This window comes from Pithys albifrons, chromosome 13, assembly GCF_047495875.1.
Source record: "Pithys albifrons albifrons isolate INPA30051 chromosome 13, PitAlb_v1, whole genome shotgun sequence".
In the NCBI taxonomy this organism is placed as follows: domain Eukaryota; kingdom Metazoa; phylum Chordata; class Aves; order Passeriformes; family Thamnophilidae; genus Pithys; species Pithys albifrons.
The window spans coordinates 11,857,806-11,984,365 of NC_092470.1; the positions used below are offsets into that span (position 1 = coordinate 11,857,806).

Below are 126,560 nucleotides of genomic sequence, written 5' to 3' on the forward strand. Positions count from 1 at the left end.
AAAGACCTCTCTCAGCATGCAGTAAATCCAAAATTTCATGTTCAAATATTTATAGGTTCTATTTTTACAGTATCTAAGTACCAGCCCAATCCTGCACCCCTCTCTGAATGGGCTAACAGAACAAAGCGAAGCAAAGCAAACATCTCTGAGCTCCACCTTCTGAAAAAAGGAGTTTTTAAGATTACCAAGGCGCTATACCATATGTGTAGATCAAAACCACATTCTTCTTATCCAAGGACAGCACTCCCTTGAGTTCAGACTTGCAGCCACAAGGATGTTCATTTTCTGAAGTCAATGAAGACGCTGAGACAGAGATTTTACTTAAACTATATATTTTTACATAAAACAACTTTATGTTACAATAAAATCAGATAAAAATCACAAAGTTTATAATAAGTTCATAAAGAAAAAAATCAAGTTTTCCTTTTATAGATATAAAACCCAGCATTTACTGCTACTAGGAGTCTAAATGTTAACATTGACTGTCTATGGTCAATTTGAAAAAAGAAAAAAAAAGAGGAAAGTATTTTTTACAGCAGACAAAATGATGAGGTAAGAGATGTTTTTACAATGATGCAACTGTAGTAAACACTTCAGTTTTCATTAAACCATATACTAAATACAATAAACCCAAATAAAAATATACATTTAGAGCACTGCAGTGTTTTCCCACAGTTGTATATTAACGAATTGTCAGTCATTCACTAAACTTTACTTGAAACAGTAAAAACAGGGTGTATGTTTATCTTCAGTACTAAAATCTCATAATTAAATATTTTGGTATAGCAGACCACACTAAAACACTCTTAGAACTTTCAACTACAGGGATATATTCATGTTAAAAACGATGTGCTTTGTTTGTCATTCATTATGAGCTTCATAGAATATTACGTTCATGATCACTATTAGGCAATTAAATGAAAACATCTAAATGCTGCAAAACTCTTTTATTGAGCAGAGCTCCCTCATCACACACCGAAGTTAGTCAACATACTGCAAACTTAGAAGCTTAGTTCACAAATCTTATGTATCATTCTTTTTAGCTAGTATATGGCTAAAATAATTATTGCTGACCAGTGTCAAAAAAGCCAAACAAACCCAACCCAAACAAAATACAACAGCAGACAGATTTTCCTTAAGTGCCTTTCTTGTGTGTACCATTACTATTAGCTAACTAAATGAACTAATTTTCAAAATGTGCATATGAAATTTTTGGAGGTATAGGCACCTTCATCTGAAGACTGTATGTTCAGGCTACCTGTTTGAAAAAAAAGAAAAAAAAAGAAGAGCTAAGACAAAACACCATAGAAAACCAAAAAGGTTGGACATCCAAGATCCCCCAGGAATACAAGCACAGCCTGCCTGGCCAGGACCAGCTCTGCCCCCAGCCTGTAGGACAGCCCTCGTTTGGGAAGCACCTTTGTCACATTTATCATTCACCTCGTGACTCTATTTTGTTTTTCACTTCAGGTACCTTACAATTTACCACAGAGAACAATATTTAAGATGTGCAAACGTTATGTAACTTTCTAGTTTACATTCTAATAGTGAGCCTAAAGCACTGCTGAGCTCCCAGGGCACAGAACTCCAGGCATGATATTCCTGGCCAGGCTGTGTGGGCCAGCTGGGGCTCCCCGACTGGAGGTGTGTCTGGATTAAATGTCTTTTGGCTATGTATTGCTTTGCCTGACTCACAGCTGCTTGTTGAACACAACACATGGAAAGAAAAATTACCTTAAGGTAGCTCTATGTCTTAACATTGCTAAATCGTGCCCAGCCAGCCTTGGACTCCTTGCTGCCTTTCAGCCCCCTGAAAGCTGGACCTGCCCCTAGGCAAGGTCCCTGGTACTGCTGAGGCTCTACAGGACAGTGACAGCTTTTCCTATGTTTGACTGCCACTGTCTGACCATAACCAGTGCCATGGCTGCAATGCTCTCGCACAGCTCAGCTCTGTGTGTGAGGACATTTGCCTTCCAGTCCTCACATCACCACCCGTGTGATATGCTGAGGACTTTTTGATAATTTTACAGGCTTGACAAGCCCAGAAGGGCCCAGACAAAGGTGAGTGAGCTGATGGATCAGTGTGGCAATCCAGACCTTTGGCACATCCACAGCTTGTGGGCAGAGCACATCTTTCACCGAAGCCTCTGCTGAAACAATCGTCAAAATCAGCTGCTGCTGCTGCCCCCTCTTTACACCCCTTCCCTTCGGATTCGGCGTCAGTCACACACTAAGCTGAGTGAGGCATTTCACCCTTATGGCAGTTTTATTTTTGTTAATCCATAGGCTCAGGAAGACAGCACTATATTCCTTACAAGCCTTTGATGCTTTGAAGGGTTTTGCTGAGATAACTCTTTGGAAGAGCCTAAGGAAAAGCATGGTCTTGTAGCTGAGAAGCTCGCACCACTGCAAGGTGGTGGCAGTAACAGGGAATTTTCTTTCCGTTCTCTGTGAAGCCACAAAAGGTGGCAAAAAATTAATAAGGGAGAAAATGAACACTTGGGAAAAAAAATTGAACAGCGCAAAGAGTGCGAAGCCTATGGACAATTTATATCCTGTTGAGCGAGGGACGTGGGTTCCCTGTGCCGAACAAGCCACTGAGCAAACAGGACAGTGCAGGTGAGCACCTCCCTTAACACCACAAATGCTTTGGCTGATACTCCTGGAAAGCAATGGCAGTAGCAGGGACAACAGGCAGAACAGCAGAAACCCTTCCTGCTCACCTTAGTTCATTGGACAGCTTTAAAAAATGTTCTCCCAAAATCGTTCACATAAAAATAAAATCAGGTGCTTGTCCAGAAGAGATGTTGTCTAAGTAACATTTGTTTTCTGGGCACAGATGCACATAGAGTGAAACTGTCTTTAAAAAGTGCATCTTTTGAATGCGAGGATACAGAAAGGGAGAGGTGGCATTGAATTCCTTAAAAAAAAGACAGTTTTCTTCCAGTAAGCTCACTTAACAAAGAATACACCAATTAGATGTAGACAGAACACTTCAAAGTACTACTTTTGCTGAAAATGCACTTTTAGGTCAAACAAAACTACTTGTGAAGTTGAGTCAAAATTGGCAAATAAAGGTTCAGCCAAATAGTAAAAAAGAAAAAGGTTAACCTACTTTACTTTGAGGTGTGAAACAATCTTTCAGTTTTTAATTTTGAAATTATTTATTCCTAATATGAGACTAAGGTAATTTTCCAAAATGTGACATATCTAATGGAACATTCTTTCCCCTTGAAAAAATTCTATTTTTATTTCATTGAATATTTTTTAGGTTTTGTGCTAAAACAAAGTAGACCTGTTTACTTCTCATTCTGCCCACCAAAATAATTAAACCTCCACCATTATTCAGCAGCTCTAACAGCAGCTCAAAGAAGTGTCTCAGCCCAGAGGATAGTAAGACACTCTCTGTCCTGGTGTCACAAGAGGCCAGCACAAATTTTTCTTCCTAAAGCCCCCAGCTTGTCAATGCTACAGGGGCCAGACAGGCAGGATGGGCAGCGTGACAGGATCTGTGGTGCTGCGGCCGACAGAACTTGGCACACGAAGTGCCAATCACAAGATCTTTGTTAAGGAAAGACTGTGCAAATGAGGTAGGAGAGATCCTGCCATCAACCACTTAGAGGGAGAAGCCTGTGTCCAGAAAGGGAACTCACGGTCGCCCAAGATGAGATACAGTCTGACATAAAGACACCTCCACTCAGGTGGATGGAAGTGGAGTGCTGGCCAACCATTGCTGAGGGCATGGAGAAACCAGGATTTGCCCAGCACTGTAGGACAAAACCAAACTCTGAAGACCCTCTCTTGGACAGGGATGAGCATTTCTTGGCCCTGGCAGCATCCGTGGCCACCCCTAAGCAGGAGTCTGCCAACTGAATTCAGGGTGCCCATGGGGACAGGCTGAATTCCAATTGTGCACAAAAGGAGGATTAAATTCATCCATAGGATGGTGTGTGCATTTTGGTGGGGGAAAGCTGGCTGCCCTGATGCTCCCACCTGGAGGGAGGAGGCATTTCCATGCCTGGATGAGTCTCCAAAGAGCAGTGTGAGGCTCACAATTTGGCACATGGGTTATTGCTGGGCCACTACAGAGCATCAAGGAATAAGCAGGGTGTGACAGTGATGGGCCTTGTTCAGCAGGAGCACGGGATGCCAGTCCTGGGGCAGGGGCAGGGCCAGGCTGGACAAGGCAGCTGCAACTGGTGCCCAAATACTCCTGAGAGCATGCACTGCCTCTTTCTAGTACACTTTTGGCTTTTGAAGAGGGAAAATGCTATGAAAGAGAGGGAAAGGCTAAAAGAAATGAAGTTTGGAGAAGTTTTTTAATGATTATACATAGAAGCTCTCAATTTGCTGCTGTTGGGAAGGAAAAAGAAAGAAGGCAATTATAGCAAGACCTTGGATGCTTGAAGGATGGAGTTTCCCACAGCATATAGCTGTGTACAGGCCCCCCTAACAGCTCAACATCAGAGCAATAGCAGATAAAGAATAAGTACATTTGGAGCAGGATTAGAAGAGACAGGGCAGGGATTTCTCTAAGGACACCTCTATCATTCCTCTGGTGGGCATGAAGCACCCAGAAACAACTACCTGTGTCAGAGCTATGCACTGGTTTAATGTGCCAACATTAAACTCTATCTGTTAAATCAATGCAATCCCATGGGAACATTTCTCTTGCAATTAAAAAGTGGCTTAATACATTCCTAATGAGCTGGATCTGAGATATACCTGACTAAAGTGGAAAAAAAGTTCTGGATTAACCCCAATTTGTTCACAGAGGCTTTTGCATCCCTTTACCCAGAATCATGTTAAAAACACAAGTTATATTAAAACTAAGAGAGAAGTCCTAAGATTACTCAACAGGAAAAAGAAGACAGAGCAGGGTTCTTCATGCAAAAGCAATGAACCATTGTGAGGAGTTCAGCCCTGACTGCCAGTACTTCTTGCAACTCTTAGTTGTGTTACCCTGGGATTCCCAGCTGATGCAGGGACCAAAAGCAGTATGGAAGGAGAGGAGAGGATAAGCTGCCTGCTAAATAATGGTGTGTATCTGACTTTCTATCAAATAAGGAGACTAAAAATGACTACTTGTGAAGAAACACAGAGTTTTTGACGTCATTTTTGTTTCGAGAAGTCTGATCTAACCCCACATTAAGCAACTGTTGGATCTTCCACACTGGCAAGGTCTCATTCTCACACGCCTACATGCTATGTACCTGATTTTTATTTTTTCAATATCAACAGCCTACAGCAATTTTGGGTTTTTTCTGAATATATTTAAAAGGTCATAATGGTTATAAAAACTCCCAGCTTCATAACTATTGTTTAAAAGAAGGAAAAGCAAAAATACTCAAAAGTCCAGTGTGAAAAACAGGCAATGAAGATAATATAACAGTAACAGATGAAATGGAAATTCAAGGGTCAGCTGCAGACAGACCCGATCCCCACCACAGGGATTATATATCCATGTGCAAAAAGGTATTCAATGCATGTTTCATCTATAAACCACATTTCTTTTAAAGGTCACTTTAATAACTGAGATGTACCAAAAAAAAAGTGCCCCAAAATAAAATTAAAAAAAAAGCATGGCCATTTTATATCAGTTACTGCTGGAAAGCACTAACACAGTGCTTAACCAAGCTGTCATCTGAATTAAGCAAATAATAGTCACATAAACAAAAGTACTTTCATGAATTAATTCAGATCCCATGTAAACACTCTCACACCAGGTTGTGGAGAAAGAAGAGAAAGAAGCTGAAGGAATTCTTAAGGGAAAGAGCAAAACTTGGGCTGGATTCTCCTCTCTGGCCTTTTTTACGTTCCTATCTGTGATGAAGTGAACTTCCTTCTCACTAGAGGCCAGGGCATGACCCTGCATTGCTCAAAATATGCTTAGAGCTGCTGAATAACCAGTTCAAGAATACAACAGCATTTCTGTCTCTCAGGTTGTTTTGTTTTTGGTTTTTTTTGTAGAGTCTAACTTGGTGACTAATTCTCACCCTACTGCCAAAGAATACAGAAATCATAGGAAAGCATTTTGATGTCACATGGTCATGGCCTTGTCAGTCTCCTGGGTAGAAACTTATTTCTGAGCAACACCTTCAAGTAACCTTATAATGCTTTTATGCATTGTCTTCTTCTTCACTGCTGCAGAAGTTAAATCAACAGTGACCAAGTTGCAGAGAGGGACATGAGTCACATAAAAACCAGCAACATATCACTTTTAAAAATAATTATCTGGTCCTCAGATTCAGGTGGGCATTTTTCAGAGATGCACATAATGATGGAACTATATGGGTTCAAAACTGAAGGATAAAAAGAGGTGATGCTGCTAAGCAAGAGAAGCTGTCCTCACTGACTAGGTAAGACTCGTGACTTCAAGAGCTGAAACTCATTTCTACGTTGTTGACCTTGCCCTGTATGGGTCCAGGCAAGCACATGCAGCCTCTCTGTATCAGAGGTTAGCTGAAATCCACTGCTTTTTTTTTTTTTTTGGTGAATCAGGCCTGATTAACATGGTCCCTAAAGATCCTGGTATCTGTGTGAAGTAATTTCCCTGACCACAGCTCATCACAGGCACATTTTACAAACTGCAGGAGCTCAGATAATCTCTCTGCTCCACCAAGGAATAAAAGTCAATGTTGCTAAGAGTGCTGATAGTCCGGACAGGAAAAAAACTTATTTTCTGTTTCTATGGTTGCAACAGCCCTTAAGAAAGATATAAATTTCCCTGCAACAACTAACTGCATATTCATTTGAAGGTAGATCTAGTTCCAGATTCCTGAGACAGAACCCTCTACCTGTTCCCAACCCCACAAAGCCAGAGCAGCAACACAGAAAGTTTCTAATCTCAACAGAATTCAGTGAGCAGCACAGTTGGTTTGGTAAATAAACAAACAAAAAAAGAAACCCACAAAAAAAATCCCACACCAAATTTTCAACCTCTATGTACAAAACCAATGCAAACAAGTGGAACATTCTAGTTATATTTTGTAAAACACGTTTGGGATCAACAAAACATCAAACATCCAGACCCTAGATTACAAAAAAGATCTATTGCCATCTAATTGTCAACCCCAAGTTTAGACAGTCCTTGTCGGAAATCATGTAATTCATCTATCTTCCCATCTAGTACATCTAAAAAATTCTTTAATTCAGTTTTAAGGTTGGTCTGCCTATGTTTACTCTCTTCGACTTCTGTCCTTAGCGTTCTGACTTTCTCTTCAAGATCTTTGTTCTTTTTCTCAGCATCCTTAAAGACAAAAGAACAGTAAGATGAATCTCAGAGAAGAAGGAGGAACAGCATTTTATATACTACAGCAATAAATGGCAGCTGGGCTGTGAAAGTTTGCTTCAACTTCTGCAAACTGATTAACACAAGCACCTCTGAGAGTAACAGACGTGCTAGTCCGATTAAAAGGAAAGCAAGCCCACATAGGAAAGGACACAGATTAACTGGAAAAGATGCTTTGCATCAAACTTTGTCATGTGGTTGATAACTTCAAATTCAGCTGGAGTTAAATCGTGCACTGTGCATACATTTCTGTCATTGCTACAGTTGCAGATTTAGACATCCTGCCACCAATTACATACAGAATTATCGATGGTGGTTTAACTTTGAAAAACAAGCTTAGAAAATACTGTTATTCAGCACTTCTAGATTTATTGGTGAAGTTCCACTTTGTGTGAACACTCAGGCAAGGAACGGGGCCCTTCCCTTCCTGCACTTCACACAATTATTTTCTCCTCTCTTTTGTTCTTCTGTGTATTCTTCTCCAATTCATGGGTGCAAGCACATGCTTATTCTCACAAAAGTCACAGATCACATATTTTACCATACTGAACCAAACAAAATTTGTATTTTAGCCATTTTTAGTACCTGCATTTCTCAGCAGCCTTCTAAAATATTTTAGATCATTTACATTATCACAGTGATGGCTTATTGTTTGACTGGATTTTACTTCATTGATGAGACTGCCTATATTTGTTCTCCTTTCATGTATTAATTTATTGCATTCAAACAAGCCCTGACTTGAGGAAGTGATGCCCAAAGTCCAGCTGCTGGCAGGGGCCGGGCTCCCACTGCCCAGTGACCTCGGCTCCGAGCGAGGACCTCCCAGCAGAGGAGCCACGTGGGCACAGCCAAGCACTACTGGAAAGGGATGACACAGCACATAAAGGCATCCTCAGGTGAACTTTCATCCCTGGTGGTGTGCTGTGCTCATCTGTTCCTCTTCCAAAAGCCTTCCCTGGTGCCACTGCAGCATTAGCGCCAGGTGTTGGAGAGCTGCTCAACAAACAAGGCTGTGGTGCAGCTCCAGGAGCCCTGAGTGCAGAAACATGGGACAAAGGATAGCCTGGAATCTGCAGGAGACAGATGCAACATGATCCCAGGCAAACCAATTTCTGCAAACAGCAATGCAAATAAATGGACCTATTTAATTACTTCTGTGCTGGGAAGGGCACGGTGTATTTTGCAGGTAATTAGCATTTTTTCTTTTTACAAACTGGAGCTCTTTTGCCTTCAAACACTGAAGTCTGAACAGAGAAATGCATATAGATACACGAGAGAAAAGAAATGCACCAACTTTTTAAAAAATAATTTCATTGCTAAACTGTACCTGTAATTGTTCAGATACAGATTCACATTCTGACATTAGCTCTGGTATAATTTCACCCTGCTTTCGGAGCTCTTCCAGTTCCTTTGAAAACATAAAAGAAAAAATATTAGTGAAAGCTTCAATTTAAAACATAATGAAAATTTGAGAAGATGAAATGCCTTTGCATATTTTATTGTATTCTGCACAGTCTCTGGATGGAAAAGAATCAAAATAACTTGTCTGCATTCCAAAATTGCTAATTTTCTACTAGAATACATTTTTCACTAAATTTTTTACTTTCCATTTCTAAAATAGACAACGCAATCCAATCTCTGGCATGAATGCCATTAACTGTATTAATGAAATCTTAACCCAAACCACATACCTATGAAAAAATACATTAAATAACAGAGAAAGTTAAAGGGCTGTAATGCTACAAGCAATTTGTAGATGGTAGCAAAGAGCAAATCAGTCATACATTTTCAATGATATATGACAGCCAAAAAAAGGCCAATGGCATTACCAGCTGCATATATAGAGGCATCATACAGAGCACAGCTGTACTGGGCTCTCCTCCATGGTACAGCTCTGAGATCCACACCCCTCCCCAAAACCTGTATTTGGTTCTGGCATCACTATCTACATAGAGCAGACTAGCTAAAAGGAGTTAATGAAAAGAGCAATGTGACTTGATAGGAGTCCATGTCTCTGTTGGAAATTAAGACAACTCAACTACATGAATACCACAAATGAACACCACCAATGTGGGTAGTAGGGAAAGACTCAAAGAAAGGCTACCCATTTTGCAGAAGGACTGTCAAGGTGTATGAAAAACACATTTGCAGCTCCAAGAGAAACTCTGACTTGAAAAGATCCTTCTCCAGAAACTGCCCATGTAGGTGATGGTCTCAACAGTAAGTAGGGCTATATCCCTGGACTACGTGGACTTGTGTAAAGCATTTGACACTGTCAGGCACAAAATCCTTGTCTCTACATCACAGAGGTGTGGATTTGATGGATGAATCACATGGTGGATAAGGAATTAGCTGGATGGCCACACTCAAAGAGCTGCAGTCAACAGTTTGATGTCAGGTGGAATCCAGTGACAAGTGGTTTTCCACAGGGGTTAGTAGTGGGGCCAGCAAATTTCTGACTCCAGATTTTTTGTGAATTGCACTGAGGAATTTAACTGTCTGTATTCAGACAATATCCCAGCTGCTGATATTGGGGAAAGAAAGGGTAACTTACTCTCTGTTTTGAGATATGAGCTTCCATGCATATGTATGTGTATCTACATAAATAATGGCTGGGAGCTCACATCTCAAAATATTAATATATTATATGATACATAAACTTACTATATATATAACTGCTATACTGTATACTTACAGTGTGTGTATATTTATATACACACTATATATAGTATGTGGCATATGGCATATGATATACATATCTATGAAAATATAAATATTTCACTAGATATCTCTGTCCTGATTTCCATGTCTTTACATTTCTCTCTCCTCATTTCCTACGTGAGGAGGGCATCAACAGCTTCTCTTATATGACAACACCCATGGGCAAACTTCATGTGGGTTTCAGTTCCAGACCACAAAAGGTTACTTATGGGTAGTTTAGAGCTAATCGAGAACCTGTTAATGTGTAAGCATGAATTTTTAAAACAAGTTAGTATACTGTCAGTGTAAATGGAAGACAGGCATGTAATATTCACAAGTGAATCCATTTTCTGGTCCATTTGGCACTGTAAAAACATGAATCTTGAGGAAAAGTCTAGTAGAGAATAAGGGTTATTATACCTGCTATTCCCACAGAAAGCCTGGGAAGAAAGAATGACATTTTCCTTTGAAATATGGGGCTAGATAACATATTTATAATAGTGCATCAAAATCCATCTCCCTAAACTACTTCCTTGTGCCATCACGAAACTCCTTAACAGCACTGCTTTTAAGAGCACCAGCGGAGATGCTGTAATGGCACACAGCAAACTTTACTGCAGCTGTTGACAGCTTTTTCTCTTCAGCCAGCACAGAGCACTTGGTCACTGTAACAATGGAAAAAAAGAGGATCTCATTTTTTCCCTCCCTATTCAAGCATTCCAAGCCAGCATTAAAATCCTCCTTAGAAAAATTAACACCCTGTATGTCAAAAATGACAAACGCGCATTCTAGAGGAATCTGAACTTCTCACTCTTGGCATTAGTCCTGAGATCAGAGAGAGACCATAAAACAGCAAAGCTGAAAGCTCTGAGCCATCCAGAAGAAGAAACAGGACTTGTTAGACAAATGCCAAATTATTTTGTAAATGATGTCTTTTTAATGACAGTCCTGATGCCTACAGGAATTTTGGGCATGGAGACTGACAAATGAATCTGTTCTCAGCATACATCTGTCTGGCATTGGGCAACTAGTTTCACCACTCTTCTGTTAGGAGTTGCATTGTATACATAAAAGGATCATGTTTGCTAACCCCTGCCAAATTAAATTGTGCATTCACAGCACATAACACATCGTGCAACTCAGATAGAGGAACTCTATCAAACTGTTGCTAAGGAGCTGTACATGGAAAACCTAGAAACAGGCAACACCCTGAGACATCAGGGTGCTTCTGGTTGGAGGTGAGTCACTCCATAAATCTACACCCCAAGAGAGAGGCAAGAAAGACCCACTTGCACATGAAAATGCCCTTTCCATGATCAGGACACTCACCAGCTCTTTGTCCTGAAGTTCTGTTTCCAGTTCTTGGAGACGTCTACTCAGCTGCGCATTTCTTTCCTTCTCTTTATTTATTTCATTGCATTGTTCCTCCAGTTCTTCAATCTTTAAGAAATGTCAGATATTAGGTGATAGTTTTCAAATTTCTGAAAATCTGGGGCAGAACAGCTGATGAAATGGGCATTGGATCTGTTTCCTAAATCATAGCATTTGATTCACTGCAACCAAATTGTCGCTTCTTTCCTTAAAAAGAGCCAATTTACACATCCACCAGGAAGCCCTGGGTTTGTATTTATTCTCTGTCACAGTCTCTCATATGAGTACTCAGCAACACACAAAACACTAAATTGCTAAAATAAGTGAAGCTAGGAATAAAATCTGCACTTCACTTCTATGAAACCAACACAAGATGGGTTTTCTTAACACAACAAGAAGCAGAAACCTCTCCAGTGCTCCCAGCTTTCCCTCCTCAGGGGTTACTTATTATTTCAGCTGGTGTATGAGGGACACAACATCAAACCTTCGGGGGGAGAACCAGTTCAGTGCAACGTGTGCTGCTTTGTTCTATCACCCAGGGACATGCTGTGCTCTCTCCATACCTCCTCCTGCCAGCTCTGGACTCAGCTCCCAAGAGATGCACTTCCCACAGGCCAATGGGCCAGCTCATTAAAGTATGTACTTTAATTCTCAGCTTCATGTTGCTTTGGGATTATAACTTCACTCATTTGAAGGTAGAGCAATATGCAAAAATTTCTGACCCATTTAATAAAGGAGAAGAAACTTCCCAGGGCGCTGCAATGATGCAGTGTGAGCATTGTGCAAAGAACCGACTTAGGGGAAAAGCTCAGAAAACCTTCCTGAATAGAAAAAGACAGCACTGCTGCACAGTCTGGCTAGTCACTGGCATGATGACTTTGCAGCTGTAGAAAGGCAGTGTTTTAATAATCTCTTCATATCTAGTACAGCTACTAGGATGCATCATGTTTCATCAAATAATGTTAATGAGAACAACCTTTCTCTGCAACAGTATAGAAAGTAAACACTGCAAAATATGCCATTTTCTTATAATATCTTCTTCCAGTCTCTCAGTTCTCCTCTGTACACAAGAGACTGGATATAGGAATCCAAATCATGCAATGACTAATATTAATTTGTTAATGTAACATCAGTTAATATGACTCTGGTTTCATCTCCGTGCACATATAAAACATATGAGAAGAGACAGTGAGTATCTGCCACAGCAAAAACGTGGTTCCACATGGATTTTCAGTGCCAACAGACAACCCAAGCCACCTTTAACACTGAAATGCTACTTGCAGCCTACTGACACACAAAAAGACATGAAATTCCTTCCCTCTTTGAAAGCAAACACTAAAGAAAAAATATCCTCACCAGGTTGATACAATCTGATCTCTAATTTGAATGTCCCAGTGAACCATCTAAGCCAGCAGGAAAAGGACGCAGCTTTTTCAAGATATGTAGGATGAATAGAGTGAAATTATCCCAGCAAGCAGTGCTCATGGAATCCAGGCTCCCCAGTGCCCAGACTGGTGCCAGCCCCATGTGGGGCTGTTGCAGAAAATGCAACATTATCTGAGAGATGATACCAATGACTACTCTAAACTGAGACTTCACAGATTTAAACTTCTGAGTTGTTCTGTGTTGTAACCATTGCTAACCCTCCATCTTACACTACTGAGAAATGTGCTCAAAAATAAAGGGGAAAAGGCTTTTAATGATGCCTCTTGGCAGGTTCCTGAATGAGATGCACCAGGTGTTAGTGTTGGAGGACCTGTCTCACAGCCCACAGTGCTGAGGAAAAAACTCGCATCCTCATTCCCCTGCATGCTGTAGGGATTGGCTTCTGAGTGGTTCTGTTTGGTTTCCTGTGGGTAACCAGGCCATAACCATGCCTTCTGCTTGGTCATGTTTAGCAGTATGTAAGTGAGCTTAGAAGGGATACTTCTAAAACCTTTCTCGTTTATGATCCCATCTAGCAGCCTCTGCTGACACCCAGTCCCCCAAACCCCAAGGCAGGGAGCTTCACATCATGCAACAGCACCAGTCTTCCTGCTGATCCCCGCTCCTTTGAACCTCCCTGCCTGCTGTGTGCAAAGGGAAGCAGCTGCCTTAACTCCCCATCAAACACAAAATCCACCTCCTAACACAACGGAAAAGCTGCAGAGATCCAAGAGAAAGAGCACTGACAGGAGCAGCTAACTGAAAGGGATGGCTCTCCTGTGGGTACGCTCTGCTACCTTGCTCCTCAGCTGGTCATTCTCCTCCTTGCAGGCTGAGAACTGCTTCTTCCAGTGCTCGATGCTGGCTGCAGACTCCTGCAGTGCTGTGGACAGCCTTGCATTGCTCTCCCGCAGTGTCTGCAGCTCCGTCTCCCACTTCTTCACATTAGATGAACTGAGAAAAACAGGATGCCATGAGGTGCTTTCACCTTGCAATCCTGCAAATCATTATTCTTGACCTGTCTGCAAACTCATTCACCATGGTGTGTTTGCCATTAATTTGTTGCAATAAGATGTAATTGCCTTTAGCCATTGCATGCCTAAGGAGGATATAAGCCTTAATTTGCTGTCTCTGCCAAAACAAAGGGAATCTACCAACTCCAGAAGCAGTGACTGTGTAGGGCAAAAGTCCTGCTGTCAGAGCAGGCTGTGGGGTCCAGCTGGGATCCTCATCATTTGCACACAGGGGTCTCAGCCCAGTGCAGTGCATGGTCCCTGTAACCTCCTGAGCTGTGTGTCCATGCCCTGCCTTGCCTCTGCTGCAGCACAGGCTGGCACCTCTGCAATAAAGCCACTCTGCACATCTGCAGATGGCACAGTAATTCAGAAGGATTTTAAGCGGTTGACATGATCTATATTTAATTTTTTTTTTAATGCTGAGTCTTAACTACAAAAGTGTTACATAATGCTGCAGAATTAAACTACTCGTTCCCCAAAGCTTTGAGCTGCAGCACAGGGCACAAGATTAGAGGGCGAACAGGAGGAAGGCTTTGAAACTCCCTGTGTGCTAGTTGCTGCTTGCCTGTGGAGGTGTCTTAAACAGGAGGAACAAGCAAACATTATGGTTTGAAATAGTTTACACTATTAAAATGTCAATAAAGAGAGATGTTGTATTTCCAATATTATACATGCAACAGTGGAATTGCTCACTGGGTAACGCTGCTTATGATGCTGCTTTATATTTTAAATACCTTTTTAAGAGCAGCTTGATCCTGTTAGATTTCCTTTCCATTCACCAATACATTCACATGCAAGAGGCAGACAGGGCAAGATCCCAGTAGAAAATTATTCTATTTTAATGCTGTAACTTTGCATATTGCAACGCCTGTATTTTTACTACAGCTGCAAATTACTCCTCTTGGCATTTTCAAATTATTTATCAAAGCACATAGCAAAAATCTGACTTCAAGGGGCTCTGTCCAGTTTAGAAACATCCCCCTAAGACTTCCAAGCAGCCTGATGAAAATATATTTCTCACTTCAACTTTTTATAGTTGAGTTCAATCCCTTTTATAATTTTAGATATTCATATCTATTTTCATCAAAGTTAAGTGTAGCAAACTCAAAGAGGAATAAAGATTGCCTTCTCATGTTATCAGCAGCAATTGCTCCCCATGGCTTTAATCTTATTTCTGTAGTTCTAAAACGTCATGAAAGAAGATGGTTATAATAGTTGGCATCAGCAGAACAAAAGAGAACTTATTTCTTCACAAACTAGATCAGGAATAAACAAAACAGTAAATATCTCTCAACTGGACACCAGGAAGTACTTACTAAAATCTGCAAATTCATTTGTTCTGCTGCATCATTTTAAAATAATGTAATTACATTTGAATAACTTGTGTTAATATCATTAGCCATCAGATAATTACTGCAATTTAGGTATTAAGGGAACTTCACCTTTGGGCTAGAGCAATTTTTAATTTATCATTCTCAGACTTGAGATGTGCCTCAGCAGGGCCACCATGTGACGCCTTCTCGTCGTCTGTGCCATTCACACTAGAAGCTCGAGTGGAAGATGGTGTTTCACGTCCAGACTCCTGTAGCACAACACACAAACGAACACTGGGTGTCTCCTGCATCTCCTGCAAGACCACAACACCAATTTCTTTGCAATCTTGATCCCACACCACTTGGCTGAGACCTCGGCTCTCCTGGCAGAGCAGTGGTAACACACACATACCCTTTTCATCTTGGCTGCAAAGCTGGTCTGTTTAAAAAGAATGAAAAAATTATAATGATATACAAATGGAAGTTTAAAGTGTTCAAAAAAGTTTAAAAGTTTTTCTCTCTGATAAGGCTTGTGTTTTCTAAAGGTTCTTTGGGTAATTAAGTAATAAAACAATACAATGTACCTGGAAGCATGCAAAGTCCAAACAGACAAACAAACAAAAAAATACTGCGCCTCCAAACAGACACAATTCACTCACTGATTGGTGCTGATCACCACCAGAGAACAAAGTAAACTATAAAAACAATGACCAAAGTCTCTACAAGATGAGTACATAAAATCAGCCACTCGGATCAATGTTTGTGGACCCAAAAAGGGGGGTAATTTCAAGACTAAGAGCAGCTTTTTTTCTGATCATGCATTTGAATTCCATCTCTGATCTGAATTTACCTAACTTTCCTCCAAACACTGGCCAAGGCCAAGAATGTCTGCTGAGCTGGGTTCCCTCTTGCCTAACACAATGCACATGAAAATGCAGACTAGGACAACACTCAATTTCTTCAGTTTGTAAGAAACTCAGATCTCCTGGACTGGGCACAGAGGCACTTGGTGGTTGATTCAAGGTGTGCTGCCTAGAAAAGCATATTGTACAGATACACAACACAAGCTACTTCCAGCCACTCACTAAAGCACTGCCTTTGTTTCCACAGCTTCCCAGGAGTCACAGCTACAGAGGGAAACACTGTGGCCACAAAGTCAGGCTCTCCACTGGCAAACTGAATGCCTACAAATGTGGACTAGACAGAGGACAAGAAGAAGGATCTTGATGAATCTCATTTACTGTCTGCTGAAGCACTACACTGACTTGCTTTCCAGTGACTCAAACTATGTCTAACAGTACAAATCAAAGGATGTACAGCTTTTCCTGCTATTAAAAAAGTTCTAACAGCTTAAGAACTGCTGAAAAAATTTGATCTAAAAGAAAGCAAAGGGCATGGAAGGATGAAAAATATTCCTCTGACAACGCTAGTGTCCAGCAGCTGACAATTACCTTCAGCAATCTCTATTTTATGTACTTTCAGCTGGCTGTCAGAAGCTGGCACCATTCATTAGAAGATGTAACTTTAAGTTATTTATCCTGTATAAGTATTAAAGCTAAATTACAAACCTGGGAATGATTGCTTGAAGTCTCAATTTTCTCTTGAGATCTGTCTCTTGCTAGTTTGGCAGCCTCTTTTACTTCTTGGAACTTCTCTGCAAACTGGAAAAAGCATGAAAGATATTGACATGATTTATCTATTAAATCATTGAGACTACTACCTCTATATGGTTCATAGATCTCCAAAAATGAACAACTAATTTCATTATTTAAATTTTTTAGCAAGAAAAGACATTTTAATTCTTTGGCAAGGAGGTTCTTTCAAAAGGAATGGGGACTGTTTCTTAAAAAGCGGTATCTGTAGCTGTGGCTGACCACAGCAAAAACCCATGGAGAAAAAGGAGCTTTTAGTATCTCCTGGCGTGATTTGGTTCTGTTTATTTCCTCTCCCTCTTCTGTTCCACTTGGTGTTGACAGTCTATGAAAGATGAAAGCATGTATTTGGATAAAAATATTATCAATGTTTTCTATTCCTATGAGCAAGTCAATTAAATTAAGGAATGCAAATCAGCTCATCTGCAGCAAGGGATTACCAAGACACAGAAAAAATTAGAAGAAGGTGGATCTGAATGTATGATGAAGTCATAAGAAAACATAACTTTTCTGGTCTAATATTATTGGCAACAAAAAATGTAGAAGACTTCAGAGAAAGGCTTGAATGCTTCCTGTAAGAGTGTTATATCAAACTGGGGAAGATGAGGGGAAGGAAAGATAAAGATGGAAAGTAACGATCCCAACCTCAACAAGCTGCCGTAAGACATCTGCCCCAAAGCCAGCCTGGCACTTTTGAAATACAATTACTATCACAGCCAGTCAGGGCTGCAGGGCTTCAAACATTTTAAACAGTGTTTAAAGTTTTAAAAGGAGGATTACATAAATGGGAAAATAGGTGAATAGGTGTGATACATCATTTATTTTTTAAATTAAGATGTATCCAGTATAGGAATGGGTAATGGTCTTTCAGCTAAAGCAGCTTGGTTTTGCTTGCCTGTGTTTTGAGAAACCTGAAATGCTAGAAAAGTAAGACATATTAAAGGTAAAAATATAAATAGATGTATTTTATCACACAGTTTGTAAATTAAAGTATTGCCATTATATCCTTGGATAATCCAGAACACTTAGGAAAAAAATGTAAATAAAAGCATGAAAAAACAGATCAAGTTTTATAGTTGAGGAATAGGAAGAATCATTATCCACTTAATAATCTTATCTTCCAACTTTTAGATTTACAGCAAGTATTTAGCATGCTCTCTGTCAGTAAAATACTAGGACTGTAAAGATTGATAAAACAAAACTTCTCCATTTGGTCTAAAAGAAATTTGGATTTACATGTGGAGGGAGGCACCTACCTTTTGCATAATACACACAAAATGTAATTTCCAACTAACACACACCCCCCCCCCATCCTTATATCCCACGGACGAGCACATTCTAAAGGCTGAGTGAAATTTTGGGTGTACCCTGCAATCTGTGACGACGCCTGTGGATGAAGATGGAGCTCTGGGATCCAGCTGTTTTCTTTACAACAGCTGACACTGCATATGCAAAGCCTGTGCTCCCGGCTGGCAGCAGTTGCCATCTGATGGCATGTGCAGTCACTACACGCACGACTTGATTTCCTTTGTAGCACTTCACAGATCGTTAAGAGCAACCACATTACATTTGTGACTTAAGTGATTCAACTCCAACTTTACACAAAATGTATCTCCTGCTGTGACAAAACAGCTATAACCAGCTGATTATTTCTAAAATATTATATCAATAGCAAGTTCTACATTTGGGTTTCTTGAAAATAGTATTAGGCTGGTTTGTCTGTCTGTCTTTTATAATAAATCTCTATCTCTCTTCTACAGTAAATCTTTTCATTTTATGTATGAAAAATTTATGAGGGTACTTCACGGGTGATAGGAAATACGAAAAGACAAAAAGAATTGGAAGTGATCTATCAAATTTTATTTTTGCACCTATCTTCATAAAGGACACAGGAGACTGCTGTGAAAAATTATGTGAGCTAAGAAAAAGGCATTTTTTCTACATTTCCATAATAAAAAATTGTACATGAATAAGAAAAGTTAATCTTCAATACTAAACCAATAATGATCTCACAGCATAATAAATTTCAGTCATATCTCTAGATTACCAACACATGTATTTTACACATTGGCTTTTAGAAACAAGCACAAATAACTGAATTTTTCACTATCTTAGTGACAGACCCTCAGCTTTAAGTGTCAAAATATTACCCTTCCTTCTTATTGCTGTTACAGACATAAAGATGGCTACAACAGAAACGGAGATGAAAGCCTGTCTCTGGGTTTTGCTTACTCCTCACACTTGGAAATAGTCCGCCCACAAACAGTTTTGCTGCTGTTTTTTAGCTAATTAATACCTGCTCGATTTTACAACAGTCTATTTTTGAAAGCTACAGAGGATCACTTGGCTTGTTATGAAATTAAAGCCTTTCACTTGCGCACTCTGCTGAGTGCAGCCAGGCAGTGGTGCCAGCCCACCCTTGTGCTGCACCACCAGCTCTCATGGCTACATGAGCAGATCGAGAGTTTCTGGAGCCCCCCAGGTCCTGAGGCTGTTGGAGAGTGTTGGCACAGCCACAGGGTCTAAGCACTGCCAGAAATCAGAGAGCTGCTTTCTCTCTAGTTACCGATTTCTTCTGTCCCAAACATTAATAATTGGTAAATAATGGGTACCGCAAAATCATGTTCTACCTCCAAGACCTAAGTAGACTTTGAGCTATCAAACAATTGTAACAAAAGGGAGTACTTTTTATATGTGAATTCTCTAGTCAAAAGGTGAAATAATTTCTTCAGTAAAAGAAAATTTGGTAAGCGTGGGGCCAAAGGGTAATGAAAGTATAAATATGCAAAATCAACAAAAACATTCATAATGATCCTTCTCCTTCCATCTTTACTTTCCCTCCATGCTTGTCGCTGGTCAGGCAAAGTACTCCAAAATTAGCAAAAAATAAAAGACTGAGGTAGGAGAAACACCAACTGAACACAACTCCAATAGTTTATCATGGATTATGGGACATGTCTTCCCATGCCCCAGGAAGCTCCGAGACCAAGCTGCAATATGGAAAAGATTTGCTGCTACCAACACTTGTGAAGCCTTTTAGTGAGGTGGCTGCAGCCCATGAGCACTGCTTGATTAGCCAGTGAAATTTAATGGGGACTCAAGGATGCTACTGTGCATTGCACAAATTATTTAAAGGCTTTTCAAATCTGTAGCCAGCTTGTCATAAGGAGAAATATATATATATATTCAAATAGACCTTCTTAGCATTTTATATGTTAAAAAGCATGATTTTGTGTGCATAAATTTTAGGGTCCCAGTCTGGCATTATATTTTATGTCTCCTACTGACAAATTGTGCCAGTGTTGGATGAAACAGCTGCTCCCACCCAAAGCAGGCTCATAAATATTTCACCTCCCTCTCGGTTTGCAGAAGGCTGGGTGATGTGGCACTCCCATCAGGGAGCACTGCTGTGCCAAGGTCCGCAACGCACACACGCTTCTCCTGCGGTCTTCTCAGGATGAACCCTCAGTAGGGGCAGGTGGACAGCAACCAAGACTGTTTACCCCAGAAAGGGACCAGTAATTTTCTCCATCCCAGCCGGCGCGTTGCCAGCTCTGCTGCGGGACCAGGGGCTGCGCTGTGTGCGGGGACAGGGGCAGGCTCTGCTCTGAGCTCGCTCCCCTGCAACACGGGGACTGGCACATACCACACACATCATGTGCACGTGTGCATACAAATAAGGTCCAGTGCTTCCCAGGGGCTCGATGCAGTGGCTTTATGATGTGCAAAGTCGGGGTTTGCTGAGTTTCTCACCTGTACAGATCTCTGTCTCTACGACCTTGACTACCCGCAGCTCCTCAGAGGGCATGTCTGTACCAAAGCACCCTGAACGACTTCCTTAACCACTTCAAGTGCAAAGCACAGCACCGCCTTTAGAGCACTAGCCCTGCCTTTTCACACCCCATTAATTTCTTTTGATTCCTGTTTTGGTTTGCTGTAGCAGTGTTTGAATAATGTCTAGAGACCCTTCTGAGGCACAGAGTAGGAAGGGGGGAAAGCAGGGTCAGCAAGTCCTGCAAGAGGGGAAAAGGACCCTGAGTAGGACATCAGCTTTAAGTCCTGGGATTCTCCCAATCAGTATGAATGGTAATTAGGTTACTGGGTCACAGAATGCAGTTTTCATTAATGGCTCATGTTTAATTTGAACTGCTTTTCCCTATAGGTATGGATTAACGCTTTAAGTATCTCAAGAGAAGCAAGGCATTAGAATGAGGCATTATCATTTATTAGGCCAAGCAATATGCTTAAAAATGCAGGCATTTTTAGGCATGCTAACCTCTTCTCCTGTCTCATTACTATTCATCGTTTTCATCAGACATTTTTCAGCTTTATTTATTTATATTTATTTTAAGCCAGGGCTATTGATCTCTGGTTTAGTGGAGTTTTAGTGTGCCCTTCCAATTCCTGACTAAGCACTTCAATTATTTCCCGTAAAACAGGCAAGCTTAAATTTATATCTTTTATAAGAGTATAATGATATTAACATAAAATGAAACTTGATTTCACTATTCCCAATACACTTATACATCTGTAATCTTGCCACCAGCTCTGATCTTTCTTACTAATGGTTCAATAATTAAACCAAGAAGCACCGACGGTAAGGAGGATTTTTATCCCATTGCTTTGCATGGTGGTAATAAACTGTCACAGTTTTGGTTCTTCTGTTGTGTTTTGATTTTTTTTTCTCAAGCCATTTTCAGAAGTCTTTTCCTTAAACTCCCTCTCAATATTCTGTCTTCTGTTGATTTGGAAAGCTTTTCATGCAAGTGGAAAGGCTGTATTATGGGCAGTGGGCTCTTCAGCAGATCATGCAGTGTAAATAGATGTCCAAAATGACCTGGAGAGAAACACAGCTGGTGCTGAGGTCCCTGTGTCCATGTGACATGTTTTTCAGAGTGACCCTAGTCTGGCCACATGAAGAGCTGCTTTCTGATACCAGCAATTCATTTTTTCTAAGTATATTTGAACAGTTTTGGAGAATATTGTAAAACCTCTTTGACTTGGGTACAAAGACCTCCAAATATACCTTGTGCCTTATTACAGTGTCCCTAGTGCCTTATTATATTGTAAATCTCTCTTCTGACCCAGACTCTGCACCACCAGCCCCACACAGCGCACAGTGCAGGTTTAGCCCCAGCCTGCACTCAGGTACTGTGTTGTCACGTGTCATGTTGCAGACATGTAACTTCAGCAATCCAGGATGAAAAATTACTATCCAGTGGTGCTAATTCTTTCATTCAGTTGCACTGGATCATGCTTATCTGTTACTCGAAGCAAACTATTCCCCTAGGTCCACTTTAATCCTCCCATGTTCCCACACTACTTATTAACTACTATGGACATCTCTTTGCCTCAGGAGTAAAGAATAGGCACAGGTGAAATGAGCAGCTCTCTACACTTGGGTAAACACCATAAAACATAACCATCACCAGCACCTCATTTTAAGCAAGCTTTGCATGTGATTGATTCGGTGGCCTTAACATCCCTGAAGAGCACATTATTGCCATGGCATCTTCATGGTAATCCCAAATCCAAAAATACTTTAACATGAAAAGTAAAATATGCTTTCCTTCAAGAAATACTTGCAAAAAAAGCAATTCTCTAGAAGTTGCAAAAAGTTTAGTAAGACAAAATAAAATAAATTCCTTTAACAATTCAGTTGATGGAAAAGTCATTCTATTGCAATGCTCTGTCTTTGCTGGTTTAGATGCAAAAGAAACATTTTGCTGTCCTGAGCCTTCTCTAAGGAAAGCACAGGAGAGGACAGCAACAATGAGAGTCTGTGTGCCATGCCCAAGGACACAGTGTTACATTACAAAGCCCAGTGCCAAGTAGCCAAGCTTCAGGTGTCAACTATGTGTTAGATAAGTAGGGCTTTTAACCAGATGAACAGACAATCATCTCAGCAGCCTCATAAGCACTTATGACCACTAATCCAGTGACAGAGGATGTATTTAAACTGCTGGCTACTCACAACAAGAGCTCTAGATTTTACAAGCCTGCTGTTGTAGCCAGTCTCTGGGCCAGGGGAGTGTTTTACTAATACCAAACTCATGACCAGGGGTTTTGTATCAATGCAGAGGCAGCTTTTCAGCAAGCCTGGCATCAGCCCTCCCTGGCTACTCCAGCCTCGCCATTGCCACCACCCACTGCCACCCACAGACAGGGGGTAACCTCAGGAGATGAGCCACTTGCTCTGCTGAAGAAGACGTGCAGAAACACACAGATTTAGGGTACAGATACCTCTTCACTAATAATAAACAAAACAGTCTTTGCAGCAATTCAGTTAAGCCCTGTTACCTTTGTCAGCTGCTGCTCTGAGGGAAAGCCCAGCCCAAACACAGTGTTGGCTCTGCTGTCTGCCCACTGCCCGAACTTCTGCGACGTTTTAGTGAAGGTCATGTTGGGTGTGATTGTGCTGTTTATGATCACCTGTTCAAAAACAGAGCAAAAAAGAATTAAAAAGTAGAAGTCACATCAGAAATGCATATCCTAGCAACGACATCATCAAAAGCAATTAGCAGTCTAAACTGGGAAATTGCTGTGTTCAGACGATTTTTTCCCCAAACAAAACATTTTTTATCTTTGCTTAGTTCATGCAGGAATTCTGATGTTTTGTCTTCTTTTTCAAACAACTGTCGTGGTCCTGCAGTTAAACAGGCTGCAGGAACATCACTGAAATCAAAGCAACAGCAGGGTCAGGAGCTGTAAAATTGCCCCAGCAGAAATGCAGATGCAAAATCCTCTTTTTACAGCATCAGGAAAACACACAGTTACTCCCACTCCACCAGGTATCCAGGATGCCCAAGGCCTCCAAGTAGGGTTTTCACCAGCAACACTTGACCTCAGACTTGAAGGGCAGAGAAGTATTTCTATATTTCTCCATTTGTTCTCAGGCTTTCACAAGTAGGATGCCAGAGACATGTTTGAAAAAAAAACAACCAAAAACAAAAACAAAAAACCAACCCCAACCTTACCAGTGAGTTTAACTTGGGAGGAGGGTGAAGTGCATCACCAACAATGCACATATAGTACCAAATTTGGGCCTCAGAACAAATATTTTGCCCCTTTACACGTTAACTAATATCTGGTTCATCAGCAGCAACCTTGAAAGCAACAGCGGTTCTTGTAATTAAAGAAATAGCCAACAAGAGCAAGGCTGGTGGATGAGGTCTCTAAGGAACTCAGTGGAGCAAGTATAAAATGTAATCTTGCAAAAAGGAATGAGATATATGCTAGTTCATTACCAAAAAACTTTATTTTCAAGATACATCATTATGTGAGTCTAGAGACTCCTTCCCTTGGAAATTAATTCATTTACAATGTTCTTTCTGCTAGCAGAATAAGAACTTTCTTTAGTAATGTGTACCATCATATCCAATATGCAAATTATGCAGTAATTAAGCCCAATCTGTGGGACAGTTTAATTAACATGATCAGGAAGTATCCTGGCAACATCATTTACTATGTATTCCAAGCAGTTGTTTTCTTCAACTTCCATTTACATTTAGCAAAAAGTGTGACTTAAATTTACCAGAGGAAGATCCTCACTTGCCTCCATCCCCTCCCTGACTCCAGACCTCTGTGCTGATGCTTTCATTTGCTTTCTTAGAAGCAGCTCAACTTATTTCCTTCTTTTTGCATCACCACTTTCAAGTAAACATACAATTTTCTGCCATTCCCTACCACTCAAAGTTTCACCAGAAGGATGAAAGCAGAGGAGAGCCAGGTGCTGGTACTATGACTCTATGATCAGCTTTCAGGGTCAAAACATCTTTCCAAATGACTGGTTGACAGGCAGAGGTACATGCAAAGCTGCCCAGAATTGCTCTCCTCCAGTGAAGTCACACAACAGAAATAGTCAACATAAAATCTAAACGTGGTTTCAGAGATGCAAACAAAGAAAATCAAAGCTTTTATGTTAGGAGTTTGACAATGCAAAGGGACTATGATGACACAAGGACTCCATGATACTGAGTCACAAGAGCAGAAGGAAGAGCTACTACCAACCCAGAAAAATCAAGATGCTTTCCAGAAACCTTACAGAAAGTGTTATATATCTATTTGTTTTTAAAAAGTCTTACATCAGACAGAAGAACCAATTAGAAATGTTTAGCTTCTCAAGTTACAGAATATATTTTAGAAGTTATGAAATACCCCAAAATTTCAAGTCATAAAAAGTATTATTTCAGTCCTGCTGTATCTATCAAATCAGACACCTGTGGGGAAAAAAAAATAAAATGACCCATTTGATTGAAAGGCAAAATCGTCATTCACTGGCAGCTGACCCTGAGAAGAATAAAATTCTTTCATTCCCCCTACAGTAATCACTGAGTAAATACAAACAGAAAAAAACACAGCAAAGTTATCTTTTAGATCACAGTTCAGTACTATCAGATGTGGTAAAAGGAGTAACGAAACCTGCAAATTGTAAACCAAGGGACACTCCATTGAGCAATGAAAGGCACTACATTAGCTGAGCACCTTAGAAGTTAGGTTTTTTCTATAGCCAGCACAGAATCCAAGGAAAGCTTGTGGTGAGCATGCACCTTCAAGAAACTGACAGTTCATCTGTTAAATTTATAGTAAGCTGCAATTAGTGAAACTGCCTGGAAGCTGGCTCTACCTTTTTCTTCCCTTAAATCCTCATCTGTCAATCAGGCACTTCAGAAATGCTGCGTTCCTACAGAGAAGTGAACACCTAAGCAGAAGCTCAGGAGATTAAATCAGAGCTCACAGAAGCAGTTCAGAGGAGGTGGATGCTGCAGGTACATCATGCTTATCCACCTGGTTTCCCTCCTCACCCTTGCACCATCTGCCTCTACATTCATTTTCCTATAAATCTGGTCATCATTTCTGAACAGAGACACTACAATGGTCAGGGAACAATCATGTTGGTTGTGCTTAGGAGAAAGAAAGGGTGCTATGATTTCAAAGAACAATGAAAAATGAGGCTTGCAAGTGTTCCTGCCAGGCAATCCAGACTATCCTGCTCCCTACGCTGGCTCACCCTCTGCTATGGGAGACCAGGACAGTGATCTCCACACCCCTCCATCTCCTGGGCAGGCAGTCTCAGCTGGGGCAGAAGGCAGGGGAAACATTTGTGGCCACCATAACAGGAAAATTCAAATAAACCAGGAATGTTTTTTTCCCTTTTCTGGTGAAAGTATGAGCCAGAATTTTCAAATTTCAAAGGAAGAAGGAGAGAAGGAAAAGGGCACTATTTTGCTGCAGACAAGATGAGTCCACAGGCTCCCTTCTACCCCTATTTGAAATCCAGTATTATAATTCTCTAAGAAAAGGCCACTCATCAATTCAAATGAGCTCTTATGAAAAAGCTTTGCATTTGGTCCTCGTTTGTATAAATCACACACAGTGCAATTCCAGCTGCATCATAAAACGGAATAAACCTGTGGACTTTCATCCAGGCTAATGGATTTGGAAGACAAACTACTCTCTAACCAAATGCAATCAATCCCTGAAGTGGTTAAAGAGTTCTCCCTAAAGACAAAGAGCAGCATAATATAATAAGCACTTTACAGAATAACAAACTCATTCATCATACCGAGTTGTCTACATGCGGTTAAAAAAACCACCTGCCTTTGCGCTCACCTACATGCAAACTCATCAGATGGCAAACATTCCTGGTACACCTGCATAAACCATACAAAACCTCATACTAATTTCATTTCCTTTGGGAGAAAAACGAACCTGAGAGATCTAAATTTTTATCTGAGGATGACACAGAAGAATGTTTCCAGCACCAGGTAGCGCTCCGTCATCCACAAAAGACTCCAGACATTTAGGAACACATTGGGGATATTCATCAGATAAAACTGAATGCAAATAAGCTGGCATAGAGCAGAACATTCATGGGCTGTAACACACCCATCCTGCTGCCTTCCCACGGTGAGAAGCTGCCAAATAAATCAAACAGGGAGAGGTCACAAGACGACCTGAGTGCGTAGAAGGAGAAAAACGTATTGGCAGCTCATGCTGCTTTTAATGTATGAGCAGTGCCCATAGTACAGCTGCTGTTTCTTTTAGAGGATGCTTCCAGTATTTAAAGGGCTCCACTCCCATAACATCTCCCTGTACCACAACAGCACATTGAATGGTAAAAGCTGATGTGGAGCCTGAAAATATATTTTCCCAAGGCACTGTCTCATTAATGTAAGGTGAACTTGTGTGTCAGCAGCTGGAGGACAGAGGGAGTGGAGCTGGAGCAGCACATGGGTTTGCCAGCTTGGCTCTCAGTGCACACCCTGATCACATCAGCCTCAGCTTGTCAGGTTCACAAGAGGGAAAAGCAGAGACAAGAGCAAGCTCAGCTCCAAGGGGAGGAGAGCAGTGATCATAGAGGGCATTTGACAGAGCCACTGGCACAGCCCTGAGGAGGAGAAGGACCAACACACCAACAGGACACTCACCAAAGCAGATGATGAGCCAAGTCAGCCAGCCCTCTCACCAGCTTCTCTACCTAGGAAAAGACTGAAATAACAGCTATGAAACAGCTAATAGATGTCTTGGCCAATATATTTTGGAACTGTGTTCAATTAATTGAGAAAGGGGCCCCTTATTCTGGGGCAAGAGTGTCAGACTAGGAATTGTTCTGCAATTTCCCCTTTAAATTCACATCACCTATTACTCTGAAGTAACCTCACCTCCAGAAAAGCCCCCAGGCTCCAGGCCATAGGAGCTACTCCTTAAGACTATATTATAATCTCTCCGTTTCATTTTCACACCTCTGAATATCTGCTTCCAGTTTTCAGCCCTTGTGAAATTAAATTTCCCCAACCCACCAGGCTGCTAATCTTCAGTAAAGATGTATCCCAGTCTGAAAACAGAACTGAAGAAGGAAAGAAGCTGCTAATCCTCTGACCACAGCTATCACAGGCTCAGCGGGTTCTTCCAGCTCATCAAGTTGACATGAATCAGAAGGGATTGTGACACTGGTTGTGAAGATGAGGAGACAGGGATGGATTTACAGAGAAATTCTCTCTTTATCCCAAATGTTCAGCAACTCTTTTGTGGTATTAGCCCACCTACACTTCCATGATCTGTATTATCCTTTGCACTATCTACCATCCTTTCTAATTCTCCTTCTAGACAGGATGTAGTGTCTTTTCACCAGTATGTCACTGATGATAAAACTGTTTCTAGTTTCTAGTCCTAGAAAGCCAGCACACACACATTGTTAATCAAGACAGTGGTACTAAAAGGAAAAAAGAAAGACCCTTTCTGAGGCCACCAAACAGAGTAAAGCAGGAGAACTACAAAGACATCCTCAGAGCAGTATAAGAACTTGGGGATGAAAGAAAGAACAGCCTTTGTCCAAAACAGGGAACCTGTAATGCAGGAGGATTAAGTACAGTAGTTTTACAAATCAGGACCAGCAGATGTGATCAAATCTTTCTCCTCACCCTTTCTGCTAAGTCTTTATAGAAGGCCCTTAAAAAAAAAAACAAAACCAACCAACCAACCAACCAAACAAACAAAAAAAAAACACAAAAAAAAAAACAACCCTGAAAAACAAAGAAACAAAAAAACTAGCCTGGGAAAACTGAAAGCAGCAACAGCACCTGTTCCATCTTGGCTTTATCTGCTGCACCCAATATGTACACAGTGCTTTTCCTAGGACACAGTGAGGGTATGGAATAATTAGATTGGGATCACTGCAGATGTACATTAAGAAGAACATTGGGTTTCTTCCTTTTGCTGTTCTTCCTGCCCTGCTGCATTGTTTGTGCACGACAAGGTGCTGAGCACAAGGCAGGCAGCAGCTGGCAGGACATCCACAACTGGGCTCTTGCTCTGCTTACCCACTTGATCCCCACAGTGCCAGGAAGCCTGGCTGGCTGCTGCTTTTCAAACGTTTCTGTGCTACACAGTTAACCAAGACAGGTACGCAGTTAACCAAGACAGGAGTTGTTTCACCCAGCAGTGGACTCCAAAAGCTTCCATAGCTACACCAAGTCTTTCTGCAGGAGGCTGGACTGGAAGAGGAACTGCAGTGAAAGAAAATGCCAGGACATCTTGCAAGCCACAGAGGACTTGCTGCAGCTGTTGGCATTTCCTTCCCAAGCTGAGCTCCCTCTGCAGAGAGGAGGCTCTCATTTTAGGGATAGTCTCTCACGTGCTGCTGCTTTTTGTTTTATGAGGAAAAGGGCCATTTCCACAGTTGCACATAACACTTCTTTTATCCTGCATTGCTTCCATCCCCAGGATAATTCAATGAAAAATGAGGTTCATTTTTAACCGCAGAAGCCAAAAAATCAAACAAACCCCATACAGTTCTTGTCCTCCTTCATGAAAAGAGATGTAAAAATAGTAACCTCCTCCAATAAAAAGACTAATAACTGTTTTTCCTCTGGTAAAATATTTCTGTTTTAAAGCCCTCACTGACAACCTGTCTAAATGCAACGAAAAGTGGGTTCATGATTATGTGAATTCTATTAAGTAAATCTCCTGCTACACCTCTGCTCTCTTTTTCTTCCCAAGGTAATTAACATTTCTGTAGAGCTGGCTTCCCACCTCCTCCACCCAGTCTAAATCTCTAAAACCTCCTATTTTTGCTTTGACATCTGACTAGATATTTTTTTCCTTTTAGACACAGCACACACATCCACCCACAAACACGATTCAAAGCACCTGCAGCTGTTTCATGAAGAAAATCTACAGCAAGGATCTTCAAACCCTCTAGAACAAACTGTTATCCAGGAATTTCATGCAACAATTTACAAAATACATAAACCAAGGTGCTTGTGGATGATTTACACATGAGAAGTAAGATTCCTAACTTATTACAGAAAGGGAGAAGGATACAATGGAGTCTCTTTTTTTTTCCTAGTGACTAAAACTGGTGTCAGGGAGAAGGTTCCTTTGTCTATAATTACAAAGAATTACAAAACTTCCAATAGTCGTATCACATTCATGCTTTGGGAGATTTAAAGCATATAGTCTGTGTAGAATACAGCCACATCCCCAACTGAATAATTTAAACACTGATCACTTTCTGCATCCTTCAAGCTCTGTGACAACAGCTTCACTAAAGCCTGAAGGCCCCTTTGCAGAGGTCAGGAATGGCACAACCACGTGGCATCATTAAAGACTCCTCTACTCTTTAGCAACCTACACAGCCTGGGAGTGGCCAGCAATAGGATACTTTACTTCCTCTCCAAAATCCAGAAAAACTGTCCCTTAGCATGAGTAATGGCCAAGAAGGACAGGTACATTATTTTTAGGGGATGACAGGATGTCCAGGTTTCTTTTCAATAACATCACGTGGTTTCATTAACCTCTCTGGTATGTTCAGATGTCACATCATCCTCAAGTCTGGTGATCAGAAACCATTCTGTGCGCGGCAGTTACTTACTGAAACACTCTCTGACAGAGCTTTTCTGAGAAATTTGACAGAGAGGTTTTAAAAAGAAAAAAAATCTACCCAGATGAAAGTTTCCCTACTTGCTGGTGAGTGGTGCAGCAAGAAATCCTTAGCATGGATCTTTAATTTTTTCCTTTTAACAAGTAAGAAATTTCATTTCTGAAAAGGGTTATGCAGTCTCCTGGATTCAGTTGTGTGTGGTCTTTCCAGAGCAACTGACACACAACACAGATACAAGCAGAAAAATGAGCCAGATAGGAACAAACAGTGGCAGATGTGCTCCTGCTCTTCTGTCAAGGATACAGCTGTTGACAGCACTTTGTTATCTTTTCTCCTAAGCTTACAAACCAGCCTCTGAAGGATTTACTTCCAGAAATAATCCAGGCAATGAACAGAGGATTTTTCACATTTCAAAGTTAATAATTTGGAAAGAGACTAATATAGAAACGTTTAAGTGATACAAGTTCTACAGCTCTAGACTTCATTTTTTCTAAACCAAAACACATCCTCAGAAGGTGATCATGATGATTTCTGGTTGATTCAGGCTCAGGGGATCCACTACATTTCCTGGCATTTACTTTTCTCCCTTTCTTAGCTTCTGACAAGTTCTCTTTTTCACCTGGAGCCCTAGGTATTGTTTGTGCAAACATTTTTAATTTTTAATTTTTCCTGCCATTCCCAGGTCATCTCCACCAGATGAGCTAATACAGCAGTTCTGAAATTCCCACTGCAGATAAGCCCTAACCATTTTTTTTCATCTTCTGAATACTCAAAGACCTGTTCACACAAGTGCACCCAATGTTACCAGCTCTACCTATCGAAACCTGTCTTAGCAACTGTTGACAATCTCCTGCAGACACAACTCCAGGCAATGTACTATCCTCCCAATTATTAAATCCTGCACCTCCTCTCTGCCTGAATTTCTGAATACTTGATAAGACCTTGAGTAAATAAAGGCTGATGCAAGTGGGGAGTCTCATCCTTAGCTGACAGCTCTGCTTCCCCTTTATGCTGTATTTCTTCAACACCAAATTCCAAAGAAAATTTTCTCCAGGTATTTTAATGTCTAGAGAGAAACCAAAGCTTAAATCACTTTCATCAAGCCAAGTACACACCAATACAGACACCACAAATATTTTAAGATCATCGGGGACTGTTGTTTTCCTTACTTTCATTCACTTTTCCGAGATGTCTTTGAGAAGAATGAGTCCTGGTCTGTGCCCCAGAAGGATCCAGTGCACTCCTCAGTGTGCTCACCCCAAGCAGATACTGATCATCACATTGAAATGTCCATTTCATTTTCTATTTGCATCTGTCCTGCTTCAACTTCCCCTAACCCGAACACTGACATTTCTCTTTGAAACTGCACAAGCTGAATGATTTATGTCTCCACACCACCCCCTTGGAGAACATTTTGGGCCACCCTGTTAGAGGTGCCTGAACCATCTGCCCATGCTGACACCCTGACACTGCACCCCCCTGGCTGCTGACCCCACACCTGCACCTGCCCCAGAGCAGCAACCTCTGCCTCGGAGCCACTAGCACCATTCATGGCAATTCTTCCTTCAATTCAGAGTTCTCCCCCAACCAATCATTCAAAGAGATACTGAAAAATCTGGAAGTTGCATCACCACAACACTAACACCTTTAAATTAAATCAGAAAATAGCCATTAAAATATTAATTATGTACTGCAAGTTGCTTCACCGTCTGAGTGAGAGACCAGTTCCAGCTTAGGCTAGGCTGGTGGGCTATGACTCAGGCCAGGCCAGATGTTCTGATCTCAATCTGCTCATCATACCAAATGAAGAAGAACTTCTCTATGAAAGGAGCAGCTGCCTCTCCGAGAGCAGTCTGAGCCAGTTTCATTAGTTACAGCAACAACAAGACCAAAAGGGACCAAAAAAAGCAGCTTGGACCCTTCAGGCATCTCTCACAAGTCCTTTGCTTTAGCAGCACTTGTACTGGAACATGACTCCAGCAGATCAGCACTATCCTCTAGCACAGGCTGGGAAATCAGAACTTGGGCCCCAAATTATTTTAAAGTCTCTAGTATGGATTAACAGTATATACACACTGGTATTATCAGAGTTGCTCTCTCTCAACAGTAAAGTGCTATTCTATTTTTATATTAACTATTTGGGGTAGTTCTGTGTAGATCCAGGAGTTGGAATCAAAGATCCTTGGATGTTCTTTCTGACTCAGGATATTTTACAATTCTGTGGTTATACAATGTATACATAAAATCATAAAACCTCTACTAATGTTTTTACTTAATAGTCATCTCCCTAGCATAAAAGCAATGAGATGTTTATTGTAACAGACACACAAACTATGCACACTGGAAAAAGCATTATGCATTAAAATTGCATTTTAAACCATTTTTTGTATTTCAAAATATTTTTTTAATATGGGGTGTTGATTAGTTCCATTTACTGACTCAAGTATCATCTCCACTGCTAACAGTTATGTTGAAATTAGCTTCAATAGTTCATGAAATACAGAGGGAAGAAGAAGGCCATCAAATACGCTCATATTTCTGTATTACAGTAATCAGCCAGACCAATACTGGAAGTCTTTTCTTATGACATATGAAGGTTTCTTTTGTGGGCAGGTAGGGACAAGAAGGCAGAAACACTGGATCAGTGAAATCAGACCTCCAGAATCAAAGCCTGGACACCTTTACACTGGCTTACCCTAACACAGTATCACCCTTAAGCTGGATGTGCCTTCTGGGCACAGTGCCACATGCTGCCTTCTGATGAAAGGTCAGCACAGTGTCACATGCTGCCTTTAGATGAAAGGTTTCATGTTGGTTCTCAGTGTCAGACACGTAAATAATATTGAGCTCATACTTCCCCCCTCCACACTTTATGGTTGGCACACTCTCTGGACCACCAGAAAAGATTTCTCACTCACTCTGGAAGAAACTGCAATGCAGAAGCTTTGGAGAAAAACCAATATCTCTATCACCCACTGGTGAAGAAAAAGCTTTGAGAAGATGGAATAGAAGTATTTTCTGCTAATTTAATCAGATTTTACTAGCAGGGACCCTCTGAAAATCATAGTCCTTCTGGTGCTGCTGTCAGCAAAATAATCTCCAGGGCAAGAAGTGGGGGATCTTGGCATTTCAGCAGGCATAGGGCAGCTGGCTGGGACCCCAGCAGCACCACACTCCTCCAGGATACAGCACACAGCACTCCTGGCAAGCAATGGCCATAAATAAAACTAGGGCAGGCAAAACTAGAAATCAAAGAAATCTCTGCCCCTTTGACAAAACACACAAATATGCTCACCACACCTTTCCAAATCATAGCATTTAATTCAGGATTTATCTATACTCATTAGAAGAAAAGGCAACACACCACCCTCCAAGGTCACTTTTCATGTACTTTTACATCTCTGTATCTTTGGCTACCCAAGGCTGTAAAACATCCTCTGTAGTTTTACTATAGAACTATTAAACCTGAAAAATTAGGTAGTTAAAAAATGTAGGCATTTAAAAATAAAACACCCTACATCACTCCATCTAATTCATTGGCTATGGGGTCAGGTGAACACACACCGATAACTCTGAATGCCATGTGAGAAGGTGATGTTTTGATTGTTTCTGCTACACATTATTACAAATCAGATCCATGAGATCCTAGGGGCAGTTAAATGCTGCCACACCAACGCAGACCCCTGGTGAGGTATATGCTGCCAGAAGCCTTTTATAATTCAGTGCCAAAAATTCTGTAATATATAAATTAGTTGCCAGCTTTTTACTGAGAAAGAGTTGCTATTGCTATTGCTGAATTTACGTCAGTGAAAGAAAAAAAAGAACAAAAAGAACAAGCCAGATGAAGGAATTTCATCTGTGCTACCATACCCTGCAATTGTTTCCCTGTGAAAGAAAAGATTCTCAAATCTAAGAGTCACCTTTGGCACAATACTCTAGGATATTTTTAACAACTGTGCCTTAAAATAATTCCTTTTCCGTGGGCAAAGAAAATGATCTGTTTTGAGTGTCTGAACACATCACTGGAAGAGTTCCGAGTTTCCCCAGTGTGTGCCGAGGACATTCAGCCCCCAGTGGTGACAACAAGGGAAGCGTGGTCAGAAATGGGTGGGCAGCTATTAGATCAGGTAGCAATTAGGACTAGTCCAGGAACTGACAATGCCAGACATACATCAAATATTAGCAGATTTACATATCACCCCTTTTTACCTCCCTAAATATCTGCTACCACAGGCTGCTGGGGCTCTGTCCCTGCCAGCTTCATGTGCTCTGGAAATCACACTGTCTGCTGCATATGCCACTTAATCAAACAGCTTCATCCCACTACACAACGTCCCGTGTTTGCTTTGGGGAACATTATATGAATACTGATTCACAAAATTTGGCCTATATTCTTATTCTCACTAATTGCAATTTACTTCAGTAATAGACCCACTGATTTTGCTTTCTCAGCACAGTAATTTTTCTGGTTCTCTCTTCAGTACTTTCACACACTTATACCCAGCTTATCTGCTGCTCTCCAACATTTGAGGTAATTGTCAGGTAATAAATTCTTAAATGATCTAGTAACTGGGAATGAGTGTCAGAAAACTGTTTTTTTTCTCTGAAACACAGTCTTTATTTCTGTATCATGTATTTATCACAATTAGTCTTGCAATCTAGTCATCTTTTAAACCCTAATTTTAATTCATTCCAGTCATCTGTTTAAGCATCTCTCAGAGACAACTTAGGACTGCATCTGAGATGACTCTTGCTGCATCACTTTTCTTTGCTGCTGCCAACTCAGTATGTCTCACTATACATTTTATTGCTGGCTATTAATTTTTAAGTTAGCTTTATGTTCCTTATTAACAACTCATTTCTCAAAAGAGAAAAATGAATGCTGTTGAAAACACAAGTTCTGTAGAAATACGACATATGAACATTTGAAAATGAGGGCAGAAGCTTGTTTCTGAGGGATTATATTTCCATCTCAAATTCCCTTCCCCCTTCTCTACACTGTTTGGAGAATATATATTTCCAGTTTATAAAAAATAAATAAACCCAACAACCAGGGCACCACCATGCATTATTGCTGAGGATGATAGAGGCTATTGGTCTGCATGATTTTCATACTATCAAACCTTTTCACCTCCAAAAGGCAGATCAATGTAGGTCACTTTTAATGAGAACCCTGTGTGTGGCTTTCCCCACACACTGCACAGCAACTGGGCACTTACAAGTTTCACGTTCTCGCTGCACCATCGCTGTGTTTTGTCATTTTTCAACAGGGTTGACTTTTGCCCACAACACTGGATACTTCCATGTGGTGAAGTCTTTTGGTTGCATCATTAACTCTGAATCAGTATGTGCCCTTGCATTTTACTATACCATTTCCTCCAGCACTCATTATGCTACAGTTAGCCTCTGGCTAGAAACTTCTTAAAACATAAGGATGAAATTACTTCCTTGACAACATACAAATCAATTACTATGTAATTAAAAGATATGCTAATATATTCCCTTGTTTGGTCATGGTATCTCATTTAAGATCATCCAGTGCATTCTTTTATGGTATCTGTGAAATCTTTTGCTCCCAATATTTACACATTTAAACACACAGACTCAGCAGTTCCCTTAATCCCCACCTTAAGCCCACTGTGAAATTCTGCTGCTCCCCTCTGCCCTGCAGCACCCTCCTCATCTCCTGCCCCCCAAATGTGTGAGGATGAGGGACAGGGAGGACATAGGGACAGGCTATGCCTACTGGGAGAAGAGAGGATGGGGCTGAAGGACAGGGGACTGACTGCAAAGGGTCTAGACCTCTGAGGACAGCAGCAGCTGCCTGAGGAAGCCACTCCTGCAGGAATCACAGCCCATCAGGTCAGTGCTGCAGCAGGAGCAAACACTCATCACGGTGACATTACACAGCCTGCCCTGTGCTTGGCATGACAGCGGCCCTGTGCTCCTCTGCAACTCAACACACTGCCCAGAGCAACACATTGAATGCTACAAGTGAAATAAGGCTTATGCAACCAGGTAATGAACAATATTTAAGTGAAGTACCCTGTGTTCTTGATCACTTTAAAATATTTTTATAGTTACTATGTAATGTCAACACAAGGTAAAAAAATGGAATTAATCCAACAGCTGCATACAAGCTAGATTGAAATGAGATTTCACTGCAAGACAATGTGCATTGTATATGTTTGTCTCAAACTGTCAGAATGGCCCCTTTGCAGATCAGACAAGGATGGAGAGTTGTAAGAGACACACGTTCTTTGTCACCACCTTCCTCCTAGGGCCAGGTCCCTTCATTTACTTGAGCTTCAGCTTTTCTGTCCTTGAAATAGAGGTAACTTCTGTCCACAGTGATGCTGCGATGCTGATGCACCTGGTATTTGCCAACACACAGCAGACTTTATTCTAATAAGTAAGATGTACAGAAAGCAGGACACCATTATCTGAAGCTGTCTATATTCTTCCTCATAGCCCTACCCAGTTTCATTTTTGCCTGGAAAAGTAGGTCAAAACACTAAACAATAATTGTTTGAGAGGGAAAGTGCAACGTTTAACTTATTTGGCCATAACCACCAGTTTTTTTCCAAATTAGCATGCTTAAAATGGACATGCAGGGTCACAGGACTCTCCAGAGGCAAGTGTGAAGGCAGCATCTCTTCTTGACCTGTTCCTTAGTCAGCAAAGATTCAATACAAGAGGAATAATTTATGTGGGCAGCAATTGATTCTTGCTTGGGAAGCTCCATGGGAGAATTCAAGTAATGGAAAGCTCACCTCCTTCTGGGATATACAAGAATGGGGGAGTGGGGAGGCTGGTCACTTCTGAGTATCTTTTGGGCAGATTACAAGCAAGCTCAGCTGCCCACCTTATCCTCATCACACACTTTCCAGTCACAGTTCTGGGTAGGAGCTCTGGCTGTGGGCATACACTGCCCCTGCAGCTTTGCCTGCCACATGCAGTAATTACTTTGTTTTCATTAATAGGTCTTAATGCATGCATGCACACCCACAAATCAAGCAGCCCACTGCTGCAAGTAAAGCAGCTTTGGCTTGGAAGTCACACTTGCCTGGGTGTGTAAAGCCAACAGCCCACTGTCACCAGCACCAGGTTCTGCTGAGCAGAGGCATCCACGGGGTATAATCAGATTTGGGTGGGCTCAGCTTTCCCCCCCAAGATGCAGGGGCTGTGTGTGCCAGTTGCAAACCTGGCAGCAGGGTGGATAGCTGGCATTTCTGGGGATGAGCATACCAGCACAAACAGCATAATGAGGGGATGTATTAATGCTGTGCCAGTGTCAATGAAACATTACCATCAATTTAAACAGGCAGTATGGCTGATTTATAAGCCAATATATAACCAAATATAGCACAGATGTTTGGAAAAACAAGTATGTGAAATAGGCATGACAAATAGAAAAGCTTTATTAAGGGATGATTTCTGTGATCTCTATCTCCCAGAATAGCGATATTTTAACATCCTCATCCAAACAGGAATGCAGATAAACAGGCTGTGAACTCATCTTGTTACCTTGTGGTTTGTGCTTTGACAGAAATGACCAATGATTTTTGTACATGAGAAGAATGTTTTCACTTATACCTCTGACTGGGGTCTGCTAGGGCAAAGTGGTCACTCATGAAGTGACTTTGGAGGGACTAATCAGAGGGATAATTGTGGTATGTAGTAAAAACAGTTGTCTGAGCAACCAATTCAACTCAACTGATTGGGATTCTTGCAGGACATACTTCAGCACACTCTCTGGCAATGCAAAACAAAATAAGAAAAAATGTGGGGGCAGAGTCTCATGCCTAACTTATCACCCAAGGCTGATGAACTCCAGTGTGAAAGCTGAAGATAATTAAGGACTAATCTGTGAACAGTTCAGCCAAGCAAAAGTGAATATGCAGTTAGCATTTACATTAAAATCTCTAGTCTGTGTGTATCTATCTCCATATTCCTTTTAAAAAGAACATTTTTTTCACCAAAAATGCCTCAGCCTTATCTTCCCAGTATAGGTGGCTGTTTCAGATACTGTGCCATAGACTCAATTTGGACACTTAACGCTCCTGGCTCATTAAGATCATGAAGTCAAATTGGTCAGAGGTAAAATCAGTTACACTGGGCAAAATCACTTTTAAGGTGCCCTGTGTTTTTCCAACTATATTGGAGACTACAAGTCTCCATAATGGATTATATAAAAAACTGAGTATTTATGAACTTCAGTGTTCAGTGTAGCCCCTCTAGGTCTGTCTTCAGCCAGGGCTGACAGTCACACACCTCTCCACACAGCAAACACACCAGGGTACCATCAGCCTCCTACCTTGGCTCCATCCACACTGATAATCCGATAGCTGTTTCTCGTGCTGTCATAGAAGTAGGAAACAGTTACAGCCTGCTTGCTTGCAGGAACCCAGTTCTTCTTCGTGCTGGGGTCAATTTGGAAGACATGGGCTCTGGTGGTGAAGATGGGCTGTTCTCTGGAATAGGGAGGGACAGGAGAAATGGATGCATGAGTCTGCGGAAGATGAAATGTCCCAGGAGCCCAGCCTTGACCAGACACATTGAAAGCACAAGGCAGAGAGCACCTGGCAGTCCCCCAAATGAAAAGAAAGCAGTGACACTGCTAAGCCATGATCCAGCCTTGAGTACCTTTCCTTGGCATGCTACATGAGATTCAGCACCCTAAAGTTACTGCCATAGCCCAAGAAACAAACAGCTTTTGTCTCCCTGTGTTATACTCACTCAGTACCCATCTCTTCCTCAAAATATTTATTTGCAGGAAAGGACATTCACATGCATTCCTTCTTTCCCCATCCACATATTCTGCCAAAAGCAACAAGCACCCCCTGGCTGGATTTCCTCCTGCCAACATTCCTGTTAACTCCCACCTACAGCCAGGGCTCCTCTGTGGATGCACCAGTGACCTACAGGCACAGAGTAATTACTGAAATATTAATCTCTCTCCTCAGGATCCCACTGTTGTGTGGATGTGCATGAAAATTTCATCAGATGCAAACCAGTCAATCATCCTGGGAAGCAAGGGGGAAAAGACACACAACCAAGCCCAAAGGTGATATATATATATTGCCTTTTAGTTCAGCTCTCAGTGGATGATGTACCACCCCTGGCACCCCGTTCCTAAGCACCAGCTCTCCTCAGATGCTTTTTCTCATCAAGAAAACTGTGCACACAGGGGAGGGTTTCATTTTACCTTCAACATGTGACAATGTAAATCAAATGCAAAAGCAGAGAAGATGCAGGACCGAAAGAAACAAACATGATAGACAAAAAGTCATCCAGGTTAAAGATCAGAATTAAGACTTACTTAAATAGAACTAAATTCACTTCCAAGTATGCTTTTAATCCAAGTTTAGCACAAGAAGTGAACTGCAAATCAAGCTCTACTGTGCTTTTATAAATACATTTTTATGCTTTTGGTTCTTAAAAGCTGCAGTATATAATGCTCTGTATTAAATCTACTGCTCAGTATATTCTTATTCCACACAAAATATTGCATCATGAATAGGTACACTTGACAGAATTATTACAGGATTAAAAAACTACTGTACTACAAGAGCTACCACCCAGAAATATTGACCACATGGAAACTGAAAAGGCTGCCAGGCTGAATTTTGCACAAAGCAAATGAAAAGAGGTAGGCAAAAGGCCAGAGAGATCTCTTGTTCTCGTATGTTATTCTTTCTTACTCATAGAAATAATTATCTTCTATTTTTCTTGGTCCCATAGTTTTGAAGCTATGTTTTTATTAAGATTTCTATAATCTTCAGCTCCTGGTATAGCCACCTATACATTTTTAGAACAGAACAACTTCAGGTACTTTAGGTAGGAACTGTATCAAACATCACACAAGATCTTAATAGTTGCAGTTAATTCAAGGGGAGAAAATTCGCAAATATCAAACAGATAAAGTGCTTTAAGAGTAGAATTAGCTCAGTGGAGTGATGGAGTGAACTTGCAAATCCCAGCAAGGCCTCAGGAAGGAGGAAATGAAACAGTGGTTTTCTCCTTGCAAGACTTAGGCAAAGTTCTACATTTTTTTATTTCTGGATGGACAGCTGAGCTGAACCATGGAAAATACTTACTTGAAATACACTGAAATTACAATGGGATTGTCATGTTACAGCTGTCAAAGAGCAGCATTTGCTTCAGTTCTTCCTTATCAGTAACTCGCTGAACCCAGCTCTCATTTCACAGGCTAATATCAATGCCATCCTCAACTGGGAGGAAAGAAAGAGCAGGTCTCCATTTAAAAATATTTCCAACATCCATTACACAGGGTTGGCAGCGTAACACCCACAAAGGTCATGGAGTTTGTCTGCAATAACGAATGCAGGGAGGGGAAGTTTCTCCCAAGCTGCTTAATCTTAAAAATATGTACTTTCCCTGAGTGAAGAATAATTTTGAATTTATTTTGTCTTTTACTTAGTTCTATATTTATAGTTGATTCTACTAAAAACTGGTTTTGCTACAGTAATATGACCTAAATACTACAGTCTCAACTTTCAGAAGTTTGCTCCGTGCAAACTTATTTCACAAACAACTTTAACTCTGTAATGTCACCTTAACAATATCAGAAAACACTGTTAAAACTATGCCTGGCCTCTCTGCTGCAGAAGCAGTCAGCATATAAATCTAGAGATAATAAAAGCAGAATTAAGGAAAAAAACCCACAACCATGCATCTCCACTTTTTTCAGGAGTTTTGAAGCAGCCATAGCTGTCAATGGGAGCTGTATACACGCATCCAAGTGGATAAATTAATGGATAATGAAGCTCAGGACTTGAGATAGCTAACTATCCAGTCATGTGGACCTTTTATTAAGAAGTAAAAGCAAACCCTTCTTATGATTATTAAACAGGAACAAAACCAAAACCACCTGGATTTTATCTTCCTGTGTGCAAACAGCAGACCTAACACTCACAGTGACAGTGTGCTAGTGATAAATTATTAAAAATAAGAAAATGCAATGTGTAAACATAAGCATTTTAACTCATTTGAGGTTAAGTGAGCTGTTGACCTTTCAACGAGACTCAAATTCGGAAGGGCCAGTTGGATGCATCTGACCTTTCTGCTGTAGGTGGTTCTACGAGGCAGCAAAGCCCCAGGACTAATATCTGATACCCTGAAGTAGAGGGAGCAGCTCCAGCACACAACCTCCTGGATTTTCCAGTGTTGCCTCATAATACATAAGAAAAGAAGATGCATTTCTGTGACTGTGTCTGCCCTGCTGCAGGTCTGTGCTCACCTCTTACCCCAAGGAGCCCAAACCCATCGGCAGGGCCCATGGGCTGGAACCAGCACTGGCAGCTGGTGCCACCACACCTTCCCACACACCACAGCAGGCTGGCAAAGCAACAGCATTGACAAACTCCAGTGGTGCAGCTTTTAACACAGGGGGAACATCCTCCTTCACTGCATCCCAAACTGCTTTGACCACTGAAGCACACACAGGCAACTATAAAACTGAGGCATTCAATTTTCAAATGAAATGCTGAATTAGATACTTTTAAAACACTTTACCAGGGCTCTACAGAGCTCCAAACTGAGACAGATTATTCTGTGTAACTCGCAGCTTTTGACATTCAAGAAAGCAGTTTGCCAGTAGGGGAATGACTTTGTTTCCCAGGGTTCCTTTCCTTTTCATTTTATGAGAGATTTATCAATTTTTATCATAAAAAACCAGTAATTCTAACTTGAAACTCCTGCAGCACATCCTGTGTGGTTTGAGCCCTGTGAGCTGCTCGTTCCACGAGGCTGCCAGTTTGACCGGAGAGCCAGAGAGCAGCAGCTCTGCCAGCTGGGCCATGGACCCACACATCATAAGGCAAAGAGAATTTATGAATGTTTAAAATCTCATTAATTTTAACCAAAGTTGTTAATGATTGATTAAATACTCTTAAAAACAACCCCAACTGCTTAAAAATCAACTTGACAGCAATATTCACTGTTTAAAGTAAACCTGCTTGAAAAGTAGAAAATGAAAAGGAGAAAATTATACCTAATAGTTCTTTGTTTAGTAATGTAATTTAGGACAGAAAATGCTTTTCATTATCAAACATGGCAAGCATGTTTTAAAAATATAATTGCAAATTTCAAGTAATCGTTTTACACATTTTAGTCGACCTTTAATTTCTGTCCTTGTGTCCTATCAGACCAATCTCAGGTAAAAAACAACCATCCTCCATCAATGACATTAACCTTTTCTGAAGAATTTAAAAAGTAAAAACCAAGACTCTCCAGCTAACTAACTGCTCCACAGCTGTGTGAGATGCAGTATCACTTTCTGGTTAATATACAACCATGCCAAATTTTACAAGTGTGTGACTAGCTGCAAGCCATGTGTTCTATATCACTCTTCCTAATCAACAGGAACAAGCTCTCACTTAGGAAAAGTTCAAATTATTTAATTCAAATTTCCTTGTTTATCACTTGAATCATGAGCACAACCAGTGATATAAATCACTTCAGCTGCAAAGAGCCTCTGCTGACTGGCAGCAGCACCCCAAGGGCTGTGGGATCTGGTGGTGGAGCTGCAGCTCGGAGAGCCCTGGCGGGGGAACAGCTGGAATCTGGGAGAGCTGGGACCCTGCGCCCTAGCCACACGCAGGGCCACGTGGAACAGCTCCAGCTCTGAACCAGCACTGGTAATGTAAACACTTCTGCACTGGGGCAGCCTTCCTGGTAGTACATACAGCAGAGTGACTAACGTGGATGCCTGCGGGAGCAGCACCCAAACACTCGAAGTGTCCAGTGCAACGGGTGGATGTGTCAACTGCACAGTAAATAGAACAAGGCAGCTCCTTTAATTTTTGTAGGATGTGGAAAATCAAATATATTTGTGACAGGAGCTCTGGTACTACACCAGAGGCAAAACCACTAATTGCACATTTTGCTAAAATTATCATTAACAGATCAGTTAAAATTTCTGTGATAAGCACTCCTAGTTTACAAGACGGGATTATTTGTGCTCTCCCCACACTAATACTAGACTAGACAGCTTTACATTAACTGTCTAATTTATGAATTAAAATATTTTTAACAGCACGTGTTCTCATACATCTTCATTTGGTGGAGGATGCACATGCCTGCAGACAGTGCATCAGCTTAGAGATTTTGGAACATGGTGCCTCCTGCTACAGAATACACACGCTGAGCTTTATACTACCTGACAGTGCCAGCAATCTGCAGTGATTTGCTGTAACAAGTATTAAATAATGAGGCTCTTCTAAGAAAGAAGAGAAGATACAAATGCAAAATCCTACTTTGTGACATATCCCCATTACTGGTCATGATACAAAGAATTTTATTTGTTAAAGGCAACATGATAAACTTGGTGTCAATAGACACTTGGATTGAATATCTTTACTACTGCCTGGCAATGCAATAAAAAAAACTAATCCTCTACGTACATCTTCATATCATAGTTTGGAATGTCATTTGTATTTATTTATGATAATTCAAAAATAAGCAATGTTGCTAAAAAGAAGAGCACTCTTCCCCCAGCACCCCTGCCCAGGAATGGCTTTCCCATCAGGTCACCCACCAGCTGCCCTCAGCTCCTGTGTGGCAGTGGGACAGGCATGACACCAGCTCCCAAAGCCACCCAGCACTCCCAGTCCCTCTGATTTCTCCAAAATGCACCCACAGCTTCAAAGGCTAAGACACATTAGCAAGGCAAACTCATGGCTTTGGTCCCAAACAAAACTGAGGAACTGTATCCTGCCCCTTGAAAGCAGCAGGCTCTCCAATCTACCCCTCCAAGACCCCAGAAGTCACCAAATGTCCCCCTTCAGCCACAGCAGTACCAGCTCTGGGGGTGCCCAGGTCTCAGGCTGCACAGCTGTCCTGCCAGGCTGCTGCTGCCTTGCCTTTCTAGATTTTACTGCTCCATGATGGCCCCTGAGTTCATGGATGGAGATTTTTCACCTGTTTGGAATACTCAGCTCAATTAAAGTCCAGGCAAGTTAGGATGTCTAAAAATTACCTGTGAAAATACTATTTCATCCACCCATAGCTCTGCTCACTTGTTCACACATGCACATGTCAAACTCTGAAAAACAACCAACCTCTCTCCCCGAAACACCAAAATCCAGGTAAGGCAGAACTCTGATGAAGACACAACTGCTGTGGGGAGAAGCTGCAGTTCACGGTGCCACGCACAGCAATCAGCACAGTGGTTGCAGTTTACAAACAATGCTAATCTTTGCTCCAAGAGAAAATGAGAGTCCATTATCCTCCAGCCTGTTACCTCTACATGTTGAATGCCTGTGCCATCTTGAAGAAAATCTTTTCAGAAAAAAGAAAACCACAAAAATTAGCTTCTCAATAATGACCAAGGATGAAGCCAGAGGACCCCTGCACACTCCAGCCAAGACAAGTGCATCCCTCTTACCACAAACACAGCAAATTCAGCTGTCTCACCCCAGTCCCAGGGATACTGTCACCTCAATGTCCATCACTGCCAGATCCTGGCTGGAGTCAGGGGCCAGGACAGCAGGCAGGTTCATGAAGCACAGGCAATACACAGAGCTGGGGAGAGGCAACAAAAAACCTGTACGTTTTTTGGCTGTGGTAGCAGCAAACTGGCATTACAAAAGGAGGCACTTTGCTCCCTTCCCAAATTGCCATATGCTAATTAATCCAGGTCACTCAGGTCTCATCAGCTGCCACAGGCAGGTTCTGGTGCTGGCTGCCAACCCACACAACCAGCAGAAGCAAATGAGCCTGTTTTAACTTGCAAGGGTGCAAAACTCAGCATGAGGTGAGCAGGTGGGTAATGGCTCCATTTTACACCTGAGGAAACAGCCACGGAGAGCGAGATGGCATCCCAGGATAACAGAGCCACTAGCAAGCCTGGAAATAAAATTAAACCACCTCATTTCCTCTCTGTAGCTTTGCTAGCGTATCACTATCATTGCAGGGCAGTTTCATACCACATCCACCCAGGGAAGTTTCTGACCACCTGAATTTAAAAAACTAAATCAACACCTAAATATTCACCACTGAACAAAAGAGATAATTACAAGAATTAACAATCTTATGAGTGGAAAGAAGCTATCAGTGGTTTTAAGAGCTGCTCCTCCACGCTGTGGAGGAAGGTAGGATGGGATGGCAGCTCTGCCAACCACCCTCCTGCAACTCCCTTTGGTCCTGCAGTGCAAACACAGTCCTTCCTCCTCACCAGGTATTTCTGCAGCACCCAGGTTTTGCTCTTCTTCATCCTCTCTGTAAAAAAAAACACAGGCACCCCTGAAAGCACCTTGGCCGGCACTCGCCAGCCAAGTCATGTGCTCCTGGGTGGCATTCTCTGCCACAGGGTGGAACAGGGGGTACACAGGAGGTACAGGTAACAACCTCTGGAAAATTCAGACTGCTAGGACAGAAATTACACTGCCCATAAAAAGGCAGAAAACAAGAAAGAAAAACAGCTATTTTTTAAAAAAGTCCTTCTTTCCAGTCTTTCAGCTGCTGAAATTCCTATTTTGTAGGCAGACCACTCTGCTCACAATGAGGTTGAACTGCTGAATCTGGCAGCAGTGCTAATCAAGGGCAAGGTCATGCAACTCGTTCAAACATCCAGTCATGATTCTCTGGTGCCCACTTGATACTAGATTTGATATCAACTTATCTGCAGAAATACGCAAAATTCATCAGAAAACCCCAGCTTTTTAGCTCTCTTCTTTTATAGGTATTATTTCAACAGAATAGAATTAGCAGAAGTGCTTCTTGCATTTGTAGGAAGCATGGTAGTTCAGTTACTTACACAGAAAAAAATTAGAATAAGACTAGCTAAAGAGGAATTGTCTGTTAAAAGCACAGACATTAATTAAACTCATTTTTATTTGCAGCTGAGTAAATCCAAAAGAATAAATCTTGAGGACAAAAGCTCTCAGTGTGAAAATCATTGTAACATCTGTGAGGTCTCACAATACCATTACGCCTTTATGAAGTCAATATACAAATTAAAAGGCTTAACTCAGGCAGTGAGAAAGCTCACACTTTATTTTGGGGCTATCTCCAGAGGCCTATTAACCTTTCAAGACGCTCTGAATAAATACTCATACACAAGTGACAGGAACTGAGAAGACCCTGAACTAATCCTCCACAAGTAAAGTTATTTATTGGAAAAAACCAAGTTGAAGCATACATGTATGAAACTGGTTGTGTAACTCTGAGCATTTGAGAGATTTTTTCTGAGAAGGCATTGAAAAGGATCCATAAATTTGCACCCTCAGTAATGTTTACATGGTCTCCTGATTGCATAGGCGTAAATTCAAACTCTGTAAATTGGAAAAAATACTTGTACTCTGTTTACACCCAGCACCTCTCCCACGCTGTGACAAAAGAGGCTGAATCTGCACATGAACAGCCTCCCAAAGTCATTGTATTCCTCTCAATTGGTTAAAAATCACATCCTCCATGTTCACTCCAGCTCCAGTGGAGTTAATGTTTTTAGCACAGCCTTCCATGTAGCACAATGTTTGCATTGTAATATTTCAGTGAGAAATGCCATTGTAAATTGAAAGTGTAAATCCTGGAGTGCAGAACACAGGTCTGCAGGAACAGGAGTACATTGTCCCCCAGTGCTTTGCCTGTAGTCCCCACCCTAGCACAGACCCAGGGCACAAGGCAATGTCACAGATCCCCAGCTCTGGATCACAGACTGCATGAACAGACCACAATCTACCCCTATGCAGCTGGCAATGGGAAAGACAAAGCACCAGCACACACTGGCCTTGTATTTTACTTGCTGAGGGCTGCCCTGGAAAGCTCTTGGCGAGCTGTGCTACAGGGCAGGGCAGCTGGAGGAGGAGGAGGAGGAACCCCACAGGAGTTCACTGCGGTTGGGTGTGCAGGGCTGAGCCAACCCAGGGGTACTCCACGTGCAGGAAACACACAGCTCAGCCCCTCAAGGCACCCATCAGCCTCCACTGCTGTCAGAGCAGCCCAACAGAAACTGGACAAAACCAGAGCTCTGCAGTGCCCCTCAGAGTCCCCACCCATCCCACCAGCACTGCCCAGGGGCCCCCAGCACCAGCCTTGCTGCGGAAATGAGTTGCCAGCAGACCCAGTCACTCCTGGGCTTCCTCACCCCACATCAGACAGCAGATGCATCCAGAGTTAGCATTGGAGAGAAAGAACCAAAGAAGAGAAGTAATGTAAACACACTTTTGAAGGAAGCGAGTCATTTATTTTGCAATTGTAAACCACCAGAAAATTCCTTTAACACATCAATGAAGTCTTTATTACTACTTTTAACTCTTTGCATTTCTGCATGGCAGAAGACTTGGGCTACTCTGAGGTTATGCATACTACTTGGTGTTTATTTATAAAATGAAGAGACTGAATGTCAGAGGGTATATGATCAAAACACATAGTACCTACAAACAGAAGACTGAAGTGAAATATCATGTATTCATCCACATAAACCCCACTGACACCACCAGGGCAGCATCTTTATGTTTGGGACTTTTTCTCCTCCGTGCTATGAGAATTTGCATGGCTGATGAGGTTATCTTTGCAACAATGCAATCTGAAAAGTTGATTTCAATCAGTGGCGTAATCAAAGCCTCACTATTGCAAAATAATATGATTAAACACCCCATTATTTCAAACGCCACAGCACTAAGCAGACCCTTGGAGGGGAGTACTTTTGTGCACTAATCCATGCATGCAATTATCAATATGCTTTCCCATGCCCTATTCAAACGCTCTCCCCTGAGGCTTTTCTTCCACTTACACTAGGGAAAAAAAAAAGCCAATCAGTTCAGTTTAAAGAACAAGTTGTATAACTCTTTTTGATCTACTGCCTGAAGGATCAAATAAGGAATTCTACCAGCCACAACGTCAGAAGCAAATGATAGGGCTTTGCTGATGGCCACCAGCACATGCTGCAGCACAGGCAGAGCACAGTGAGTGCCCTATGCTGGGACACGCTGCCACCAGAGCACCTGGGCTAATAACATGCTCAGGGCTGAGTGCTTCATTAGACTGCAAGAAATAGGGTGCCAACAGATGGCTTAATACAAGGCTGCATGTCTTTAACGAAACTTAAGAATGTAAAAATTAAAAGCAATTAATGGGTAAGCAATTTGCTCCATAAGAGATTAGAAAGATGCAAACCAATGCCTACACAGGGTTTTTGGTGCATGTAGCAACTTGCACGTGCAGAGAACAGCACCAACCTGGTAGCACTGCCATGTTTAAATTGATTTGTTGCTAGCAGAGCAAATCATCTAGAGGACAAAAATCACCAAAAGTAGTCAAGAGCATCAAGAAAGCCTATTCGAAACAGCAAAGAGAGGTTCTAGTGCAAGCACAACCCCTATGCTCACAGGCAGGAACCCCACAGCTGCAGCTGGAGAAGGGCAAGGTGTGCACACAGAGAGGCATGGCCAAAGCCAGCCTCACTCCCCACTCCATGCAGTTTAAAGTAGACTATCTGAAAAGAAGCAAATTTCCATTTTCTGGTGGTTTTAACAGAGTAATAGAATCAATAACCAGAGCATCTTGGTTGCTGCCAACACACAGGGAGCACCTCCTTCTGGAACTGGGGGACACAGTTCCTGAAATGCATGCATTTCCCAGCAGCCAGTAAGATAATGGAATGACACGTCTTCTGTTTCACGTTAAAAACACAAAGGAAATCTCAAACATTTAGAAGCTAACGTTATTCACTTTGATCTTTAAAAATATAACACCATCTGTTGCCATCAGATTTACAGTACAGATCTCAGATATGTACATTACTTGTTGGTATAAAAAGCTGTCAGCAGCCCTTGCGCAAAAGCGATGATCCTGTGCTAATCTCCTGAGTTTCAGAGAGAAAAACCACTAATTTGAAAAACTTAACCAACAGGTTATTCATGAGAAACGTAGTATCTACAACACAAACACCACTTCCCTTGCCACAAAACCCACAAAACTAAACCCCTACTGCAAACTGCACATATTTGCAGGCAATATTGGGAGAAACTTATCCCAGAAATTCCTGAACCTCAATAGCCACCTATTTCTGATCCCTGCAGTCCTGTTTGTGGGTTACATGAGGTACAGGTTATATGAGGTGTGGGCTATGGAAGGATTTCACTTCAAGTATCAGCATTTTTCATGCTATGCAGGTTCCATAACCACGCGTTGTAACACAAACATGCAAAAAAAATTACATTCTCCTGTCAGTAGAATCTCAAAAATTAGTGTGGGCTGACTGAACATTTGTAGAATGAACAAAATATAGCACACATTCCTGTTACAGACTTATTATGCAAGGTGAGTTTGGGTAATGCATAAAACAAATAAAGAGTTCAAATTATTTTCTGGATATGCATCAGACATTCCAAATCTAACTCCAGTTTCAAGGATGCAGCAGTTCTGAGGGGCCAGGCTAGGACACCTGCCAGGGGCAAGATCGGCAGGAGCAATGAAAATTCAGAACTTTATAGTGTCACATCATTAGTAGTTTTAAAACAAAAAGGCCTCTACCTTTTCTTTTAAAAAATTATTCACTCTTCTGGAAAGACATCTTCTCACTCTTCTGATGTCAAACAAGAAATCTGGGGAAAAAATTCTTACCTGTATGATGCTAACTATGACATACCTCATGTTTGTCATATTTAGCTTTTTGTGCCTTGGAAATGAATACAACAGGAGAGGACATAGTATTTTTTTCCCTGTGATATACTCTGTCCTGCTGGTATTTCTTCATTGAACAACTGCAAGTAAATCTGTCTTTTCCTTATCAAATTAAGGTCCATTAGACATAAAATCCAATTAGCGCTACCAAAATTAAGGCACACCATTTCCTCAGTCTCATTTACACCAATATAGACTTCTTTTGTGTGTCAAGTGTGAAGGGCACAGCTGAATGACAGGATTTTTTCCATCTCATTTATATATTGATGTAATAAGGGCAGACAGGTAGGCCCCTGCAAGTGCTGATTCTGTCAGCAGCCAAAGTAGCCAGGACTGTGAATATTGTCACTTATAGATTGATAAATGGACTACATGGGCTAATTGTATTCCAGTGTCTCTGGACAGATGGCAAATCTTACAGCCATATGGTGATTATTTCCACTGAGCTGAAAGTATATTAACACTTACCAGAATGTTTGAAATGATGAGATAATCTAAAATAATTTTTCCATGAACTGGGATAAAAACAATGGGATGGGCTGGGCTGGGCTGGGCTGGGCCAGCACTCTGGGGCTGGGCTGTCTCCCAGGATCCCCGTTCCATGCAGGCTCGAGGGCCTGCGGGTATCGCATCTATTGATGAAACTGGCTGTGTGCTGGGTCCTCAGCTGGAGCTCAGAGCCTGTGTGAGCACCAGGGGACAGCAGGCTTCATTTTAGCTATTCTGCCTTGCCCTTGTTTAGTTGCCACTCTCTGCTGCTTAATACACTGGCAGCCCTGTGAGCTGCCAGCACTGATACATACACTTTCTTTTCCTGGTAGTTTTTTTCTTATTCCTTCTCTTCTCTCTGGTTGAAAAGAAACCAAAGTTACTGGCCCTGTCCCCTGCAGATGCAGGGGAGGATGGCCCAAACCCCGAAAACAGGGCCTCTGGGGTAGGACTGACTGAGCAATGTGCACTTGCATCCCAAAAAGCCAATCATATCCTGGGCTGCATCCCAAGAAGTGTGACCAACAGGTCAAGGGAGATGATTCTCCCCATCTGCTCCGCTCTCATGACATCTCACCTGCAGTACTGCATCCAGGACTGGGGCCCCCAACACAGGCAGGATGTGGAGCTGTTGGAGTGAGTCCAGAGGAGACCACAAAGATGATCAGAGGGTTGGAGCACCTCTCACAAGGAGACAGGCTAAGAGAGTTTGATTTTTCAGCCTTCCAATACCTAAAGGGACTACAAGAGAGCTGTAAAGCAACTTTTAGAAGGACATCTAGTGACAGATCAAGGGGTAATGGCTTTAAACTGAAAGAGGGCAGCTTTGGATTAGATAGTAAGAAGAAATTCTTTCCTGTGAGGGTGGGAGGCACTGGAATAGGTTACCTAGAGGGGTTGTGGCTGCTCTATCCCTGAAAGTGTTCAAGGCCAGGTTGGATGGGGCTTTGAGCAACCTGGGCCAGCAAAATGTGTCCTTGCCCATGACAAAGTGGTTGGAACTAGATGATCTTTAAAGGTCCCTTCCAACTGAAACCATTCTATGACTATACATGCACTATATGTGTTTAGGTATACCCATGTCTGCTCCCAGCGGAGGAATCAGCTGGGAGGGGACAGAACCATGCCCCAGCAATCCTGTGAAACAAATCAAACCCGCTGGACAGGAACCAGAGGCTCTCCCTGCTCACTGACAACTGTGTGAGCCATTGCAAAGGTCTGCAGCGCTACTTGAGCACAAAGCTGGTAGCTCAGCATGTTTACCAAATGCAAGTAAAGCACATCAGGCTGACACATATCCCATGATAACACAACATGCTTATGGCTGCATCCTTTACTAATACTTTTGTTGTTTTTTCTAAGTTACTGCTTATTTATACCAAACAAACGTGAGCAAAATCAGCTCAGATTCTAGAGAGATGTTTATGCTAGAATAACAACCCACACTGCACGATTGAAATGATTTTTTTTTGCTTTGTTTTCAGAGCAAAATTCTGAACATTTATTTCTTTTAAAATAGGACTAAAAACAATGTTTTGTATTCTGCAGTAATTTGTTTTGTGTGCACACTCATGGCAGGAAAGTTCATGATAATGGAAACATCCACTTCCCTTGCTGGGGGGAGAAAAAGGTGTGTGCACCAGTTTCCCCTATTTTCCATAAGTAAAATATAGCAAGTCAAGAGCTAGAAACTGCACTCTTCTTAGTCCTTGGGATCTAAAATTAGTGTCTGGTGTTGGTATGCAGAATGGATCAAGTACTCGCTCTGCCACTGAGGATAAGGTGCCAACTGGTGAGAAATTCTTACTATGCTTTTCACACATTCACACTTTAGCACCCTAAGAATTAAATTGATTTGATTTGTAAGGTCTCTATTACAGGTCTCCCTAAACACAGTTTTCTTTTAGGAAGCTTTCTACCCCTGAAAGGCAGCAAAAGAACATTTCAGTGGCAAATTTCTCCCTAGACAACCCAGACTAGCCCTGTGTTTTTCCATGTGCCTCCAAGCCAACAGTTTAACCCAGACTTGAAGCTGTTGCCACCCTGGGCACCAGCCAGGCCGTCCTCCCCCCGGGCAGCAGCGGCAGCTCCAACGTCACCACAGAGGAAGAAGTGCCAAAAGGAGATGGAAAAAGAAAAGAAAGGGAGGAAAAGTAACTTAACTGCAAGGCACAAAGTTTGGACCACCCTGTTCAACTCATGGAATCAACTGCACTTTTATGGAATAACAGACAGCACTGAACCATCCCAAATCATTTCCAGCAGTCACGTGTCTGTTTTCTCTTCTGGCCAATAATTCAGAGGTCATGCTGTAAAGCAGTTGACACTTTCCAGTACAACCTCATGTCACTTGTGCTAATTTAACAGTTATTGGAAAGGGTGTTGTAAATCAGGGCAATGTTACTTTGATATTTAACAAGAGAAGCCATACAGAGCTGCACAATATTGCCTCCCTCCTAAGGACAAGGATGCCAATTCATAAGGCAGGGAGGAAAGACCAAGCAGGGAATGAAAAGAGGATTAGATATTTTGATTCCATTCCAAATTCTAAGCTTAAAATATAAAAAATGTTGGCAACTTCTCCCCCATAGAATTTGAAATGCTAATTTCTAACTCAATGGAGAAAAGTTCTTGCAAAGATCTGAACAATGCAATAATTACTTTGAGGCTGAAAAATTCAGAACAGACCTTCCCTGTAGAGGGAAAAGCAGTAATCACAACCACAAGAGAGGTGTTTACCTCAGGGCCTTGGTCAAGGTGACAAAGGAAGCTGTCCCCACAGCCCTGTGCAAAAACCACATGCCTTCTCCCCGTAGAAGCCTGGGGGAGGCAAAACAGGGCGAAAGAGCTCGCTGAAAGCATCAGGCTGCATATGACTTACGTCCCTGAAGGCTGATGCATCTTCCATAATATGCAATTTCGAAGATCTCGAGAAACAGAAGCTCAGAACTTTCTGCCTGGGGAATGTCTTTGAGTATCACATGGAAACTTTAAACACATTGTTTGTCCTTCAAATCTCTCAAAAGACAAAGTGGAATTTCACAATGTGCACAAACACCCATTTCCCTGCTCCAAAGCACAGAGGAAGGTGAAAGAGGCACAGAGGGGAAAGAAAAGTTCCCCATGGACACATGGACAAATTCACACTTGTACATCTGCCTGGAGGAGACAAGCAGACTCCCATCTACCCCAAATAACTCCCAAACCAACTATGCTCTCTCTGGAGCGTGGGATTTGGTCCTTGCTCTGCAGCTTTTGTGTTTCATTATAACTGAGATTAGAGACTCCAGCTTTTAATTCAATTCCCTTGAATTTGGGTGGGTGTAGTGAAGTGACAGATCCCTGTTCTCAGTCAAGCCAGTTTCTGTTCTTCTTGAAAAGGACCCTAAACCAAATCAGACTGAATTTTATGAAAGAGCATTTTCAGAAGATACTTTAAAAACAAGTTTATAAGAACCACTTCTACAAACAACAGGCAACCAAAAATTAGCTATCTCCTGTAATGGACTAAATAAGTGATAAACAGCTGTCAAACAAATTAATCATGAAAAGAGAGAGTTATCATTCACCTGTGTGCTGTAAAGTTTCAGGCAACTAAATCTCCTTTATTATTTCATAAAAGAATAAATTGTTCTTACCCCAGCTGGAGGAGAGGAGATTACTATGACAATCACTGAGTTTTATATACACATGAAGAGAGTCCAAAGATACTTTTATCTCATCCTTGAATACCCAAGAACAACAGTTGTGCCCTTGATGTACATTGTGCCCACGAGCACTGTGGCACTGCCCTATCTGGGCAGAAACCTCCTGGCAGGTCAGGGAAGAGTATTTCAGCTTTGGGGCTAAGAGAGGATTGGACTACATGAGGGTGTAAGAAGTAGTGGTTTTACCTAGAGGGTAGTGCATAGGTACATCCTGTGTACAGACCACACTATGTACAGATGCATCATAAGTAATATTAAGACCAAAAAAAAAGAAATTCCCCCAAAACACCCCATAATCCCAAAACAGATTTGTGGAGTTTTCCCACTTTGTGAAAAAAAGGAAAGCGCACATATGCAATATAAGTGTTTAACAGAGATGGTAAAGTGGCTAGACCTTCTCTTTTGTATAAAGGTGGAGTAAGATTAAATTGACCAGCTTATGGCTCTCAAGTTGTGAAATCCCACTTTCACATCAGGACAAGTAGATGGTGGAAGTCTTCTTATGGAAAGGCAGTAGAATAATCCAAACCAACAGCCCTGGGAGAAAGTAAGTTAATAGGGACTGATGACATCACCTTCAGAACTGGCACCAGATCACCCTGTATGCCAGAAACTGCTCTATCCCGAAAGGTAGGATCCTCTAAGGGCAATGGTCATCACCTTTCTGCAAGACAAATCTCCCACTTTGATGCATGGAACAAGTTTTACATCTGCAACTCATATAAAGATTTTATCTATGTGATTTGTAGGACTGCAGGCAGTGGGGGACATGGGGACAACTACACTGCTGCCATGTTTGCACCATTGTCTGAACTACCCACCAGAACGGAGCTCCTGCCTCATGTTTACACATCACCATCTCCAAACTAGATGGTAATAAGGTGTCAGACCCTCCCCACATTTCCCATGCATCCTCCAAGCAGCTCAGTGCCCCAGGACAGACCTGATTGCTGGCTGGGCACATTCTGCACTTCCCATCTCAGAGAACTTCTCCAGCTTTTTTCAAATGCTCTTATTGACAATTTTCAGTATCGCAAACCAGATCACATGTTCCCACTTAAACAACTGCAGGGAGACATTTTAGATGTGTGCAACAGATTCATAGTGGGAAGCTGGAATACAAAAGCCTGATAAAACCAGGGAATGTAATAAAGGCAACAAAGTGTTGCTGATACACATTACAGAGCAACTCATCAACAGTGGAGAACTTGAGTCAGTCATTGCAATGCAATTAATATGAGAGGAGGCAGTGTGCATTTTGAAGTACCACATTTTGAAAAGCAAAACCCTTGCTGAATGTTCCCCAGCTCTGGCTACACCCTGTCCTTCTTCCAGGAATGAAACAGTAAGTATTGAATACTGAAAATAAGATGCTGACACCCCTAGATATAAACTAAACATTTCTCTTCAGAGCCATGCAGAACTAAAATTTTGTATCCTTCACCCCCAAAATACAGTAGTTCCAAATCTGAGGGGAATCTACTGTAAAGTGTGGGGCAGAGGCAAACAGCAAGTATTTATTAAGTACTTGTGCAGCACCATTTCACAGTCCACAAGGAGGGATCCTCAGTACAAGCAGAAGCAGCTTTAGAAAAAAAATATTTTACAAGCTGGCTACATATTTTTAAACGTATTCCACAGAGACCTTTGCTGTCTTGCTGCACTGAGGTACTAAACGTTGCCTGATAAGAATGCAGTTGCAGGATTATTATAATAATAATAATAATAATGAAAGTGCTAACAGGGAACAACGCTGGCAGCTCCGGAGGGCTCTCCCAGGCCTCTTGACGCGTAGGCAGAAAAGTGCAACTTCTACAGAATTTTTTTTTTTTAATTGCAGCAGGGTTCAAGCTTCTAAATCCTGTAGGCTGCAGTGAAACTTCCAGATGGAAAGGAAACAGTTTGTCCCTTCAGGAATTCTTACAATCTTGCATTTTGATAAGCTACGTCAAATAAATAAAATCAGATCGGTGCGTGGAGGAGGCAGGAAAGGAGGATGCGTTGCCACTGAAGGGAACAGGCTCTGCACAGTAACCAGCACTCGCTGCCGCTCACACCTCCATCACCAGGCCCCCTTTCCCGTCTCTCCCCTCACTCAAATCTGCTTGCTCTTTCTCCATGATAAAGCCACTGTTGTTTTGCAGCTAAAGCTCCCAGTCTTGCCAGCCTTCAACATGAAGCCCACAAATCCTAGAACACCTACACAGCAGAGCCTCCTGCTCCCCTATGAGTCATTAAGCAGGCTGTCCCGCTTGCTGATGTCAGCCAGCAACATCCATTTTTTTAAATCAAATCCTAAAACACCTCGAGCATCAATTATTTAAAATATTATCTTCATTTTACTCCTGACCCCAGTGGCAAAATTACCATTAGGAAGCAATTCAAAGTGATGCAAGAGGGTCCAATAGCCTCTAATAGTTGCTACGTCAGTAAGCAGCCAGCTACTCGTGTCACACATGAGCTAAGCACAGAGCAACCAAGCCAGCAGCAGCGGGCAGATTTCTCTTGCAAACAGGCAGAGAACAGCTAGGATGTGTCACCAAAAATATAATCAGAGATCAACTGCATCATCCAATCTCATCTTGTACATTTTGCATGAGTATGTATTACACAATCCCTAACCACACTGTCCCTAACCAGTGCTGGGTGATGTGTGGCTGTGGTGCAGCAGCACCTTCCCCAGTCCTGTCTATTCCCTGCCTAATTGCTCTTGCCATTAAAAGTGCTTCTTTAATGCTCAAGCTTAACACTTCCTGTCTTCCTTTGAAGGCAGTGCCCTTGTCACAATCTGAGGTTTAATAACATCAGCTATTTACAGTGTACTGCTGAATTGTCAGAGAAACACAGTTGAAACATGTTCCTCTGAGCACATTAACACCCTAAAGAGCCAAATCACAGTCTAAACAAGTCACACGCTGCATTTGCAGTGCACAAAGCCCACAAAGGTGATGGACAGCATTCAAGGTGAAAGCTGACAGAGATTTGAATGTGTAGCAGCTTTCAGGAGCAAGGAACTTCCTGCTTGGCACACACCCTATCACAAAGTCAACAGGAAAACCAACAGCTGATTCAAAATGCTTATGCGTCCTTAGGTGTATGCTCAGGGTGAGGCTATTTATGTTGGGCACTGCAATAACAGAGCCAAATGAATTAATAAAAGGAATAAACAGCACTGCATGAAATCTAGATGCAAAACCAGGCTGGTAGCCTTGCTCTTTGGTTCTTGGCAAACTCACTGCCCTTCTCTGCCTGTTTCAGTCATGCTGGGAATAGGTTTGAGTGAACAGTTTAAGACACTTTGTCAGATCTTGGATCAGTTAAAAAACTTCCTGTTTAAAGAAACTTAACATTAAATAATTCTTTTTAACATTTCAAATGATGCCCTTGTTATCAAGAGACCTACTCACCATTCTCTTTTCAAACACACAGAAGGGCTTGAGGGACATCCCAACTTCGTGGAAAATATTTTATTTATACATTTTTTCTCAAGTGACAATCATATTAACAGTGGTAATTAATTAGGTTAGCAGCTGAAAGCAACTGACTATGATGACTCTCTTAGCATTAAGTTTTCTTTGAGTTCACTCTTTCCACAGCATATTCTACATGAGCAAATGTCAGAGAAATTTGCAGCACAGCACTCAAACTAGTTGTGGTACTGGCAGATTTTTCCTATTGTAATTTGCTGAACTTATCTGTAGCAGACCCTACAATATTTCTATAATCTACTGTGCCTTTCATGTCTGTCATCCCTCTATCACTTCTTTCTGCTATTCTTTTATTAGCTTGTTTCTTAATTTCTCCCAATCCTGGGTTTTACTCAGAGCTTATTCACACTGATTTTTTCCTAAACTCAGTTATGTGCAAGTGTCTGCACTGCTGTGAACTCCTCACATAACTGTGAGAGGTGCCAATGTCACTTGGATGCAACTCCATTAAAGGTTTGTTCACTCACTTGAATGCAACCCCACCAAAACCCTAAGCACACATAAATCAGGAGGATCTAGCAATTTGGTCTTTTTCCTTCTGCCCACCCCACCAAGCTTCTTGCCTCTCTAACCTTATGTAAATACACATAAATGACATAAACAAGAGACTACATTCTGCTGAGGTCAACGGAGCTTTCCCATCCATTTCAGTGAACCCAACACACTGCTCCAGAACTCAGAGTTCTCCGGACCTGACTTTTCCACTGGATTTTGTACAGACATCTGTATCTGTACAGAGAGATGACAAAGTCTCCAAGTCATAACAGCAGTCGTTTATATTCACTCTGCAAAATGGGAATCACTACATAAGGAGCCAAGGTTGTTACGAGTCAAGCACCCCCAACCAGCTACTTCAAAAACCATGAGATAAACAGCCTCAGCATGTATCAGATCTTCAGTCCCTTTCCTTGAACACCAACACCACCACCAGCTGGATAATGCCTGATACGATCTGCTCCCCCAAGCTATGCTAGGAACCGAATTGAAGCTGCTGACCTAAAAATCTCAAGAGTCACTGAACTCCAAGTACCAACTCAGCTGTGTTTGGGCAGACACTTGTCTCAGCCCTGCTTTGGGGTACCCTGGACTGCAGTGGAAGCCAGTGCCATTCTCTGCCCGCCACTCCCAGGGCCCCAGGATGCCCCTTTCCCTCACAGACAGATGGCTTGGCCAGACTTTAGAGGGAGCTGGTGAGGGACTCCTATGGATTTCAGAGGGAGCTGGTTGAAAGCCAAGGTGAATTTCCTCTGCAACACACTATTCCCTGCCACGGAGCTTCTTAGGCAAAGCTTATCACCATGGTTTCTAAAGTACTGCGGGTACCAGGAAAGTGAACACCCTCCAAAATGAATGTCTTCCTATAACATGAGCTTCATCACATCTTCTGCTTCCTTTACCTTCTTCCTTTATCCTCACATTTGTTTGCCTTTTGCTGCCCAAATAAAGCTATGTGTTGGCCGATGGACATTATTACTGGCGACAGCAGAAGGGGAGAGTGCAAGGCAGATTTTCCTGATCTCTTAAATGTCACTGCATAATAAAAACATTACATGTGCCCTCAGTAACATAGCCCCCAATTGCACCTTTCCATGAATATATTACATGGAGAACAGAGTTTTGTTCAGGAGTCCAGTCACCTTAAGATGAGGGCACTTCATTGCTTTATTCAGGCTTGGACACTCACTTTTTCCCATTTTCCTGGTGATGGACTCAAAGCCCACCTGGGGAAGGTATGGACAGATCTCAGCTGGAGGGGACTCATTTATCACATTAGCCCCTAAGGAAGCAGCAGAGAGAAGCCATCTCATGTCAGCCAAAAGAAATGTGTGCTGTGAGCTAGTTCATCATTAACTGTATAACATACACTTCTACATTGTTGTACAGCTTTCTGCAATAATATTTAACACTCAGAGGCCTGATTTTCAGTTTGATATGATTTATAAAACAGACTTAAAATTCAATTTTATTGCTAGAGGGTACTTAAATTGAGTTTTAATTCAACAGATAATATAAGTAACAGCTTCAGCACAAGTGAAGTGATTTACACGTCTAATCTAAACTGGATACTTGTCACACAGCTCATAACAAGAAGTATTTTGTAATGGACAGATAAGGAAATACAAAGTTACTAAAGAAATTAAAATAGTAAAAGAACTTAAGCATAGATGAACCAGATACCAAATACCTCCTTTAAACAGCTAATACCTGAACCTCAAGCATCTTTATAACGGTAAATTTAGTTTATATTGCTAAAATTGAGGTCAAACTATTAGATGAGTATGTCCAGCTCATTAACACCAAGCCACTTTCTTGATTGTGTCAGCCCTTGGCTTGCTACACCAAAAGACAAGGCAAGTGGTATTTCCAGACAAAGAATTCTACAGTTGGAAATGTGTTACATTGTGCTTTTCAAATAGCTAAAGTTTAAGCTCAGACACTATGGAGGTAACAGCAGCTATCAGATATGCTGGGTAGAAGAAAGTGGTGATTTAGGAAAATATTTGTTCCCTTTAAAGTAAACATTTGTCCAGCAAGACCCTTAACAGTGGCTTGACCAATATACAATGGTTTTCTGTCAGCAGGAACCTTCACATTGACTTGGATGGGTATTGAAGCTATTTTTTCCTGGACACTTTTTACAACATTGTTTTTATATTCCCTGTATTACAGGCATCAGGGGTTTTTTAACGTGTAAATTACTTTTGTAAAACGTGAAACTACCTTGCTGCCTGGTAAGCCGAACTAAACCAACAGTTTAAATAGCTCAGCTCACAGCTAATAAGCAATTTAAATAGCTTTGCTTTGCTGAGCTCAAGTAGCTATATCAGGTTTCATAGCACCATCAGTCACTGCCAAATCCATAGGCAGCATTTAAATGAATCATTAGCAATGGCCACCCCTAGGAAAAAAAAAAAAGCAAAGTAAAAGAAAAAATATTTTAAGAGCTAAGAATCAAGTCATTATAAATATTTTAAGAGGCAAGAATCAAGTTGCTGTCACAATTTCTATGAGAACATGCACCATAAGTAACACCAAAATGTGCCCAGGAAGCAAATCCCACTGGAATTCCTGGGCCTAAAGATATTCTTTCAAGTAAGCAGGACTGTGCTCTGACCACAACCTGCTTCACAAAGACAGGTGAGGTGCTCATTTCACAGAAGGAAAAGCAAGAGCATGCAGAGGTGAAGGATCTGTCAGCAGAGATGGAATGGGAAGGAAAACTGGGGGGCTGCTCCTGTGTCAGGTGTGCTAAGGCACAGCTGCAGTAACACTGCCACAAACACACTTCCAAGTTCTCAGTATCAGAAAGGGAAATGGCAAGACAATGACACAAGACACTGGAAAAATGTATATGCAAAAAACACCCTGTCTGCACTCTGTGCAGTGTATGAGTATGTACAACCCACGCTGAAACCTGGGGAATGAATGATGCTGGGAGCTTGATCTCACACACGCCAGGGTAAGAATGAAATAACTTACTTGAAGTGAAACACATTAAATCAGGGTATTGAACGTGCCTGCTCCCTGTACAAATCTCAATGACCCAATACAGCACATGCAGCAGCACAGACAGAGGTCTGAAAAGCCTTCAAGTCCTTTGCAGCTTGAACAGCTCTGAATCAAGGCAGGACCACACTGAGCTACGATTGACTGACAGAAGAGGGTGGGGGACAACTGCAACCTTCCCCTCAATTCTCTCCAAGTCACAGCTAACCAATAGGGAAACAGTTAAAAATAACAAAAACAAAAGCATTTGCCTTGAGAGACACACAGGTAGAATGACAGAGGCAAGTTTCCCATGGATGGAGGTGTTTCTGACAATCCTGGACTCAGTGGGACAGAGCTGTTCCAGACAGGTTATGCTTCTTTCTCCAACCCCAAGGACAGTTTCTGTTTTATTTTCCAGTGAAACTTTACATAATGAAGACACAGATGAGCCTCTTGTAATCTTCAAGTGAAACATGGGGAGATACTCACTCAGATCCTATTTCTCCCTCTGCCCCTGTACTTTTATTCAGTACTCCTGGGTATCAAATTCAGACACATGTAGAGCATTTTAATTCATTATTTATCCATACAGTCTCGAGTTATATCACATTAACAACAATAAACATATTTATAGTGGAAATTTGGATAGTTGGAAGCAGCAGGAGTAAGCTGAGAAACTGGAGAATGATTCATTGCCACAGGGGGGTGAGAAGAGGCAAGGAAAAGGTGTAAGAGAACATAATAGGATAAAAATAAAGTAAATGAAATGTGTGGGTTTGGAATCCCCCAAGACATTCTGGTCGAGAGGATCTCAAATCTATATATAGTTCAATCCAAACCCACAACCTTAACCTCTGTTTCCTGATACTTAGCTCACAAACTGCCCTAATGCCAGCATTTGGCTTTTGTCCCCTCATGTAAGTTAGAGGATAGGAAAAACAGAGGACTGATTTTTGGAAAGATCGAGATGAATTATCCAAGAGGCCCCCATATGTGATCAGAAACTTCTGGCATGTTAAAAATAATAAATAAGGGGGGAAATATTTACCCAAATTAGGGAACAACTGGCACAATTCAGGCAAGTTTCTCGTGTGCCTCCAGCAGCCAGACCTCTCGCTGAACCAGCACGAGTGAAGCATCTGACAATGAACTCCCTGCATATCCCGCAGCTTCCCGGCGAGGGACCAGACCCCCGGCCGCGAACCAGCCCCCCGGTGCGAGACATCCCGAGCTCCTGCCTGCTCATTCCAGTGGGGATTTCACCGCCGGTAACGTGCCGGCGGCTGCTCTCCCTCCACCGGCGGCTCGGACTGGAGATCGCTCCCGAGCGGGCGTCAGTGATTAATTACGTTGCCAAACGCCGGTTCTGGGGAGCGCTCTCGGGGCGGCCGGCCGGGCTCTCCCACGCTCCGCGGCCGCCGAGCGCACCTGCGGCGGGGCCGCGACCGGACGCGGTGCCCATGCGGGGTCGGGGCGGGACGCGGTGCCCACGCGGCGTCGGGGCCCGGCGGACTCACCCCATGTCTCGGCACCTCTCGGCGGCGGCAGCCCCGGGCGGCTCCCCGCGCTCGGCGGCCAGCGGCGGCCGCGTCCCCACTTCGCACATGCGGCCACCCCGGCTCCGGCTGGCTGCGGCTGCACGGCGGCGGCGAGCCGTCCTGCTCCTCCTCCTCCCGCCGCCTCCCTCCCCCCTTACATAACCTCACTCCCGGGCGGCGGCGGCACCGAGCAGCTCCCGCGGCACCCGCCGCCCTGCCAGGCGGCAGCGCGGGGGCGGCGGGCGGGCGGGCCGGGGCGGGGCGGTGGGCGCGCCCCCGGGGCCCCTCCGCGGCCCCTCCGCTCCCCGCCCCGCGCCCGGCCCGGCCGCGGTGGGCTGTGCCCCGGCGGAGAGCAGAAGCGGCGGGAGGAGGTTGAAGAGTCTCGTCTTCCCCGATGCCCGCGTCGGAGGGGCCGCGACCTGGCGGAGGGGGACGGGGCAGCGAGAAAACTTCGGGTGAAGTTGTAGGGGTGTCCCCAAGCGGCCCCGCCCGCGGCCGTGGAGCCCCAGCCGCGGAGCCCGCAGGGCGGGGACCGGCTGTGCGGGTCTGGCTGTCCCGCACAGGGAGTGCCCCGCCGGCAGCCACCTCCCCGCGGCGCGGGCGCGGCTCGGTCCGAGCGCGGATCCCGGGAATGCCCTTCCGACCCGAGGGGCTCCCACGCCGAGGGGTGCCCCATGAAACACGAGCAGGAGGTTCTTCTCAACTGTCACGCCCTCCCCACGTCTTTTCACGCTCCGAATCCGTGTTCCCAGGGCGATGTGGGCCGTGAGCGCGGAGCCTGCGAGCCACGGGGCCATGGCAGCCCCACTGGGGGCTCGCCCTCGCGGACCCAGCCCCAGGGCCAGGGCTGGCGCTCGCACCCAGCCAGCGACCTGCAGCTCTGCCCAGAAGGGTGAATGCCATCGGGAGGACTGACTCCTTTGGCCCTCCTCAGCCCCGCGGCAAATCTGTGCCACATGCGGTCCCAAAACCTTGTAGGTTTCATGAAATAAAGAGAGGGATGATTCCTGTTCAATGGCTGCCCGGCGACAAGGGTGACACATCTGACCGGCAATCACAGGACACAAATCCATAGCAGAGCCATGGACCTGCTCGTTCGGGTGTTTGTAGGACTGTGCTACACAGATACTCTTTCGTGGAGAAAAGATGCCCAATTCACACATAAAAGAAAATTTTACCTTCACCCACACAAAGTTATAATTAATACCCTGCCATCAAGTGTGAGTATTTTCATCCTTTTTTTACAATCTCACGTTGGTTTTATCCTTTCTTTCCAAGGAAGTGTAGAAGTTGTGGGAAGGCTTCAGGTTCACTTGTTTTAACTTTGTATGTAATAACTGGTGTTGACCTCAGTATTACCTGGGGACTTCATGGAAATCCTCAAAGGAAAACTGAGCCATCAACCAAACACCTTCCAGCTATGGACAATGAAACTGCCTCCCACTCTGACAGCCAGCTATTTCCTGATGTCTGGAACACCACAATGGAATTTCAATCCCATACACTCAAATAAAGTCGATGTCATGAGGATAAAAAGAGCAAGGTGAGCTACACAGATTTTCAAAAGGCTCTGAGATACCACCTCTCCAGTGCACCTGCTCTCTTTACCATGGTCAGATGGTTACTGTGGATGTTGAAGGACATTTAAGTCCTCACCTAATCAGTGCTGTCAAACTTCCCATGTCCTGTTCTGCCAGCAGAAGGTGAGGTTGCTTTTTCTCTGGGATAGTCATGGAAAAAGTTCATGCTGACCTGCCTCCTTGAATATTGCTTTGATGTGACCATTCCTCTCTTCTAGGGGAAACAGTACAGGGTGTATTCTCTGAGAAGAGAAAATAGTAGCCTAGAAATCTTGTGGCAAAAACTCAAACCATGAATTGGAGTTTTTTATCTCACTGTTTTTACACCATTTACCTAATTTTGTTAAATTACACACTCCATTCATCAGAAAGGAATTGTCTTGGTCCCCTGATTAATTAGCTCATTTTGGTGAGTATCCAAAAGTTGTGTTTTATGGACCAGTGCTGCATGTGACTTACAAGTATCTAATGGAATTGGATCAAAATGGGATAATGCACTTACTGTATGTGTCATGATAAGATGAAAATTGGAAATTGGAACTGCAGTTGCCTTAGCATTTTCTAATTTTTTAATCCTTTCCAGTATTGTATCCAAGAGTATGTTTTCATCCTCAATTATAAAAATAAAGCTTAAGCTTATGGAAGTGTAATTGGCTTGGAAATTCACGATACAATATATTGTATATTGTTTTTGTTCATAAGGTCTTTCCATTTCATTTATACTCTTTGTCCAACTGTCTTCTGAAAGAGACACAATTATGGTCCCATTTCTCAAGTACCCTGAGACATCTGGTCTGGCAGACAGCAAGTTAACCCAGTTTTCTGCTCATATTTGGGTTTCTGTAAGTGCACTCCCTTCACCTGAAATTCCCTCTATTCTTCCAAATGAATGAGATACTGCTCTTTCCAAAGTGTGGCACGCTTCTGTTGTCCTCTTTTCTCTGCCAAAAAGAGGATGAACTTCTGTCCTCAGTTTAAGTCAGTGGAAAAGTCCCATGGATATGAATAAGGCCCAGATCTCACGCATACCATTTAATATTATCAATATCAAATTAAGCAATTGCTCTACAGACAATTCCATCTTGAACCTCTTTCCCATCAGAGTCCTGATTTGTGTGCAGTTTCATTGATTTACATTATTTTTGTATAATTTAGTATTCTAGTTGTTTAAAGTACTTTCAGTTCTCTGTAAATGAGAACTATAAATATGCTATCAGAATTAATCAGTTCCTATGCTTTCATATGTGACATGATATTTCATTTCCGATTTGGCTCAGATGCAGGATGTGTACATGATGGTAATTCAGCCTTCATTTAGTATTCACAAGTGTGCTTTTATTATTGTAGCACGGTTAGGAAGACTCAAAATACTGAAGGCACAGGATCCCTTGGTAGGATTCAAGCTGAGCAATAAAAATATCCACACTGTAAATGGATGTAACTTCTTTAGATGAGAAATTTCTCCTATTCCCACAGGCCTCCTAAAGATATAATTTTTTGATTCCTAGATACAGGGTGAATATTCTTTTCAGAAAGCTGATCTAACAATTGGGAATATGTACCCAGCCCGCATTCTGAAAAGCAAAGAACTCACCAGGCTCTTTCTCTCTCTCAGTGTTTCTGTTCTCTTCTTTTGTTTGGCTTTCACTATTGTTGTCTTTTGTCACTCTATTTTATTTTAGATGTAATTTATTTTAAATATAACCTGTCATTTAGTCTTTTCAACTATTATACTTCAAGATAGTCTTTTCCCTATTTCCCATGGCCGAGAGTATTAAATGAAATATTCAATACTGTGATTTTCTCTTTTCCAAATAGATTGATAAAATCTGCATATTTTTACTCCAACAGAACTGTGCCATTTCCCTATTTTTCCCCCTTTGAGAAATAACCAACCATTTTCTAGCTTTAAATGTTATCCAGGAGTTTAACAAAAAAAAAAAAATCTTTGGAGAACTCCTGATTTTTGTATGTGAAATAGAGAATTAGTTTTCAAAATCTCCTGGCAAATAGAGAACTAATGTAATTAAAATATCACTATATATAAAATTTTAAAGATGAACAACTGAGAAAAGAAAGGACTTTAAGTTAGATTGTTGAAAATGCTCTGATTTACAGGATTTGTTGTTAAAACCAACTTAATATGATATATAATAAACAATTAGCACAATAGATCTATTCACTTAAAAAAACCCCAACAACCCTGTCCTTTGAATTAAATGTGCAAGCTCACAATAAACATCTGAGACCTTCAACAAGTCCTCCAGCAAGCCATGTAATTTCTAAGGAAAAAAAGTTTTCCTCTCCAGTCTCTTTCAGAAATAAACCAAAATAATAGAACTACTTTCTGTATCTTGAAAAGGGAAAAAAAGGAGGAGCTCATTTAAAAGCATTTTGTCAATCATCTTTGGAACAGTACATCAAATGTTCTCTTATTGTTCTTTCGGTTTATTCTTGTACATATAATTGCTTAATGCCAGGCAGAGCCTGTCTAAGTGGAGTCATAGAAGGTCCTCACACAGTTTCTACCTCACTTTCAAAGAGTTGTCCTGTGAAATATTCCAATACCATTTCCAAGCAGATGTTTATGTAAATGCCAAGAGCTGTTGTTGTCACACTGTGGTATGGGCTGTCATTGTCGTATGGTTGTATATGCTGCCTTCTCAATGAAGACAAATACAGCTAACCAAAAACAATGTTAAATGATTTTAGAGAGAGGAGACATAGAGACATAAAGAATGTCAGCAAACCCAGAACAGTGTCCTACAGCCACCACAGGACTGCAGCCCTGAATGTGAGTACCCAGCACAGTGTTGAAGACTACAAAATTGTAAGGGGCTGATGGATTTCTAATAATAGTGGTGTAGTCAGACAGCATCTGTCAGCATTAATACACAGTTTGGGACAGATCCTCTAGGCATCCTTTGTACATTAGTCTACTAGAAATCTAGCCTGGAACACATCCAGGAGTGCATCCTGACCCTGAACATTAGTGGGATTGTTGTCCCATACTTGGAGCAGACCTTGTTCCCTTAACAGACCTATTTCTTTGTACTTACAAGGTAAGACAGATAATCTCAGATCTCCTTCTTAATGTTTTCATTGATGTAGATGCTTTGATTATAACCACTCTACTGTAAAGTAAATAAGGTTGGTCACCTGACACCTTTTTTCTCTACATAGTGGGTCTTGCTAATTTGAACTGGTTTGGCAGTGGGCAGGCTGAGACTGCAGACTGGGTGACGAGCACTTTATGTAAGTCTCTTACAGCTTGTATGTATCTATGTACTTGTTTCATATGCACACAAATACTGCTTTTCTTTTTGAGCACATATGAATGAGTGAAGTTCTTCATAAAGCTGCTCACAGGCATGCACAGGTCTCCCAGATGATGAGCTGGATCCTGAACTGCTCCTCAAAACTGTACCAAATGTGCTCATTTTCCCCTTCCAATATGCGGTGCTTTGCATTTCATATGGCACTTTAGAAGTTACCAGTTTTTTCACTCAAAGTTTATTTTGGTGATTTTCTTTTTAAATCCCCAAGGAAGAAAAAAAAACATTCCATTTCATCTGCAAGTACAGATGATGACTCTGGTTTCTTTCCAGGCTTATATCACAAAATTCCATTTATTTGGGATTTATAAAATGACAGTTACAGCAATCAGGCACTGGTTATGCAGATAGGGTACATTAGTTTTATTTTAAACTAATTCAGATCAAAATTGCTGGTCCTGGCAGGCCAAATTGTACTAGAGAAAGGAGAGGGAGAGAACTGTATGTCTTGTCTGTTAGAAACAGGACCCTCATATTGCAACATGGCTGTTATGATGGTGGTGACAGCCAAGGCTACTAGCAGAGAAGCAGATAATAAGGAAGGGTAAAAATATTCACATTTTTGGTGAAAAAAGCTTAATTTTCAAACATGCAGAACTGTATGACCATACATTTCAGCAAAACATTTTGCTCACATGTAAATTTTCTTTTAGCTCTGGAGATTTTAATTCTCAGGCCCTTTCTACCATCTGTAACTCAATCTCTATTTTTTAAAGAAATTGGAGACATCTGTTTAAATACCCATCTCTTCCGTCACATGGAATTTTGGATTCAAAAATCTAAGCTCGAAAATAATACTGAAGTTGGATTTCATTTCCAAGCAACCACAGAGTGGCATTTTAAATGCTGCCTTTTTAATGAGCCCACTCCTCTGCACTGACCGTGTTGGGCTCTGCGGCACATGAACAATGTCTGGGGAGGGTCAGTCAGCTGGGCAAGGGGGTCGTGCTGCTGGGGGGAGAGGGAAGAGAGGAGGAGAAAAAACACCCCCAGGCTCACTGCAGCTGCTCTGGAGGGCAGAGCAGTGGGAGCCAGGGAAGGAAATGGGAAGGCAATGTGGGATGTTCTCAGAGGCTGTAGTGAGAAATGTGGGATTTTTTTTTCAGCCTGTCCTCTTCCAAGTCACTCTGCTTCCCCCCTGCCCTTCTCCAGGTCTGTATCCCCCAGCTCCCTCCCTGAAGGGTCACTCCCTACTCTGTCCTCTCTCTCTCCCAAAAGACCACTATTCCCATGTAAAACAGGAGGGAGGTGGAAAAGCTGGGGCCAGACATTTCAGAGAATTTTAGTTCTCCACAAGTGCTTGCCTTGGCTGCTTTTGGGAATTTGTACCTCAGGCTGGAGCAAAATACTTCATGCTTTGTGGTTTTTTGGTTTACTCATCAATGGACTTTGCCCCTTAATCAGCTCCTAGCTTGCTATACTGGAGAAGGAAGACATTTCCCTGTGTACACCTGAGGTCTGATTCATTTATATGAATGCCCAAGGCCTTGACAAACACTTATGCATTTCTTGTGGGCTGAGGTATCTGGATCCTTCTCCTGGATGAATTCTCAAAGGACTGAGCTGTACCAACACAGTGCCAAGTGGGAATGAAGCCACATGGAATTTCAAGCCTATTTACAAAACTTGATGGTTGAGGTAGAGTGGTGAGCACCTCAAACTTCTGGCTAAAGCTTGTAAGGACATGAGTGGCATCAAAGCAAAACATGTCTTTTCTGCAATTGTAGAAAATACCTTGAGTACAGAGACGCCAGACCTGGCTCAGAGACAGGCAGCTGGAAGGGCCCAGGACACCAGCTATGGGTGTTTTTCATAGACAGGGATAACTTTCATTTGTGAAGGAAACTATTTGTCACCACAAAAGCTGTGTTTTGCACTATTCTCTGAAAAAAAGTGTTAAGTTTTTCACCCTGTGCACTGTCTTATGGAAAGGACTTAAGATGCCTTTAAGAAGTAGGCTAATATTTTTATGCTTCCAAAATGCATTAGAAAAGAAAAAAACCCCAACCAAACAAAAATTTTAAAAACCTAACAAAACAGAAAACCAACCAAACAAACAAACCCCCAACCCAGCTATCCTTAATAAAGTTAAAGAGCTCAACTTATACTAGTCCTCATGTCTAGGTCCTCATAAACTACAATAATTAATCAATAATAAAAGTGAACCAAAGAGCTACAAACCACGCTGTATTCACTACACTAAAAATTCAGATCTGGAAAAGTGAAAAATAGCTATTTGACAGAAGAACAACAAGATTAAAGCTCCCACAAACAAGGAATACTTTGATGAGGAAATGCATTTTAAAGGAACCTACTGGATGGCAAGTTGGGCTGCATGTCTTCTCTGGATAAAATCAGCTCATGGACACCTTCTGCATTCCTAATTCTACCCAATATAACTGTTCTGCAACAATACTTGGATAACAAAACACAAACCCACTTCCAATCAGTTAAATAAGCATAATCTTTTTTTTTTTCATTTTTTGGCTGCATATTTTACTTTTCAGGAAGTATCTATTGTCAACATTTTAAAATTCAATTTTGCATAATTCTAGTTAACAGAAGTTATGCAGTGCTCATATCTAGTGGTAAACACAGATTCCACTTCTCTGGGGATTTTTCAAAGTCCTTAAATTGGTGTGTAAAATCGTATTTTTTGAAAAATCAGAGCAAAACTTTTAGTCAACACAAATATTAAAAATAAAACCAACAGCATTTTAGGGACATGTTGGCAGCTCAAGCATGTGGAGGAGCACTCCTGATCCAGTCGTTACCTGAGTTTAGAAGAAACACTGAAAGGATTTCAGCCATGCATGTCACAGTCAGTTTTCATTGATAGTTCAGTTTGGGCTTTGGAGCCAGGGCAGGGGCCCGGTGCACTGCTGGGGCAGATGGCACTGCCCACTGTCACACAATTCAGTTTGACACTGTGGGACTCAGGGAAAATGGAACACAACACCTACAATTTCCAGAAAAGCTTTGAACTATGTTTTGTTTTAATTTAATCTTTAGCCAACAGAGAAATGTTGATATACACACATCAAAACCTTTTCTACATACTTGAGAAAATGAAGTCAGCACTATAAAGTATGGTTGACACATATCCTCTATTTTTCATTTATTGTTCCTTTGCAGAAGTGTACATGATTTATATTGTGAATGTACCAACATTCTTCTAAGTTTAATTTGATAGTTTTCCTGCAGGAGCAGGCTAATCTTCATCCATCCTCACCTTTAATAATATTTATTACTGTTCTTCTGCTGCTCTGCGGCTGCCTGAATATTCTCTCTATGTCCATCTGGTGAGTACGCTCTTCCCAAAATAGTTCATGACCACTCTTTCCTATATTTGCATGAGAGATGTACTATTATTATTTTTGCATGGAAGAAGTTAGGTGATCCTGCAAAAATGTTTTTCAGTGGTATCATTTGTCCAACTTGTAAATTGATTTACAATTTTAAATGTGACATCATAAGTAGCATGTGACAGAAGATCTAAGCAAGAAATATTATGCAGTCTCTTAGAAAGCTGGCCAGAGCTGATTTTTTAAAGATCCTGTTTGTTTGCCCAGAAAAATTAACACTTGGTCAAAGAGAATAACCTACAGCTATTGTTACTCAGTTCAATTTTTTTCTGAGATTTAAAGCTGAACTGTTGCTGGTTTTAAGAACATGGCTTTTGAGATGCTATTCCTCAGCATAAGCTGTTCTGGGAAAAGAGCAGGAGCCAGCCCTGGAAGTGTAATAGAGCATGTTTTGAATGCATAGGACCTGCAAAAACACAAATGGCACCCAACCAGCAGCACATGCTAAAGCCACAGTCAGCAAAACAGAATTTCCTCCAGCACAATAACGCCTGTTGTGACAAGTAACCAAACAGCCATTAAATGCATTTTCTTCTCTGGTGAGAGGAGTATCTCACTACACAAATACCTTCAACAAGGTAATGTTTTGCATTTTCCATTGTTTTTACATGCAGGTATCTCAAAACAATAATACCCACACAGAAGCCAGCCCTGTACCCATGATGACAATGGAAAAAACCCCTTCTTTTGACTTCACTGGAATCATGATTCAGTCATAATTGATTAATCCTCATTCCATTCTTGTGAGACAAGGGGGGATACACAGAGATCACTTCACACATCACTGCAGCATGGTGTTTCTGGAAAATATCAGCTGTTCCAAAACAGAGAGGAGCCCAGCACACAGCCTGGAACAGGATGCAATGGCCAACACTATCTCCATCTGGAACAAGACAGGAAATGCTGATAGCCAGAGTGGCATCACTGAAAATAGATTTTTGGCCAGCATACAGAGATTAAGAGTCTTAATTTTCAAAAGGTGCACTGGGACCTTTAATAACCATAAATAGTCAGGACTTTATATTGGTGGCTTACCGGAGGGATGGCAGCACTTGCAGGATGGTGGTTCCTCATGCCATGAGGTCACTTTGATTCATTACCGGATCATCTCCAGCTTTCTACAGGATTAACGGGACTTCCAAATCAAACAGAGAGCCCCTGAAAAGCCCTGACCCCACAGAAGGGAAAATCACAACAGTGCTTGGAACCAGTGGAACAAGGATTTCTGTCCCTGGAAATAGTCTGCGAGATCTGGCAGCAACATTTCCCATCAGATAGCAACCGTGAGATCTTTGATATCTTATATAACTGCCATCCTGAAATAAAACGTGTATCTAGTTCATCATTTTTTCCCCCTGATTTAATTGGAATCTTTCTTAGTTTTTCAGGTTGTTGAAGTCTTATCTTCCAATATGCTGCAGATGCTATTGCTTGGAGATTAACGTTTGCTTTTTAATTAAAGTTTTTATTTGGGAAGTTTGTGCTATCCCCACATCACCATTTAAGACCAAGACAATAACTGTGTATTATTCTTAAAATGAGCAGCCATAGAAACAATCCTTTTCAACAGATCATAAAAAATTACCATGTGGTTTTAATTTATATGTGATATTTTCTGAGTTTTTAAAATGAGCCTCCATAGAATTTTGAATTTTTTGTGATAATATACCTGTATTTTTTGAGTTTAGGCTGTTGACTAGTCAGCATGTTCTGCACCGGTTCCCAACCAGCATCAGAAAGTCCAGCTGTCCACTGCCATGCTAAGCATCTGGTTGTCCCCATAGCACAGCTCTGCAGGTGGTGTGGGGATGGGCAAGAAATAGCCTCAATTCAAGAGCAGAGAAAGAGACACTTGAGACTGGGAGGGGAGCAGGGCGATGGGAACAGTGGCACTGTGGATAGGTTCAAGGAAAGGAAATTGCTGCAGGAGATGGAGAAGGAATTACAGCAGCACTGAGACAGGCAAGGACACTGAACCACAACATCTGAGGCAGATGTCCCCGGGAGGGCAGGAGGGGATGCACAGGGGTGAAAGCCACAGCATAATCTCCTGAAAGATTAGGAACCCTTGTCCGCTGGAAAGAATGATCTCAAGTACTAATTTAGTAACAGAGGGAGAGTTATTACTGCTCAGAGCAGTGGTGACCTAGACCCCCAGACAAGGACCCAGCCTCAGCACAGCACATACATAAAATGAAAAGACAGTCCTTGTCCATAGTTTCCAGGTTTTCTGCAGGGAAAGGGACAACACAGGGATGCACAGAGGAGTGCACAGCAGTGGTTAGCAAATGTCAGAACAGGGAGCAGACTGATCAGTCCACCTTTGCAAAATCCTGCAGGCTTCTCTGCAGCTCAGTAATTCACTTACAACTTATTTCACTGTAGCACAGTGTGATCTCAATACAGATCGGTAGCTCTGGAAAATTCTGGTCTACAATTTTTAGAAAAAGTTACTTCACATTAAAAAGACACTCCAAATTTGAATTAATACAAAGTTGGCCTATAGTTCAGCCTTTGCTTTTTTTAATGGTCCTTAAACTTAAGATCGGAGTCCAAAAACAACTGGTTGGAGTGCAACAGGCAAACTGCGTCAAGTGCCCAATGCAGGAGAAATGCTAGACCTTTGCTGAAAAGCATAACCACTTCCTCCTGCTAGATCCTGGGTTTTGCAAGGATCTGAGTTTCTGATTTAAACACAACAGCAATTGTTACCAGATGTGCATGTCAGGGCCCTGACTGCACTGACAGCCCTTAATTGCTGCGACCAGCCCCTGGGCCCCCCTGCCCCAGCCACAGGGGCCCTCGGTCCCTGCCCAGAGCTGTCTGTGCCTGGCCATGGGCCCTGTCCATCTGGGCAGTGACCCACATGCTGACCTGAATTTCTGACTTGCCTTGGACTTGTCTCATCCCCATGAACTTGTCTGCCCCTGTGAGCTCTTGTCAGCTGCCAACCATGGGCAGCCCTGCTCAGGGGCTGTGGGATGGGCCCCTAACCCACCAGCCTGTTGGCTCCTGTCCCTCTCTGCTCCCTGACAGCAAAGAGGAAAGTCTCTTAATTCCCCTTCCAAACTCAGTTGGCTACTAATTTATGTTTAATTTAGAAGTTGGTATTTCCACACTGCGGGAGATTTGAATATTTTAGACTGGATATGGACACAAGAAATGAGCCCAAACTAAAATTAAACTGTAAAAGAAAATTGAGTATGAATACAATTCAGTGCCAGAAACTTCTGCAAAGTACTTTCTTTGTATTTTGCAACTATCTTAACAATAGGCAATCCATGGTAGCACTGATTCATACATCCCCACTTGCAGGATTACTTGACATATAAAAAGCGTCTGAGTTGGAGTTTAGACAGGCCTGATGATTATGATGAGTTTGATATCTTAGCATTTGGCTACTCCATTTTCTGACTTTCAAGCAGTTTCACAGAAGTACGATTTAAGTGTCTGAATATTCCTCCCACTTTTTTTTTCTTCTTCTTTCTCTTTCTTCCCTCCGCCCCGATTTGTACAGTACCTATGTCTGGGAAAGAACATAACCTGTGCACCAGATGTGCTATGTAAAAACTTCTGCCTGCCCTTCAGCCCCAGCATGTGTGCCTCGGGGGGTCTAACCCACCTCCACCCCAAATGAGCAACATATGTAGCACCATGAATGGCAGAAACAAGACTTCACTTTGAACTACATTCCTCATATCAAAGGGTCCTCTGTCTTGCCTTCTTCTCCATTCCTCTGGGTAATCATGAAGAAAGAACTGAACATTCGGAAAAGCCTCCTGGGGACAAATTCATTGCTAGTGTAACTCTGCTGAAGTTAATGGTGTTGCACCATGGATTAAAATGGCACCATAATATTAAAAACCAGAGACAGCACACTACCCTGTAATTACTGTCTAAGAGAGCAAAAATAATAAAAATTATTCATTCTTATAGACCCCAAAGGGCACAGCTGGCTTAGTCAGTTTAAAAGGTGAAAATAAAAGAAGCCAGCTAGAATGTAGTGATTTTTAATTTGTATACATGTATATAGATCTGTATAAATGATAGTCAGATAACACCTCCTCTGCACTGGTATTAAGAACAATATGCTAGAAATATAATTTAATGTGACTGTGAGTTTTAAAAGACTGACAACAGAAATAGCTCTTAGGAAATTAAAGGCCTTCTTTCATACTGGCATAAATTAGGAATAAATTCCCTCTAATCAAGCATTACACCAAGGTATGCTTAATGCAAAGGAATTGGTCCCCAATTTTGTAACACAATCAAGCACCAGGAATTGCATTTTCCCCTTTTAAAAAGGGACAATATTATTTTTTTAGCCAGTTAACATTTAAAGGTCATTGTTATGGGAAGGAAACATTTCTTGTATTGAGTTTAGCGAAGTTGTTAGAAACGGTGCAGTCTGTTCCTTTACGGACTTCACTTTACAATTCCATATGGATGTGTGTGAAAGACACTCTGAAGTTCAGTGATACTGTACAATATAACGGCAAAGGCAAAGCAGAGATCTGACAGAGTAGCTGCATGGGCTTCAGAGGCATTTGTCAGCAGCAGCAGCTGTTGTATCTCCATCTTTCCTGTTATTTAAGTGAGCTTCATCCAGGCAATAATCCTTTCCAGCCAAAGGAATAAAACCCCATGACGAGAACTGATTTTCTGTGCGCAGGAGGTCCAAGCACAACCCCCAGTATTTCTGCAGATTGGCTATAGAGTATCTCTGCTCACCTATCAGTGCAAGTATCGAGCAAATACGTGGCAGTCATTAGTTGCTCAGATGGCCCCTGGTGGTCTTACAGCCTCTGGTGCCCACAGAAACACAGCTTTCCTTCATGTGCAATCAATAACAAGGCTGCCACGCATGCCCTTTGTACCTACTCTAACCAGAACACAAAGTCTTGCTCTCCATAGCCGTGCCAGACATCACCATTTCCTAGAATAAATCCTCTGGGGAAATCAGGTTTCATTGTACAAACAAACCAGTCTTTCAGTTACCCTGTAACTGAGACATTGAAAAAAGGAGTGGGGGAGAGGAAAAGTGGTTAACATGAATCCTCTGAGTAGCTTCAGCAAGCTAAGAAAAAAAATCAGAGTTTTGAAGATAAATTTTCACTAAAATATTTTCTGATCTATTACGTTATTACTAAAAATCCCCATCAGCATCCAGAACCATCTATGGAGGTTTCTTTGCTTATTTATTTATTGACAAATATTCCCTCAATCAGACAGGTCCAAATTACAAGTTATGTTAGTTCCTTAGCTGGTTTCTCAAGGTAGATATCAACACTGAAGAAAGAGGATCCCTCCTGTTTAAAGATACAGAAATGCATGAAAAAAATGTAGTTCTTATTTTCTCTTGCTACTGAGATAGACACATGCTGACTTTTCATTAAAAATGTCACAGCTGTCAAGTTCTACTGAAATAGAGCAATGAACCCAGTCTTAAAAAAAACCCAGAAAATAGCAAAAGATAAAAAGATATTAAACAAATAAAACTTAAACAGTGTTTTCATTTTGCTTCTTGGTACAGGCTGGTTATCCTGCAGAGCAGACTTTCTTCTTTTCCCAAGGAATAATAACAAGGGCTAGAAATTAATTTTCAAATGAAAGTTGAGTATAATGAAAACACATGACTCCAGAAGCTGGGGATTCATGTAAAACATCAAAGTCCTGTGACAGACCAGCATGAGTTATTGAGGCTAAATAGTTATAAAAAGAATTGTCATTTTCCATTGTTTCAAGGCAAGCAAGACTTTGCAAGTTTTAGCACATATTCCTTTGTTCAGTCAGGAAGATCCATTTTACAAAAGCTTCATTAACTTCTGCTAGGCTAAGAGGAACAACTCAGTTTAAAATTCAGAAGATAAGACTTAATCTAACGGCACATTATTTAACATAATGAAATCCACAGAAAAAAAAAGCAAACACTTTGAGGTTTTATCACACTACAGTAAACATCAGAGATGCAGATTACAGGTCCTGTTCATATGAAAACAACACATTAATTACCCAGAGAGCCTTGAAGTGAGCAGAAAGATTGCAAGAGTGGATTATCAAGTTATCTGTCTTGACAACACTTGGAGCTTGACCTTTTAAGTATTTGGGCACTTACTCTGTAGGTATGTGCTATGTGATGTATTTATGGGGTGTTGAAAGTTCTACTTGGTGACAATATTAATTTTTGAGTGTCTTTATTCCTTTAAAATCGTCTGTCACTTTGGGTTTTTTACATGCAGTTTGAATTCCATGAGAAACCTTGGGATATGGATCATGATCTCCTTCTTGATGTTATAACCCGTATCAGGGTGAAAAAAGAAACAAAGCACAAGCATCATGTGTATATATATATGTATAATATATATAATTATGTGCCACTCTGATTTAGCCATTCCTCACAAGTGTTTTTCTATGCAGAATATGCTGATGAGAGCACATCAGCAAAACTGTAATTTGTGAAGTACACTGTTCACAGCATTACAGGCCCATGCATTCAACAGTACTCATATATATGCTTAGATTATGCACATGATTAACTGTATAGATGACTTGAGTCTATAATTAAAAGTTTAATATTAAGTTTGGTTTTTTAATGAAAAATGTCACCCATCAAACAGCAGACTAGAGCCTCAAAAATAAAGAAGTGTCTCCCTTTTATTAAGGATCATCTCATTAATTTTATGCATGAAATCCTCAGTAGACACACCCGAAACTGCAATATCCAGCAACCAAAATGAAACATGTCTGGAGAAGAAATAAAATCCTACTTAATTTTGTCCATTTCAAAAGGATAGTTGGCAGAACAGGGATTATATGGAGAAAACTTAAGCCACAATATAATATTTTTCAGCCTCAATGACAATTTATTTGGCTTAGAACTAGCTATCCAGGCTAAGATATTTGCATTAGGCTGTTTGGACTGAGGTCATCATTTCTATTCTGCAAGTGACAATATGCTCCTGCTGTAGGTCATACAGGAGAGCAGGTTGTAATTATTGCTGTTTATATCAAACAAAGGCACTCATTCTGATCTCATATTTTTTTGAGAATTGGATGCCTCTGTTGCTGTTGCTTAGGTATTTTATTTCAAGTAATCTACTCGGTTATCAGTCTCTATGCTTTGCTAGTGCCTGCAAGCAATAGAGTCTCTAGCAGAGCTTGTAAAAAACACTGCTTTCTGAAACGGTCCTATAAAAAATCCATTTCTTATACACAGCACAAGAGACCATTTAAAAATCATTGGCTTAAGTGTTGTGGAAATTGGTCAGCACTGTGAAGACATCAGCACTGTGGAAACAAGGCAAACGAGGAACAGGGACACCGACTCCTTTTCTGCTACGGGAAGGTCTTGATGCCACCAGCCGTTCAGAGGAGGGGGGTGACACGGCACCTCAGTATCACAGATCCTTTGGGCAGCGAGCTGCTCATAACCACTGTGGCACTTCACAATGAGCAGTAACACCCTGGGTGGCAGCAGTACAGGGGGAGGCACAGCTGGTCGATGGCAAGTTGAATATGAGTCAGCAGTGCCCTGGCAGCCAGGAGGGCCAACCGTGTCTTGGGGGGCATCAGGCACAGCATCGCCAGCCAGGGGAGAGAGGGGATCGTCCTGCTCTGCTCTGCACTGGGGCAGCCTCAGCTGCAATATTGGGGCGGTTTGGGGCACCTCAATATAAGCAAGATATCTAGCTAATTAGACAGTGTCCAAAGGAGGGTGAGAATGGTGAAGGGCCTTGAGGGAAAGCCGTATGAGGAGCAGCTGAGGTCACTTGGTCTGTTCAGCCTGGAGAAGAAAGTGAGGGGGGACCTCACTGCAGTTACAACTTCTTTGTGAGGGGAAGAGAAGGGGCAGGCACTGATCTCTTCTTTGTGGGGACCAGTGACAGGACCCGAGGGAATGGCCTGAAGTTGTGCCAGGGGAAGTTTGGGTTGGATATTAGAGAGGTTCTTCACCCAGAGGGTGGTCACACACTGAACATGCTCTCCAGGGCAGTGGGCACATCACGAAGGCAGACACAGTTCAAGCAGCATTTGGATGATACTCTCAGGCACATGGTTGGGACTCTGGGGATGGGCCTGTGCAGGGCCAAGAGCTGGACTCGATGATCCTTATGGGTCCCTTCCATCTCTGCATAGTCTCTGATTCCCCCCATCTTGCTGTTCACCTCACTTAGCAACTGAGTTTTGAAGCTCACACATTAAGTTCACCTGTGTTGAAGGTGACAGGACTGACCACTATTTACAGCACCAGATGGGAGTGTAAATGTGTTGCTGAAGCAGCACCAACACAGAATTATTTTGGTCTATACAAAATCATTTAGCTGCCAAAAGGCTTCACGTCATCGTACTTGCCTCACTAAGAATTCAACACACCCCTAAGCCTTTTTTATACCAGAAACACACTTAAATTCCCATCATCGAGAGCCACGGAGTTCCGGCCGAAGGCGCCATGTTCACCTTTTGCAGTGGCACCTTTTGGTTGAAATCCACACATTTCAGGTGTTGCATCCTTAAGACACATGTAGCAGCCAAGGAATGCGCCACCTGAGCCTCAACGCGACTTACACCACCACTCTGTGTGCCCAACCCTCCCCCCGTGTGCCCAAACGCACCCCTATGTACCCAACCCCACCGCCGTACGGAGCCCCGCGCGAGAAGGGGCACGGGAAGGGGCGCGGGAAGGCGCACGGGAAGGGGCGCGCGGGGCGGCCCGGAAGAGGCGGGGACTCGGCGGCGGCAGCGGCTGCGGGCGCGGTGAGAGGCGATGGCGGGGCGAGGGGAGGCGGGGGCGAGGAGAGGAGAGGGCAGGAGCCGACACCCGCTGCCCCCTCAGCTCTGCCCGGCCCAGCGCGAGGGGAAGGGGCTCTGGCGGCAGTGCCCCCGCTCCGCTGGTCGGTGCTTGGCCTTAGGCGGAGGGGGGGCGGTGTCCCCGCTGCCGGTCCCCGCGGGACGAGCGCCATGTCCACAGCACAGACCGCTCGGGGAGCAGCTCCCGCCGCTCGGGAGCGGCTGCAGCGCTGGGTTTCCAGGGGTGGTGCTACCCCGCCGCCCGCACCCCGAGCTGGGATACACTCGAGGAGCGAAGTTCCTCGGAGGTGGCTTGTAATAAAAACTAAGGAGGTTTGGTCGAGGCGGAAAAAGGGAGGATGAAGTCAGCGAGCATCTTGCGGGAGGTGTGCGCTTGCACTGGCAGGCGGAGGCTGCGGAGGGTCCGGGGGCAGCGGACACTGCAGTGCCTGAGCCTGGCGAGAGGGCACAGCCGCACAGCGAGCGCGGAGCTGGATCCCCGCACACACCCGGGACTCGCGCTGCTCGTGGGGACAGTGGCAAGAAGCCCAAACTCGGGCTTGCTCAGTGAGGATATATTTTAGTTCTCAGGGTCCAGAAAAAAACCTACTTTCCTCCTTCCTTCTTTCCCTTCCCGTTTGCAAGGTGAATAGTGGCCCTGCCAGCAAATCTTTGGGAGACAACAGAAGAGCTTAATCGGGAGGTCCAGAGGCAAAGGTTCTTAAGTTATGCAGGGGCTGTTAAAACAGTGGGCATGGAGCTCACTCAGTGTCGGGTTTTATGGCCAGTTTTTCTTCTGATGGTCAGTACTAGATAGCACCAATATCTGAGGGGCAAATGCACATATATAAAATTATATAAAAATAAGGAAATTAAGGCCCGAAACACAAATCCCATCAGAGAGGCATATTATGATGTAACTTAGCATCCTTTTAGGTGCTGTCCCTTCTCTGAATCAAGTTAATAACATATGAAATAAATAAATCATAAATAAATAAATCTGATTAGTTTGCTTACCTTGCTGGCTATGTGTATCTGTAGGCTTTCCATGATGCCTTAGCAAAGTTGTCGATTGTAGGAATGTTTTTCCTGTCAAAAGTGGATTAGGAGTAGATGCGGAGTGTCCTCTGAAGAATTACTCTTTTCTATTAATCATTTATGCTGTCTGCCCAAAAGTCAACAGCTGTGTTAATCTAAATGTAACTTTTCATTGTTCTTTATTTTCATTAAGTGGATTTTGGTAGCAATTACAAGAGTCATCATTCATTGCTAAAGCCACGTTTGTTGTGTTCATGTTCACAGTTTGCAGAATGACTTCCTTGTCTGACATGCCCCCGAATTATGAAATGATGTTTGCTCATCGATTCACATCAGAAGATCAAGAATACCAGGAATACCTGAAACGCCCTGCAGATCCCCCTCCTGTAGTTGAAGAATGGAGAAACAGATCTGGTGGCAATCAGAGAAACAGAGATCGGTACTGAGGCTTTTTTAATCTTTGTAGTTTCAGAAATACATAGTTCAATGATCATTTATTTCAGAAGTAATATAGGAATCTGTCCTGTTAATAGAAGTATCTTCTTGTTACTTCATAGGCAGTTATGCTTAAAAGAAATAATTTTCTCTGGCAAGTATTGAGGTTTTACATTTTCTGTGTATTGACAGGCAAAATTTTTGCATTGTGTATAAAAGTACTAAATAATGTGATTTTTAGTAAGGAAGGAGCTGGAATCACTGAGCCCATTGCCCTGGGGTTTGTTACTGCTCAGCCAGGAACATTTTTCCAGAGGAGAAAGATGGGAGTCCTCCAAAACTAAACAGTCTGTCTTCTGCTGGATGATAACTAGAAGGAAAATGTGCAAAGGAACAAGCTAATAGTGTGATTTCTGAACAAGTAGCAACAGATAAACATTTAATTTGTAACCTAAATATTTGCTGTACTTTGTAAGATTAGCCTGTTTCTTTTATCTAGTAAAAACGGCTGTAAAATCAATCATCCAATCTGTCTGGCAAGTACAATGTTACCTGCCAAAGCAAAATACTTTGAATTATTTATTCAAGATGTAATTGCAGCTTTTGACTGAATTTTGGACAGTAACATCTGCTTCTCGAGTGACTGAAAAACAACAATTACAGCATATAGTACATCAGCCTTTAATATAGTTAAACTCAGTGCATCTAACAATTGGGAAGACTTCTTAGCTAAATATGGAAATAGGATTTTTGCCTTATCTGAAGAAAAGGAGGACCACATTTTAACTTTTTCTCACCTTAGAAGCTTGTCATTGAGTTAAACAGTTTTTGTGTTTAAAAGAAGGTGATTAGAGAAAGGTGATTGCTTAAGGAAATGTTCTCAGAAAACTCCCTGGCTTTTTGAACTCATGAACTCTTACATCAACACTGTGGCCATAGAGTTACCCTCATGCAGATGTCGTTTCTCTACAGCACACTTTGCAAACAAAATGACTGTGAGGCAGCTCAAGTGTTGATAGGACTTGAGATACAGCTGAAAAGCCACAATTTAGACTGAATTATGGCTAAATACCACTGAGAAGGTACAGTGTCTCGAGCATGGGAGTCTGCAATAGACTGTGGTTGTGGTGTTTTAGTGCCACTATGTACTTCAGACAAGGTGCACATCTTTGTGCTGTTAGGTAGTTACACTCTACTTAAGCCTGCTTTGGTAAAGCTTTGAACCATGAAGCTCCTGGATGGAGTGTGGCTTTGATACATTCTACAGGTGTACCTCCTGGTTGTTTTTTTCATATATGGTCTCTTTAAGTCTCTCATACTTCAGCAGTTCACCTAATGCCTGTGAGTACTTTGTGACAGGAAATAGAATGTCCTTAGCAAATGGGGTGTTGGGTAAGGAATTAATGACTGATCTCAGATCAATGTAGATATGTTGTCATGAATTTGTCATAGATAAGTATTTGAGTGTATTAACATGACAGTTTTAATGAAAACTGTAAAATATAAGAGTTCATTATCATTCTTTTCATCTTTTTTAAAACGTCATAATTTCTGTCAAAATTTGATATTTCTTTTCATTGCAGGTTTCAAGATGGTAGATATTTTAGAGGAGACAGATGCAACTGGCAAAGTGACTACAGATCTAATCAGAGGCCAGAAAGAGGTTGGGGTAATAACTACCAGCAGCACAGACAAGGACAATCATACTCATCCCACTACGGACAATATGGCTACAACTCCTACAACCCGGGGCCTCGTTACCATCCCTACTGATCTACTTGTGTGTTGAAAGATCAGTAATGCTATGTGACAAATTCAGTTAGGTTTCAGGTTTTTTGTTTTTCCACAGTTCTATAGATAACTGAAGAATCAGTCCATTGCTGTTTCTCTGTAGTGTGAAAAGAGAAAGGGAATTCCTGTTATGAGTAATAAAAGCATATTATATGGAGTTTGTTTAGTCTGTAGATTCTAGATTAAGTTTCTGTCTCATTCCTTTGTCTGAACATGTACTAGTACACATCTCTTCTTCCACCACTGAGATTTCTGTTAGAAAACAAAACAGGTCGGGGAGGATAGTTGTGGTTTGTGTGCAACCTGTAGTAGTGAGCACATTACCTTAAGATAGTTCTTTTTGTAAATAACATATCCTGTCTTTCTGTGGAGAGAAAAATCTTAGTGTTACTTTTGACAGTGAAAAAAGCTCAGTTTGGTTTGAATTTCACATGCCTGAAAATTGATAAGAGAGATCCTATTACAAAAGTATTTTCTGGGGTCAGCATAGTGTCTGTTGACTCAATGGCTTAAATTCATTTTCAGTATTTCTCTTAAAACATCGTCTAAAAATTGGAATAAAAATAAGTAGTTAAATATGGCTCTTCTTCTGTAGCAGTTTAGTGATATATGTTTACCTGAGAGGTGGTATCAGATTAATCTCTGTGATCTTAAATACGTTTGGTATGTTCGTAGCAAATTTGGGAATTCCCATTTCTGTAAAGCTGTAAACCTTTGACAATACTGTAGCTTGTATAAAATACTTTGTGCATGTTATAGAAGAAAAGAACCATGATCAATATTGCTCTGTATTTTTACCTGCATGAGAAAATAGCATAAGCAGTGCAGAGTGTTATTCACTTCCTAGAATTTAAGATTTATGGGATTTTTTAAGTATTCAAACAATAAAAGTACAGTTCACATGTAAGGATGTTTCTGAATATTTCTGAACCCTACTTTTGGAACATGCAGGATTGCAACACTGTCATCTTGGCCACGAGCCACCCAAGGAGCTGTGCTGACAGGTGAGTGTTAATACCGGACAGCTGTGGGTTTAAGTTGGAAGAATGGCCTACTCAGCTGCAATGGGGAGGATGAGACACACTGTGATTAATTATAAGTCTGGAGTGTTAATCCACTATTTTACATTCTGCTGTAATAGGGTCAGAGTTCTCTATTTTCCCATTTAGGTGATAAGCTAATTTGTATAAGGAGAGCAGTGTGTGTCTTTGCACTTGACCTTTTCTTCAGCTGCTGTACAGAACCATGGATCCATCCCTGCTGACTGCTGGAAAAGTCATGGCATTCTGTGATAAGGAGCACAAATTAGTGCATCTTGATTTAAAGACAAAGTACAGAAGTCAAAAGCACAGTTCTCCCAGCTCATCAGATGCTTTTAAGAGCTAAAGAGTGTTTACTGTTGATCTTAGAAACACTCACTATACGTAGCTTGTACACTGTGATACAAAAGCTGAAACAACTGTCTTCACTGGCCTATTAAGTATTTGTTTTCTGCTTTTGATATAATGCTGTTAACTCCAATACAGGTTTTAATATCCTATGCCCTGAGTATTTGCCATGAACTCAGAAATCCTTTCACAAGAGGTTGGTTTTTCCTTTAAGGAGTTCTGCTGGATGAAATGTGCCCTTGTTAACCCTCATTAATGTAGCAGAGCATTTAGAAAGGGAGATACAAAATCATACAAGGTTCTTACGTGTGCACTATGGAGAGCCTGCAAGTTGATATGGTGGAATTTCCTTTTAATGTAGAATGACATGTAAATTCCCCAGACTCCTCTGCCTCCAAGAAGGGAGTACCTGTCTTTCTGCAAAGAGCCTGACACTGCCAGCTTTGCCACTGAAGTCAGGCTGTGCCAGGATGATGATCTTCCTTACCATCCAGAGTAGCATCTCAAGTTGAAATAAAACCCAGCAGAAGGAACAGATTCATCTGTTGCCTTTCCTCAAGCCTAATAACTCTTGTGTGTTCCTATCTTTCAGCTAGTGAATGAAGAGTCCTACAATGGTTTGGGTTGGAAGGGACCTTAAAAATAATCTAATTCCAACCCTCTGCCATGGGCAGGGACACCTTCCACTAGACCAAGTTGCTCCAGGCCCCATCCAACCTGGCCTTGAACACTTCAGGTGATGGAGCAGCCTCAGCTTCTCTGTGCAACCTGTTGCAGTGTCTCACCACCCTCACAGTAAATAACTTCTTCCTAATATTGTCTAAAGCCGCCCTCTTTCAGTTGGAAGCCATTCCCCCTTGTCCTGTCACTACATGTCCTTGTTAAAGTCCCTCTCTAGCTCTCCTGTAGCCCACTTAGGTCCTGGAAGGAGCTATAAGGTTTCCCCAAGTTCTTCAGGCTGAACATCACAGCTGTCTCAGCCTGTCTTCATGCCAGTGCAGTGAAAACACTCCAGGGATGTGCAGCAAAGCATTCCAAAAAATGGTAGGTGGTGCAGAAGTCCAGAAAATGGCAAATTCAATCTACTACATTGTGGCTGAGCTATAGAAGCAGACAGATCAGAATGGTCAGGGTGAAAGTTAGGAATTAGAATCATACATTTTAGGGTCTCATCTCTCTTACTGAGTTTACTGATTGTGAGACCAGGAGAGAGACAGACCAGTGCAACCTTCCACTTTGTGTTTTTACTTTCTTGACTCCATCTGCCTTACCAGTAGAGCTCTCAATTCAACTTTAAGGGCCTGCATTATTTACAAAACTTTTCCTTGGAACAATTATGGCAAAAGTCTAATTTCAGGAGGTATGGTGGGAAAGGAATACATTGCTAAATAAGGGCATGTCTTGCACCAGACAGAAAGGTAAATAGAATCCAAAATATATTAGCTCAGTTTCCACTTAGATGAATTAGTATTTATGATAAAGTCCAAGCTAAATAAAACCAGTTAAGTATTGCCTGTAGTTAAGGTTTGTGCATTACAATATGTTACAGATAAGAAAACTGAAGCTGAGTAACTTTTAACATTTGCAACTTTGAACACTACAGAAATTGTTTGCTTTAACTGTGCTGGAGATAGCAGGGTAAACATTAAAATTCAGTGTCTGGAATCTGACTTTAAGAGATCTCTTCCATCTGACATTTGCTCAGACATCATTATTATCATGAATAAAACAAAGATAAGTGTTATGTATTAAAAAATGACTGCCACGTTACCAAGAGTGTTAACACGAAGTTCTGAATAGGGCTTTGCAGCAGTTCTCAATCCATTGCTGAACATGTATAGCAATTTTGCATGGATTGTTAATTGATACTGAAGAATAATCATGCTAAATTACAGGTGCTGTGGCAAACAACGAAGAAAAATCAATAGCTTTTATACAATCTCTTAACTAGCATTTTAAAAAATGCTGCAGGCTTTCAAATCACAGATAAGCCATCAGATACTTGAAGGCAAAAGAAAGTGCACAGTAAAAAAGAAAAATCTTAGTGTGATTTGTGAGATCCAGTTTTACAGGTTTTCACTGCTATTCAACCTCTACTTTATCCTGTCCCTGCAGCTGTGAACAGAAATGTGCAGATGTGCTTCCAAAGGTTAGTTAGGGACCGAACTACTTTCAAGAAGCTGTCTAGTAGAGATTTCAGACTGGGAAGACAAGTGTCATTTGTGATATAAATCAACATTCGACTCCTAGAACAAGAAAGATATTTAATCGACTGTTTAAATATATTTTAAAATATTGCAGCGGTTGTGTACTTGAATATATTTAAACTCATATGATTAATTTGCTAATAAATATTGTGCTTAACCAAGAAACATGTTCACATTTGCATCTTATACTGAGATGTAAGGAAAAAGCTTTTTGTATCAAATTAAACAGAAGATTTCACCTTCCACCACCCCTGTTCCCTTCTCTAACCCTGCCAAAGAAGAGGGGTAGGAACAGGAAGCACAGAGGAGGGGAAAACAGGACTGCTCCCTGCAGCAGCTACTGACTGCCTTGGGAGCAATTTAACAAAACTGCATCTCCCTTGCCTTTCATTTGCCAATCAGGAAAAATTACTGTAATCTATCCCCTTGTCCCTGTATGTTAGAAGAGAGCTACATAACCCTGTCTGAATTATGCAGAGTGCTGATACTCTAATGCCCAGGAGCTACGCAAGATTATAGGGCAGATCAGGTTTCCCTGAAAGCACCTAGGAAAAATGCAGCTTGATTCAAGACACACAGAGGTAAATCAGGAGATCAAAACTGAGCCGAGCAGCTCCAGCCCTGCCAGAAGAGTTGATGGCAACAGTGCTGTGGTGGTGCACAATGATTTTGCCTCTCAAGAGGCTTATTTTTTGATCAGGCCCCGCAGGCTGGAATGTATTTTTGTGTTTACCATGGCCTATATTTTTCTTCAAAAAGCCTGGACTGTACTTAGTGATTGTCAGTTCTCATTTGCTTGTGTGAAACAGCAATGCCAAAGTGCTGCTTCTATATAGCTCACCCCTGATTTTCTAACTAACTTGCCCTGTTAAAATGCAAATTTATTACAAGTGATGGTGGAAATTGCTAATAACTATATTTTACTCCAAGTCTAATAAACACACAACAGGATAAATCATATCATCATCCTGAATGGTTACCCTCTCTGTTATTTGTTACTAGGACAAAAACAAATTACTGTTGTCTTTATCCTAATACAGACATGTTTTTTTCAAAGCATACTTCAACAGCTGGATGACTTCTTTTCCACAAGTATGGGCTGCCTTCTATTTTCTTTTTTCTTTTGCATATTATGTAAGTCAAACTTTGCTTCATTAATAAAAGATGTCTCAATAATAAGCATCAAAGCTGCTCCTGTTCATTGTTTGAATTAAAAATCTTACTTGTTCAAGAGACGAGTTAAAGTCAGGAAAATAATTTAGTTATTTGTTATAGAACTATGAAGGCTCAACCTCACCTCTGAAAAAAAATAATCTTCAAAGATTCTAGCAAAATCTTCAAACTGAAACATGTTACATGTTAAAAAATGATTAAGACACTAAGCTTTTCCAAGGCTCTTGTTCCATGTGAAGAAAGACAACTTGGCATTTACATATCAACATAAATTAAAAACTTGAGATTATAATCAGTATTGTTGAGAAAAAGGTTAAAAGTCCAAGCACACCGTAAGATGTTTCACATCTCATTAAACCTTGGCCAGGTTTAGCATGATCAGAAAGTGATTGCTTTCTGTCCAAAGTCATGTTTGAAGTTTATTTCTGAAGAAATTCTTGAAATGCTACATTTTTCTATTGCAAATGTGCTCAAGAAAAACTGCCAAAACCAACCAGCTTCAAATAATTACATATACTTTTTACATAACATGAAAATTATTTTTTCCATAGCAAAGGCCTGTTTTTCAGTCATCATGTCTTCTTGATATACGAGTGCCACTGAGACCTACACCAAAGCATGTTTAAGAATACTGCTCAGTGGTTTTAATGGTATAAGCATTTAAATACAGCACAGGAAACCTCTGGAGTTTAGATCAGTTTAGTTCAAGAGCTCTGTGGGGATACACATTCTTCTCAGATCAAGCTCATGTTACTCAGTTACAAGCCACACACTTGGAACACCCAGTCTGAGTGAGCTGATGGAGCATCAAGCCTGGGGTACACAGATGCTCCTCTAAATCCCAGCTACAGCTGAACTCCTGTAAGAACATAAAGGAGCTTTACCTTAAATTGCCAACATGGGCAAATCCTATTTCTCCAGCCTTGCAGCTCAGAGGATGCTTCCATCAGAAGAATTATTTTTTTTAATGTTGTAAGAGAGGATGGGAGTGGAAGGGTACATTGTACAGCCCTGGCAGGGAAGGGAAGGAGCATGGCTGAGCTCAAGGATTATTTCATGGCTGCTTCCCCAGGTATCCTGCAGAGAGGAAGTGTTGAGATTTGTCTGCTGGTCATCAAGTGACTTTGGGGCTGCACCACAGCCTGGGCGGAGGGTAAAAAAGAAAAAAGATAAATTCCTTCCTCCACGGACTCCAGGGACCTCCCCATCACAGAACAAGCTGGCAGAATACAGATCTGGAAGCAGTTAAGCAGCTGGCTCATTACAGTGGCAGAGTTTAAGTCCTTAAGTAAAGTGGACAGATGCAAGGGACAATAAACAAAACTGTTTATCACATATCCTGCAGTCTGGGTAAATCCAATTGAAGAACTTCTTTAGACCTCACCAGCAGGATTTTAATTTTCAGAGACAAAATGGATATAGTGCTAGGTGATAAAAGGTCAGCCTAGTGTTGCTTCCCTACAAATCTGCATTAGACGTATTCGTATTACTGACCTAAACTTTTTTTTAATCTGATGCTGTTTTTACTCTCTCCTTTCTATCCAGGCACTGGGCTGCTTATTTCAGACATATCTGTTTTACTAGTTTCTCATATTCTTGAGCACTTCTAAAGACAAGACCTTCTAAAGCTACTTTAAAATTCTAAAAGATGATTTTGCCACAGTTCCAGTCATGCTTCCTGAACTAAAAAGAAAGCGAAAAAGATGTTTTCAAAAATAGAACCAGACATGTGTTACATGCTCAGCTACAAATCATATTTAATGCTTTTGTGTCTCAGCTTCCATCTGTAAAACTGTGGTTGTCTGCCCTGTTTTCTTGTTCCATGCTCTGCATTTTGGCTACGAAACCTACCAGGCAGGGGCTACTCCATATAAAGCACAGGTATGGTGTATAAATCTCAGCTGGGGTCTGATGTCCCAACACAATGCATTAGAAACATTTTGGTGAGGAAATTAATTTGTTTGCTGATTTTTAAATATTTTTTTACTAAACCCAAAGTTACTATGAAGGCAGTATCTTGATTTAAGCAGTCCTTTATGTCTCTCCATAGTTATGCAGCGCATATATATATATAGATGTGGGATTCTGTGGCCTAGGAAGCTCTCAAAGTGAGACCTACACTAAACAATAAGTGATTATAATCCTATGTGTGTAGTAGAAAAGACCTTAAGAATATAAGTAGCATAAAGGCAGCCTCATCATAGCTAAGAAGTATGTGTAATCCAATTTGATAGTTAACACTGAATTTTATAGAGGTGAATTAAAAACAAGGGGTCAATCTATGCAAACTGGATCCAGATCAATAAAACTTGTGACAGTTACTCTATTGAATGTGCTATTCATGTACATTTCATTGATTTTTTAAACATTCTTGCACACGCCACACAATCACTGCAAGGGTGAGCAAAACTCCAGCCTTATAAGTATTACAGTGCTTATTTTTTAAAAAAAGTAGATGCAAAAATGTTAATGCAAACAAGTAGAATTACATAAACACCTGAACTTCAAAAAACATAAAAGGTAAAATTGTTCTTTGCACCTACAGCAAAAGAAAAGAAAATACAGTGGTGAGGGGAAGAGGGGATGTACTGGTGCAAGGAAAGGAAAGAGTGATAGAGCAGCCATTGCAACAAATATGCCTCATCAGAAATATGCCTTATCAGAAGAGTCTGTTGAAAGGTCATTGTCCTTAGTAGCTGAGAAGATGAAATCATCTAACTGAAGGTAAAATACAAATCTATTTAGAAGCCATTTGTGATTGATGAGAACTGGAAGACAAAGATGGCATCACAGACCGCTGGCAAGAGAACTCCTCCATATGGCTTCTATTTCTCATTAATACTCTGGGGGAGGATCCCAGACATCCCAGCAGGTCCCATCGTGACTTTGGATTCAAAGCTGTCCACACACTGAGCTGCTCTCTGGCTCAACTCCACTTTTGCTGCACATGCATATGGCACACAGCAGTGCTACAGGACATGGGCTGATGAACGGCCTCCGCCTGTTAATTTCTGTATCTTTAGATCACACCTCCCATACTATGGTTTAAAAGGTGGAAGCCTGTCTGTAACCAAGCCACCCAGGATATGGCTTGGAAAACCTCAGGCTCTTCACATTTTCTGCTATTAGTACAGCAACTTCAAGGACTGCTACAAAACCCTTAGAATTGTAACACAAAAAAAGGAAAGGTAATCTTACCAAGTGATTATTGATTATTCCCAAAGTGAGCATCAAGACATCCAAAATGTCCATCCTGAGTTAAGGCCACATCAAATATCTACATCTTGCTTTCATTTGGCAAAACTCAAGCATGGCTTTAAAAGAGTGTTGTATCCAAAAGGAAAATTCTTTACTCCCTGTCCATCACCAGCCTCTTTCCCTCTACCTGCTGGAATGCCTCTATACCATCATCCCATCCCTCCATACATAGAACATTTGTAGTTGAGTTTGAGGTTATTTGCGCAGTCCAATTTTAGATGAACTGAGGGACAGATTTTCCACACTTTCCTCTGAAAGCTATTCTCTGAACTTCTGGAGCTCATTGCCAATTCTTTCTTTCTTCTCAATGGTTAAAACCTGGGAGCTCTTCCTCCTCTACACTGTTTAGCATAGCTATGGATTGGTTATTTTGGGACAGCTTTATTGTAGAACAGCATGTGGCATGACCTTATAGTATTTTTGTCTGCACCACTTGGAATAAAAGCAACCTATTCAGAGATCTCAGCTGAGTTCAGGAGAGTCCAGAATTCTTACAGCACCTACTGAAATATCTACTGAGCACCCCTACTATTACTTGCAAGAGACAAGCAGAGTTTAATATGGCAATCTAAGTGAACTACACAAGGGTACCTCAGTTTCAACACCTGAGAGGTTATTAAACAAAATTACTGTAGGTAATAAAAGTCATTGACCCCTCGCTAGGCATTGCCTAGGTGAACACAGATGGGGTGGAGAACACTACAGACTTGAAAACAAGGAAAACAAAGAGTAGAATTTACTTGAATTCCTAGGATTAAGCTGCTGAACAAACCACATCGTTTTCTGTGAGCATAACAGATATAAATATATAGCAACAGTCAGTCCACTGCACATACTGAGAACTTAAACAAATGTTACAATGCATGAAGGATCTCGTGCGTGTAACATCTGCATCGCAACCAGGGTGAGGAAGGGCCACGCTGGGTCTGCTGCTTCCCAGGCTGGCAGTGCCCTGTGTGTCCCTGTGACATTGCCAGCCTGCAGGCACAGCTGAAGAGTGCACAGTTTGGGAACACAGCTGATTATCTGCCAGCAGCTGATAAACTGCACATTCCCATGCAGTAACAGCAAGGCCTTCTATTTTAACTAGCAAAACACTACAGCAGAATCACTGATCTGTAGTTACGATTTTATTTAATTCAGTAAATTGTTTACTTTGTGTCCACATCTTACTCCATTTCCAAGTCAAATTAGCACATCACTTCAGGTTAAGATAAGCAATACATTCTGAATACTGATATAGGACAGAATGTGATTATACTAAACTCAGTTTATAAATCTTCTTCACTGGCTCTGTCAGGAAACTTCACTATACACAAAAGGAAATAAAGGAATAAACCACAGATAGTATACTGAAGAAACAATTAAAATAGGTATTTTAGTTCATATTTGTAGCCTTCTAAGAGCTTTCAAATTTATCTGGCTTTAAATGAACATGATTTTGACTAAAAAAAACCATTTTATCCTTTGTGAAAGGTATTAACAGGAAATTGAAAAGCTGAAGGAAAATGGAATTTCATTGTTCATATTTGTGATGAGCCTCCTCTAACTGTGGTGGGAGAGGTATTTATCATGCATAGCCTGTCCTCCTCTTTGGATGCTGTCTTTCAATTTGGACTGGAAACACTGCGTGTTAGAGGATCATTAACCAGGGTCATGTACATCATCTCTCCCTCACAAATAAACACTGTAAACACTGCAATAGCCACAGACACACTGTATAATCAGGGCCCAATGTAGGCTTTATGGCTCACACAAGACACAGTAGACAGACTAAACTACACAAAAGAAATCTGTTTTTCCCTAAAGCAAGGGCAAGGCAAGGGGTTCACAGCTTCTGCAAGGCCCCTTGGAGCTGGTCCGTCTCATGTGCAAAGCACAGAACCTACAAAGACTCCTCTGGCCCTGGGGGACCCTGCCCCCAAGTCTTAGCACAACCAATTCCATTACCTGGCTTCCAGATGGACAGTGCTCTTATCCCTTGGATTACACAAAGTTCCAAGCACGCGACAGGAGCTTTACCCTGTGAACACATTATGAAAGAAGATGGGAGGCAAATACCACCTTACAGTGGCTGACACAAACCATGATGTAGGGTCTGAGTGTTGTTTCACGGAACAAAGGTCTAGGCCACAGAGCTGTATCACAGACTGCTTTCCCATCTGCACACTCCAAAAAAGTTTGAAACAGTGTCCTAACACTGGCTGCACAGTTTACAAGGCAATCAGATCCCATGGTAAGAGGTACAGAGGTATATGGAAGAATTGCTTTCTTCACAGTTGTATTTCTGTCTCTGGGCACTAAATGCAGTATCTCTATTAAATGCAGCCTTCACAATGCACTACTGAAATTACCCAAAACTAATTTTTGAAACTCAATTAATTTCTGCTAAGTTTCTCCCACATAAACCTGTCTTTTCCATGGCACTCTTGACCTCTAGCATTCTGGAAATCACTTTAGGTTCCTCTTTTTGTCATAAAAGAAAGGAATGCAGTGTCTGCAGTAGCAAAGAAAAGAGAGCAAGATTTTCATCTCCTTCCATGAGCCTCATGATCTACTTTTAAATCTTTTTCCATTACTATTTAATGGTATTATAATTACTGTTAGTCTCTAGTGTTCAGGATAATCACAAAACAAATACAACGTTGATTATGTTCTCATTATTATTTGTATTACAGTGGCAACAAGAGACTTGGAACTTTACCAGAGGAACAGAGGAATATGCATCTCCAGGAACCCACATCTAATCTAGAATGGGAATTTGTAGGTTATTACAAACGCAAAAAACAGGGGAAAGGGACAAAACACAGAGGTTGCCATACCTAGTTTATATGCTCATATTTGCTTACTTTAGAAGCCTGACATTTTTCTTCCAAAAAGGTTCTGTCCTTCACAAAATTGGACACATACAGATATAGGATAATATACAACATACAAGATAACCAGCAGTCCTATTCTCTACAATTGGCTCAAACCTTATTGTTTAGGACAATCTCTCCACTGAAATCCTCAAAAGCAGCTATCTCCCTGCTGCCACTCCAACATTCACGACAGTCTGGATAGTTCATTCTCTGCTGCCAACCCTCCCTCCAGTCCCACTTTTTTTGTTGCAAATAAGAAATCACAGATTTATTTATCCTCTAAAACTGTGGGCTGTATTTATCCTCCAAAATTGAACAGGCATGTAGCAGTAGACCAAAGGCCCCTTTGTGGAGAAAGCATATAATTTGGAAGACAGACACACGGGTGTCTCTTCTGCTCAGTGCTGGTCTCAGACAGCAAGGCAAAGGAAAGTGCTTGATTTACTCTCTCACATACTACACTGTCAAGTGAGTCAGTTAATCAGAAGACCTGATTTAAGCATTCCCAGGTGATTTCACTTGAACTGTGAAGTGTCATCCTCTTTTGGTATTTGTACTTTTGCAACAGTGAGAATTTATACAGCAGAGGGACCAGGTCTGAAATTCATAGATGAATGGTGCCAGTGAGGGGTATGAATTTCTCCAAGTTCAAATTTGTCTCTAATTAGATTCTTAATGCTTCCTTTCTGGACACAGAAATAGAATAATGTGTCTTGTATTTTGAAACAATTTTTAATACAGTCCACAGTTCTCCTCCCCTGCAGAGCCAACTCACCATATCCACTCACCTGAAGGAGCATTTCTGGCAGCAGCTTCTCCTGCTGCCAAGGGCTGGAGGTTGGGCTCCCAGGGCTGCCAATTCAGCGTAATGGAAACCTGTGGGAGATCTCACAATGCTTTGGACAAAGCTCTGCAGATCAGGCAAGACCCTGGGAGCTGCAGTTGGCTGACTCTGGTGTCAAAGAGATGTGCCAGCCTCTCACAGCAATTACAAAGTGTTAGTCCTGCCTTGCTGTGAGGGGTAGTAATAGTTCAGTCACCAAAATGTAAAAATACTGGCAAGATGTGGCTGCCTCTGTAGAATCAATTCACTTAAATGAGATGGGAAGGCAGAATAGATGAAATGCTTATGAGCAACTCACCAACCTTTCCATCTGAAAGAGTATTTTAACCCACACAACTCTCAACACCAGCCACATCAATAGATGATCTTTCCATATTATGCATCCATGGCCCTCACATGAACCTTTAATTTCAGAAGATGAATGTTTCCTTCCAGAAAATTTCAGATTGACATTTAAGGGCTCAGGAGTCACACTAAGAAGGTCACAGGTAATATCCTTTTTCACCTAGATTCACAGATTGCAAGTAAAAAATAACTGTGAAAGTTATACTGCAAATTATTAGATTTACAGTCTTTCAAAGCCTGACAGTTTTTTCCCCCATTCGACTTGAGTGCTAAACAGCAGAGCAGGTGCCAAAAACATCTAGAGCCTATCACATCCTCTATTCTGTGCATCATCCTTCCCTGCAGAGCTTAGAAGGACATGCAGCAAATACTTCCAAGAAGCCAAGCAAAATTGCTCCTAGCCCAATAAATTAATCTTTGATTAACAAATTGTTTCCTTTCCCTCCCCTCCCAATCCCCATGTTTTACTTTCTTTATTTTTTGATTTTAGTAGTTCCCCTATTATGCAAAACCAGGAATCAAATAAGCAAGGTCTGTTTCTTTTGAGAGTTTAATCAAGGTACCTCACACTGGATAACCACAGGGCAAAGCCTAAAACCCAGCCTGAAAGTAGCTAAGGTTTGAAAATGAACTAACAGGAATTGCTTATTTAAGTTTGTAAGTCCAAGTGTGTAAAACTTGAAGCCCTTGAGTAAATCTCTCTCCAGGTAAAAAGACCAAGTAGGTTCACTGAAGTGAGCAGAAATTATATGCAGCTGAGAAACCAAAGGTTTCCTATAGAAAGGTTGTTAAACACCATTTTGCATAAAACATGCTCTAGTGGAACTTTTTTTTTTACAGCCTTGTGACATGAAGAGTGACACAGACAATGTTCTGTTTCTTGTGGAGGCCGACCTTACAGCACCATCAGAGGAAAAACAAGTACAGTGAGACTTGCAACGACAGCCCCATTAAGCTGGCAAAAAGTCTTGTGGCAAGCTCTGGTACTACACATTCTTTTTGTCTTTAGATGTGTGACATGTGTACCAACACCTCTTCTGACACTCACTTTACTTATTCTTGCTTATTTAAGATTTATATACTTTTCAAACAACTGAAAACTGTCTTTAATTAGATCTGACACCTTCTCTGCTGTTACATACACAGGTATACTGAAAGACAGGCCTAGCCTTGCATCCATAATTTAACAACAGCTCTTATCAAATTAATGTATTCAGATGTTCTATTTTCACATTTATCTTTTGCCAGAAATATTGCCTGGCCTGGTATTAAATAAAGAAAAAAATTATTCTAGCTAAAATGTGACAACAATCACAGCAAACAGAAGTCATACACTTTGAAAACATCATTATCAGTGGTCACCTTTTAAAAATATTTAACAAAAACCTCCTGGGTCTGCTTTAGCAGCTGAAACTGAACACAGCAAAGAAGTGGCTGAGCAGAATCAGACATTCTCATTAAGTGAAATTAGCCAAGTGCAATTTGCCTGGCTGGTTCCCTCCATGTATTAGCATTTATATTCGGCCAGTGATGATCTTAATCAGGTTTTTCAAACAAAAAGAAAAAATCTCCCCCAAACCCATAAACTATCAGGTTTATTAGTAACAGTTTGTGCTTCCATTGTCAAAAGGCAGTTAAGAAACTGAAGAAAATTGTCTGCTTAGAAATGTATCTCAGTAGCAAAGAATAATCTTTGCTCATAGCAAGAACATGACCTCACATATGTGCTGGATGATTGATGTCAGACATACTGAAGACAAAAGGAGACACTTCATTAAAGGGCAAATGCCAGGAGGCTACATAGAGCTGCCACAAGGCCTCAACAGAGGGGACAGGTTTGCCCACTGGTTGCAAAGATTGTATCATAAGGTCTTTTCCCTCCTTCCACAATGAATGCACCTCAAAGAGCTGTCAGGCCCAAAAAACAGAAAAAGAAATGCAGTGGCATCTAAGGATAAGAGAGTCAACAACAATGCTGATGTGACAAAGAGAGGAAACAACCCCAGAGAGCCTGGTCCTGCTGGAGGCACTTCCCTGAAATAACAGCAGCAGAACTGAATGTGAGAGGCAGCAAGAGGGCACAGGAACACAGGGCCCAGATGTGGCAGGCAGGTGGCTGAGCATGTGTGGTGGTATCGCTATCAAATGTAACCCCACAGGCCACCTGAGCAGCAGAAGAAAAGCAGAAAACTCTGTGGATTTTTTTAAGACAAGCTATGGAAATTAGCATTGGTTAAAAGAAAAAGCTTCCATGAAATAGCTTGTTTTATAAAATTCAACTTGGCAATGCCCCTATCAGACAGCTGGGCACCAAGTATGTCCTAACATGCATTGAGAGCTCTGAAATTTGTTTAAGTTATGCCTCAATGCATATGGTTTGCAAAGCACTACAGCAACAAAACGTGGCCAAAGGAACAGCATATGCTGCAGCCCCTCCCCTGTGCACTGCACACCTGGGTGTCAGAAAAAAGGTAACTTAATGACAATCACCCCAGAATTACAGTTTGTTATTCCAGTTATTCTCTTAAGGCAGACAACTGCTTTACCTGAGCAGCATGAAATGAGGCTTTGACCCTCTGTTGTTCTTTTTCTTTTTTCCCGGGGTCTATGGTTAACTGCCCTCCTTACAGCGTGTTTCTATAGTGACCAACTGCTAAACTGATCCTCAATATATTTTCCTTTCCACCTGCCATACTTCAGACTTGGAAACTCAAAACGTTATTTAAACATTCTGAACACTTACCCTCAGGCTGCAGTAAGATGCTATGGTGGGCCACTTCATCACTCCAACTTCCCCAGCTTTTGAAACAATGCAAGACCAAATAAATGCTGCATTTATAGATAAAAGAAAGTTGTTCTGGCTCAGTAAATATTACTTGAAAAGCTAATACATAAAGGACCAGTAAGAAACAAATTTCCAGTACCTCACAGAAGTATCAAGACTCTTCCTTTCAGGCAGGTATTTCATTTCTTCAGCAGCTTTTTGACTGTTTATTGTGCCTCAGTTATATTAACAGCACTCTGCCTCAAGTGCAGCCCCTTCCTAGAGAATAATAACCAGGGCAGGTTTTACATGAGGGTAAAAGCACTGTGTTCCCAGAAGGAGACAGGGGAGCCTATTTTTGTAACAGCCAATATGGCAATGAATCATCCTCCAGAGATAGAGACTAAAAGCATTAAGAGAATACAGTAGGTTGAAGGGAAAAAAATTAAAAACTCAGCTGTTCAAGTTTTATATATGCAAATGAACATTGTGAGAGGGGAAACAGTGAGATGTGAGGTACTAAGCAGGAACATCAGGTGTATCTATCTTCCTAGAAGCTGAAAAAGGAAGATATTAAACTGTGCTTTCTGCTAAATTGCTGCTGCCAGTTATTGACAAAGTTGTCAATTATCCAGGGTTATTTAGACTGATGATACCTGAAGAAATGGGGATTTAGAAACACTTGGGACTGAGATAGGAATGTGCTGCAGATGATAAATGGAGTGGATTGAAAGTAAAAGAGCAAAGAGACCAGTTTCAGAGGGTATAATTAAATATCCTTAATTAGCATATTAAAGTACTGCAGTGAAGCCATATACCTACTTTCAAAGCTGATTTTTGAAAATAAATGTAACTGAGTGGATGAAAGGCTTAAGAACCTTCTACACCATAAGACTTGCATAGAACATATTTGGATAACTTCTATTTTGCTAATGTTTAAACAACTTAATTATATTTCAAAAAATGCACTGACTGCCCAGGTCTGCAAGCAGCAAGGTATTAACTCACCATTAGACAGTTTTTACTGAAATTGTTCAGACCACGCATCAGGGAAAGAGGACAGTGCTTGAGTCAATAGTAGGATTTCAAGTAATTGAGTAATCACATAGCTTAATGCACAAGGATAAGGCAGGGGCAAGAAGTAAAAGGAGAATAGCAACTGGCACCACAATGGTTTTAAATTGGTCTAGGAACAAGAGTATTTTGAGGCAGGATTTGAAAAGTGTTTTGAAATTCTTGGATGAAGCTTCTTACAGTATCACAAAGCTGTGCTCTGTTAAAAACATACTCTGCTGGAGTAAGGGATATTTGCTACAATTTTCTCAACAAAATGAAAGACATTTCACAGGGGTCATGAAGAGACAGTTGACAGGTTAGGATTTCAATGCAAGACTTGAAGGAGCTAGGCCTAAATCACAGATTTGGCACTGATGTGTTTAGTCGCACAAGTTGCTTAACTCTTCTCTACCTCACTATTGATACACAATGGACCTGCAGTCCCTGCCTCCCAGGCATTTCAACAGGATACGTATCTCCACAATCAAGATATTAGGGATGTGATTGGAAGATTGCATGAAATACGATGATATAAGAGGCTCTCAGATATTATATATGGCAACACCCCAGTGTTATTTATACTACAATTCTAAAATACTTTTGGTTACTTTTATTTAATAAAATTCTCTGTTCTCAGCATGTAAGGGCTTTATTTGTCACACTACTACTTCTCAAGCTTTCACTGATTAGGAAAAACAGAAGCAGAATGGCAGCTGAAGGTGTTTAGGAAATGTGAGGCTGCCAAAGCAGAAGCTAACAAAGCCTAGGCAGAACATGCTGACAAGACAGAGAGGGAACTGATAGATTAAACTGGTTACTGTAGATAATCATAATTGAAGACCTATGTACTTTAGAGACTGTACCTGCCCACCCAGCCCCTCCTCAGTCTGTGTCTGAAGCCACCAGAAAGTGTAATACATTACTTCAATAGAGTATATAATCTATCTAATGTAACACATGGTATGAGCTTCCAAAGAAATCTTTATAATGGCTGTTGTAGCATCCAACTTCAAATAAAACTTAAAAATACAGAATTCCTTAGTCCTTTTATTGCTGTTTTCTAAGGTTAGGAAATGACAAAAAACCCAACAAGAACAGACCAGTTGCCTTGGTTTTTCTGCAAGACACGGTTCCCCTCTGCTGGGCAAGAGCAGATGTAACAGCAGAGAGCTGTGAACCAAAGCTGATGGAACAGCAAAATGAAACCAGACTGTTCAGACTGAAAAGAGGAGTAAGGAAAGACTTTGAGGCAATGTATGAGCCCAAATGCCTGAGAAAATAAGGGGCCCAGGTGCAAACCATTTAACAAACACCATTCAGATCTTAGACTTATTTCTTGAAACGCCATCCAAACAAGAAAGTATCATTTTTCATTACATCTTTAAAATGAGCTGAAGGAGCTGTCATCTTGACAAACGCCAGTTCTCTAACTCCAGAAACAACTGCTGCAATATTTAGGATAAGAGCAAGCAGAAAGAATTTCCTAAGGCAAAAGACTTTTGTCTGTGAAAAGCTAAATTATGAGCGATGAAGTCTGCACTGTGTGAAGCTGGTAAAGAAATTTTGTTGTAACTTATGCATTGTTTCTAAGAGAAGGTATGACAAACCTTAAGCAAACCTTAAAGATTGCTTGTATTTTTTACTTTAGGCATTACATTTAGATATATTTTAATATGGTCACCACAGGATAAAGACAGGACAATTTCAGACATCAGCAATGATGCAGATGAAAAAGCAAACTCTACCAGAGACATGTGTGGTATCACATACTTTTTTGAGAATGACAAGTTAAATCTTACTCTGACCTCTGAAGCATGATAAAGAGAGAAGTTCAGCTTTCTTCTGACTAGCCCTGAAACTGGAGTATAGTTGCCCATTTTGTTTCAGAGTTCTTGTTCCACTCTGCAAATGCCTTTGCTCACTTCTCTAGAGGTTGGAATACTACTTGCTTTTAAATCAAGGACAGATTTCAAAAAGCCACATTTCAGAGTAACATAAATGACTTCCAGGAAACAATTTTTTGGTAAAAATACAAACACAAGTTTAATATTTTTCCCCTTTTTGTTAAAAAGTCATTGTACTTGACATACAATTGGCAAAGATATATATATATATATATATGTATTTACATGATCGTATCTCTACTTTGAAGGGAACTAATTACAGACTGTTACAAAGTGACACCAGGTGTGCAATTACTGGGTTCTGCATTGGTTTTTCATACTGAAAACTTCTGGGTTTGTTTCAGTTGTTCACATGATTCTGCTTGTAGCTTGCCTGTGTGATCAACAAGAGCCCATTGGCTTCAAATACCTCTATTTTACATGTCTCTAAGTGCCCACAGTGCAAAGCTGGACTGAGTACCTGCCAGGAGATACCAAAGAGGATGTTCTTCTGAGGTCTTTACCATTCAGACTCGTTCTTTTGTACCACTTTTCACATGGATCCCTGTCACTCCAAGCCTTTCAGTTTGTTAACCAAAGTTTGTTTCACTAAAGAAACAAGTTTTCCAAACCATTTGTTTAGGAACCAGGAAAGAGGACAAATCTTACCAACAGGAAACTCTCCAGAGCAGAAGAAAGTCTGCAGTGACAGAAACAGATACAGAGCCTCAGTAAAGGCAAGTTTTGCTGTCCAAACCTACCCAAAACCTTCAATTATACAGCAGCTATATTTACAAAGGAGTAAGAGGGGAAAAGTAACTTTTCTGTAGTCATTACCCACATTCTCAACAGCACCGCATTGTGTAGGAAAGACTATCAGTCTGTTTACCAAGATGCATTGTCCCATTTCCTGCTCTTGTTTTAGGTCAACTGGAAGCTTCTTTTTTCAGTTTTTCTAAAATCTCATCTGGTGTCATTGATACCAAAATCTTCACCACTTTGTCACGTGATTTACCACCCTGGTTTAGACAAACACAAAAAAACCATCATTCAGAGAATCACTCTTGAAGGCAGGAAAACGGTGCTATTGATAAAATGCTGATACACAAATCAAGCAGTTTACCCATGATTCAGGGAAAACAAGCCTCAAATATTTGCAACACAGTAATCAATTCATTGATCACACTGCCATCTACCACTATCCATTAAAAGATTGCTAAAACTACTGTGCTAAACCAACAGATAAAAAAAAAAACACCCACCATTTTTATTGTGCTCTTCTGCTCATAAACTATAAATGAAAATGGCTGGAAAGACTGGCTTTAAGTAAAATGAGTTAATAAAAGAAATTATTTATTCAGTGCACTGAATAAAACAGTTTCCACTTGCCAAAGTCAGGAAGTGTAAATTCTAAATAGAGAAACAATTCTTCCTATGCTAGGTTTGTTCTCAATGAATCATTCTGTTAAGTCGACTAAACACCTTTGTCAAGTGTCTTTCAGATTGAAGTTGGAGAACAGTTCCCTGCACTTAATGTGTAAGTTTCACATTCTGGAATTTCAACTGCAGTAGAAAAAACTGAAACAAAAGAAGGAAGTACCTTCTCTAAAATAACGTCACTCTTCCTCACTTCTAGCACCTTAGAGAGGTAGCGACACAGCTCTGCATTTGCCTCCCCTTCAGACGGAGGTGCAGCAATAGCTACACCTACTGCCTCAGTTGTCACATCTGTAACAGATATTTTAAGCATTTTACCCTCTAAATATTCAAACAATCTTTTGTTTCCTAAAAGGCAATGTTTATGCTTTCACAGACATTTTAATTCAAAAACAAATAAATGTACAGATTAGCAGATACTGACATTTTCACTCTTCATAAATTCCCTTAACTACTGGCCAGAACAATCAAAGATAACTTCTGACACTGGTTAATCAGTGGGCCATCATTCGGTCTCACACACGCTGCGTGTGAAAGTTCCAGTGTGTGCACGGACAAGGCCCGGGCTGGAGAGGGAGAACTTTTACTAGACCGAGCTTTTAAGGTTCTAATAAAACCGCACAGACTCTTGGCACACTAAACCACTGATGCCAAACTGCGGCCGAACAAGTGTGTTGGCTGTTCTCTTTTAATTAAAAAATCAAAATTTAGCCCGCGCTCGCCACACTCCCCAGCGCTGCCGCGCCCGAGCTGCTCCCGGAGCGCGGCCCTTCTCCCTCGTTTCGCGGCAGGCTTTGGGTTCCGCCCGTGCCCATCCCACGGACAGAGATGCGGCGCCCCCAGCCCGGGCAAACCCGCGGGACCCCCGGCGGGGCCCAGGCCCGCAGACCCACCTGTGACGGCGCTGCAGCGGGCGCCGGGCTTGGCTCGCACCGCCACCCGCACGGAGCCCCCGCCCGCCGCCACCACCGGCCCCGCCGCGGCCGCCGCGCCCTTGGCGGCCTCTTTGCCCTGAAACACAGGAACAGGGGCCGTCACCGAGGGCACCACCCGCCCCTTCCCCTTCTCTCCCTGCCCCTCCCCGCCCGCACCTTCCTGGGCATGGCCCCACCGCCCCGCACCGGCGCTGACAACACCCGGCGGAACGCGCAGAACGCCGGCATGGCCGGGGCGGCCCTTCCCACAGCGCCCGGCCCGCCCCGCCGCGCCTGCGCGCTCCGCCGCGGCCGCTCCCTGTGCCCGGGATCCGGACCCGGCCCGGGGCTCTCCGTGTACCCGAAGTCGCGGTGTCCGGGCCGGGCCCGTCCGTGTGTCCGGGATCCGTGCCCGGGCCGGGTCTGTCTGTATGTCCGGGATCCGTGCCCGGGAGCGCCGTGCCGTCCGGGTCTCTCCAGGGGCCCGGGATCCCGGCTCCGGCTCCTCCCAGCCCGTCCCAGTCGGCAACGCTTCCAGGGAACAGCGAGGGCAGGGTCTGCACAGAGCTGAGGGTCTGACGGACACTTGTTCTACACGGGGCCTTTTGAGACCCAAAACCTGCGTGACCTTCCCCATTCACAGCGAGGAAAGAAGGAAGTTTTCTTACTCTTCTGCATTCTCAAATTACTACTTTAGTATAATCTGGGAAAGGGCACAGGTCTTTGTACATGAGGACATTCTACTACTACAGAGTACATACTGCAAGACACTGAATAATATATACATACAGCACTGGCACCAAGTTACTGTGTGCAATCTGTGAAACTAGTTTGCACACAAATAATCCTTAGGTTTATACTAATTTTTTTAGTACCAGAATATCCAATGATAAAATAACATCATTACAAGTCTTGTATTCTCAATTGCGAATTATACATTTTTATAGGCACATACATATATATATATACAGTGGCTATTTCCATAACCAGTTCTATATTCCAAAACAGCCCTTCTGAATTAAGAGAGATTCTGGAAAGATGTGCATGTTGCTGAAGTTGACTTAGTGTTGCTTCAGTGTAGCTGCAGATGCTTTCTGCAGTGTTAAGTCCATTAATTCTCAATGGCTCATCCAAAAAGTCAAGATGAGGGGAATATGAATCCAGCTTTGCCAATGTACATCAAAATAATACAACAGCAATCCATGTCCATAGGGTCATTCCAAGGTCATTTTGGAAAGAAGTGCAAGATGGGAGTACAGCAGCAGCTTTACTGTCTTTTTAGGACAGGTTGGGGAAAACATACACAAGCTGTTCATAACAAGGGTTTTCCAGTTCAAAAAATGAATTTTACTACATGAGAAACAAAGGGGTGAAAACACAAAGCAATTAATCACAGAACACTATTTTAAACAATTTTTTTCAATATACAGAGTACTTACTCCACTTGACATTTTGTTAAGAGGAAAAACTAAATTACGGTCTGCCAGTAATGATGCAGAAAACCCCCAGCTTTTCTGGTACCCCTCAAACAAGACAGATTTGTTTTTATATATCAATGTGATTTCACAGAATTTTTTAACTGCTGCCAATAGTGAGCTGAAGTCCACTGAGACACTGACACATTTCAGATCATCATGTGAAACTAAGTATAAAATATTATTTCTGGTATCTGTCCATCTTCTATTGATGTACCATTGTTGTTACCTGGTGAACTATAAAAGACAAAGCATGTTTTGCTAGCAGTAGGAGATTCATGAATCACTTTCTTCAAACCTTTTGTTCCATAGTGAGAATCGGGACCCTGAAAAATATCACAAGGAATTAACAACTGAATGCAAGCGGGCAAGACCCAGAAATCGCTAAGGTTCAAACACTACTGACCCAGGTTATTTTAGTAGTATAAAATTTCTTTACCCACATCATATATATTATATCTAAAAATCACAGACAACAGAAGCAAGTGCCCTATGTCTAACTAACAAAAAACCATTTCTCTGACAGCAGACTCAAACCAGTTGATTTTATTTAACTAGTAATGTATACTTTCTCGTATTTTTATCACATATTCTCACTTAGTTCCTAGACTCAGCTTCTCTTAATCTGTTGTATTTTTTCCAACCTGCTCAACTTTGATTTCTGTAATAGGTTATTATATTTAGAAGAATATTGAAAAATCTTTGAGAAATAAATTCGTCCACAACATTAAGGAGAGACTTTTCCAGAACAAGGAATTCCTGTCTATTGTTTCAGCACTCATATATAAAAAGTCATGACAAAAAAGCTGTTTTCTTGACTCCAGCTAGTGGTTGGAATATCCTCAATAAAAGAAATCAAACTTCAATTTTGATAGAGAGCTGCCAGATTAATTATTCTAGATAGTGCTTCTTCCCCCACAGAACCAGCAACTTCCATTAGGGCTCATTCTAACGCCTACATCATTCCAGAAAGTGGGAAAGCACAAAGGATCCAGTTGTGAATTCCATGCTGTGGCACAGAAGAGATGTCGCAGCCTTACGAGTTACTGTGGAGTTTTAACTACATCCTTCTTTAGCCCGAAACTAAAATCAAAATCTAGCAGGCGGTTTCCCATCAGAAGTCCGATAAAAGAACAACTCTTGCATCAAAGCAACACTTTCTGCTGTTCTGTTAGACATTCTTACTTTTAATGTTGCACAAGCTGTGTAGCAAACCGTGGGCAGAATCTCTATGGGCTCTTTGAACATAACTCTGAAGGTACTGGCTGTTCCATCACAACTAAATCCAGTATCGTTCTGTCCTAGAGTCTGATTCTTCTCATAATCAATTATCTGTACAAAAAACATAAAAATAGTATTCTTAGGTTTACAAGCCTGAGAAATATTCTCACTGTATGCATATGAGCAGATTACAAGCAAACACTTGCCTACTCCACCCAGTCTAATTGCTGATCTCTGCACACCTACACAGCCCACATGAGGAAAGTGCATTTGCTGGCTGTGGCCAATTTAGAAAACAAGTTTTTACAGATAATGCAAGAAGTCAATGATCCATTCTTATAAGAAAACAAGAACTTGTGCTGCTATGCTTTATACAGTTGATTTCTCATCTAGATTCAGTATTATAAAAATTACACTCAGAATACATAATATTTATTTTGCCTTCAATTTTAGTGGTGAACAGGAATGACCAGCTACAGTGTAGTAATAGCAGATACCTCACTTCTCATTTTGGACTGCAATCCACATCCATGGTGCCCAACACCTCTTGCACAAGTTGGGTATCAGAGCTTTGGAGTAGAACACTTCTCATGATTACTGCACTAAGAAGAATCCTATCAGTTTTAATATTTTTAAATTAAATTGGCATATAATTTTTAGTATTACATAAATGAGAAGCTCTAGTCTTTGCTCTGTTCTTTTTCCAAGCCACAATCAATAGAAATAGTAACAATTATAATGCTGAAGTCCTAAGCCCTTTTCAAATAAAAGATGTATTTGCAATATTTGTAATACACATTATCAGTAGTTTAAGACAAATTTTAAATTATTAACTCTCTAAAGCTTTGCTAGTACTGATGCGGATACAAGAAGAAAGGTAGAGGCAGAGAACTTAAATACATGGCTGAAAAGATTGTGACAAGAAATTTTCAAATTCATCAGGTATTAGGGACACTTGCAGGATAAAGAGAACCTATGTAAGATGGATGGCCATAGTCTGAACCATAAAGGCATATCCAGCCCTTCAGTTTGGATCAGGAGGATCTTTTACAAGCGAATCTTCCAATCATTCCCACTTAATATGCATTGGTTTGCCTCTAAAAAACTGAAATTCTTTTGAGATTAAATAAATCCAGCAAACATCCTGAGGGAACACACCAAATGCTTGCATCTGCTAACAGGAGTTCAGCAGAGAGGTTCACAAAGGAGTTAATGTGAAGTAAAAGTCACCAAATATGCACAGTATAGCTGTTGGGTTCTCAGGACCAACTCCTGGTCTAAAGATCCAATCCTGTGGCACAGTGCCACTCATTTACATGGATGTATAGTTTAAGAGAACAAACTGATGGTACTTTAAATCAAGAAATTTGCAAGTGAGCTTTTAAATTGAGGAATGTGGAAAAGCCAAATTTCTTCAAAATCGCATTTCCAGAAACATTCTGTTTGAAACATCGTAAGAGAAAAGGCACAACATTTTTTTTCTTAAGAGACAGACAGAAAATCCCTATCCTTAAGTACAAAATAATCAGATAAAAACAATCATCAAATAAGAAACAGAAGACAAACTATCATTTAAACAAAATGCTCAGAAATGAACTGAAACAGTAGTTCTAGAACTTGCTAGAAGTCCATGAAAAAAGGCAGAGATAAGAGAATTTCTGCCCCTAAATGAAGTAACAAACTATTTATTTCACAAAATTTCCCATGCACCTAATAAACCAATGCAACATGACACTACCAGGTTATGAAATACACAGGGTAGAACTGTGCCAGTCATGGACTGCTAATAGCTTGTTAGAAAGCTAAGAATCAAAACTAATCTCAAAAAGAATTCAAATGGACTGAAATTCCACAACTTAAAAGGAAGAAAACACAGTGCTGTATCAATACTACTAGAAGACAATTCTGACCACAACGTTCTAAAAGAAATTAAACAAGCTACAAGAGAAGGAAATACAATTTTAGTGGTGTCTTCAAATACCTGCTCAGACCAGGCATGGGTCACACCAGGACAAAGTAGGGGTGACATTTTTAGATGCTATCACTGGCCATTCCATGAGCTTGTTAACCAATGGCTCAGTAGGAAGAAACACAACCCTTGATTTGGTACTGAGTGATAAGCAGGATCAGATTCAAAATTTCATAATAGAAACACTATGTAACAGTGTCCATAATATCCTTAGAGTCATCACTCCCACGTGACCAACAAAAGCAAATCCTCCACAGCTGTGCTAAATCTCAAAAAGAGAAAAATAAGGAAGGCTGTTCAGAAGAAACTAAAAAGGAGCAATTAGGAAATATCAAATCATTATAAGAAGCATGCAGACTACTGAAGGACATCACATGCCCAAACACAGTATCAGAGTGTGTGTGTGTGTGTGTGTATATATATATATATATATGTATATCCTATTAGGAAAGGCCTGAGAAAAACGGAAAAAAAGCTGGGTGCTGGGAAACACCTATACTGAAAATGATTGAAGGACAAGAGAATACAGCAGAAAGGGAGAAGAATTTCAGACTGTCATTACAGTTGCCTGGTCATCCACTTATGCCCATTAGTGGAGACAAAACACAGCTTAGATTTTAGATTCTTGGCCTATCAATGGCTCCCACCCAAATACAGATCAAACCTTTTGGAAATGTAGTTCCTGCATCAGCCTATTTAAACATAATATACAGTACCTGTATATTAACTTGATAGTCTGTGGGTCCATGAATAGATCCATATAAACCAAATCCTACTATGGAAATTCTTCTGTTAACTGTGAACCTATAGTAAGACACAAGCCAAGAAAGGATTTTAAACAGCTGTGATGGATGTGTTACTCCCACAGAAGAGCAGAGAAGTAAACTGTGAATGGCATGGCATTTTTTTTCAATAACATTTTTTATATAGATTTCAATACTAAGAAAAATGGTTTGTCAGCTTTATAGGTTAAAGCTTTGCTAATCCCACAAGATATTCAGTAGCACTAAACAAAACATAACCAGATTATTTTCAGTATCTCCAAAACAAAACCAGATCAAGACTTGGTATTCGAAAACTAACTCACAGACTACACCCAATCTTTCTAGAATGCACCCAACCCTCCTGAACCTCGTTCTTTGCTACCTTGTATTTCATATGTGCAATAGCTTCTAATTTAAAAAAGGGGAAAAGATCAAATATGCAACAGAACCACCATGTTTGCTACTGTATCTTATACCAAAAAGGCAAAGTTGAGTGATTTGCTTCCTTTCTTCCCACACCTCTCTGTCTCTCCTTCAGATAGTTACAGAAGTCATACCTAATCCGATCACTTGTTCCACTGTAGCCCCAGCGACTCTCCACTTGCTGGAACCTGTTAATGCTGCATTCTTTTCCTCTCAGGCAACACCTTGGTCGGTCAATATAATCTACTTTAGGTTTAGGATTGACAGTAAAATGCAGAAAGAGATTTACTACTTCCCGATCTGACAAGATTCCAGATTGAGCAGGTCCTGTGGAAAAAAATCCCAAACTTCTAAGATTTCAAGGATTACTCAACTGTTGTATTTAAATTACACATATTCACAAACTGAAGAAGACAACAGTATTTTTCAGTGCAGAATGTTTTGCTTTCATTTGTGTATCACAACTCTTATTAGTATGATATTAACAACGGAATCAAGTGTTAAGTATCTAAACACAGATGAACAGCAAAGAGATATGGCCTAACAGTAAGATAAAGAATCCAAAATTCACCTGCTGCAAACTCTTCAATAGTCATTAATGGAAAACGGATTAAGGAAAGAGCTCTTCCAAGGACTTTTTGTTTGTTCCCAAATGTTGCAGGCAATTGTTGTCTTTGACATTCTGCTTCCGCCCAGCGCACAACAGCTCCAAAGAGCCGACTTTCTCGAATACTGAGGGTATCCCTTTCCAGAACTGCACATAACGTGTCTGAAGAAATAAAAAGTTAGCAGATTTAGATCAGTTTTCAGACAAGCCAGTAACAGTGCTATACATTATGTAACCTTAAAATACTAAATACACACTAAGAACATTCATAGTAAGACAAAGATAACTATCTTTATTATTATACATAATTTCTTATGTAAAAAGAAATCTCTCAATGATGTATAGATTTCAAGCTAAAAATTAATTTTCCTGCTATGAAGAGAGAACATGAACTATCTTCTTGATTTGTAAGGGTGTAACTCTATACGGTCTATGTAGTGATAACCAATTTTCTGAATAATTTCAATCAAAACTGGAAGCAACCAAGCAGTGAATGCACACTACTAAAAATCAAGTTATTCATGATTACACTGTCATATTGTCATCTGTGTAGCCACCTGCCCATCTGGATCAACTGTGGACACAAGCAGCAGTGCACACAAAACCAGCTGAAAGACACATGAAAGTGATCTTAAGCATTGATGTATTTCCCAACCACTAAGCTCGAAGGTAAAAACAGGATCTGAGGCAAGGTACTCTCATGTGTTTTACAAAAGCAACTTCTCCTGTATTTACTACTCATTCTGGTCTTTTATGAGTAACAGGTATGCACAAATTACCATAAAACACAAATCTGGGAAAAAAAGTGTTTTCATATTCTGAATCTTTGGGAATTTGTATCTGCCTTGAATTCAAGCAAGGCATGTTTGCAGTCATAGAAAATATCATATTGGAAAAGTCAAAACAGATTGAGACTTATCAAGAATAGAGATGAACACTCACAGTCTGGGTACAAATCCCACAGAAATTAGTTAACAATGACTTTACAATTTCATTAAACAGCTGGAACACCTTCCTTCAGTCTGAATTTTCCTCACAACCCAGCTGAAATAGAGTAAAATCTTAAGACACATATAGCAGCAATGAAATTAAGTAAGCAAATTTAACAACTGCAGCCTATTCATAGAATATTAAACACAGAAGTTGTCAGTGTATGTATTTATTTAAAGCAGATGTCATTAATCTGTACAACTCCAAAGAGTGAAGTACCATGTGGCAACAAAAGAGCATGATGTTAGATATGAAAAGCAGGTGTGAATGCCTCAGGGATGAAGCACAACACTCAGCAAGTGAAAGCTTTGGCTTTAATGAAAAGTATGGTGTTACTGGGACACCAACACTAATCAAATGGGGACCCAAAGCAGTGGAATCCTGCTCAGGAGTGAAGCTCAAATCAAAGCACTGCAGGGGTTGATAGTGAAGAAGGGAAGAAATGCTTGGGACTCTGCATACTCAGATGGGGGAGGGAACTAACCTGGGGTACTGTAATTTCACGCTTAGGACACACTGAGTGACTTACCAATATCAATGTCAGTAAAGCCTTCTGCACTTATGGCATCCATAGTACTTTTGTCTATTGTGTCCAGACAAAGACTGGCAAGCTGAGGTTCATCAAACAAACGAGCCTAAAAAGGTAAAGAAATACATCTTAAGCATAAAGTCGACAAAGTGCTGATCTCCAAAAAATCAAGCATTTTAACTCTAGCATAGACCTAAATTAAAATAGGTTGATTTGTCTAAGTACTCTTTGTGTTTAAACCTTAAAGAGCACTTAAATTCTCAAAGGAGTGTATATTTAGGGAGAATTAGTAATTTCTCTTCACAGAGTGATTTTCCTAGGAAATCAAAACTAAGCTTATATTTACCTACTTGAGTAAGCAGCATAAAGGCATTGTCTGCTCGGAGATGCTTTGTTAGAAAATCCACACAATGTGCTTCCAGCGCTGGGACCGCATACTTTTTAGCAGTGTATAAAGTAGTCATGACTGTTTCTGGACCAATTTGAACTTCATCTGAATAAAGAAACCTATAAATCAAGATCATAAAAACGTATCTTGAGAGGGGCAGTCAAACACAAGTGTCTTTGCATTTAGAAAACAGGCCAAAGATTTGCATTGTGAACATGCACATTGGCCACGTAGCATTTTTACAAATAAAGAGGGTTAAGTTACAGAGTTGAAGGAAGAATATTACATTAATCTAATGGCATACATCTGTTTTAAATATCTATTGCTCCCTAAGACTGATCTGGCTGTACTAGTTATACATAGTTACCCAACTGTAAACAACAGCTGAGCTGCAGAATTACTTCACACACGCATGCAGTCTCTCTTGATTCACTAGGAAGAGCTGTATTTCTAAATATCAATGCACAACCCTCTATGGCTGTATTACTGGACCTAATTTACTGACAGTGCACACTGGCTTCCCCTCCAGGAGGGGAATAGTGTCAAGGACTTATACTGTGAGAACATCCTATATCAAAGTTACCACTCTAATATTCAGAGGAGAGCAGAGCAGATGACCTTGACTCTTCTATTCCTGACACAGCAAAACTCTCTGGCGTGTCTCCACTGCTTGAGGCTACAGGATTGGTTATGATTTTAGCATAAGCTGTCAACCAAGAGATAGAAGTCTCCACCAATACCAGGAAAAACACCCTGTTTCCTGAGCAGTTCTTACATGTGACTGGACAAGATCAAGATCTATTTTAAGCGTCTGTATGGAAAATATGACTTTTTAAAAATAACTTTTCCTACAGGTGACATTTAAGATAATTTAAGCACTGTTTCCTCAGCTTTTCAGATAACAATCAAGAATAGTCTGCAATTTACAAAAATACATTTGTCCCCAACACATAGGTGATTAAATGTAATAAAGCAGGGCTGTTACGAGAAAGGGGGAAGAGACAGAAATTGCAAAGATTTCTAGTCCCACCTGTAAAGTTAATAGCTACAAGCATCCTCAGAAGAATCAAAGCTTTATTAACCCAGCACTGCCTGTTGAACTCGACAGAACACAGGCTGGAAAGATTTTTGACTTTCCTGTGAGGACCACAGTTAAACCAGGGTGAACTTATAGCTATACAAGCATCTCCAGACAATCAGAGCTTTATGGATCCAACACTGCCTAATGCCATGGATAGCACACAGGTTGGAAGGGTTTCTGACCTCTTCTATGAGACCACACTTAATAGCAAGAAAAGAACTTCCCCTACAACAGCTCCAAAAATAACATTTATTAATACAAGTGTGTGACAGCTATTGTGGGATTTGCATTGCTGGTAATAACGTTTAGCGGCAAGATTGTATTTAATTGATAAGAAAAGACCCGAAAAGAAACCAGCACAAAACACAAATATTTTACAGAGACAAGCATATCAAATTTAAGTTTCAATACAGCGGTGTATCCCACTCTCACGACAGAAAGTAGCAACAGAAAACTACTAACTAGAAACACAACCACCTGAAACACTTATCTAGACACCCCCTCGGTAACATAGGGCAATAAAATAGCTTGCACACCACCTTTGTAACAAAAAGCAAAAGAAAAGAGCAGAGCTGCTTCTCATCAACACACATGTTGAAAAAGAACTGTACACTACAAAGCAACACAACTAATATAAAGTACTTAGTAAGTTGCAAAGTGTAAGTTACTGTTATTTGTATTAAAGAAGCAAAACACGGTTAGTAAATAAGCTGCATCTAGAATGAGAAGCAAAGTAGCTGTAAGCATAAGATATAAGATAGAATGTATAAAGTAATAAGCTTCGTAAGAGAGTAAAGTATAAGATATGAAATATAAAGCATAGAAAGCACATAGTTTATCACCCCTACATTGTCCAAAGAGGTGGGAGGAGACAGGACAAGCTGCTTGCAGTTAACCCCGCAGAGACGATGATATTTCTCCCCAGTTTTGGTTTATACTCAATCTCTTTTTATTCCCTTTTTTTTTCCTTTAGGTGCTTTGTGTGTCTAAAATCAATACTGTGGGGGTGTTAGACAGATGCCTGAGGGGTGGCTCCTTGGGTCTTCTGCTGGGTGCCACAGGGTGCGGGGAACAAAGGCCATGCTAATACAGTAACATTCCATTCTTCTGTAACACTATCAATCCTATCAGCATCCCTCCAGCGGGGCTGAGGTGTTTCCCTCAACTAATCAAGACCTTATCAGGGCCATCACCCAACACAGGGCAAATTAGCAAATGCAGGAATCTCAGAATGAAGACCAAGCTTTTTCCTTTTGTATTTCTTAGTATTAGTTGTTCAGAACCTCCCAGAAATTAACGGCACACAGAGACAGAAGGTGTATTTAGAAGTTCTTAAATGTAACAATAAGCAGTTTGTATTCAACAACATAAACTTGTGAAAATATCAGACTTGTTAAACTGGCTTGCAACATGGAGAGATTCAGGTAATTTCAACCTACAATTAAAGTTTAAACTAAAATTCTTCACTGTTTATATTTCTTATATTCCAAGAAAACTCTAATTCTTGGTAGTTGCTAACATATAACTAAATATGGTGTTCAACATAAAATTTGCCACCACAATACTGGTACATATTTACCATTACTCCAATCTACTCAAACAGCCAGCTTGTACATCACTTTGGAGATGTGAATGAGGATCTAGATTAATTTTTAAACTGGATTTACATCAAACAGCTTTTGGGAAGAACAAAATTAATTCAATGCTAATCTTTTTTAAGTAAAAGTTTCACACAGTTCGTTTAGAACTGAATTATGAAAGCAATGAACTATTTTATTACCTGTTGATGAAAATGATGGGCTGACTTGCTAGTCATAATTGCTGACAAATTTACTTCTGAGAAACTGAGATCTCATAGGTACAGCTGTGCATACCAATTTGACAAGTTGTTCATTAAAGCACTAGCACAGAACATTCAGCTTTCAGACTTAAGATTTTTACAACATCAGTTTAAAATGCCCTAAGCTTCCTTGTATGACTTTAAAGGATTTTGGAGTCCAAATCACCTAAGAGTTGAATATTAACAGGCTGTAAAAAGAACCCAAACCCAACATAACAATATTGCAACCTACAGTATAAATTTCACCTAATTAAAAAAAAAATCCAAAGTTTGTTTTGGAACATGATTTTGATTTCATTGCTTTCGTGAGTTCAGCCTGAAGCCAAAGAAGTGACACACCAGATGAGCTTTTCGGGCTTGTGTTTCACTTTCTGCTATACCTTCTAAAGAGGCGGGGTGCAGTTCTAGGTGTGTCTTCCCTCTGAAAATCCCTCTGCTCGTGTGTGCCAAGAGCTCTGTCTCTGTGTTAACGCTCCCATTTGTGGCACGTCTGAACTAGCACACCTTTTTGTGTTTGTACCACTGTTCCTCCTCCATTTAAATCGGTGGGACTCGAGATTACTTATCCTTCCTCCTTGCCTTCTTCCCTCCCTTCCTTCTCTTTCAGAGACTTACAAAACAACCTGCTCTTTAGATACTCATCTTATTGTCATCCAGGATGGGGGTATGGGGAAGTGGGGGGTTGTATGTGCAGAGTGAAAGAACACTTTCAGTGACCAGAACAAACAATTTTTTCAAGTGACCTCTTGATCATTAACTTTACATCAGACTCTCATGCATTTTAAGCTCGTTTACTCTCAGGTTAGCACTTCCTTCTCCCCTAGTCTGAGTATCCTCCCAACAGCTGAAATGTTTTCACCATTATAAAAGCACAGAGGAATCTTTTATTCCAGTTAGTCATGATAACCCTGTCAAAGTCCTCTACAAAGACATTTAGAAGACACTGCTAATTTGTGCCATGTCGTCACTTTCCTTTATACTATGATCAAAGGACGAGTTAATTTACTGCAAAATGTGAATGAAATTTAAAAATAATCTGATTAAAAACAACAAAATGAAACCCTAAAGCAAAATCCTACTGAGACAACTTTAATTTTCTTGATCATTGCTGCTCAATTTGTAGTTAGAAACATAAAAAACAAAAAAACTCCAACTGTTTCATTGGGAAACAGATTCCAACTCTGTGACTTCAATATTATTTCAGCTCTTAAGGATTTATCTGTCAAACTACTGAAGTTTTTTCATGAAAAAATCTTTTCCTTTAATTTCCAACTAGCATTTGTCATTAGATCTTTGCAAAACACATCGACTACAGACAGACCTATCAAACTACATGAGAAAATGAAATGGAAATGAGCTATGGAACATAAAATAATTAGTAAATTATCCCTAAAAAGTTTTGTATCACTTCAACGTCTCCTTTAACTGCTGTTCATTTGCTATGTGCATTCAAAGATCCTGACAATTTCTAGACAATACACCTCAAACTGGTCTTTGCAGGCATTAAAGAAATAAAAAGTAACCATCATTATCTGACCAATTTACTAACAATAGGTGAGAGAGGCCAACATTATCAGGTATCATTCTTGCCTCTTTCAGTCAGCACCAGGAAAAAAAAATCCAGGTTGTCTTACAGTTGCTACACTTTAGAAGCACTGTACTGGAGCGTTGAGGAAGTCCAGTATTAGTTTTTATTAAAGAAGCTCTCCTTAGATATGCAGATTTTTAAGAAGGTGTTGCAATGTGTATTTATTTCAATGTAAGCTCAAAAATATACATAACTTGGAAGAACATCCTGAAGAGCTGTGACAGACATCAGATCTGAGATGTTTCAACAGCTCATCAGTCTGGTGATATTAGACAAGACACAAGCATAATGAGTTTACTGACGTAAGTCCCCTGGCCATCTCGTACTAGCAGCTCTACCAGGACAAGATGGCTTTGTTTGCTTCTAACAGCATCTCTTCATTCAATTTTCCAGTTTTCAAATATCATCCTTCTTATCTCTACTTAGAAATCTCCTGTTTCTGTGTTTCTATTTATATCCAGGTGAACTACTCATTATAGTAACTTTTCACTGCCCAGTGTTTTTTCCACATATATATAAACACAGCTCTGTGTACTTTTAATGACTCTTCGTGTCATTTACTTTTAACCTTTGAAACCAATTTGCTTGAAAGACACTTCCCACTATCTCTCATTCCTCTACACAAACCCTCCACCTCACCCCTGACTCTTCACAAAAAAATCCACAAAATACAGTGCTAATGGTAACAGGGAGACATTGCTGCTGCACGGGGGTTTGCTGGGGTTTACTTAAATCAGTTGCTTCAACTGCCATGTCCACGATTACCAAAAGGACTAGATCACTCTTCTCATTGTTCTTATCTGCTAGGCCTCAAAATAAAAAGAAAGTTGCCAAGACTTTGGAGTTTTTTCCTGTTACAGAAAAAGTTTCAAGACACTACATATTTCTTTCCACGCAAATATTACTTGTTTCCCAGATGTTTATTACAGAGAGGTGTTTAATATAATTTATAGAGGTTTTGCCTAGAAGAGTGGTCTCTTGGATAAAAACCTTAAGGTTAAGCAGTTTAGTCATATTACCACACCACAGCCTAAGGCACAAAGAAACTATTAGTAACTGTTCCTATGAACACCATAATTTTTATGTACCACTACACTGAGGGAAAGAAGTACCAAATCCTATTCTGCCAAACCCAGAATTCACCAACCCATTTTACATACTTTTTGCCAGCACTGCACTCAGTCTCACATTTGGGTGGTTTGTGGGTTAAACTCAGCTAGTTACTGCCTTCTGCTGCATGTTCCCTCTCCACCAAGCAGTAACTGAAATAAGTATGATTTACAATGGGTGTTACTATGGCCAAAAGATGTAACAATGTGTTATCATCACTGACAAAGAAAAGCGAACAATAAGATGAATAAGATTTCAAAGTAAGCATCAAATGAAATCAGAAAGCTCGGTACAACAGCCTTTGTTCCTTCTTACCTATTATTAGATGGGTATTAGATGGATGGGTAGTTGCAAGACCAAGGGGACCCACTAATTCCATCATTTAACTTTAAAAACTAAAACATAGAACCCAAAAGCCCAGACACCCACCACGTGTTTCCCTAAATGGACACTTAGCTGCCATAGAATTAGGGCACTTCTCTTGGGAAAAGGGTGCAGGGAAATGAAAGAGCAGGAAGGAACCAAAACACGCTGGCGGGGCGGCGTGACCTTGTGTGCCGGCCCAGGAGGTGGTTCCGCGCCTCCCAGCATCTCCCATCATCTCCCTCCGCGGCCGAGCACCGTGGCAGGGACCGGGAAGGGCCGCAGGGCGAGGCGATGGCACCCGCGGCCGAGCGGGGCCGGACCGAGCCGCCCCGCAGCGCCCTCCGCGCCCGCCCCCGCTGACCTGAGCAGCGCCAGGAAGGCGGCGGGCTCCACGTCGGGCAGCTCGATCTCGGCCGAGGTGGTGGCCATGCCGCCGTTGAACATCGCGTCGAACACGGCGCTGCCGGCCGCCAGCACGAACCGGTGCGCGGGGATGCGCTGCTGGCCGGGCCCGGGAGGCGCCGCCCCGCCGCGGGCGCTGCCCTTGCCCACCACGAAGTGCACGTCGCTGAGCAGCTCGTTGGAGAAGAGGAAGGCGAAGCGCTCCCGCAGCGAGCCCTTGGTGGCCTGCCAGTTGTACAGTGGCTCCCGCTGCAGCACCGCGCCGGCCTCGGCGGCGGCGACAACAGCAGCGGCAGCGGCGGTGGCGGGCGGCGTCTCCACGGGCACCCCGGGGCCGCCACCCGCGGCCGCCATCGCCGCCCTCGGGGCCGCGCCGGTCCGGGCGCTCCGTCCGCGAACGCCCCGCGTCACCTCCAGGCCCCGCCCCGCGCAGGCGCCGCGGCCCGCGCAGGCCCGGCCCGGCCCGGCTGGGGAGCGGGCCCCGAGCGGCGCTCGGGGTTTGTCACCGGCGGGGTGTGACACCTGGGGCTGTGTCATCCAGGTCCGTGTCAACCGGCAGCAGGGCTGTGACACCCATGTCTGTGACACCCGGCGGGGCTGTGACACTTGGGGCTGTGTCACCCATGTTCGTGTCACCCGGCAGCAGGGCTGTGACACCCATGTCTGGGACACCCGGCAGGGCTGATACACCCGTGGCTGTGTCACCCGGCAGGGCTGTGTCACCCGTGTCCGTGTCACTCTGCAGCAGGGCTGTGACACCCCTGGCTGTGACACCCAGCAGGGCTGTGACACCTGTGTCCGTGTCACCCGGCAGGGCTGTGACACCCGTGTCCGTGTCACCCGGCAGGGTGTGTGGCCGGGACGGGACCGCAGCCCCTCCGAGCGCGGTCGATCACGGTACCGGAGCGAGCGAGTAAATGTGGCAGCGCCTGTGCTCGGGCACGTGAAATGCAAAATCACTTTTATAATTCCCTTTTCCTCACGATAAGGGAGGTCGTCACCTGTGTTAACTATTTCTGGTTGAAACATCGACGGATGTTGGCACATGCACCTTACAGTCCCTACACGTGTACAGTGTGTCTCCACTTCTCGTGTTTTAAACTTCTCAGAAGAACCGGAGCAGAACAGGCATTCGAGGGGCAGTGTGGGCTTGGGTCACCCAGTGACACGTCCTCGGACCAGCTGATGTAGGGTGGTGAATTAACAAGTAAAATGGGGTTGGTTTCAGGGTACTATCGCGCTGGCTTTTAGGAAAGAAAGGGGAAATTAATAAAAGGTGTCGGCGTTTTCCCAGTGCTGTCAAACCGCTGTCAGTTGAGAACCGAGGCAGATCCTTTTGCCATCTGCTGGGGCTGTGCGGGAAGGACAGCGGCGATTTCCATCGTGCGGCTGAGCTGTTTGTCACAGCTCCTGGCTTGTCTGCACTTATGGAACCGCGTGGCTAAAAGCGGAATAGAACATGTCACCGCTCTGCATTCAGGTTTATAATTAGGACAAAACTGAGAGCAAGCAAATGTGGTCTGTTTCGCAGAACAAGTTTTAGAGAACCTTAAGCAAGATGAAAGCAATTTCAGCAGGATAAACTATAGAGGGAAAGGGCACAAGAAGATATAGTGTACCAACTAGAAAGCAGCAACCAGCCTTGCACAGAGGCTATATTTAAAAATAAAATCATACTGCTGACTTAGAAGAGTAAAGGTATCATCTTTGTGCTTTTCTTGTCCCAAGGTGAGCAAAGAAGGGAAAGCAGGAAAGCCCCACATTCCCTTGATAGCTTAGGGACAGAGATGTAAAACAGTGAAGTGACACCATGGACACAAAACGGAAGTGACACCATGGACACAAAACGGATAATTTTAGGGGCACATTTTTTTCAGTCATGGGATGATCTGGGTATTAATGAGTGTTTCTGTTGTTGCTGTGTTTTTGCTTTTACCTTTCTGTGCTTGCTCACAAGTTAATCTGTCAGCTGAGAGCCAACAGCCAGGACTGCTCTGCTTAGAGAGCCCCATTTGTAAAATGTCAACCTATTGTCAGTAACACACTAGAGAAAGTTAACAAGAATTGAAAAGGTTTGGAGGAAAAGGGAAATGTACTTCAAAGAACTAAAAGGAGGGTGGCTGGGGTAGACAAAGTATGTAAGACAGCTTCAGGGATGATAAGAAGGCAATAATGATAATAAGAGATCATAAGAAGGCAAAGCTATGCAATATAGGAAAAAATGGAGAGGACTGACGGGCTGAGAAGGAAAGCTGAGAGAGAAAATGAAGGGGAAAACAAAATAGAAATAAAGAAACCAAAAGACTAGGAAAAAGTTAAAAACAGGAAAGGAGACAAAGGAGAAATGTGACCTGGATGCCCATCAGTTCTATTCAGCTAAATGCCAAATGCACTAATTTAAACAGTTTTGAAAGAGAGCGCTAAGAAAATATTAAGTAACTTATTTCCTTTTGAAACTGGGCTTTTCTGAATGTAGACAACAACCCTCAGACATTTGTTTCGCCTTGTAATCTTTGTGCTAGCTTCCTTTAAAAAATATCAGCCAGCTTTTCTTTGGCGTTCTCAGTGGGTGGATCACAGCCATTTTTAAATGTGATGTCATGGGATTGTATTTGCCAGTCCAGATCAGAAATAATATACAATGCTTTTCCCAAAAGGGCTACACATGAATGTCACTAAAATGCTGTCCTGTTATTTGCTTTCATAGTGTGTTAAGGTTTCATCCAGGAAATACAGCAGAAATTAGTGTAGAGAAAAATATTTATATAACATAAGCAGTTCAAGAAGAATGTTTGTGTTTGATCTTGAGTCAGAATGGTTAGAAATCAAGAGCTGCACACAAAAGTTTAACCATATTATATTAAAGAGCTATGAAAGTTATCCTGATCTCTAGGCAGCAAAACAGAAGGTCAGGGTGTGTCTACAGTTTTGAACAGCTCTTTTCATTTTCAAGGTCTGCATAACGGCCTGAGCAGCCCATGCTGCCCTGGTGCCTTTTTTCTATGGAAATTCATGAGGGCAATACTTACCAAGTTTTGAGGTTCCTTTACCTGTCAGCTGAGAGAGAGAGGTCAAAGTGGGGCTTACATATTCTGAAGAAGAGCCAGAGAACGCTGTAATCAAACTGCAGGGATTTCTGAGATACCTGTGATGCCAGGCATGTCCCAGAGACACAGAGTCCAGAGCCCAGCAGCACTGGCCTTCCCTGCCCCTGAAATGGGGCCAGTTCTGTAAGAGCCATCAAAAGGGTTTAGGTTACTAAGCGTATTGTTTTCAGTCATTTGTTCCTGAAATGATTTGAATTCTCCTCCCTTTCCTTCTTTTCCCCACATGCACTCAGCTTTGTGTATGTTCTAGGGAGCTGTTTGTTGTTATGATCAGAGGTTTTGAGCTGGCACGTATTTTTACAGTGATTAGCAATTGTTCTCCTAAGTGGTTAGCATCCTTTCTCTGCTTCAGGAGGGAAGGGAATAATTCAGAGTAAATCACAGATTTGTTTCTGATTAAACTTCCTGGTTGGGGCCATTTGATGACATCTCTTCCTTTCCATGCTCAATTAGATTCTTAAAATTCCCTACATCTGATCCATGCTGTTGCTGTGACTGACAGACTTGCATATCACCATTCTCATCACTGAATTACTAGGAACATTACAGTTGCTCAAATGGGTAATTTTTAATAACTATGGTTAATAACAACTACAATAACAATGTTACCTCTGGGGGATTTTTCTTGTGGTTATTGTTGTTTTCCCCTCTCTGGTTTGCATTAGCCCGTACTGTTGTGATGTGGAGTCTGCAGGTAACAGATCCAGTTTTTGGAGTACTGGATCCACATATGCACAGAAAACAGTCTTAGATCTGAGGAATACTAAGGGCAAGGGTTAAGATTTTTTTCTTATGTCTTCTGAACTGATGATATAATGTTATAAAAAAAGCCATAATAGAAGCAATTTTTATTTTTTCTCTGTTATAAATTCACCTGTATTCTAAAACCGACTATAATAAACATACAACTTTCTCAGAATTTTTTGATTTGTAATTCTTTGCCCTATCATTTCTACAATTCTTGTATCTGACCATTTTATTGTGCATTTTCAGCTGTGCTGGTTACCTGTCCTCGAATATGAAGGCCATTATGTTTCTTGTGCCTTCAATTGTATTGCCATCGTTTTCAGAATTTTAGCAATAATACTAATAAATTCTACTTTAATTTCTCTTAATATATTGTAATTATTGCTTACAGTACATTGTTGCAATAAACATTCCTGCTAATGAAAATATTTCTGTGAAAATTTTCAGAATCCTGACTTAGAGATGTATAAAACTGATGCAAACATGACATGGAAGTTTTTGACGACTCCAGTTGTGGAGGTAGGTCTTTCATTTCTCATTTGGCATATTTATATATTTCAAAAATATACAGCAAATGCCAACAGCAACATTTGTCACATCTTTTCTCTGAAAGTAATTACAAACAAAACCAATTATTTAAGCAATGGAAAATTCTACTCACCATATGCCTACTTGACATACAATTTCAAATACTGACATGGCTAGTTCTATGAAAAATCCTATACACTGACATATTTTTTAAAGAATTAAAATATTTTGCTACTGCATAGCTGGAGAAGCAAAGGAGATGAAGTTATTTTATTAATTATTACTAGCATGTCTTTATGACTGACCAGTGACTGTTTTGTTAAGCTGTATTTTTCAATCCCTGCTAAATGTGTTGAGGCACAGAAGGGCTCCAGACAGATCCCACATTTCCTACATTTCTACCAGGGTATTTAGTTAACAGTTCAATTTCCACACAATTAACAAGATTCTTCCCAAGAAGTCACACTTGCCATTTGCAATTTAAGACAAATAGTACAATTTACATACTCTCTTTTAGTACAATGCCTATTAGTTTTACTCTGACGTGTCTTTTTTCCTCCTAACACTGTTGGTTGGTGAATAGACAGGCTGTAGCACAAAAATCAGCTCTGTTTTTAAGGTACTGATATCCAATTTGAAAGCAGAATGGACACTAATCACTAAAATTTCCCTTTGCATGCTGCTTTGCTGCTGTGCCAGCTGTTGGCGAATCCCCCCAAATCCTCAGCAGATCATTAGTACGTGGCCTCCTGACCCCCAGTGCATACCATGTGAGCTCCATTATGTTGCCTCTGGTGCACGATGCAGTCTGAGATTTACAATACATCACTTATTACCTCTTATACTCTCAGCTAACAAGAAATTCAGAAATAGAATAGATTGGCTTTAAAGCTGTTAGAGGATTGCAGTTATGTGTGATCTAAGCTGCTCCCTCAGCAAATTAACACATTAACAAAAGTCCCAAATGTGAAGCTTTTAATTCATTATTCAATTCACATTTTAATCCATCTTTATCTGGTTTATTGGTTGCTGAGTCCTTTTGCCTTAAGAAGTCACTTGCAAATAGAGGAAGTACACTCTAAAGAATGTATCAGCTTAGTTCCATAAAAATTGAATGACACAAGTTGTTTTGTACCAGGATGGTATTTTGTAGCTGGCATCATAAAGCAATGAAAGCTTGCTGCTTGGCAGAGCCCTGTGTGAACACATGAGCAGTGCTTCCAAGAGATATAAATAGTGTCTCTTAATCCTTGCATTGATCTTCATGTACTCGCTTAGGGTTCAGCTCCCTGTATTTGTTTAGATTAATGTAATTTTGATTTAAAATAAAGCCAACTATGTCTTGATATAATGTTAAACCCTACAATTTGTCACGATTTAACAGGCACTTATTAAAGATAAGAGCTATTTCCCAGACTAAAAGTAGACACAAAGACCAGTTAGTGTTCTACTGTATAGCTGACCATTAGTAAATATTTTTCTAGCCTCCACAGTATTGTTTTGCTGGCACACTTACAAATGCCTTCTCAGTCTTGACATCAAAACTGATCTGCCACCCTTTAGTACAGAGACTGGAGGGAAACATCTTCCATATTATAATTACTGATTAATGGTCTAATCTAGAAGCTGCCGAACATCAGCCCAAGCACATTGCTTGTGAGGTAAGTAGTGCCAGCTGAGAGGCCACCCAAGTGGAACTGGTTGGTTGCTGGGGTCAGAATTCCCAGTGAGGAATCTGACAATGTGGCATAAGGCCGATACTTACGATTTGGCAGAGAGTTTGGTTACCTGTTCTAAAATGACCAATTAAACAAAAATTATGTAGCTTCTGACACAGGAATGTTGCAGTGAGGTAAAGGATCACTGGATTTGGCACTGTGCTGCTGAAGGGACTGTCTTTCAGATGAAACATAAGATCAGAACTCTAGGACTCTCTTGTCAATAAATATGATCCTCTGTCAATTTCTGCATGGGAAGAAGTCTTTCATTTTCATGTTTCCATTATTCCATTTTGCTTTCCTAAACTTCATTGCAGTTTGTGTAGGATATACATATTTTTCAATCTTATCCTAACATCTAATATTGCTAAATAGTTAAATAGTTATTTGATATTCTACAAGTGATGACATCCAAATGTCTTATGATGATACCATTTGTAAAATTCGGGGCGGGGGGGGAAGAAAAAAGGTTTTGTAGCATCAAGAAATGAACGTAATTATATGACAGGAAGCTGAGAGGTTACACTTATTCTGGTGACAGCAGCTTATCAACACTGTGTTCTTGTAACACTTCAATTAGTAATTATGTTGTTAGAGACACCCTATTCCTACCTTCATTTTTATATCACTGTTCTGGTACATGTGAGTAGAGGGTGGTGTTACAAGCAGTTGAAGTTGAAGTTCTTCTTTCCCCTTCCTCCCCCACAAGAACACTTAAAGTTGTCAAGAAATGCATGTGTTAGTTTTTGAGCACTTCAGGTTTTCAAGTGAGGGTGTTGTTCAATCACTAAGATTGTTTGCTGGTTGATTTAATTTCTGACTTAAACCCAGTTTTGAACTACTTGTCGTTGGGGAAGTTGGGCAGTGGTTTCCGACTGTGCTAACCAAGCAAGTTTTCCTTTTTCTCTAGAGTTGGTTTCAACCGTAAAAGTAAAGTCAACAAGAATGCTGGGGGTTTTATTTTCCTCCTAAAGCCTGAAATAGAAGCCAGGATATTTTGGCACAGAGAAGGAAGGCCAGAGTTAGAAGGATCTGTAGCTACTAGAAGAAAAAGGTTTCTGATATGGAAAGTGTGGCATACCAGAATCCACATGTGCACTATCATGGGTGGACTTGGGGGCCTCCTCTGTCAGGACATGGATGGAATGATGTAGCTGGAAAGCTCACTAGTTCTTCTTCCATAGGGTGAGTGATGAAAATGAAAGGGAAAAAACATGCCTTTTTGAAAAAAACACTTCAAACCTCCCATTTGAGGGTCTTTTCTGCTACCAAATGGTCATAATTCTTTTTCTAATCAAAGTTTGATAGATCTCAACACAATAGATTCAAACAATGCACCTGTACAGTTCAGTTGCTATTTGATTACCACAGGATGTGCTTTCACATTTTCTACTCAGAAGTTGATGAACAAGCTGGGTGCAAATCAGAGCTGGAATATGGTGGCAGGGGGGTAAGGGAGAAGTTTACCATATAATGTTTGACTTTACAGACACAGGAACTGAGAAGTGAAGCTTGAGATATGGATCTTGAGACTGCACTGTGACAGCTGCATACAGATAAGCAGCCTATACATTTGAAAGCTTGAGAAGTAAATCGGCTGTGCATTGAAAGGTAGGCATTTGGAGGTGGTAAATTTAGCCCTGACTCATCCAATGGCAATTTTGACACTTGGGTGGACTAAATTACTTTTAGGAGTTGCATCATGTTTTTACCAGATAATTTGATTGAGCATGGTTTAACCCATTTGTATACCTTTGGCCAGATTCTAGACCTCTCTCACTTGAAATAACTATGCAAGAATTTGTTTGTATATAATATATAGGACATAGATAAAATCTGGGTCATTGACTTCCTTTCTGTGAGAGGGATTATATCAATTAGTCTACTGCTTAAACTTACCAAATTTACTGTTAAAGAAGATCCTTTGTTGCTCATTTTCTGAAAACTAGTGAAAGTTTCTTCACAGCTTCATCCTTCAAATTAGAGTTCTTTCCTCTCACTGGTGTTAACTCCTCAAGTATTTACAGAGCACTCATTTGCCAAGTTCTTCAGCCTCTTCCTGACAGGCTTTGTATCATTTGAACACAAGAGAATCTGAATTGTGCCTGTTATTGCAGAGGGGTGCTTTTACAACAGCGTTAAGTCTTCCAGAAAGAGCTTTCCTGGCATACTTTTGCTGTTTTCTCCAGGCAATACAGGATGATCACTCTCACTTGCCAGTGTCCTGAAATTAAGTGCTCAGTAACTTCTAGGAATAGCATTTCTATTTGCCTTGCACACAAGGCTCATTCCACCACTGACACTTCAGTGTTGATACCCATATATAAACAAATACTGACGCAAGAAAAAAAATGCTGATGGATACTGTCAAACACATGCCTAACTTTTGCTAATTACTTTTTTACATTTAAACTGGAAAAGGTGAGTTGACAAATTTTTTTTTCGACATTTTAAACCCGTGAATGTCCTTGTTCCTAATAAACCAGCTAAATACCGATGCAAAAGAGATGCCTAATTTTTTTGCGAGTTTCTCAGGGAGACTCCGCACTAGTCAGACCAAGGGACCCTCTTCCCATTTACCACCTCTCATGAGACCGGATCACTTCCTTGGACCCCGCGCTCCGGCCGCCGCCGCCCCGGTACCTGGCGGTGCCGCTGCCCGCAGTTAACCCGTGACGGCTCTTTCGCGGTGCTCAGCTCGGCTGTCACAGCAGCCCCTCGCCCGTGTCCTAT

The 126,560-nt window shown here is 41.4% G+C and overlaps 4 protein-coding genes across 10 annotated transcripts; 1 reads left to right on the forward strand and 3 right to left on the reverse strand.

Moving 5' to 3' along the window:
* Positions 1-315: 315 nt before the first annotated feature.
* Positions 316-62,833, reverse strand: HOMER2 (homer scaffold protein 2). 3 transcript variants are annotated; one of them, XM_071568157.1, is made up of 10 exons: positions 62,493-62,828; positions 38,470-38,626; positions 23,069-23,200; positions 16,685-16,777; positions 15,529-15,555; positions 15,246-15,385; positions 13,585-13,741; positions 11,321-11,431; positions 8,619-8,699; positions 316-7,249 (listed from the first exon to the last, which is right to left on the reverse strand). In XM_071568157.1, the coding sequence occupies exons 1-10, from the start codon at positions 62,579-62,581 to the stop codon at positions 7,061-7,063; spliced, it is 1,176 nt and encodes a 391-aa protein (XP_071424258.1). In that variant the 5' UTR covers positions 62,582-62,828; the 3' UTR covers positions 316-7,060. The 3 variants fall into 3 exon arrangements, with proteins under 3 accessions (XP_071424258.1, XP_071424257.1, XP_071424259.1); XM_071568156.1 differs by lacking the exon at positions 15,529-15,555 and having other exon boundaries at positions 15,246-15,430; positions 62,493-62,833; XM_071568158.1 differs by lacking the exon at positions 15,529-15,555.
* Positions 62,834-79,488: 16,655 nt separating this feature from the next.
* Positions 79,489-83,002, forward strand: RAMAC (RNA guanine-7 methyltransferase activating subunit). Of its 2 annotated transcripts, XM_071568253.1 has the most exons (3): positions 79,489-79,547; positions 80,883-81,057; positions 82,637-83,002. In XM_071568253.1, the coding sequence occupies exons 2-3, from the start codon at positions 80,891-80,893 to the stop codon at positions 82,824-82,826; spliced, it is 357 nt and encodes a 118-aa protein (XP_071424354.1). In that variant the 5' UTR covers positions 79,489-79,547; positions 80,883-80,890; the 3' UTR covers positions 82,827-83,002. The 2 variants fall into 2 exon arrangements, with proteins under 2 accessions (XP_071424354.1, XP_071424353.1); XM_071568252.1 differs by lacking the exon at positions 79,489-79,547 and having other exon boundaries at positions 80,873-81,057.
* A 14,910-nt stretch (positions 83,003-97,912) lies between these two features.
* On the reverse strand, positions 97,913-103,809 carry C13H15orf40 (chromosome 13 C15orf40 homolog). 4 transcript variants are annotated; one of them, XM_071568346.1, is made up of 4 exons: positions 103,152-103,809; positions 102,224-102,351; positions 101,513-101,642; positions 97,913-97,963 (listed from the first exon to the last, which is right to left on the reverse strand). In XM_071568346.1, the coding sequence occupies exons 1-3, from the start codon at positions 103,609-103,611 to the stop codon at positions 101,550-101,552; spliced, it is 681 nt and encodes a 226-aa protein (XP_071424447.1). In that variant the 5' UTR covers positions 103,612-103,809; the 3' UTR covers positions 97,913-97,963; positions 101,513-101,549. The 4 variants fall into 4 exon arrangements, with proteins under 4 accessions (XP_071424447.1, XP_071424446.1, XP_071424445.1 ...); XM_071568345.1 differs by lacking the exon at positions 97,913-97,963 and adding an exon at positions 100,425-101,323; XM_071568347.1 differs by lacking the exon at positions 97,913-97,963 and adding an exon at positions 102,954-103,071 and having other exon boundaries at positions 100,439-101,642.
* An 89-nt stretch (positions 103,810-103,898) lies between these two features.
* BTBD1 (BTB domain containing 1) lies at positions 103,899-118,145 on the reverse strand. Its single transcript, XM_071568343.1, has 8 exons — positions 117,687-118,145; positions 111,303-111,459; positions 110,953-111,058; positions 109,398-109,595; positions 108,961-109,153; positions 108,356-108,443; positions 105,635-105,781; positions 103,899-104,775 (listed from the first exon to the last, which is right to left on the reverse strand). Exons 1-8 carry the CDS (start codon positions 118,079-118,081, stop codon positions 104,617-104,619), a joined length of 1,443 nt encoding a protein of 480 aa, XP_071424444.1. The 5' UTR covers positions 118,082-118,145; the 3' UTR covers positions 103,899-104,616.
* Between the last annotated feature and the right edge of the window lie 8,415 nt (positions 118,146-126,560).

What these genes read in the sequence shown, in the direction of transcription:
- BTBD1 (XM_071568343.1), bottom strand. Translation starts at nt 118,081, where the DNA reads ATGGCGGCCGCGGGTGGCGGCCCCGGGGTGCCCGTGGAGACGCCGCCC. An exon ending in GCCTTCCTGGCGCTGCTCAG is followed by an intron (nt 111,460 to 117,686) that starts GTCAGCGGGGGC and finishes CTTGATTTATAG; the next exon opens with GTTTCTTTATTCAGATGAAG. An exon ending in TATTGAAGAGTTTGCAGCAG is followed by an intron (nt 109,154 to 109,397) that starts GTGAATTTTGGA and finishes TTTTTTCCACAG; the next exon opens with GACCTGCTCAATCTGGAATC.
- HOMER2 (XM_071568156.1), bottom strand. Translation starts at nt 62,581, where the DNA reads ATGTGCGAAGTGGGGACGCGGCCGCCGCTGGCCGCCGAGCGCGGGGAG. An exon ending in ATGACCAGCTGAGGAGCAAG is followed by an intron (nt 11,432 to 13,584) that starts GTAGCAGAGCGT and finishes CATTTCTTAAAG; the next exon opens with ATTGAAGAACTGGAGGAACA. An exon ending in AACTTCAGGACAAAGAGCTG is followed by an intron (nt 8,700 to 11,320) that starts GTGAGTGTCCTG and finishes ATGTTTTCAAAG; the next exon opens with GAACTGGAAGAGCTCCGAAA.
- C13H15orf40 (XM_071568346.1), bottom strand. Translation starts at nt 103,611, where the DNA reads ATGGGGAAGGTCACGCAGGTTTTGGGTCTCAAAAGGCCCCGTGTAGAA. An exon ending in GTGGGGCCATGCCCAGGAAG is followed by an intron (nt 102,352 to 103,151) that starts GTGCGGGCGGGG and finishes TATCTGTTACAG; the next exon opens with ATGTGACAACTGAGGCAGTA. An exon ending in GTGACGTTATTTTAGAGAAG is followed by an intron (nt 101,643 to 102,223) that starts GTACTTCCTTCT and finishes TGTCTAAACCAG; the next exon opens with GGTGGTAAATCACGTGACAA.
- RAMAC (XM_071568252.1), top strand. Translation starts at nt 80,873, where the DNA reads ATGTTCACAGTTTGCAGAATGACTTCCTTGTCTGACATGCCCCCGAAT. An exon ending in AATCAGAGAAACAGAGATCG is followed by an intron (nt 81,058 to 82,636) that starts GTACTGAGGCTT and finishes TTTTCATTGCAG; the next exon opens with GTTTCAAGATGGTAGATATT.